The sequence below is a fragment of the Coregonus lavaretus genome (assembly GCF_964263955.1).
Source record: "Coregonus lavaretus genome assembly, contig: HAP1_SCAFFOLD_1511, whole genome shotgun sequence".
Lineage (NCBI taxonomy): Eukaryota > Metazoa > Chordata > Actinopteri > Salmoniformes > Salmonidae > Coregonus > Coregonus lavaretus.
In genome coordinates this window covers 1-112500 of record NW_028162560.1, presented here as the reverse complement: position 1 = coordinate 112500, position 112500 = coordinate 1, and the positions used below count along the sequence as shown (strand labels likewise).

The window sequence follows — 112500 nt, the reverse complement described above, 5'->3', positions numbered from 1 at the left end:
ATAAATTCACACATTTTCTATTTTTGTCTCTCTCCCTTTCTGTCCTCCGTCTTCTCATCCAAAGCTCTGTTTCGTTGGGGCATAGCGTGGCTGTAAGAGGGGGTGTCCATGCAAGTTTGTGTCCGTGTATGCGTGTACGCATGTGTGTGTGTGTGTGTGTGTGTGTGCGTACGTGTGTCTGTGTATGTGTGTGTGCGTGCATGTGTTCTGTCTGGATATGTGGTCCTGGGCAGTTTTGTGGTGGTCTGATTAGAGCTTTAGACACAGAATGAATGGAAAGTGCATATCTTTCTTTAGACGTACCAGTCTGGCAGCAGCAGTGTGAATGAATTGAGACGTTGTTGAGTACATGATGCTGGGAACACTAGGAACTGTCGTCGTAAGCAACAATTACCCTGATTTGACATTCCGGAACATCCCTGTAAAATGGCCGCCGTTCAGACACACAGTCTGTGATGGCAGCCAGGAAGTTTCCAGTATTTCTTCCTCTTTCTCTCTATCCCTCTCTCCATTTTTCTCTCGCTCGCTCTCTCTCTCTCTCTCTCTTTCTCTCTCTCAATCTCTCTCGAACACCATATCCACTGTTCACCAAATATAAAACTGCTAAGATAAAATACATTATCCCAATATAATGTATAGATATTATGTTTTCTATGGAAATAGAGTTACCTGTTGGTCGTTCCACCAATTCTGTGCCTTTTGAGATGTGTAACTTGGTGAAGAAAAAACGTTTGATTTCACCTCATTTTAACATTCTTTCATAAAGAGCACATGTTCATCTTAATAAAAAACATGTTTTCCCATCTCAAGAGTTTTTTTGTTTTTGTTGTTGACTATAGTAAGTGCCTATTAAGTGCCAAATAAAGTAACAGGGTTGACAATTTCATCTTAAATCAGCCATAAATCCCCTTGTTACAGGGGAAATGGTAGGTTGTTGTGTGCAACAGTAAGAAGCAATTGAACGCAATCTTCACTAAAAAATAAAAAGGTTGGCATGTTACGCTCGACCAACTCGGTTTTCCACCACAAAACACCAGAAAATAGCCAAAAAGAGTAGAACCAGCTCACCTGCTTTAACACTATGATTTGACTATTAAATGTTCAATGTTTCTTTTGGAGATAGTTTTTTAGTTTCACCAAATTGAGAGTTCAGTTCACGTAACAGGGTTGATGTTAAAATGAGAGACAGGTTGTTGTTGTTGTTTTTACCTTACAATGAATCACTAATCACATTAAATAAATTATAATCTTCAGAAATTACTTTGTCAAAGCAACAAAATAGCTAGGGCTTTACAATCATGGTGGAAACTTGGAGAAATGTTGGTGTTAAATAGGTTTAAATCTTCCTGGAAGTCACAGAGGGTGCACAGAGGGACATTTCAAAATGCTGAATTTTGGCACTTTAGCGAGTCTTTATTCATATAGAAATCGGATTTATTGAATTCTCCATGTGGTCTATATTAAAGGGCACTTCGATATAACAGACTTTTAAAATTCAATATTGGTGCACAATTTCTACATAAAATGTAAAATATAAAAAAAATATATATATAAAAAATATATAAAAGGGAGGAACGAACCATGTCCTCTTGTGAATACAATTGTTACTGTTAGCCATTAAGTACCAACTGATGGACACACTGTACATTTCAATAAAACAGTGTCTACTGCTGAGTGGATTTTTCTAAAGAGCTGAACTAGTAGTTTCTTTACAGCTTTACACACACACACACACACACACACACACACACTCCTGGCACCTGAAGGAGTCATCGGAGTTAGTGCTCCTCTGGCACATCGATCTTAATCTCTATACGAACACAAAGGTTATTTATGCATTGCAGTTATATACAATCACACAATGCCTAACTATGGACTGTATTATGTATTTAGACAGTTATAAACAGTTATATAGCTATACTATCACACAAGGACAGTTCTATTTTCTTACACAGATGGTGGGGCTCGACTTGCCCCGACCAGACCCCTGAAGCACACACATGCCTCAGATTATGAAAATGGCCCGGATTAATTCAAAGCTTTTTCTATGAATGCAAATACTGCCACTTCTGCATTTTCTATAATTAGTTCATCAGGAAAACTCAGTTAACACTGGGCTGAACAAAATGACTATCCAACCTAAGACCTTATCACTACTGCCACAGCATGCGTGTGTGTATGTGTGTGTGTGGTGTGATTTTGTTCATTGATTAGACTCCTCTTCCTCCAGACTAAATAATGCATGGATGGAAATAAATAATATATTTCTCTCTGTATCTCTCTCTCTCTCTCTCTCTCTCTCTCTGTATGTCTCTGTCTCTCTCTCTCTCTCTCTCTCTCTCTCTCACTCTCTCTCTGTATGTCTCTGTCTCTCTCTCTCTCTCTCTCTCGCTCTCTCTCTCTGTATGTCTCTCTGTCTCTCTCTCTCGCTCTCTCTCTGTATGTCTCTCTCTCTCTCTCTCTCTCTCTGTATGTCTCTCTCTCGCTCTCTCTCTGTATGTCTCTCTCTCTCATTCTCTCTCTCTGTATGTCTCTCTCTCTCGCTCTCTCTCTGTATGTCTCTCTGTCTCTCTCGCTCTCTCTCTCTGTATGTCTCTCTCTCTCGCTCTCTCTCTGTATGTCTCTCTCTCTCTCACTCTCTCTCTGTATGTCTCTCTCTCGCTCTCTCTCTGTATCTCTCTCTCTCTCTCTCTCTCTCTCTGTATGTCTCTCTCTCGCTCTCTCTCTGTATGTGTCTCTCTCTCTCTCGCTCTCTCTCTGTATGTCTCTCTCTCTCTCGCTCTCTCTCTGAATGTCTCTCTGTCTCTCGATGTATCTCTCTCTCTCACTCTCTCTCTCTCTCTGTCGCTCTCTTTATGTCTCTCTCTATGTATCTATGTCTCTCTATGTCTCTCTCTCTCTCTCTCTCTCTCTCTTTCTATGTTTCTCTCTCCGTCTCATGACTCTTCCAATATGGCTGAATAGAATGGGGCCATTAGATTACTATCTATTATTACTGCAGCCCAAGGCAAAATCAGAGAGAGAGAGAGAGAGAGAGAGAGAGAGAGAGAGAGAGAGAGAGAGAGAGAGAGAGAGAGAGAGCAGACAGAGGTGGGTTCCCTATAGAGATTCATCTTTAGTCAGTCTGTGACCTCTCCCCCCCTCTCTCTTTCTCTCTCTCTCCAGTTTTCTCTGTAGGGGACATGAGGACAGCAGGGATAGGGTCATGAGTCGGCTATCAAGCTGTGTGTATGTGGGTGGGCATAGAGTAAAACCCACATCCAGTCACCGCCCTTCCCCCGCTACTCTGACACACACACACAAACCACACTTGAGATTGCTTTCTCCACTAAAGAGGCTTTTTGGCTCGACATCTTTATTTTCCAACTCAATCTACAGTTGCATAAGTGTTGAGGTGCGCCCAATGTATTCACCCTGTCTGTCTCTGAGTGTTTTAAGGGAAAATACAAAGTGCATCTCAATAATCTAAAGTGTCTCCCTCTCTTCGTCTCTTCTTCATCTGCACTGAATGTATAACAACCGGATAGGACCGGATCGGACCGGATAGTTAAAAGCTAATTTCCCAGTAAGTCTCTGACTATCCACCATATTATGTTCACCTCTCCTGTGTATGGCGCAATGGGTAACCTTGCCTGAGACCTGAATACTTGCGTTAGGTCCTAGAACCTATGCCAAGGGCATTAGCTCAGTGGGCTGACACACTTTTGTGTCGTGCAGATGGTTCAAACCCAGTCGGTATGAGAGCTAGGCGAAACAAGATGGCTATATCCCTGTAGGTTGATGGGGAGAGTTTTATAACAGGACGTTTCTCTCTCATACTAATTGATTTCACACCTATAAATCTCACAGTAGGTTTCTCAGAGTTCTTAGGGGATATTCAGGACAAACTCGGCATTAGAGGAATACACAAACACACATAGTCCAGGCAAACTCTGCCTATATGCATTGTTAATACCCTATTCACCCCACCCCCCCCCAACACCCAACTGAACTACTGACCATGAAGAAGAAAAGATGGAGAAATAGAGAACCTACACACACATATGACAAAACCCTAAATGTATACATAAAACCACCATCATCATCATCACCACCACCAGCATCATCATAACCAAATGGGGGTATTTTATAGGTATTATTAGACACTCTTGCATGCAGAGACAACGGTGTGAATCTATACAGTACAGGTCCACATTTCTAAAAGCTTGTGGGCGTTCTCTTAAAGCTGGAGGCTGGATGCTGGATGCCATGGCAACCATATAGGATGTGGAAAAAAGGGCTATTTAAGGAATTCTATAACAACCATAGAATGTGGAATCCAGGGTGATTTAATAGAATTCTAGAACTGTTCCTTGTCCGTTCCATTTCTCTCCAGCTCTACACTGGCCAGGTATATAATCAAATGTAATGACATTTAATTAAACTGAATGCAATTAAATGGAATACAGTATGCAATATGATATGATATGATATGATACGATACAATACAATACAATACAATAAAGGGAATGCAGGGGGAAAGTCTACATTTTTACATAACATTAAACACACACACACACACAAGCACACACATTTCCTCTGTCTGTCTCTGGTTAGAGGGTGTGTGAGCGATCATTACAGTCTATTCCCAACTGAGACAGCTGCAGTTATATGGCCTTGTGGGTCTGTCTCTCCATTTAACACATTACTAATGATCAACTCTGTCTGTCTATCAACTCTCCCTCTCTTTCTACTGAGCTCATATGACCAGACAGCAGGCAGCATCCCTCATCTTTACTTTGTGTTATTCTGGATTCATGGAAGGTATTTCCATGTTGGGATCTGTTTGATCATTATGTCTTCTTCTGTTTTCTACTCTCTGTCATTATAATCTTCTGGTCTGTGTTCAGAGTCAGACCGTTCTGTTGTTTCAGGTCTCAGGCAAGGTTACTGGTCATTATCCGAGCGTGGTTGCTTCCTACACACTGAAAACAGCCTGTGTGTAGATGAGAATATATGAATGGAACAGATCGGGTTCAACTTAGGACAAGACTGTCAGCATACAAATGGAATGGCAGGCCAAGTTCCCTGTTTGATTCTGCTTCCTGAGAGCAGAGCAGAGATGTATTGAAACCCAAGCTCATTATTAACAAGGTCTTTCTAATGGTGATACTCTGCAATATCCTGCAACTCTATGGCTCTTTAAATTAAGGTCACTTGACCTGACCAAGAAAAGCTCTGGGCCCTAGTTATAATATGTGAAGGCTCTTTGACAGGCTCTTTAAAACCATAACATTTATAAAGCACCAAGACCCCTCAGTTTACAACCAAAAAATGTTAGGGACCTCATTGTGGACAGAGAGAGTTTGAGAAGTGCTTGAGGAAGAGAGAGACATAGAGAGGAGAATGTAAAGTTGAGAACTTATGAGAACTTAACTACCGTTAACTACGTTTTTAGCTGCTTCGCTTTTCCGATTCCTTTAAGTCATGAGATTTTAAATGGTGCATGAAAGTCAACTACAGTAAGACGAGCGGCTGACTGACTTGTGACTTTGAGCTGACTCTCTCTCTTCCCATTTATCTCATACGAGTACTAATCCCCAATCATTTGAAATGCAAAGTAAAAGCTTATATTCCCCTAACCTCTCTCCCCCCACACACATCCTGATTATAAAATCTGCATAGGGAGCGATGGGTGTCGTGTCAGGCCTCAGAGTGTGATGGCACTAGAGCAAGGGGTTGTGGGTAAAAGCCTGTCAGTTAAGGAGATGCAGCAGAATCTCCCAGGATTCTCCCTGGCTGTGAGAGGAATGTCACACCCGAGCTAGGAAGGCTCATGTCTCCCTTTCTCTCTCTGTATCTCTCTCTCTCTCTCTTATTGTCTTTCTGTCTCTCACTCTCTCTTATTCTCTCAATTCAATTCAATTCAATTCAATTTAAGGGCTTTATTGGCATGGGAAACGTGTGTTAACATTGCCAAAGCAAGTGAAGTAGATAGTAAACAAAAGTGAAATAAACAATAAATATTAACAGTAAACATTACACTCAGAAGTTTCAAAAGAATAAAGACATTTCAAATGTCATATTATGTATATATACAGTGTTGTAACAATGTGCAAATAGTTAAAGTACAAATGGGAAAATAAATAAACATAAATATGGGTTGTATTTACAATGGTGTTTGTTCTTCACTGGTTGCCCTTTTCTTGTGGCAACAGGTCACAAATCTTGCAGCTGTGATGGCACACTGTGGTTTTTCACCCAGTAGATAAGGGAGTTTATCAAAATTGGGTTTGTTTTCGAATTCTTTGTGGAATTCTCTCTCTCTCTCTCTCTCTTATTCTCTCTCCCTCTCACTCTCTCTCGCTCTCTCTCTCTATGTTTCAGTCATATTAGAGCTTATAGGGAATTTAGTGGTCCCTCTCCATTTTTCTCTCTCACTCATTTCTATCCCTCTTTTCTTCTCCCTTTCCCTCAGGACAGAAGACCACTGTGTTTGGTGTTGGAGCACCATCTACTGGTCAGGTCTGGTAGGGCGGGGCAGTTGGAGCACCATCTACTGGTCAGGTCTGGTAGGGCGGGGCAGCTGGTGTTGTGAATCAGGCCGCTGTGGTGACGAGACCGGCTACTTCCCAACACCAGGGTCTCTCCTTGACCTCTCACCTATGACCCCTCAATCCTGACCCCTGACTTCCAGAGCTGGGTTAAATACATATGTCAAATACCTTTCACCCGTGGCCTCTGCAGTGAAGAGGGTGGCGGCTACATCCCAACACAAGGGGCCCTCTCTATCCCTGACCTCTAGTGTTGTGTAATGTATGTTGTGGTTATATGGAATGGAATGGAATGGTAGTGTAGGGTGTTGCAGACGGCCCATAGGCTGTGTGTAAGTTGACTGTGCAAACAGCTGCAGCTTAAATAGGTATTTCCTTGCAGCACTCGACCACATGACTGGACAATAATCAAAAGGTCAATGAGGATACAAGGTTAATGTGACACAATCTGGCACAACCTGGCCCTTATCTGGCCTGCTAGACACAGACACACACACACATACACTCTCGCACACGCGCACTCACGCACATTCACCTCTGCTGTTACTATTTATTATTACTATTTATTTATGCTGCTATACCAAGTCACTTTACTCCCTTTACTACTTGTATTAAACAGTCTTCATTTGTATAACTCAATCATAGGCTACTGTATATTCTATCATGTAGCCTACATACTTCTCATAATAGTTTTTATTACCCTTTTTTTCTTCTACGTTCTATTACTACTTGTAATTTTGGGACTGTTGTATTGATGTTGTTATTGTACTGCATTGTTGAGGAGAGTTAGCAAACAAGCATTTCACTGTACCCTGTGCACGTGGCCAATACACTTTGATTTGTTTGACATAATGATTAAAGAATTTAATTGTCGGCTACAGCTATCCTAGTACAGAGAGGAAAACACGAAGTGAGACGTTTGCTCTCGCCAAAATCTGACAAAAATCTGCCTATTGTTATGGCGGAGACATGAGCATCTCGTCATTATATACAGATCTCTGCCTAATATTTTTTTTTATTATTATTCAATGGTCTTGTGAAACTGCCTTTCATGGACAATAAAGATGTATTGCATTGTAGTCCTGTGTTGTATCCATTTAGTCTTTGTAGCCATGTAATCTATGTGAGGTGTATAGGCATAGTTCTAGTAGCTTCTCTGGTTTGGGGCTTTAACTTGCATCCATCGACAACTTTTGAATAATGGGATCATGCTCAGCATTCAAACTCATAGCCTATCTGTTGTTGAATTATTAATTATGTTTGACTTTTTCTCATAGGATAGACTAAACGAAAAATGTAGCCTAGGCTACAGTATCTAACAAACTTGATGTCAGTTTGACCACAAATCAAATCAGAGCGATGTCGGAAAATCTTCACGTTTTCAACTCTGACCATGCACTTTGCATTATTAGGCCTACAAATCACAGATCCGCAAACTGCAAATTCAGACTTCATGTCTAGACGTTCGTGGCTTTGCGCATGCCCAGTAGAATAGCATCAAGCTCCCCTGAAACAGCAGGTGTGATTTAAATGGGAAATGAGGCAGGGAGAGTTAGCCTGGACAGGCTCTACGTCACATTTTCAATTAACGACAACGGAGAACAACGTTTAAAACCAGAGCTGTTTGTAAGCAGAATTTGTGTAAACAAAACGTGTAGGGCTACTATTTTCGGTGACATTCTTATTGTTTAGCCCTATTAATTCTGAGTTTGCATCGAAATTGAACGGGGCGATTTTCGCATTCAGCTAGTCTGAATTTGACATTTGTGTTATTTATCAGCCGACAAATACTTCTAGTCCATGCATGCTATTTCCCGTGGCCTAAGTTAAGTTTATTCGTGAGAAGTGACACCAATTTTGGTTTAGATTTTTTCTATCAAAGGTACCTTTCGAACAGATTTTTCAGCAAAGTTGACCAAACTCGAATGGCATTCGAGAAAACTGCAAATTAAATATTTTCACTGTTCACTGATAAAATAGCTCTGAAATGCGACCATGCCCCCATCTACAGGGAGGGTAAAATTAAATAGAAACGTGCTGAAAGTTGAAGGCAATAATGGACTGCCAAGCGTGCCCAGACGGAGACGGCCCTTCAATGTGTTGCACCAAGCCACCGGCGAAACACATGGCGATCCTAAACGCATCGGGAAAACACTGGAATGCTCTTTACAAAACAGCGAAGTGAAAACGAAGGATGATTCTGTTTTGGGGAACACTGAATCCTCAGTCTTGAAATCCGAAAATCATAATTTCCCCCCATACTTGGGGACAGAAAAAGGGCACCTTGCGAGTCAGACAGCTGTGGAAAAAACAACTGCGGTGCCAGCTGACAGTGGGGAACAGAGGTCACCACCATTGACTGAATGTGAAGGTATGGCGCTGTCCAAGATAAATTATTTTAAATACAATGGGCAATTGAGCACTGGGAATCACTTTTGAGGTGAAAGTAGATGGGCCATATACTAGAAGCAAATATGTCCAGGCTAAAGTCGGGGGACCTCACACGATAAGTAAATCTGCAACTAGGCCGAATGGGGTGACAGCGGGGCACAATAAATAATTATGTTGCAGGCTGCAGTTCGCGGTGTGCTTTGGCAGAGGGGGCTCCAACAACAAACTGACTGATAGAACCAATACTTTTAACCAGTCAATTTCCCAGGGTAAAAATTATAGGCACGTTTCTTATTACATAAAGAGCGACCTATTGGTGAAGTCCAGCGTGAGAGCGAGCCGTGCAGCTGTCAAAACTCGAGATTTTGCTGCTGGCAAGCCGCCAGCGACATTGACCAAGACAACTAGAAAATCTGTGCAGAGAAGAACGCGATCAATAGAGCGCAAGAGGAACGTCTCTTGTTTAGAGCCAGACAAGGCAGTTGAAGAGCAGTCTCCTGCTCAGTCACGAAAAAGAACCAATGTTGCCGCAAATAACCGGGTGAGTGCTGCTTTGAAACTGCGAAAAGAGCAAGGGAGGGAAGGAAAGTTTGAAGTTGAAAACTTTCGATCTGCAACGTCAGCTACAAGTGCAGGTACAGAACGAAGAGTTGCAGAACCTATCGAAGTGGATTCTGGCAACGCCGTAAAAAGTGCATTCTCTCTACTTAATGGGATTTCAAGTAAGATTAATTTATTACAATTTTACCGTATTGAATGGAGCACTACATCGATAATGTGATCGACTGGTTTCATATGCAAGCTTGCCTGCCTCAACATGCTCGGTCTAGCTAGCTAGCCCACTAGCATTTAAGCTAGCTAGCTAGCTAGCTAGCTGGCTTGTTATCAGTACCGCACACTCTGGCGCTAACTCTACTTTCAGCAATGATTGAATGTCAATGTTGAGGCTAGCTGTTGCTTGTGGAATGTCTGTTACCTTGTCGACCCAACATTACATTATGAATGCAGTGCTCCACGCAGTCTGCATTTCTTGCTTGCCAGGAGACAGTTGATGACTAGCAGGCATTTCTTTCACATGCCATGGCTAACTGGCTAGATAGCGTTCAAGTTGCATGAATTTGTATTTCATGGAAGTAACACAGTAGCTAGACCATTAATGCATTGACAAGTCTCTCTAGGTGTAATTCAGCTTTGATCAACCCATGAAAAGTTATCTAGTTGTAACTTTTATAACGTTTGAGCCTGATTTCAATTGATTGTAACTGGCATGGTATGTTAGTTTTAGTAGTAGTACTAGCTTATGTGCAATGATGTTAGCTAGATTCCAATTAATCACAACGTGATTTATGGTAAAATGAGTTGAAGTCAATGTGTATAAACCCTCGATGACTGACAGGGGGCGCTGTATTGAAGCCACCGCGCAGCCATCTTTGCAACACTCTACAATGTCTACATTTTTGACACGTTTATTCTATTAGACACTTTAATGCATACTTTTAAATTATATTATGTGAGCTAAACATACAAATAAAACATACAAAAAAATATACAAACATTTTCCTTAAAGTAATTTTTTTAGATTACTAATGTTACTGTCCCCACTACAACAAAAATGCTTAAATACATGTAATTTTGGCCTTGAAACATTTAATTGAAATAATGTAGAATTCCATTCATTCCTATGGAGGACTACTCCTACTAAGGAGTGCCAATATAGCCAACCGGTGATGTCAAAGCCTCTCAATGGCCAATACATAGCAACAGCAATCCAGGGTTAATATATGTCATTGGTTGAAGTAGATGCATTATCAGACTACTTAGCCAATAGGTTGCAACTCAATAGTGGAAAGTGACTTCCTTGTCTCCTTTTCTCCCCTCGTCTCCTTCCCTTCATCTGCACTGATGTCAAAGAACTGGACAAGTGTAGGCCTTTTCCTGGTAGGCGTCCACCATATTATTGTCCCCTATTCTAAATATTCAAATGAGGTTAAATGAAGGAGAGGAGTCAAGGAGAGGATGCCAGTTGAAACTATTGAGATACACCCATAGTTAGCCTAAAAAAACATACATCAACTGACAGTGTTCATCTCCGCTTCCAGATATTGATAGGAGTCCCATTGTTACACGCCGTCGCCCCAAACCCCCCGTCAGCTCGCCATCCTGTCTGCAGCGGTCAGTCAGGAGAGTGGTCAAAACCTTGTGCTGCGCCCTGTGTGGCGACATTAAATACACGCCCCCTAAGAGAAGGAAGCTGCCCAGGGTTGAGCCAGTTGGAGTGACAGGCAGAGGCAGGGCCAGCGTCCTCAGCAGAGTAGTAGGGCTTGAGCAGCCTAAGGTCAGGGTTAAAACCAGGAAGAACTTCACCTCCACCATTAAGGCCCCCAAGAAGTTGGTGATCTGGATAGGGAGTTACCCCAAGGTCAAGCTCTGTGACGTAGCTCAAGTATGTGACATCTCGGTTGGGGACTTTTCCTGCCTGCTGCCTGCCCAGCTCCTGACTTCCAAAGTGGTGCATTGTTTCAAGCGGGACTATCGGAGAGAAGTTAGTCTGTTAGGGCCTAGTTGTCGCAGCAGAGGGAGCCATGGGAGTGAGAAGACTGGGGAGCGCCCTGGTAGAAAGAAGTCGCATCACTGTTCTCAGTGTGGGAAGAGTGGTCAGCTTCTGACGCCGACTGAAAATCACCACTGCATGCACACTGGGGAGCATGGATTGACTGAGTCCAATTGTTCTGCATCTCTCACCGCCTCGAAGGGCGGGACGTCCGAAGCCTCCACCAATGGTTTTGCTTGTCTTTTACTAGGTAAGCAGCAGGTGAGCAGGGGGTCGAGCGGGGTTGGAACGCGTGACGGAGGCATTCTTGAAGACTCGGGAACAGGAAGTGATGTCGTAGAAACAGGAAAGCCAGTCGCTAAGCGGATGAGGTTGGGAGATGTCCACGGAGACACAAAGGAGCAAAAACATTCTAGTCCAAACGAACCAGAACGGAATTCTGGAATAGCTACGGCTTCCCTCGGAGGCAGTAGGATGCCATGTGACGTCCCGCCGCATTTACACACGAGTGATGTCAGTCGTAGTCATAGCAACGCTACAGACGCTCCTGTGAGGTTACACCACTCGGTGACGCAAAATGGTGGCCGGAGGGGAGGGCCCGAGGGAGGTGACAAGTCACTGGCGCCCCCTGCCAACGGGCTGCTGTCTCCCTGGTCCGAGGAGAACGTAGTGGAAGGAGACTCAGACAGCGACACTGAGGACCAAGACCTGTTCTCCTGTCGTAGAGTGGTGGCCTACATGAAGAGGCTGCACCTGTCCTGTGCACGCACCTACCTCTCCTGGCCCTTCCCCAAACCTGATTCTGCACTGTCACTCTCTGTGACATCATCAGTCCTCGACGCTAATGGAACACGGACACCCCCCGCGGAGTCTGAGTCATCAGTTGTGGGCTGTGTTAATGGAGCCCTGGTGAACGGAAATGGAGACTCACTGGTGAGGGCTGAGAGAACCACAGTTCTTCCCTCTCACTGTACACTCTCTGAATACACTCCACAGACAAGCTACCAGGTCTCGGGTCATAGGAATGGGATGAAGGCAGATGGAAAAGAGGGAGAGGGAAACATGATGGAAGGAGAAGAGAAAGACGTGAGGAACGGAATAGGAGGAGAAGAGGAGGATGAGAGCGTGACATATTGTTTACGCTTTCCTGACACTTCGAGCAAGGCGTACCCATCCCTCCTTCCCCTGTGTAAGAAGAAGCCACAGTCCCAACTCAGAACTAGGGGTCTCCATTGCAACAAAGCTTTCACCTCCCCTCCACCCAAAACTTCCACCCTCCTCACCCTATCCAAAGACCAGACTGAGACTGATACAGCGCCTTCTGTTTCCTCCAGCCTTTCTCAAACTGACACAGACACCGTTTCTAGCCTCTCGCCACCTAAAACGGACTCTGTCTCAACCTTTTCTCCACCTAAAGTCAGTGGCGGCGGTAAGACGGACACCACCCACTTCTCCACCCCCTCACCTGACCCAGCCTCCACCCCCTCTCCTATAGGTCTCGGTAGTGACATGGACATAGACACAGCCTCCACCCCCTCTCCTATAGGCCTCGGTAGTGACATGGACATAGACACAGCCTCCACCCCCTCTCCTCTGCGTTTCACATCTGCATCCCGAAACATGGAGATGTCCCATACATCCTGCTCTCCTAATCCATCCTCCCTTCCCTCCTCCTCTCCTACTCCCTCCTCCCCTCCACCCTCCTCTCCTAGGAGGAAGCCTCAGCCTCACCTGTGTCCTATGTTCAATGAAACCTCCTCCCCGTCAGCTGTGAACAGTGAGACAGACTCATTTCACTCAGCAGAGTCGTCCCCTCTTCCACCAGACTTCTCCTGTCGTTCAGCTGTATCCTCCTTTCTCTCATCCAGCTCCTCTCTTCTTCTGCCTCAAGAAAAAAGAAAGGGAGAGGGAATGGAGGTGCAGAGAAGAGGAGAGGGGGATGAAATGGAAGGAGAGGCGGCTCAGAGTGGAGATGAAAGAGCGGATGAACTGGAGGTTTTGGTTTTGCCAGGCAGTGAGTCCTCCAGCCCTGAGAAGCAGGAGCAGCAGCGTTCAGAGCAGAAGAGCAGACAGGGGAGCTCGCCGCTCAGCAAGCCCAAAGAGGGAGGGGCTGAGTTGGCCATGATCAGTACCCTCGCCCATGGGCTGCCTGGGATTCCTGGAGGTCAAACCTCGGTGCTGTGCATAACACGCCTGATGCTGCAGACACCGAGCTACTCAGAAGAGGACTATGATAAGGATGATGACAGTGTAGATCAGAAAGAGAAGTTGTCGAGTGCAGTAGGTGTTCGAACACAGGCCCAGGCCTCCTCCACTGATGAAGATGAGGAGGATGATGGTAGAGATGAAGATGATGGGACATGTGGTGAAGAGGGGCAATCACAGTCTTCTGGAGATGGGAGACTAGAGCCTGTTGTTAAAACCCAACCCTGTACTGATGATGATGATGATGATGCCGACCATCATAATCAGTCCACCTCCTGTACTAAGGTCATGTCTGAGAACCAGGAAGCCGGCACTCCTTCCTCTTTCGGGTCACCCACTCAACACCAGGAAATAGAGGTCAGGGCAGGGTCAAAGGTCAAGCTGGCTAGCGACCCCAAAGCTGACCTCTTGGACGAGTTCACAGCCTACGAGCAGGACATCCTTGTTGTGGATGTTCTCCTGGATGACCCAGAGCTGTTTGGCAGCGTGCCCCAGGACAGTGACCCGAGGCCGGGGTCAACCAGGGGAGGAAGGGGCCCTAGAACCAGGACCACCATTGGGGCAGGGAGAGCCCTACCACTCAGGGGTGCAGGTCCCTCATGGGCCACTGAGAAAGGGTATGATCGTGTTAGGTTTGAATTTGGAAATAAGATTGGAAGTCCATTAGTTAGATACTTCTTATACAGGACTTTGTGAAAATGATCTCTCTCTCTGTTTTGTCTTATAGCTCCACCACTGGTACAGATGGGCCTCCTGGTTCTAAGACCGACCAGAGAATAATTATCCACATTAAAGGTTTGTGCCTCTAAAAGGGTCAATAGAAATGTGCTAACACACACACACACACACACACACACAATCACAATATAAACTGAAAACCTACTAGTGGGAAATTCTGATAATTCTGTTTTTGTCGGTCAATAATTACCTTTAATATGAGAGATTGTAAACCTATTTTTAATGTGTGTGGGTTTAGATGAGGAGAGTGCAGGACGATCTTGGAGACCTGTAGCCAGCCCCAACCCTAAGCCTGCCCTGGTCCACAGCAACAGCTGGCCCCCTACTCTACACGCATTACATCCAGACCAGGTCAGCTCATAGCATCAGAATCACTTTATTCGCCAAGTACATTTACAAATACCCAGAATTTGACTCCGTGAATAGGTGCTGCCAGCAATAGACGTTGTACAAACAGAATACAGACACATAGAATATACAATATAAATACAGTGACCCTCCTGTAGCTCAGTTGGTAGAGCATGGCGCTTGCAACGCCAGGGTTGTGGGTTCGATTCCCACGGGGGGCCAGTATGAAAAATGTATGCACTCACTAACTAAGTCGCTCTGGATAAGAGCGTCTGCTAAATGACTAAAATGTAAATGTAAACAAAACTCTGAAGTATAAACTGATTTACAGTACGGTGAGGATCTACAATTTACAGATATATCTATATATGCAAAGGGAGGGATGCTCATAGCATAAAGCACGATTGGGGTCAATTCAGGAAACAAACTGCTTTTGAATAAGTAAAATTGTGACGTTGCTGTATTGTGTGTTTGAGCAGGGTGGAACTGACTGCGACTACAACTACAGCCCTATGAAGGAAGAGATCTCTGAGAGGTACCTGACCGTTCCACTGACCACCACAACACACTACATCATGTAGGCCAACTCGAACATAAACACTACACCTCTACTGCTCTCTCTGCAACGCTAGTGTGCTGTTCATCAAGACTTCATTCCTTTCATGATATTGGTTTATGTATACCACTGCACTTCTATCAGTGAGATGATGATGGTTGTGGTGGTTGATGAGGGTAGTGGTGAAGGAGAATGATGATTATGGTGGTGATGGTGTGTTGCAGGGCCCAGGCCATCCAGACTCTGAACTCATTTAAGAGCACACTGCCTTATCTGATGACTGGGGACTCCTGGTGCAACGGTGAGGGGGAACACACACACACACGACATCCACAATACATAATGAAAACTTGTATCTGTACAGCTTTGATGGGAAGCCGTTGAGAAAGCAGAAAGAACTGACTCCTGTGTTGTTCCACAGCCCCATGTAAAGACCCAGCGGCACCAGACACCGGCCCTCAAAGACACTTTGACAGTGTAACTACCTCTCATAATAAAACTACTGCTCATATTTGTCTTTATACAAATATACTTTTATGAATTGTGAGTGTCGTAGTTATCAGTTTAAAAAAACTGCTTTGATGAATTATCTCCTCCATTCCCTCCCTCCCTCCTCCATTCCCTCCCTCCCTCCTCCATTCCCTCCCTCTCTCCTCCCTCAGTATTGCAAGTATTATTTCAGCATGTCGGACTGTTTCCATAAGACCTGTTGGTTCCTCCATGTGCCCAAGAAAGGGGACGAGAAGGTAGGCTGCTACTGCCTGGGTCCTGTTCATTAGGGCCCAGCGTAACAAAAACATTTAAAAATCTTTATCCAACAATCACTTGGGTCCTGTTCATTAGGGCCCAGCATAGCAAAAACATTTAAAAATCTTTATCCAACAATCACTTGGGTCCTGTTCATTAGGGCCCAGCGTAGCAAAAACATTTACAAATCTTTATCCAACAATCACTTGGGTCCTGTTCATTAGGGCCCAGCGTAGCAAAAACATTTACAAATCTTTATCCAACAATCACTTGGGTCCTGTTCATTAGGGCCCAGCGTAGCAAAAACATTAAAAAATCTTTATCCAACAATCACTTGGGTCCTGTTCATTAGGGCCCAGCATAGCAAAAACATTTTGCTATGGAAAAGAAATTGAGCTGTAGTCCAAATTGATAGCACTCTGCTGGTGTAAGAGCACCCTCTGCTTGAGCTTTGGTAGTCATGTTCATGCCAAGTGGAAGGATTAACAGATGTGATAGTGTACATTGGTTGGCTTGTGAATTCCTTCCATGTGAGTTTTATGTCTTGACTATTTCATGCGTTTTATTTTCTTCTAGTTCTGTGTGGAGACGGTGCTGAGGTTTGTCAGGTCTTCCAACCCTGTCTGTCTGCAGCGGGCAGGTTAGTGTGTGTGTATGTTTAATGAAATTGTAGTGCTGATTGCTCCTCAGACATCGATCTGTGTTGTTCATGAATCTACCTCTGTCTGATATCTTTCTCACCCTTCACTGTCCTGCTCTCAACCTGCTCTCTCTCTTGCGCTCTGTGTCTTGTCTCTCCTTTCCCCCCATCGCTCCCTTCAGTGTCAGTGTTTAGGTCGTACTACCAGTCCTGTCCTCCAGGTGTCTACCACACCCCTCTGGTCCTGAATTCTCTCCTGGCCGCTCTGCTCAAAGCTGGCTTTCTGTCTGACATCATCACAGTGCTGCACGTCAGCACCGCCCACAACCTACTGGTACGAACACACACAAACCACACACATGCTGCTGCTACTGTCTATTATCTATCCTGTTGCCTAGTCACTTTACCCCTACCTACATGTACATATTACCTCAACTACCAACACTGCTGCTACTCTGTTTATCTATATGTACATATTACCTCAACTACCAACACTGCTGCTACTCTGTTTATTATCTATCCTGATTGCCTTGTCACTTTTACCCCTACCTACATGTACATATTACCTCAACTACCAACACTGCTGCTACTCTGTTTATTATCTATCCTGATTGCCTTGTCACTTTTACCCCTACCTACATGTACATATTACCTCAACTACCTCGTATCCCTGCACATTGACTCGGTACTGGTACTCCTTGTATATAGCCTCCCATTATTGTTATTTTATTGTGTTACTATTTCCTTTTACATTTTTAGCACATTTTTCTTACTTTTTAACTCTGCATTGTTGGGAAAATGCTCGTAAGTAAGCATTTCGCGATAAAGTCTACACGTGTTGTATTCGGCGCATGTGACTAAATCAAATTAGATTTGATTGTATGTTGTGACAGGGATCATTATGTTGGGCCTCTCAAGTAGAGGTCTTCACGGCTCCAAAAAGTTGGACCCATTCCGAAATGGACCTGGGGATTTCCCACCCGGGCCCGATATGCATAAATAAATAAAAATTATAGAGAGACCCGTTCCGAACGGACCAATTACAAGTAGACCAGTTCCGTATAGACCTGGTGTAATCTACTGTGAAGCCAAACTGGAGATTTAAACGATTATGGAGTATCCTCCAATTCTGGTTTATCGACCACCACCACTAGACATCGTACAGTACTAGTTCACGGTGTGAACCAAACCAAGGTCCCCGTGCCGAACGATTCGGTACGAATACGTGTACCGTTACACCCCTAGTAGTCAGCAACGCAAACTTATATTATTTGACTATGTCCCACTCCTCTCTTTTGCCCTCTCTCCCCCATCTAGCCCAGTCCAGCGTTTCTCCTGGCTCTGTTTGACTATGTGAGGGAGAAAGACCAATCCGTTTTACCTGAGCTTATTCAACTCACCTCTAAGGTACTAAGGTGTGTCTGTCTGTCAGTGGAGGCTTGTGCGATAAGCTATAGGAGGAAAGGCTCATTGTAATGGCTGGAATATAATAAATGGAACGGTATCAAACATATAGAAACCATGTTTGACTTCGTTCCATTTATTCCATTCCATCCATTACAATGAGCCTTACCTCCTATAGCTCCCCCCACCAGCCTCCTCTGGTGTGTGTGCGCACTGAAGCTGACTTGTTCTTTGATGTCAGTTTTATTTGTATTATGTTTTGAGTATGACCTGCTGATCTAAATGGTGTGAGTTCAGATGGTAGATGCAGGCTTGGGGTTAAATGTGGACCAATGTGAGCGTGTCCTACACATGTTCCTTCAGTCGCCACAACACCACCCAACAGACTCACCTGGCAACTACACAACCAAACCTGGCAACCACAGGTGAGTCTATCTTAATCTTACACACACTTTACATACATCTTACACACACACCTTCGGGTCAGTCCTGTACCTGGCAACCCAAGCCCGTGCTGGGAGCTGTTTTGGGACTGGTTGAGCAACCCAGGGGTACGTTCAGTTCGATTCAAAATTTACTACGTTGCGTGGCGGTTTGTACTGAACAACACTTTTCCCCAAAACGGTGCGCACCATTCTTCAAAAGCCTTTGAGGCACGTTTGGTGGGGTGTGGCGAGGTGTCGCCTGATCAATATAAAGTAAGTAGCCTTCGGCTCCTAGGAGCAGATCTCCTGTTTCTGTAGCGTGAGACCGCTTGTTGTACAAGTACACCCCCCTGGAAAGGACGCTAGGCTGATCAAAATGGTTGTGGCCATCTTGAAATCGCAAAACTCATGCACCATACACAATCTCCCTCTGGGCCGCCATATAATCACACTGTTATTCAACTGGTCGTCCAGTACTGTTTCCGTTGATTTTTAACGTTGCACACCGTTTTTCTGTACTGAACACAGCACACTGTTTTTCTGTACTGAACACACCCCAGGTGTAATCTTGTCATTGGTGTTGGTTGATTGGCTGTTTGATGTGTCCATCGCTCCAGGTCGACGACCACTGAAGCGCCCACTCCTGAAGCGCTGAGTCTGGCCCACGGTCTCGTGGAGGTGGCAGTGAGATCTCTCCATTACTTTCTTTATTTTTCGGTCTCTCTCTGCTAGTTCTGTTGCTTGTTTTGATCTAAATGTAAAAATGTTGGCACATTTCTCTCACCTCTTCCTCCACTCTTTCCCTCCCTCCCTCTAGTTGTGTTCCCAGCAGGAGGACTGGGGGAGGTTGGGCGTAGTCTTCCGCTCCATATGCCACTCCCACAGAAGCCTTGTCGAATTACAGCACTTCAGCGGCTGCGTTGCCATAGCGCTGCTCGAGGGGGACAAAGACAGACTGGCCCTGCCCTTTGCCTCCTTCACTGAGACAGGTGAGACACTACAGAGACAGACACAGGTCTGTGAGCATTGATAATGTATGAATAAGAATGTATTAGTTTGTCTCCTGTTCCAGTGTACCAGGAGACCGAGGACTGGGATGATATTATACTGGTCAAAAATATAAACGCAACATGCAAAGTGTTGGTTTCATGAGCTGAAATAAAAGATCCCAGAAATGTTCCATACGCACAAAAAGCTTATTTCTCTCAAATGTTTTGCACAAATGTTTTTACATCCCTGTTAGTGAGCATTTCTCCTTTGCCAAGATAATCCATCCACCTGACAGGTGTGGCATATCAAGAAGCTGATTAAACAGCATGATCATTACACAGGTGCACCTTGTGCTGGGGACAATAAAAAGCCACTCTAAAATGTGCAGTTTGGTCACACAACACAATGCCACAGACTTCTCATGTTTTGAGGGAGCGTGCAATTGGCATGCTGACTGCAGGAATGTCCACCAGAGCTGTTGCCAGAGTATTGAATGTTCATTTCTCTACCATAAGCTGCCTCCAACGCCGTTTTAGAGAATTTGCAGTATGTCCAGCCGGTCTCACAACCGCAGACCACGAGGAACCACGCCAGCCCAGGACCTCCACATCCGGCTTCTTCACCTGCGGGATCGTCTGAGATAAGCCACCAGTGGGTGGGCCTTGCTCCCAAGTGGTTGGGCCTATGCCCACCAATGGCTGTGCCCATTCCCAGTCATATGAAATCCATAGATTAGGGCCTAATGAATTTATTTCAATTGACAGATTTTCCTTATATGAACTGTAACTCAGTAAAACTGTTGAAATTGTTGCGTTTTTATTTTTCTTCAGAAGTTAGTTTTCTCCTCTGTTCCAGTGTACCAGGAGACAGAGGACTGGGATGATGGTCTGATCAAGAGCTTCCTGGGGAGAATAGGAGTCTCTCTCATGTTCAGATACCACAAGACACAACAATGGGCCAAGGTAACTGTGTGTGTTTCTCTCACACTCTAGGTCAAAGGCTGGTGTAGCTGATGTGGTATGTAATATTGGTGTGGATGCGAGTCTGATCCAGGTGGGATGTTCTCTGTGTATGTGAAGGGCCGGAAGCTGGTGGAGGTGTTGTCCAGGTTAAAGGTAAACTACTCCACTCTGAAGGGACTGTTCGGTAATGAGGATGGAGCTTCTCGCTGTCGCCTGGTCACAATAGCTACAGAACTCTTCCTCAGGAGCGACAGTGTAGAGGGGGCACTCAACACTCTCCGAGGTAACGAACAAGCTCTTTCACATTCACACACTCCAAGGTAAACATTTAAAACACACAGAGGTAATCAAGTTTCAGGCGATTGAACAAGGTGTGTGTGATATTTCAGACCTCTGGTGTGTGTGTTGTAGATAACGAGTGGTTCCTGAGTTCGTGTGTGTGGCCGTGTTCGGTGGAGGACGTAGTGGAGAGGACAACAGTTCTGGTTCGACTAGCTGAGAAAACATCCCACAGAGACACACTGGAGGTCCTCACTAACCTGCCTGGTCTTAAGGAGCCTGCAGGTACACACACACCCCAACCGTCTCACCAACCTACCTGGCCCAAGAGAGGCACCAGTGAGTCGCACATTTATTTGACATCACCAACCGTGTGTGTGTGACCCTCTCTCCCAGACCTAGCAGACATCTCCATCTACGGCTGTCTGTTCAATGGTCACCTCAAGTCATGTGTGGAAAGACAGACTATGACTGTGGCCTCAGACACGCTGGACTTCATGTTGTCTAAGAGCCTGGCTGTGGACCCTCCTCTGCTGCACACTCTGCTGCACAAACTGGGCAAGCAGAACATCTGGCTACGGGCTAGAGCTCTCTTCAAACGTGAGTCTATTACTCACTAGATAACCATGCTTTGTTTTCTATAAAAAATAAGATTTATATATTTTTTTTAAATTAGAAAACACTAGTTTGAAAGCGACAAGTGTGTGTTGTAAGTGTGTGTTTGTGTTTCAGAGGCCCTGTGTCTAGGCTACTACCCTGGAGTGAAGTCCGTGCCAGGCTCTCTAGCCCTGACCGTTCCCTGTTCCCTGGGGGAGATGGAGTTAGCTCTGGCCTTTGAGATGGTCCTCACCCTTAACGCTACAACCATCCTCAACACAACAGACACACCACAGTCCATCATCATCACACTCAAGAGGTGAGCAGATGTGTGTTTGTGTGCCCGCATGCGTTTTCCTTTAGGACTGGAGACTGAAAGTGAGTGTCTAGGACTGGCAGTTACCTAAACATACTAATGGGTCTCTCTCCCCCGCTCTACCTCTACAGAACAGGAGACCGTGAGAGTGAGTACTTGGCGGCAGGCAGTCGCCTCCTCTCTGCAGCGATCGTCCCCAACCCTAAACTGACCGTCCACTACAAAGCGGTCAACTCTTGTCAGGAACAGCTGTTCACGGTCGACACACACACCGCACGCCGCTGGCTCCGACACAACTACACCTGGGCCAATGAGGTCTGGACACAGTCCTAGGAATAAAAGCGTTCCAGGAATGTTGACTGACGTTCCCATCCCGGGAATACCGACCAATGTTCCAATCCCGGCGAATATTGAGATTTTTGAATCTCCTCTTTCTGGGAATACCAGGAAGCTTTGGAACAGGAAGAAGTTGTACTCTACACTTCCTTGGGTGGGTGGGTGGGTGTGTGTGTGTGACACTCTCTTCAAACTTTAGCCTACAGCATCTAGACTTTACAGGCTACTCTGATCAAGGGATTCATGTCAAGAAAAGACTATCAGAACTGCATATAATCGTTTGTGTTTTGTACCAAACTTAATTGTATGTTGAGTTTTTCATTGTAAGTCGTTTTAATTTAAAGGAAGTGTTGAATGGAGGAGAGAAGACGAACTTTCCGAGTTTGTTTGGCTTTGACTAGATTTAGTTTGAAAAATGTGGTTCATTTGAAAGAGTTCTCTAATTTTAGCTTGATTGTCTTTAAGCACTTTTGTTGCACATTTCTGAGGCACTTGAACGTTTGAAGCTAGATTTTACTGTTTTGTAAGAAAGAGGGAAAAAAGATTTAAAAGAATGTCGTTATCGAACTGGGTACCATTCATACTTGACTACAAGGTTTGTTTCAGGCATTGTTTCTAGGCATATTTTAAATGCCTAAAATGTGTATTTTGTGTCAGTCAGCTCTTTCAGTAACGCTACATTTAATGGAATAAGTCCACAACAGTACTGTATTATTGTAAAGAAAGAAAGCATGTCCACAACTGATATGCTCTCACTGTGATTTTGAGACAGACATTGTGATCCCAGATAACATAATGGTCCTAGCTGGATCTAAACATTGTCTGTGTTTTCAATAAAATGTATGTGGGATCACGTCAGTGTTTACGACTTTCCTGATTTCTTTATATTCCTATTTGTTTCCTTTTACAGTACTTTATCATTCTATTCTTCTCATTAATGCTTCAAAGTGATTGTCGAGAACCCGGTTCTCCATTCTAAGTCTATTGCCGGTTCTAGCGATGAACAGCATTTCAGCGTAGTCTACTACTGTAGGTATGTTTGGTTGTTTAAAATGCATTGTTTTTCCTGGAACAACAGTCTAAAAGTTTCTATTTAGTCTTTTGTATTTCTTTAAAGTGAAAAATAAACTATTACTGACTGACTTCTGTTTTTGTGTATGTATTATAAATAATGTGTTGTGTGGCTCTTGCCTGGCTACCATCCATATTGCTCTGGCCAAACTGATGTTTCTTCTCCACCATGAGTCTGGATTTGCCTCCCTCCCCTACAATTTCTAGAATGCGAACAAATTCTGAGCATTGTGATTGGTCCCAGAAACTGATGGGTTGGGCCAGAGCCAGCCTGCATTTTGACTTTATCAACTTTGATACTCTGATTTGTTAGAGATGATCCAATCGCTGAATAATTTGTTTTTTAGGATGGCAGATTCAAACAATGTATGTAGCAATCTTTAATAGAGCAGCAGAATTAAGTTCAGGGTGAGTTGTCAGGCAAGATGTGGCTCAGCTGGTAAGGGAAAGGAGCTAGCAATGCCAAAGTCGTGGGTTCAACCCTCGCAGGGATCACTTATGTATGTGCTCTGACTGCTCCTGGCTACAATCACACCTTACAAACCGGACCCGCTACATCTCCCTCAGTGGCTACACCTCAGACTCCGCTGCAGTTATACAGGGTATCCGCGAGGGCTCTGTGCTGGGTCCCTTACTCATCTACAGTGCCTTGCAAAATTATTCATCCCCCTTGGGGTTTTTCCTATTTTGTTGCATTACAACCTGTAATTTAAATGGATTTTTATTTGGATTACATGTAATGGACATACACAAATTAGTCCAAATTGGTGAAGTGAAATGAAAAAATTACTTATTTAAACAAATTCAAAAAAATAAATAACAGAAAAGTGGTGCATGCATATATATTCACCCCTTTTGCTATGAAGCCCTAAATAAATAAAGTCCACCTGTGTGCAATCTAAGTGTCACATGATCTCAGTATGTATACACCTGTTCTGAAAGGCCCCAGAGTCTGCAACACCACTAAGCAAGCAGCACCATGAAGACCAAGGCGCTCTCCAAACAGGTCAGGGACAACGTTGTGGAGAAGTACAGATCAGGGTTGGGTTATAAAAAAATATCCGAAACTTTGAACATCCCACAGAGCACCATTAAATCCATTATTAAAAAATGGAAAGAATATGGCACCACAACAAACCTGCCAAGAGAGGGCCGCCAACCAAAACTCACGGACCAGGCAAGGAGGGCATTAATCAGAGCCAACAAAGAGACCAAAGATAACCCTGAAGGAGCTGCAAAGCTCCACAGCGGAGATTGGAGTATCTGTCCATAGGACCACTTTAAGCCGTTCACTCCACAGAGCTGGGCTTTACGGAAGAGTGGCCAGCAAAAAGACATTGCTTAAAGAAAAAAATAAGCAACCACGTCTGGTGTTCACCAAAAGGCATGTGGGAGACTCCCCAAACATATGGAAGAAGGTACTCTGGTCAGAGATTTTTGACCATCAAGGAAAACGCTATGTCTGGCGCAAACCCAGAGAACACCATCCCCACAGTGAAGCATAGTGGTGGCAGCATCATGCTGTGGGTTGTTTTTCATCGGCAGGGACTGGGAAACTGGTCAGAATTGAAGGAGTGATGGATGGCGCTAAATAAAGGGAAATTCTTGAGGGAAACCTGTTTCAGTCTTCCAGAGATTTGAGACTGGGACGGAGGTTCACCTTCCAGCAGGACAATGACCCTAAGCATACTGCTAAAGCAACACTAGAGTGGTTTAAGGGGAAACATTTAAATGTCTTGGAATGGCCTAGTCAATGCCCAGACCTACATAAGTGCCCCAAACGGCACGGGTCATATGATCAATGGAAGTTTTCATATGGCAAATGGACGGTCCCTTACTAGACATCCGCGGGTGTGCTAAAAATAGGGCGACGGCCTCGGGTCACGAAATAAAGTTTCCAGGATACTCCGTTTCCGAGATATAGATGTTTCTTTTTTTGTGGTTATTTTTGCAGTACCGGACAATTCCACAGTGTAGCGATCCGCAGCATATTGCAAATGGAGATTTCATCAGCCAAATGGACATGGCCGTTTCTCGTAAACGGAACAGACTTCAAAGACGAAACTCGGTGAGCAGAGGGGCGGCCAGATGTATTTTTAGCCTGAAAACAAGATGGCGTCGAGGTTACAACGCTCTTTGAGTTAATGCACATTTTCTGGGTTAAAGGTCGAAAATGGTAATACAGCGCTAATTTGACCGCTGCACGTGAAAAAAATGGAACCAGCAATTTAACTATCGTGGTTTATGAGAAATCGTACAACGTCATCTTCGTGATTATAAAAAACTTATGTTTTTTGTAGAAAAAAGTTATAGGTCCAGTTGAGGCGTGTTAAGGCGGATCTGTTAAGGCAGGTTTTGGAGCTCTATGTGATCTGTGATTTTATGTGATTTTCTGTATAAAATGTGTCCATCTTCAACTAGTTAGGTGCAGTTTAATATTGCAAATGTACAGCAAATGGACAGTGTCCATTTTCCATTACATATACAGTGGGGAGAACAAGTATTTGATACACTGCCGATTTTGCAGGTTTTCCTACTTACAAAGCATGTAGAGGTCTGTAATTGTTATCATAGGTACACTTCAACTATGAGAGACGGAATCTAAAACAAAAATCCAGAAAATCACATTGTATGATTTTTAAGTAATTAATTTGCATTTTATTGCATGACATAAGTATTTGATCACCTACCAACCAGTAAGAATTCCGGCTCTCACAGACCTGTTAGTTTTTCTTTAAGAAGCCCTCCTGTTCTCCACTCATTACCTGTATTAACTGCACCTGTTTGAACTTGTTACCTGTATAAAAGACACCTGTCCACACACTCAATCAAACAGACTCCAACCTCTCCACAATGGCCAAGACCAGAGAGCTGTGTAAGGACATCAGGGATAAAATTGTAGACCTGCACAAGGCTGGGATGGGCCGGCTACAGGACAATAGGCAAGCAGCTTGGTGAGAAGGCAACAACTGTTGGCGCAATTATTAGAAAATGGAAGAAGTTCAAGATGACGGTCAATCACCCTCGGTCTGGGGCTCCATGCAAGATCTCACCTCGTGGGGCATCAATGATCATGAGGAAGGTGAGGGATCAGCCCAGAACTACACGGCAGGACCTGGTCAATGACCTGAAGAGAGCTGGGACCACAGTCTCAAAGAAAACCATTAGTAACACACTACGCCGTCATGGATTAAAATCCTGCAGCGCACACAAGGTCCCCCTGCTCAAGCCAGCGCATGTCCAGGCCCGTCTGAAGTTTGCCAATGACCATCTGGATGATCCAGAGGAGGAATGGGAGAAGGTCATGTGGTCTGATGAGACAAAAATAGAGCTTTTTGGTCTAAACTCCACTCGCCGTGTTTGGAGGAAGAAGAAGGATGAGTACAACCCCAAGAACACCATCCCAACCGTGAAGCATGGAGGTGGAAACATCATTCTTTGGGGATACTTTTCTGCAAAGGGGACAGGACGACTGCACCGTATTGAGGGGAGGATGGATGGGGCCATGTATCGCGAGATCTTGGCCAACAACCTCCTTCCCTCAGTAAGAGCATTGAAGATGGGTCGTGGCTGGGTCTTCCAGAATGACAACGACCCAAAACACACAGCCAGGGCAACTAAGGAGTGGCTCCGTAAGAAGCATCTCAAGGTCCTGGAGTGGCCTAGCCAGTCTCCAGACCTGAACCCAATAGAAAATCTTTGGAGGGAGCTGAAAGTCCGTATTGCCCAGCGACAGCCCCGAAACCTGAAGGATCTGGAGAAGGTCTGTATGGAGGAGTGGGCCAAAATCCCTGCTGCAATGTATATAATAATAATAATAATATGCCATTTAGCAGACGCTTTTATCCAAAGCGACTTACAGTCATGTGTGCATACATTTTTACATATGGGTGGTCCCGGGGATCGAACCCACTATCCTGGCGTTACAAGCGCCATGCTCTACCAATTGAGCTACAGAGGACCACAATGTGTGCACACCTGGTCAAGACCTACAGGAAACGTATGATCTCTGTTATTGCAAACAAAGGTTTCTGTACCAAATATTAAGTTCTGCTTTTCTGATGTATCAAATACTTATGTCATGCAATAAAATGCAAATGAATTACTTAAAAATCATACAATGTGATTTTCTGGATTTTTGTTTTAGATTCCGTCTCTCACAGTTGAAGTGTACCTATGATAAAAATTACAGACCTCTACATGCTTTGTAAGTAGGAAAACCTGCAAAATCAGCAGTGTATCAAATACTTGTTCTCCCCACTGTATTGCCAGTGCCAATATTTAATATTGCAATTGGACAGACTCACACAAGTACTCTTTTGAGACCCAAAGAACCACCCCAGAAGCCCAGGACACAGAGAAAGCACCCATAGATACATGCTCTAGCCTGACAAGTGCTCACACTACCCATCAGACCGAGAAAAACTCACACACACAGCCAAGCTGGAGTGATACAGTGTGGGGCTTACAGACGCACAGAGCCTGCAATAGTTACCTGAATTCGAACCATCAAAGAACCGTCAGACCTAGAGCTCTGAAACTTTAAAAAACTGTTCTAGAGCTTAAGTCGGTCCTGCACAGTGAGCTATGTGGCTCTAGAAGGTTCTCCAGCCGAGAAACAGCATTGTCCATTTGCAATATCTTCAATTCATTTTTATGATCACGAAAATGACGACATTTAGAAAAGTCCCAGAATCACAAGACTAGGTGCATTGAAACCGCCCCGGCCCATCGAAACAGACCCTATACGTTTCTGGCCGATAGCTCGTTCAGGGACCCCATCTGATTAAACAGGGAGTTACCATCACCAAATTGTCAGGCTAAAATCATCACTGAAAGGCAAATGGATGGCATCACTGTAGTCTCTAGGCCGTTCCGAGTTCAACGAGGTGCCCCACTTGACCGTAGCTCACTCGATCTGACCGCAGCGACTGTGCAAATAAGTAGGCCCGGAATTGATGCCTGACTAGTAGTGATTTCAACATGATTTGACATATTGCGGCCTCTGGGTCTCACAGAGACACGCCGTTTTCGACTATCTCATCGGTGGGAGGTTGGGGTGGACAAGCCACAGAGTTATTCTAGCTGCGTGCAGCGGTTCATTCAGTTTCACCCATCCGAGTTGTTCCCTTAGGATAACATGGGTTTACAGGTTATGCTCTAACTCTGCTCTTGTTAATTCAATTTGCAAAATTCCTTTTGCCACATGTTCAGGGTCACCTGTAGCTCTACAGATATCAATATTAATAGAGTACATGGTCCCCTTCATATCCTAAAACGGAAGTATGAACTTTACCATTAACAAATGAACCGGGTGAAATAAAAAAACGGACAGGCTGAAATCAACACTGAGAGGCAAATGAATGGCATCACTGTAGTCTCTAGGCCGCTCCAAGTTCAATGATGTGCCCCACTTGACCGTAGCTCGCTTTGGCTGACCGCAGGGACTGTGCAAATAAGGGGACCAGAGTTATTCCTGAGTAGTAGTGATTTCAACATGATTTTGACATATTTCGGCCTCTGGGTCACACAGGGACATGCCGTTTTCGACTATGTCATCGGGGGAGGTGGACAAGCCACAGAGTTATTCTAGCTTCGTGTGGCGGTTCATTCAGTTTGACCCATCCGAGTTGTTCCCTTAGGATAACATGGGTTTACAGGTTATGCTCTAACTCTGTTTCTGTTTATGCAATTTGCAAAATTCACTTTGCCATGTGTGTTCAGGGTCACCTGTAGCTCTACAGTTATCAATATTATTAGAGTAGATGGTCCCCTTCATATCCTAAAATGGAAGTGTGAACTTTACCATCAACCAATGAACATGCTGAAATCAACAAACAGGCAGGCTGAAATCAACACTGAGAGGAAAATGAATGGCATCATTGTAGTCTCTAGGCCGCACCGAGTTCAACAAGGTGCCCCACTTGACCATACTCGCTCGGGATGACCGCAGTGACTGTGCAAATAAATAGGCCCGGAATGAAGCCTGACCTAAATTTGAGGTGCTTTTGGGTGAGAGCATTAGAACCGTTGAGGCTAGAAACAAAATTCAACCACAGGAACGCTCCTAAGGTCCTCCCGATCTGTGCAAGCCTACCCTTGACCATGTGAAATTAACCCTTAACAGTGAAAACAGGGTGCATTTATTCAAACTCATTTTCCATAGAAATACATTGCCTGCTGCCCTAACTTCAACTTGACACCTATGTGGGTTTTGATTGCCATATCAAACTGTCTTCTATGACAACCCATCACGCCACTATAAGGATTACCTGTGTTGATTTTAAGCTTCCTGGAGCAACCAGAAGTGGTAAGATTGACCCTAAACCTGGTTTTGATTTCACTCCCTGCAGTTAGTGAAAAACACTGCATTCAATCCTCTGTAAATAATTCAGTTCTTCACGTATAGACCTGAAACTTAGGATTCTGTAAAAGCGTGTCCCAATGAGGATATGTGTTTACCTTCAGCTTCTTGTGACAACCGGAAGTGCCTTAAATTGGGGTCATAGGTGCTGTTTCGAAGGGTTAAAAAAGTCACATCCTTCCAAAATGTCATATGTGTGATTAGGCAACCCTCGTGAACCGGTAAATTGCAGAAAACCGGGTTTTTATCCGGGGTTTTTTGAGAGCACAGCTTACTCCATGGAACTACAGACCTCCAGGCCTCTAGGCCTACACTCCCTGCCCGGTCAACAGCCCTAGCCCTGGGCCAGAGAGTAAACCTTACTCCCTGGAACTACAGACCTCCAGGCCTCTAGGTCTGCACTCCCTGCCCAGTCACCAAAGCTGCAGGGGTGCCCAAGGGCAACATTACTCTCATTTGAAAAGCGTTGAGAGGCTAGGTGGATCTTCTGTGGAGAAGTTCTTCCCAGCATTTCAACCTCCCTCCTCCCTGACCCAACAGCATAATGCAAGGAGAATGGAATGTTATATAGGAATATTCATTTGGAAGACAATTGCCCACACAATGTGTTGAAATTAATGTATTTCCAGATTATGGTTGGGGGGCATATAAAGAGCAACATATGTGAAGATCAGCAGGCTCTGACGTTTTTTGGGCTAAAATATTGACATCCAGAAAGGTCTCAGGACAAGGCCCAAAATGAAGCCTGGCCTAAATTTGAGGTGCTTTTGGGTGAGAGCATTAGAACAGTTGCGGCTAGAAACACAATTCAACCACAGGAACGCTCCTAAGGTCCTCCTGGCTCCTAAAGCCATCCCCCCCCTTGTACTCCTGGTAACCCTTCCGGTCACCCTGTGCATGGCTGGACTAAGTGCAATGAGTGAAAAGGGGGCACTTAGTCGTTTTTTGGACCATTTTTCAAAATTTTCAGAAAATGTTAAAAAATACTTCTCGAGTGGTTAGAGGTCCCAAATGTGGACTGGTACCCTCTCTCGTGATGGACTAATGTTACAGTTACGACTGTCGTTTTTCATTGGGTCACCAGGTGCCTGCAGTCAAAACTGTCCTAAAATGACCGGTGGCACCCCCTTGTGGCCGAACCCAGGTGGGGGGGGTGTGGCCCACCTCGGGGGTCTCCCCCAACCTGGCCATGGACCCCCAGCCCACCCCCGTGGGCCCCTGGAGCCATCCCCCTGTGTACCCCTGGTAACCCGTCCGGTCACCAGGTGCACTCCTGGTACCCTGTCCGGTCACCAGGTGCCTGTAGATAAAATCATATTTAAATGACCAGTGGCGCCTCCTTGTGGCCAACACCGGTTGGGGTGAGTGTGGCATCACTCAGGGGTCTCCCCCAACCCGGCCATGGACCCCTAGCCCACCCAGGTGGGGCCCTGGAGCCATCCCCCCCTTGTACTCCTGGTAACCCGTCCGGTCACCCTGTGCACGGGTGCAATGAGAGAAAAGGGCGCACTTAGTCGTTTTTTGGAAAATTTTTCAGGTTTTTCAAAAAATGTTTTAGAATACTTCCCGAGGGGTTAAAGGTCCCAAATTTGGACTGGTATCCTCTCTCGTGATTGGCTACAGTTACCCATGGGCGACAAGTGGGACTCTGTCGTTTTTCATTAGGTCACCAGGTGCCTGCAGTCAAAACTGTCCTAAAATGACCGGTGGCGCCCCCTTGTGGCCGAACCCGGGTGGGGGGGTGTGTGGCCCCCCTCGGGGGTCTCCCCCAACCTGGCCATGGACCCCCAGCCCACCCCCGTGGGCCCCTGGAGCCATCCCCCTGTGTACCCCTGGTAACCCGTCCGGACACCAGGTGCACTCCTGGTAACCCGTCCGGTCACCAGGTGCCTGTAGATAAAATCATATTAAAATGACCAGTGGCGCCCCCTTGTGGCCAACACCGGTTGGGGGGAGTGTGGCATCCCTCGGGGGTCTCCCCCAACCCGGCCATGGTCCCCTAGCCCACCCAGGTGGGCCCCTGGGGCCATCCCCCCCTTATACTCCTGGTAGCCCGTCCGGTCACCCTGTGCACGGGTGCAATGAGTGAAAAGGGGGCACTTAGTCGTTTTTTTGACAATTTTTCTGATTTTTCAAAAAAAAAAGATATATACTTCCCGAGGGGTTAGAGGTCCCAAATTTGGACTGGTACCCTCTCTCGTGATGGGCTACAGTTACCCATGGGCGAAGTATGAACTAAACGGGAAGTATGAACTTGCAATGTATCATATGGCAAATGCCATTGTAAAATATTGCAATTGGACAGCAATCAAGTCAGCCATTTCATTGCTTAAAATCATCATAAACAGTCAAAGGACAGTACATACAGTGAGGGAAAAAAGTATTTTATCCCCTGCTGATATTGCTAATGGACAGTGTCCATTACACATGATACATTGCCAGTCTTAACATGTTATGATGGACACTGTCCATTACCCATATGTTTAAGCAGTGATTTACCATCACAAAATGGACAGGCTGAACTCAACACCAACTAGTGAGGGAGAGGAACCACTATGTCTGTTTGACTCATACTTTACATTGCTAATGGACTTTTTGTACATGCCAGTCTTAACATTTAATACTGCAATTGGACAGTGTCCATTTGCCATGTAATGTATTGCCAGTGCCAACATGTACAGTATAACATATTAGCACTGCCAATGTATCATATTGCAAATGGACACTGTTTAAGCAGTGATTTACCATCCCAAAAGGACAGGCTGAACTCAAAACCAACTAGTGAGGGAGAGCAACCACTATGTTTGTTTGACTCATACTTTACATTGCTAATGGACTTTTTGTACATGCCAGTCTTAACATGTTATACTGCAATTGGACAGTGTCCATTTGCCATGTGATGTATTGCCAGTGCCAACATGTCCAGTATAACATATTAGCACTGGCAATGTATCATATTGCAAATGGACACTGTTTAAGCAGTGATTTACCATCCCAAATGGACAGGCTGAACTCAAAACCAACTAGTGAGGGAGAGCAACCACTATGTCTGTTTGACTCATACTTTACATTGCTAATGGACTTTTTGTACATAATAATAATATGCCATTTAGCAGACGCTTTTATCCAAAGCGACTTACAGTCATGCGTGCATACATTTTTGTGCATGGGTGGTCCCGGGGATCGAACCCACTACCTTGGCGTTACAAGCGCCGTGCTCTACCAGCTGAGCTACAGAGGACCACATGCCAGTCTTAACATGTTATACTGCAATTGGACAGTGTCCATTTGCCATGTGATGTATTGCCAGTGCCAACATGTCCAGTATAACATATTAGCACTAGCAATGTATCATATTGCAAATGGACACTGATTAAGCAGTGATTTACCATCACCAAATGGACAGACTGAACTCAAAACCAACTAGTGAGGGAGAGGAACCATTATGTCTGTTTGACTCATACTGTATATTGCTAATGGACATTTTGTACATGCCAGTCTTAACATGTTATACTGCAATTGGACAGTGTCCATTGCCAATGTATATCAATAAGGACTTACCATTATGAAATGGACATGCTGAAATTAACACCAACAAGAAAATCTGATTTCCTATGACCAAACATGACAAATTGACCTTCTCGGTTGATTCAGGACTTAACATACACCATTTGGACATTATATATATATAATTTGTATATTTCATTATATATATTTCATTTGGACATTATATATCATTTGGACATTTCATATGCCATTTGGACATGGTGCCGTGGCTTTTGCGTTCGGAACCCGACTTCCTATGATCAGATGTGACAAGTGGACACTTTGTCCATTTGCAGTATAATTATATTTACATTTTAGTCATTTAGCAGACGCCCTTATCCAGAGCGACTTACAGTTAGTGAGTGCATACATTTTCATACTGGCCCCCCGTGGGAAACGAACCCACAACCCTGGCATTGCAAGCACCATGCTCTACCAACTGAGCTACAGGGGACTATAACATTCCACAGGCCTAATGGACAAACTCACATAAAATAAAACAAATCTATATCCATACAGTTCTTTAGTAATGTATAATTTAGACAAAATAAAAAAAAATAAAAAATAATCAAAAACACACCTTTGACGAAGTCATTTCACCCTCGAGATTTGACTTAGGTTTACATTTGCAATATGCTTTCGTACGGTGGAGCGAGCTCGCCATCCTCAGAATTTTTGAGTTACTACACTGGCATTTGCCATATGACATTTGCAATATGTTTTGCACCAATTGCCGGCATTTGAGTGGTCTTTTCTTTTGTGTGTATGTTTTGTCCAATGCCAATATGTTGCCATTAATTTTTGTCCATTAGGCCAATGCTTTCCCTTACCTCAATCCAATTGAGAATCTGTGGTATGACTTAAAGATTGCTGTACACCAGCGGAACCCATCCAACTTGAAGGAGCTGGAGCAGTTTTGCCTTGAAGAATGGGCAAAAAATCCCAGTGGCTAGATGTGCCAAGCTTATAGAGACATATCCCAAAAGACTTGCAGCTGTAATTGCTGCAAAAGGTGGCTCTACAAAGTATTTATTGTTTGTGTCACAATAAAACATATTTTGCATCTTCAAAGTTGTAGGCATGTTGTGTAAATAAAATTATACAAACCCCCCAAAATCAATTTTAATTCCAGGTTGGCAACAAAATAGGGGGGTGAATACTTTCGCAAGCCAATGTACATCCTCCCTCTTGGTCAGATCCTTTGTCACTTAAACCTTGACTTCCACTGATATGCCGATGACACCCAGATCTACCTCAGCACCAAATCCCTCCTCAACTTACCTCTGACCCACATTGAATTCTGCCTCTGCAATAAAAACATGGATGCGATAAAACGGAACTCCTCCTCATAGGCACCACTGTCTCTCCCTCCCTCCATGCATGCAACCTTGGCATCATCCTGGACTCCACCCTCTCATTTGACCACCACATAAGACAGACTGTCAAATCCTCATTCTTCCACCTCCGCAACATTGCCAAAGTCAGGTCCTTCCTTTCCCGTCCTGCCGCTGAAAACCTCATCATGCATTAATTTCCTCCATCTTCACTACTGCAACTCACTACTCTCCGGCATCAACTCAAGCTCCCTCCATAAGCTCCAAATGGTTCAAAACTCTGCAGCCTGACTCCTCACCAAGTCCCTGTCTCCCAACGTATTGACTACAAGATCCTTCTTCTGACCTACAAAGCCTTTCAACACCTTGCCCCCCTTACCTCTCAGACCTTCTTCTCCCCCACCAACCCATACACGCACTTCATTCCGCCACAGTGGGCCACCTTGTCATCCCCAGGTCGAAGCTCCAGAGCTTTGGCGACAGGGCCTTCTCCAGGCTTGCTCCTAGGCTCTGGAACTCCCTCCAGCCACCCTTAAGCATCCCCTACTAAGACACTCATCTCTTCACCATACTGAGCAGCACCTAACCCTTACCCTACCCCTTACTCTAAACTGGGTTCGGTTCATATCCAAATTCCAACCCTCCCCTCCCCATACACTGATACATCACACTCTTTCCCTTCTTTGAGCCCACCCATCTCTTTATTAATGTCTTGTTTAGTCTGATGTTTTGTTTTGACTCCTGTTTTGTTGTTTTTCTATAATTGTAAAGTGACTTTGGGTCCTTGAAAAGTGCTATATAAGTCCCATGTATTATGATTATTATTATTACTTTACTACTAGTCTATTGCTAGAGGACTCCTGATATCTCCAGGAGTGATAAGTATATATATTTTTGTCTTTATCTGTTGTGGTCTAGTACTGTCTTTTTGCTAGCTAGGGCCATCTACTTTAAGTGCTGCCTGTTTTCCCAGTGGCCTACTTGGTGTGTGAACTGCTGACTGCTCATAATTTGCAGATAGTTGTTGACACATCAACCAGGATCAAGGGGCAGGGCAATTTGTGACTTGTTTTGGTAATCAGTGGCTGTATTGGGGGGGGAGTGGTTTCACCTCTCCTAGGCAATCAGCAATTAGTACAGGGAGGCGTGGTCTCTACCTTTGCTAGGCAATTAGCAATTATTGTTAGTTATTCAGTCTCGGCTGTGTCAGTGGCGGTAGTGTCGCAAAGCAAAGACCGTCGCGAAACAAAGACAGTTCTGTGGAGTTGTTCGAGGGAGGCTCCACACCACTCTCTCACTTGACTATGTTACCTAGTTATTTACAGATTATCTAATTTTGCTATTTTGTAGCTTTGTCAACTATGTGTGTGTTTTCTATACCTGTTCGCACCTCTCCCTTTAGGCTTTACAGACGCTCCCCACCCCTTGGCTGCAACCCTTCTAATTTAGTGTACCCTGCGCGCACAACCCATGTGGAATTCCAGGTCTCTGGCAGCGTTTGGAACTGCCGTTCTGTGGTGAAGAACGCTGAGTTAATCTCAGCCTATGCTGCACTTCAGTCCCTTAACTTTTTTGCCCTGACAGAGACATGGATTACCCCAGAGAACACTGCTACTTCAGCTGCTCTTTCTTCATCTGAATATGTTTTCTCTCATAGTCCGAGAGCATCTGGTAATTTCTCCTAAGTGGAGATGTTCTCTTTTCTCCCTCTCTCACCTGTCCATTTCCTCATTTGAATTCCATACTGTCACTGTCACTTGTCCACTCAAGCTTAACATTATTGTCATCTATCGCCCACCAGGTGCCCTTGGAGAGTTCCTCAATGAGCTTGACACCTTGATAATCTCATTTCCTGACGATGGCTCACCGCTCTTCGTACTTGGCGACTTCAACTTCCCGACATCTGCCTTCAATTCATTTCTTTCCAACTCACTCTTTCCCCTCCTTGCCTCTTTTGACCTCACCCTTTCCCAATCCCCTCCAACTCACAAGGCAGGCAATACGCTTAACCTCATCTTTACAGGTGTCTCCCGAGTGGCGCAGTGGTCTAAGGCGCAGTGGTCTAAGGCAGTGCAGGCTGTGCCACTAGAGATCCTGGTTCGAATCCAGGCTCTGTTGTAGCCGGCCGTGACCGGGAGACCCATGGGGCGGCGCGCAATTGGCCCAGCGTCGTCCAGGGTAGGGGAGGGAATGGCCGGCAGGGATGTAGCTCAGTTGACAGAGCATGGTGTTTGCAACGCCAGGGTTGTGGGTTCGATTCCCACAGAGGGTATGAAAAAAATAATAATGTAAGTCGCTCTGGATAAGAGTGTCTGCTAAATGACGTAAATGTACTAGAGGCTGCTTGCCTACTAATCTCACTGCAACCCCCCTCCAGGTCTCTGATCACTACTTTGTTTCCTTTTCTGTCTCCCTTTCCTCCAACCCTAACCACTCAGCCCCTACCCAGATGGTCTTGTGCCGTCGCAATCTTCGCTCTCTCTCTCCCACTACTCTCTCCTCTTCTATCCTATCATTTCTCCCTTCTGCTAAATCCTTCTCCCTTCTGTCTCCTGATTCTGCCTCTTCGACCCTACTCTCCTCCCTTTCCGCATCCTATGACTCTCCCTGTCCCCTTTCCTCCCAGCCGGCTCGGCCTTCCCCTCCTGCTCCGTGGCTGAGTGACTAATTGCGAGCTTACAGAACAGGGCTGCGGGCAGCTGAGCAAAAATTGAGAACTAAACTTCCGGAGGACCTATCATCCTTTCACTCCCTCCTCTCTACCTTCTCTTCCTCTGTATCCACTGCTAAAGCCACTTTCTACCACTCTAAATGTCAAGCTTCTGCCTCTAACCCTAGGAAACTCTTTTCCACCTTCTCCTCCCTCCTTAATCCTCCACCCCCTCCCCCTCCCTCCTCCCTCTCTGCAGACGACTTTGTCAACCACTTTGAAAAAAAGGTTCACGACATCCGCTACTCATTCACTCAGCCTATTGCGTCCACTGGTCTTACTCACACAGAACTACCCTTGACCTCTTTCTCCCCTCTCTCCAGATGACATCCTGCGACTAGTGAGGTCCGGCCCGCCCGACAACCTGCCTGCTCAACCCCATCCCCTCCTACCTTCTCCAGACCATCTCTGGAGACCGTCTCCCATTCCTCACCTCCCTCATCAACTAATCCCTGACCACTGGCTGCGCCCCTCTGACTTCAAAATGGCACGAGTTGCTCCCCTCCTCAAGAAACCAACACTCGACTCGTCTGACGTCAAAACCTATAGACCTGTATCTCTTATTTATTTTATTTCCAAAACACTTGAGCGTGCTGACTCTGATCAACTTTCTCGTTATCTCTCTCAGAACGATCTTCTTAACCAGTCAGGCTTCAAGACGGGTCACTCAACCGAGACTGCTCTTCTCTGTGTTGCATCCTACCTGGCAGGCCGCTCCTACCAGGTAACGTGGAGAGGATCTGTGTCTGCACCACGTACTCTCACTACTGGTGTCCCCCAGGGCTCAGTTCTAGGCCCTCTACTTTTCTCACTATACACCAAGTCACTCGGCTCTGCCATATCCTCACATGGTCTCTCCTATCATTGCTATGCGGATGACACTCAACTACTTTTCTCCTTCTCCCCTTCTGACACCCAGGTGGCGACACGCATCTCTGCGTGCCTGGCAGATATCACAACTTGGATGTCGGCCCACCACTTCAAGCTCAACCTCGACAAGACGGAGCTGTTCTTCCTCCCGGGGAAGGCCTGCCCGGTCAAAGACCTCTCCATCATGGTTGACAACTCCAGCGTCGCCCTCCCAGAGTGCAAAGAACCTTGGCGTGACCCTGGACAACACCCTGTCGTTCTCTGCTAACATCAAAGCAGTGACCCGCTCCTGCAGGTTCATGCTCTACAACATATGTAGAGTACGACCCTATCTCACACAGGAAGCGCCGCAGGTCCTAATCCAGGCACTTGTCCTCTCCCGTCTGGACTACTGCAACTCGATGTTGGCAGGGCTCCCCGCTTGTGCCATCAAACCCTACACCCCAAACCAAGCACTCGGTTCTGCCACCTCAGGTCTCTTGGCCCTCTCACCCTTACAGGAGGGCAGCTCCCGCTCAGCCCAGTCCAAGCTCTTCTCTGTCCTGGCACCCCAATGGTGGAATCAGCTTCCCCCTGAAGCTAGGACAGCGGAGTCCCTGCCCATCTTCCCAAAACATCTGAAACCTTACCTCTTCTGACATTATCTTAAGTAATCCTCCTCCTAAGTGGTATAATTATTATATTGAGGTGAAGCTGGTAATGCTGTCTAAGCTCCACTAGAGGGAGTGTGTCCTCTACTATTGTCATACATAGAAAATATTTGGAGCTGGCTTGATGTTCTCTCATTAGAGAGGTACTCTAAGACTAATGCGAGACCAGACTGATGCGTGGAGAACGGACACCAAATTAGAACGGATGAATTTTGGTCTGTGCACGTGTGGAGTGTGAGACATATAAAATGCCCTCTTTTCTAATTGGCTAAACAGATCAAATCACATTTTATTTGTCACATGCTTTCTAAACAACAGGTGTAGATTAACAGTGAAACGCTTATGGGCCTTTCCCAACGATGCAGAAAGAAAATAGAGAAATAATAGAAAAGTAATAACATGTAATAATAAATACAAAATGAGTAACAATAACCTGGCTATATACACGGGGGTACCAGTACCGAGTCAATGTGCAGCGGTACAAGGTAATTGAGGTAGATATGTACATATAACCAGGAATAAATTGACAGATAATAATCAGTAGCATCAGCGTATGTGATGAGACAAAGTTAGTTCAAAAAGGGTAAATGCAGATAGTCTGGGTAGCTATTTGGTTAACTATTTAGCAGTCTTATGGCTTGGGGGTAGAAGCTGTTGACAGTCTTATTGGTTCCAGCCTTGGTGCATCGGTACTGCTTGCCGTGCTGTAGCAGAGCGAACAGTCTAGGATGGTTACGTATCTGTCGTATACCAGTCTGGCCTCGCCCTAATCCAGTCATTTCATGTCTGTCTGTGCATGTTGAAGTAACCATATTAAAGGGAAATGATCTAGGAACAGAAATTCAACTGGGCCCAAGAGTTTTGGGGAAAGAGTCTAGGAGCAGAAATGGAACTGGGCCCAAGAGTTTTGGGGGAACACGCACATTCTCAAGAGTATTTCTTCTGATTATGTCTGCCCAATATGAAATATCCTAAATGATGTCTGTTCTAAAGAATATATCTCTTTCTGATGCATGCCTATTCTACATAATGCATTTCTACCAGAGTGTTTCTACCAGTGATCCCTATCATTAGTTCAGACAACAATCCCATGATCATGCCCTAACCCTGTCCTGCCCTCTCTCCTGTTTTTGACTGTGCAAATGACCCTTTCTCCTCCTCTTTAATTATTTCCCCCCATTTTCCTAATCGAATGCTCAATTCCATATTCAGCCCTATTCCATAGATACGTGTATCGGTCTGAACTGAGCTAATTGGAATAGGCTACTACTACAGCCAATGCTAAGAGATCTGGACCTTTATGGCACAGTTGGTAGTGTACTTGCCCCATGGACAGTGTTGCTGGTTCAAACCACGCTTCAGCTTTCCCACCTCAATTGCTACAAATATGTACCTAAGACAAACTATCATGGTCCAAACACACCAAGACAGTCGTGAAGAGGGCACAACAAAGCCTATTGCCCTTCAGGAGACTGAAAAGATTTGGCATGGGTCCTCAGATCCTCAAAAAGTTATACAGCTGCACCATCGAGAGCATCCTGACTGGTTGCATCACCGCCTGGTATGAAAACTGCTCGGCCTCCGACCGCAAGGCACTACAGAGGGTAGTGCGTATGGCCCAGTACATCACTGGGGCCAAGCTTCCTGCCATTCAGGACCTCTATACCAGGTGATGTCAGAGGAAGGCCCTAAAAATTGTCAAAGACTCCAGCGACCCTAGTCATAGACTGTTCTCTCTGCTACCGCACGGTAAGCGGTACTGGAGCACCAAGTCTAGGTCCAAAAGGCTTCTTAACAGCTTCTACCCCCAAGCCATAAGACTCCTGAACAGCTAATCATGGCTACCCAGACTATTTGCATTTCCCCCCCCCACCCCACCCCACCCCAATCCCCTCTTTTACGTTGTTGCTACTCTGTTTATTATTTATGCATAGTCATTTTAACTCTACCCACACGTACATATTACCTCAATTACCTCAACTAACCGGTGCCCCCGCACATTGACTCTGTACTGGTACCCCCTGTATATAGCCTCCCTACTGTTATTTTATTTTACTGCTGCTCTTTAATAATTTTTTATTATAATTGTTTTACTTCCCTATTTTTTACTTAACTCTTTTTTTTCTTAAAACTGCATTGTTGGTTAAGGCCTTGTAAGTAAGCATTTCACTGAAAGGTCTACACCTGTTGTATTTGGCGCATGTGGCATATACATTTGATTTGATGTATGGGAGAGTGAATTACACTCTGACTTCAACATACAGTACCTAATACTGTATATACTGCACCTACACACAGTATATTATCTTCTTAAACAAGGCATGTCAGACATGGAGGTTATCTGGAACACATCTGCTGCATACACGCCGATCATATACCTGTACGTGTCATGCGTGTAGTTAGTGTGTTGCTGCCAACTGTGCCAAAGCCTCCTGTTGGTTATTTGTGTCAAGGTTACTTTCTAGGATGTCATGTCAGACATAACACACATACACACACACACTTCACATATATGCATGCTTCACACACACACTCACACAAGCGTGCACACACACACATATACACACACACTACACACACACACAGGGACGGACTGGGACCAGAAATTGGTGCTGGCATTTATATCATACCAGCCCATTTATTGAGGCCCCCACACCGGACAATTGTTTTTCCTTGAAGCCCCCATTATTAGCCAAATAGTGATCATTTTGCGGAAAACACCCAATTTAGACAGGCCCACTGGGCTGAGAATGGACCAGCCCATCTGGCATTTGCCAGAATTGCCCTATGGCCAGTCCGTCCCTGACACATGCACACATGTGCCCACACACACACAGGGAGATTTAGGGAATATCAAATAAGTAAATCTACAGGGGATTCAAGTCTCCCCATGGACCCCATCGATCAGTGACTTTAGCATAAATGTGTACAAAAAGACAGGTGCTTCTAATGGAACAAAGATAAACTGTTATTACAACAGGCTAGGCTACAACACATTCATTCATCTAAATTATTTTACAAGAGGCCCTCCAAACTGGGAGTCGGGGAATAAATAACATTATAAATCACCTGTCTGGAAAATGTATGCACTCACTAACTGTAAGTCGCTCTGGATAAGAGCGTCTGCTAAATGACTAAAATGTAAAATGTAAATGGAAACTTGTATTTATTTTTTGAAATTTGAATTTGCCTGAGCATATGGCACACACCTCCATCACAAGGGCCTGAGCCTCCCTAGCCCCTCGCCCCCATGCAAGCAAAAAGCCAAGCCCCTGCCCGTTTCCCCTCCTCTCTCTTCCACTCCCCTCCCCTCCTCCCAGCCAGGACGGAAGTGTGTCCATTCCTCCCAGTAGGATTAAAGCGGTTGGAGGATCAGTCAGCAACACGCGCCCATAAACAGGACGGGACGAGCGCGCGGCCAGCAATAGGACCGCACCGTGTTGTGTATGTGTCTGTGTTTATATTTCAGAGCGCGTTCACCAGAACGGAAAATAGAACTACAGACAGACCGATTGGGCCTACAGAATCGTTATAAAACGGCATTTCCATAGCACCTTCTGAGTTCCTTAAGGTTTATGCGATTTGAGTGACTCGGAGGCTCGTGCCTTTCCTCCTCCAAGGTTCCAGAGAGGCGCGTGGAAAAGCCCTGTGCATTCCTCCTCGCGAAGGGAGGGAGGGAGAGAGAAAGAAGGGGGATACGCATACGTAAATACATACGTGCCTGGAGCTGGTTTCGACTGTGGGACTGTGCGTAAAGAAGTGGGGGTTTAAAAAAGGAGACGGTTGGGGTTATTTTGTCGCCAAACGGACCTATAGAGCGGCAATGAGATCGAGTCGCTGGTGAGCCAATGCTTTGATGAATAATTTACGGTCTTGTCGGTGGAGAGAGAGCGAACCACAACCACCGCCTTCTGCCAGCCTCTGACGCCGTCGGAGAGGGCCCCGAGTGATGACTAGAGAGAGCCAACAACACTGACTCTGAAACGGGACGAAAGATTTGGACATTGAGTGGTGTGATGCTGTGTCGGTTGGAGAGGAGAAAAGGAGCTTTGGGCACTTTGCGGAGGATCCTGTACACATTCTGTTTTCGGATTATTCTATAAACCCGCCATGCCGCGACATCTAAAACAATAACAACAACAAACGAATAAATAAACATAAACCAGTCAACTCTAAAGGTGGCTCTTTTGGACATGCCCTCATGAAAATAACCCATCCCCCCAGAAAAAGAGAATAGATTTAGGCCTATGTAAAGTTGGCCATAATTGTAGTGAGTAGCCTATAATGATTATTCTAAAGCCATATCCAAGTAAAGAGATTTAATCATTGTGAACTGAAATGAATATTGCTAATTTGATTTGAAGAGAATCTTATGAAAGGGCTGCCTTTATTTGCATATCTGGCGTCAGTTGAGGGTTATTTTTTTGAGATAACACCTATAGGCCTATCCTATGTATGTCTATTTTGACTGTAAAAAACAACATATCTACCTCAAGAACCTCAGCCTGTTTTCCACAGAAGAGAACACAAGGGGAGAAACAAACATATGTATCCCAAATGAATACCTCAGTAATACCTCAGTGGATGTTCTTATAAAGTGTAGCCTTGTTTAAAACCCCTCAGATGGCTTCATTCTCAGACTCCGACCTGCAAACCTGTCCTCTCTGCAAGGAGCTCTGCGGCTCCTCCTCCACTCCTATTTCCTCCAACTCCTCCACCTCATCCTCCTCCTCTCATTCCTCCTTGTCGTCCTCCTCCTCCCGGCGCCTCCATGTTCTCCCCTGCCTCCACGCTTTCTGCAGGCAGTGTCTGGAGGGCCAGCGCAGCCCTGGGGACCCTCTCAAACTCTGCTGCCCCACCTGCAATCAGAAGGTCTCCATCTCCGAAGCCGGAGTGGACTCCCTCCCTTCCTCCAACTTCCTCTTCAGTAACCTTCTGGACGTGGTGGTGAGCACCGAGGAGCAACTCCAACTCGGCCAGAATACGAACGGCCACCACCGGGGGGTCGGTGTGGGCTCCATACCCGGGTTCCACCACCCCCACGGCGGGCTCCTCCGCCCACACCGCCTGGGAGAGCCCCAATGCAGCTCCTGTGACGAGGGGAACCCGGCCAGCTCCCACTGCCTGGACTGCCAGGAGTACCTGTGTGATAACTGCGTCCGCGCCCACCAGAGGGTCCGGCTGACCAAGGACCACTTCATCGAGAGGCTGGCTGAGAGCCTGCACCAGCACCAAGCGGATCGAGGCAAGGCCAGCCCCATCGGAGGAGTTGGAGAAGGAGGGGGAGGTGTGGGCGTCTCCCTGGCCCAGTCCTTTCACTACAACTTCTCACTGCTACCTTTGTTCCAGGACAGGATGAGCTTCTGTCAGAACCACGACAACGAGGTAGGGACACACACTTGCACACACATACACACACACATTCAAATGATAATGAGGTCTGGGCCTAGAGTATATGGCACAGGAGGTAGTGCCTTCACTCTGTGGATCCACAGGGTTTCTGGGTTGAGCACTGCTTCACTACGCTGTTCTCCCTAAATCACTACGCTGCAGCTATAGGCTTAGTCCTTACAGCTGGTCTTCATATGGCCATAGGTGTGGACTTTAGACCCTCTCACATTAGCACTCTGTGCACACACACACACACTCACACACACACAGCCATGTCAAAAACAAACACCAACATAAACTGTTTAAAGCCCAGCAGTTCTGTCTGTAATGCCAGCTAGTTGAGTGATACCAGGCAGCCTTACCCCTGACCCCCTGGTACCACAGTGTAATAGCATTATCTGTGTAGTAACCACACACACACACACCACACAAACACAGTGTAATAGCATTATCTGTGTAGTAACCACACACACACACACACACCACACAAACACAGTGTAATAGTATTACAGTAAGTGTGTCGTAGCCAGGGCCTTACGGAGGGCCATATGGCCTGGAGTTCAAAGACGAGCTCAGTGGCTTTTCACCTACTTCCCTGGAGACACAGGCAGGCATGTGCACTGTACACACCAGCCAGAGGGAGAGGCATCTCAATCCACATATGTTTCGCTGACAGCATAGAACCCATAGGCAGAGGGAAGAGAAGACTAGTGGCTCGGCGAGGGAGTAGAGAGGGCGACCAATAAAAACATTTTAAAAAAACATGCAACTGGAACTTGGTTACTGTGATATCTGTAGTGGTCAAGGAGAGACATTCCACAAGAGCAACATTACTTAAAAGCAAGTCTTCGTTGTCCTCACTCATTATTATAGGTATTGTTTACCAGATGGCTTCTGTTGGAGGGAGTGACTCACACACACACACATACATCATATACACACACATCATACATACACATAACATTGCCAGTAAGGGCTCTGTTTTCCAGTAATGACTCACTCAATGGTGTGTTTGAACTGTGATGTCTCTGCCTCTAGTCCTCCAGCTGATGATTAGTTCTAGTGTTCATCTTCCTATCTCACCCCTCCTCTCACCCTGCCTCACCCCTCCTCTCACCCTACCTCACCCCTCATCTCACCCTGCCTTACCCTACCTCTCCTCTCACCCTATCTGACCCCTCCTCTCACCCTGCCTCACCCCTCCTCTCACCCTGCCTCACCCCTCATCTCACCCTGCCTTGCCCTACCTCTCCTCTCACCCTACCTCACCCCTCCTCTCACCCTACCTCACCCCTCATCTCACCCTGCCTTACCCTACCTCTCCTCTCACCCTATCTGACCCCTCCTCTCACCCTGCCTCACCCCTCCTCTCACCCTACATCACTCCTCAGCTCACCCTGCCTTACCCTACCTCTCCTCTCACCCTATCTGACCCCTCCTCTCACCCTGCCTCACCCCTCAGCTCACCCTGCATCACCCCTCAGCTCACCCTGCCTTACCCTACCTCTCCTCTCACCCTATCTGACCCCTCCTCTCACCCTGCCTCACCCCTCCTCTCACCCTATCTGACCCCTCCTGTCACCCTGCCTCACCCCTCCTCTCACCCTATCTGACCCCTCCTGTCACCCTGCCTCACCCCTCCTCTCACCCTACATCACCCCTCATCTCACCCTGCCTTACCCTACCTCTCCTCTCACCCTATCTGACCCCTCCTCTCACCCTGCCTCACCTCTCCTCTCACCCTATCTGACCCCTCCTGTCACCCTGCCTCACCCCTCCTCTCACCCTACCTCACCCCTCCTCTCCCTGAGGGCAGATACACACACAGTGACCCAGTTCTCCAACCTTTGCCCTACACACTGGGGTCTGTACGCAGATGAGGAAGATCAGTACAAAGAGGAAACGTTCCCCTTTGATCTATAGAGACTCTGGACCACCATCAACCGCACTGACCAGATGGCTTCACACACACTGCCCCCTTTCCATGCACATACATTCGCAAACACTATATGCACAAGTAAAAATGCACACAAACACACACACACACTCACTATATGCACACACACACACACACTAGACACAGACAAACTAGACACACTCACACACACACGACACACTGGAGTTGGAGGCAGGGGTTGGGGGTAGAGTTGAGTAGTGTAAAGTGTTGGTTGGTTGGTATTCAAGTGGGGATGGTCTCTTCTTTTACAGGCCAATGTGGAATGTGAGTTGTTTGGAAATGGACAGCTATGTGTCTAGTGTGTGTGTGGTGTGTGTGTGTGTGTGAGCGTGCACTCACACACCACACACGTGTAACCGACTCCCCTCTTGGAAGTCTTGGATCGGAGAGTGGGGAATGTTTGGGGGGTGGGGCAGAAAATCTAGTGTCGGGAATGCTGTTTGTCCAGAATACACACACACACACACCAGTACGCATGAGAGTGAAGCCACCTACTACTCCTCCTGTAAGTTGCTCTGGATAAGAGTGTCTGCTAAATGACTTATACTAAACAAAAATATAAACCCAACATGCAACAATTTCAACGATAGTTACAGTTCAATTGAAATAAATTCATTAGTGTCTAATCTATGGATTTCACATGACTGGGCAGGGGCACAGCCATGGGTGGGCCTGGGAGGGCATAGGCCCACCCACTGGGGAGCCAGGCCCAGCCAATCAGAATGAGTTTTTCCCCACAAAAGGGCTTTATTACAGACAGAAATACTCCTCAGTTTCATCAGCTGTCCGGGTGGCTGGTTTCAGACGATCCCGCAGGTGAAGAAGCCGGATGTGAATGGCCTGGGCTGGCGTGGTTACACATGGTCTGCGGTTGTGAGGCCGGTTGGACGTACTGCCAAATTCTCTAAAACGATGTTGGAGGCAGCTTATGGTAAAGAAATTAACATTCAATTATCTGGCAACAGCTCTGGTGGACATTCATTCAGCATGCCAATTGCACGCTCCCTCAAAACATGAGAGGTCTGTGGCATTGTGTTGTGTGACCAAACTGCACATTTTAGAGTCCCCAGCGCAAGGTGCACCAGTGTAATGATCATGCTGTTTAGTCAGCTTCTTGATATGTCACACCTGTCAGGTGGATGGATTATCTTGGCAAAGGAGATATGCTCACTAACAGGGATATAAACAAATTTGTGCACAAACTTTGAGAGAAATACGCTTTTTTTTTGTTGTGCGTCATGAAACATGGAACCAACACTTTGCTTTTATATTTTTGTTCAGTGTAAATATAAATGTAAAATGTAACATCTCGCGAGAGAAAGGGAGAGTTTGAATTCCACAGACTAGGTCTCACTAACTCTACCTGTTTGAAAACTTTGTCAAAATGTTAGTGAACAAATATGCATACGAATGATTTTAATCATATTCCTCACAACTGATCAATGACTCCATACTCTATAGCCCTCAAACTCAACTCTGGACCTCGAAGCCAGTTCCACTGCGTTTTGTCATTGTTCCCCTCTAATCATGAACTGATTTAGACCTGGAACACCAGGTGGGTGCAATTAATTATCAGGTAGAACAGAAAACCAGCAGGCTTCGGACCTCATAGGGTAAAGGTTGAATACCCCTGCTCTATAGTGATATCTATTGAACAGAAAGTCATTGTGATGTCATTGTGTTCCTTGCTGGTCTGAATATTTGCCATGGCTAGAGTTTCTCTCCTATTTCTATGTGTGTAATATGATTTCATGCTTTTAATTCACCACTAAGACACAAATTCCAATATAAATGAAACTTCTGCAGCTTGGGAATGGGTAATATTATGTTTTAAAAATAGGGCTCACTACTAGTCCAAATAATGATTTCAGTTGGTCAGATTGATTTATGGATTCATTGCAGGATAAAGGGTTTGCCGTTAGAATGTTGTTGTGCTTTATAGTTAGTCGTCATGGTGGTCAGCTTGTCTGTGGTCAACATCTTTTCCGTTATATGATAACTACTTGGTTGGGTAAGATGGAGTAGCCCACACACTGAGGGGATTAGATTAATGCCCCGGGTGAACCGGGTTAGCTTTGATTGCATTGGTTTTGGAACCGGGCGGAATCCCGGCCGTGAGCCAGTTACCCCGTTTTGGCTGACAAAACAAAAGTGACCACAATAGGTGAAGCAGTAATGCAGGAGTAATGAGTAGGATTCTGGGTTTTCACATGCTTTATCTGCCTTCCCAATACAAACTAGTTTGAAAATTCAAACATATGTTTTATATAAAATGTTTCTTAATGACGCATGCCTTGTTGACAACATGACCGAGCGGCGCAGATTACTGCTTGATTTGAGAAGGGCGCTCTCCTCCCTCACCGCTTTTGCCCATTCACATCACCGGCCATAGCCCGGTGCACCGCGTTTCAGCTTTATCAAACTCCCTTACTGATAAGCGTGTGTGTGCGTATCTGTCAGATCCCTGTCATCTCTTCTTCTCATGGGCTCTGTCATGCTGTGTAAGCAATGTTGATGGAAAATTGGATGTGTACACACACACACACAGCTCTGTCCAAAGGAGGAGCTATGCTATTGAAATGTCGTCATTATTTTCACCCCCAGCACACACACTTCCCATCTCTGGGTCTTTTTTTAGCTGAGGGTCAGAGGTAAGGGGTGAAGGGTCACTGGGTTAGGCTGGGGGAGGGACAGACACACACACACACACACAAAATCTGCACTATACGGATGAGGCCAAAGATTTTAACTAATCGGTTTCATGCCCTCTCCCCCTACCCCCTCTGTCCCATGGGAGGTAGGTTTTACACATGGGCCTATTGTTTTAATGAAGAGGAGTGTCTTTGCATTGTAGCTCAGTGTAACACCCATTTCCACATCAACACACAAGTCACTCTCATTGTTACTCTTTCTTCACACACCTCCCCCAACCTCTCTCCATTTCCTTGTCTACTGGCTGATCAGTATGTTCAGCTACTACTACTACTGGTTGTTAGGCTAAAACCAGTTCTAGAGAATAAAAAAAAACACTTACACACACACACACATTTTGCATAACACCCGCTATAACATCTGCTAAACTGTGTACGCAACAAATACAATTTGATTTGATACACACACACCATTGTGTTGATGGTGCCCAGCAGGATTGGATTGCAGCTATCTGGCCTCCCACAGAGTCTATTTCTTTGTCGCACTGAAATTATTCCCCAAGAGAACGACTGGCTTTAGGTTCCTACTGCCAGAACACGATCAGAGAGAACACATCAGAAAGGAGAGCTTTATCTGACAAACACTCACACACACACACACACACACACAGTCAGTTTGTGAGGCCTTAGGAGGAAACTCGACCCAAAGCTGAGACCGATACAAGAGCAAAGGAATTCCCGTAACTCAATTTGGGCCTCCTCAAGCTCTCTCACACACACACACACACACACACACACACACACACACACACACACACACACACACACACACACACACACACACACACACACACACACACACACACACTTGTATATAAAAACACACAAATACACATCTGGGATTTCCCCAGCTCTCTGCAGTTCTGTGTTTCTCATCAGCAGTATGTTGAAGACAATGGTGATTATTCCTTCATATGAAGGTGATGGAGGGGCTGTTGACTGTCAATACACCTCATTGAATATACCTTTCTGTCTGGCCTGGGTGTGTTTGTGGAGGGCAGGCATTGAAGTTTCAGAGTTTCTCCTTCTTTGTGTATCTTCCATCTGTGGGCATTTATCCTCTGAAGATGTGTGTGTGTGTGTGTTTCTGAGCGGCCAGCAGAGTTAGATTATGTGAAGTCGGAATTCCAGGGTCTTAATTCACAACATGTGCTTCACAATTAGAGAACTGCCCCAATGTGTGCTTGCTCGTGCGTGTGTGAGTGAGCGTATCTGTGTGTGTCCCTTTGTTGCGTTCCCCTCTGACAACACAACTTATTTTCTGTCTTAGAGAGCTTCTTTCTTCTTAGTCTACTCTCTTCTTCTTTGTCATAATTTCTTTAACCTGGTGATCTCATCGGGATTAAAAACATTGTCAGTAGTTGTTTGTGTCGTTGGTGTGTACACACACTGTCATTAATATGAAGCTTATTTATATCGACGGCATATTTTTCTGTGTGCGTCTCTTGCGTGCATATGTGTGTACTATGATACTCTTTGCACACCGAGGCATGCACTGACTTGGAAGTGTCAGCTTCCTTGTGTAAGCAGGACACTTCCATGTACGGGTCACTCTCTTTAGGCAGACACGCTGGCATGTGTGTTGTGCCTATGATGTGTGTCTGTATGTATGTGTGTGCATGTATGTATGTGTGTTTATGTGTGTGTGTGTGTGTCAGGTCTCATTGTGTCACTGTGATGGAGGATATCTGCCTGACCCTTGACCTTACAGACACAGCTCCTACACACACATGTCAGACAAGTAAAACAAAATACCTACCAGCTGCTTCAGTACTCTTTCACACACCCAACTTTGCTCCGGCAACTGAGTTAGGAAGGACGCCTGTATCTTTGTAGCGACTGGGTGTATTGATAAGCCATCCAACTGAGTTAGGAAGGACGGCTGTATCTTAATAACGTCACCATGCTCAAATGGATATTCAATGTTATGTATTTTTTTACCCATCTACCAATAGGTGCCCTTCTTTGCGAGGCATTTGAAAACCTCCCTGGCCTTTGTGGTTGAATCTGTGTTTGAAATTCACTGCTCGACTGGGGGACCTTATAGATAATTGTATGTGTGAGGTACAGAGATGAGGTAGTCATTCAAAAATCATGGTAAACACTATTGGTAACACTTTACAATAAGGTTCCATTTATAAAGGGGTTATAATTACATTATTAACTGTTATTTAATCATTTGTAAATGCATTATAAACTCAAGACATTTCATCTTTTCATTTTGTATTAATTTGCGAACAATTCTAAAAACTTTGACTTTATGGGATATTGTGTGTAGATCAGTAATACAAAATATCAATTTCATCCATTTTAAATTCAGGAATAAATTTAGAAAATGCTGTAATGTAACAAAATATGGAAAAGTGAAGAGGTGTGAATAATTTCTGAAGGCACTGTAGCTGAAGGCACACCTATATACAATAAAAGCAACATACATTTGGAATCAAGCCATGAATAAATAAATGAAGGTGTTAGAATGGTGTGTGTGTGTGCACGTGTGTGTGCACCGCCACACCAGAGGCAGGTACAGTGCATTCAGAAAGTATTCAGACCCCTTGACTTTTTCCACATTTTGTTACGTTACAGCCTTATTCTAAAATTGAGGACATTCAGAGACTTGTCCCGAAGCCACACCTGTGTTGTCTTGGCTATGTGCTGTTGGAATGTGAACCTTCGCCCCAGTCTGAGGTCCTGAGCGCTCATCAAGGATCTCTCTGTACTTGACTGTATCCTGACTAGTCTCCCAGTCCCTGCCGCTGAAAAACATCCTCACAGCATGACACTGCCACCACCATGCTTCACCTTTCGGGATGGTGCCAGGTTTCCTCCAGATGTGACACCTGTCATTCAGGCCAAAGAGTTCAATCTTGGTTTCATCAGACCAGATAATCTTGTTTCTCATGGTCTGAGAGTCTTTAGCTGCCTTTTGGTAAACTCCAAGCGGGCTGTCATGTGCCTTTTACTGAGGAGTGGCCACTCTACCATAAAGGCCTGATTGGTGGAGGGCTGCGGAGATGGTTGTCCTTCGGGAAGTTTCTCCCATCTCCACAGAGGAACTCTGGCTCTGTCAGAGTGACCATCGGGTTCTTGGTCACCTCCCTGACCAAGGCCTTTCTCCCCCAATTGCTCAGTTTGGCCGGGTGGCCAGCTCTAGGAAGAGTCTTGGGGGTTCCAAACTTCTTCCATTTAAGAATGATGGAGGCCACTGTGTTCTTGGGGACCTTCAATGCTGCAGACATTTTTTGCTACCCTTCCCCACATCTGTGCCTTGACACAATCCTGTCTCTGAGCTTTACGTACAATTCCTTCGACCTCATGGCTTGGTTTTTGCTCTGACATGCACTGTCAACTGTGGGACCTTATATAGACAGGTGTGTGCCTTTCCAAATCATGTCCATTCAATTGAATTTACCACAGGTAGACTCCAATCAAGTTGTAGAAACATCTCAAGGATAACCAATGGGAACAGGATGCACCTGTGCTGAATTTCGAGTCTCATAGCAAAGGGTCTGAATACTTATGTAAATAAGGTATTTCAGTTTTTTATTTTTAATACATTTGCAAACATTTCTAAAAACCAGTTTTTGCTTTTTCATTATGGGGTATTGTGTGTAGATTGATGAGGATTTGTATTTATTTAATCCATTTTAGAATAAGGCTGTAACATAACAAATGTGGAAAAAGTCAAGGGGTCTGAATACTTTCCGAATGCACTGTAAGTTAGTCAGACTCCCTCTCTCTATACCCTCATCCTTTCCTCGCTCTCCTCCCTCTATTCCTCACTCCCCTTTTCCCTGCATGCCTCCTACAATCCATATCTGGAGGCATATGAGGAACTGTACCTTGTAACTAATGTGAGATCTGTCCAGTCCTGTACAGTTATCATCATACCTTTCTGTCCATCTTTGTTATTGTTGACCCTGCTGGGCTGAGGCATGCTAACAAAGAAACAAGTCCTTACAGCTTGTGGCAGAGTACACGTTTGCGTTGGAGTGTGCGTGCATGTCTGTGTATGAGACAGAGAGGGAGGAATGGAAAGAAACTCTATCCAAATCCAATTTTACAGCCCTCTAACCAATTGTACTATTATGTGTGTTTTTTCACGTTATTTGTCATTTATTCTGTACATAATGTTTCTGCCATCGTCTCTTATAACCAAAAAGAGCTTCTGGATATCAGGACAGCGATTATTCACCTCGTATTGGACAAAGATTTTTTCTTCAACGAGGCGACCGCGAAGGATATCCTACAGACACCCGACAAGGCCCAAATTCCCGTAATTCGCAGGAGAAAGAGACTGAGATATCGTGGACGTAGGTCGGGGTGCCTCGTAAGGATCCGACGGCGAGCGAGTAAACTGCCTCTTCCATCAATCCTATTAGCCAATCTTCAATCATTGGAAAATAAATTAGATGACCTACGATTACGCTTATCCTACCAACAGGACATAAAAAACTGTAATATCTTATATTTCACCGAGTCGTGGCTGAACGACGACATGGACAACATACAGCTAGCGGGCTATACACTACATCGGCAGGATAGGTCTGTGTATATTTGAAATAACAGCTGGTGCACAAAATCAAATACTAAGGAAGTCTCAAGGTTTTGCTCGCCTGAGGTAGAGTACCTTATGATGAGCTGTAGACCACACTATTTACCAAGAGAGTTTTCATCTATATTTTTCATAGCTGTCTATTTACCACCACAAACCAATGCTGGCATTAAGATTGCACTCAATGAGCTGTATAAGGCCATAACTAAACAGGAAAACGCTCATCCAGAGGCAGCGCTCCTAGTGGCCGGGGACTTTAATGCAGGGAAACTTAAATCCGTTCTACCTAATTTCTACAAGCATGTTAAATGTGCAACCAGAGGGAAAAAATCTCTAGACCACCTTTACTCCACACACAGAGACGCATACAAAGCTCTCCCTCGCCCTCAATTAGGCAAATCTGACCATAACTCTATCCTCCTGATACCTGATTATAAGCAAAAACTAAAGCAGGAAGCACCAGTGACTCGGTTAATAAAAAAGTGGTCAGATGACGCAGATGCTAAGCTACAGGACTGTTTTGCTAGCACAGACTGGAACATGTTCCGGGATTCTTCAGATAGCATTGAGGAGTACACCACATCAGTCACTGGCTTCATCAATAAGTGCATCGATGACGTCGTCCCCACAGTGACCGTACGTACATACCCCAACCAGACGTACATACCCCAACCAACTTTTAAGCAGGTCAACATTCACAAGTCCTCAGGGCCAGACGGATTACCAGGACGTGTACTCCGAGCATGTGCTGACCAACTGGCAAGTGTCTTCGCCGACATTTTCAACATGTCCCTGACTGAGTCTGTAATACCAACATGTTTCAAGCAGACCACCATAGTCCCCGTGCCCAAGGACACTAAGATAACTTGCCTAAATGACTACCGACCCGTAGCACTAACGTCTGTAGCCATGAAGTGCTTTGAAACGCTGGTCAAGGCTCACATCAACACCATTATCCCATTATCCCAGAAACCATAGACCCACTCCAATTTGCATACCGCCCCAACAGATCCACAGATGATGCAATCTCTATTGCACTCCACACTGCCCTTTCCCACCTGGACAAGAGGAACACCTACGTGAGAATGCTATTCATTGACTACAGCTCAGCGTTCAACACCATAGTGCCCTCAAAGCTCATCACTAAGCTAAGGACCCTGGGACTAAACACCTCCCTCTGCAACTGGATCCTGGACTTCCTGATGGGCCGCCCCCAGGTGGTAAGGGTAGGTAACAACACATCTGCCACGCTGATCCTCAACACGGGGGCCCCTCAGGGGTGCGTGCTCAGTCCCCTCCTGTACTCCCTGTTCACTCATGACTGCATGGCCAGGCACGACTCCAACACCATCATTTAAGTTTGCCGACGACACAACAGTGGTAGGCCTGATCACCGACAACGATGAAACAGCCTGTAGGGAGGAGGTCAGAGACCTGGCCGTGTGGTGCCAGGATAACAACCTCTCCCTCAACGTGACCAAGACAAAGGAGATGATTGTGGACTACAGGGGAAAAAAAGAGGACTGAGCACGCCCCCATTCTCATCAACGGGGCTGTAGTGGAACAGGTTGAGAGCTTGAAGTTCCTTGGTGTCCACATCACCAACGAACTATAATGGTCCAAACACATCAAGACAGTCGTGAAGAGGGCACGACAAAGCCTATTCCCCCTCAGGAGACTGAAAAGATTTGGCATGGGTCCTCAGATCCTCAAAAAGTTCTACAGCTGCACCATCGAGAACATCCTGACTGGTTGCATCACTGCCTGGTATGGAAACTGCTCGGCCTCCGACCGCAAGACACTACAGAGGTTAGTGCGTACGGGCCAGTACATCACTGGGGCCAAGCTTCCTGCCATCCAGGACCTCTATACCAGGCGGTGTCAGAGGAAGGCCCTCAAAATTGTCAAAGACTCCAGCCACCCTAGTCATAGACTGTTCTCTCTGCTACCGCACGGCAAGCGGTACCAGAGCGCCAAGTCTAGGTCCAAAAGGTTTCTCAACAGCTTCTACCCCCAAGCCATAAGACTCCTGAACAGCTAATCACGGCTACCCGGACTATTTGCAACCCCACCCCATCTTTTTACGCTGCTGCTACTCTGTTAATTATTTACGCATAGTCACTTTACCTCTACCCACATGTACATATTACCTCAACTACCTCAATTAGCCGGTGACCCCGCACATTGACTCTGCACAGGTACCCCCCTGTATATCGCCTCCCTACTGTTATTTTAGTTTACTTCTGCTCTTTTTTTCTCAACACTTTTTTGTTGTTGTTGTTTTATTTGTACTTTTTTATTAAGAAATACATGCATTGTTGGTTAAGGGCTGTAAGTAAGCATTTCACGGTAATGTCTACACCTGTTGTATTCGGTGCATGTGGCAAATAAAATTTGATTTGATTTGAATTGAACTTGTGAACTCTGTATTCAGAGAAATACTCTATGTAAAATATTCTTAGCCCTTGTGGACAAATAGTAGTATTCAGAGCTCGTCTTATATGATGTGTCCTCCCGTCAGTTACAGTCACTGGTCCACTTGTTTCACAAGTTCTCTGTTTTCAATCAGGGTATAGATATAGCTGTGGTATCTGGGGCTGTGTCAGATTTGTTATTCAGAGAAAAGGACTCAATTACCCATTTCAGACAGAAGATGTGGTATACTACCTCTAAAAAATATAAGGCAATGATAAAAGAATGGCGCCGGACGGGATGGCTGCCGTTTTAAGGACTCCTAACCAATTGTGCTATTTTGTGTGTGTTTACGTATTGTTTGTAACTTATTTTGTACATAATGTTGACGCTACCGTCTCTTATGACCGAAAAGAGCTTCTGGATATCAGAACAGCGATTACTCACCTCGAACTGGATGAAGATTTTTTCTATAATGAGTCTGACGCGAAGGATATAATGTTGCTCCCAGCCAAGGCCCAAATCCCCGTCATTCGCATTAAGAAAATGAGGAAATACAGGGGGCGCAGATCAGGGTGCCTTGTGAGAATTCGTCGGCGAGTGGGTAACCCGCCTCTACCATCCGTTCTATTGGCCAACGTGCAGTCACTGGAGAATAAACTGGATGAGCTCCGTTCGAGACTATCCTACCAACGGGACATTAAAACCTGTAATATCTTATGTTTCACTGAGTCGTGGCTGAATGACGACACAGATAATATACAGTTGGCTTGGTTTTCCGTGCATCGGCAGGACAGAACAGCTACGTCCGGTAAGACGTGGGGTGGGAGTGTGTGTCTATTTGTCAATAACAGCTGGTGCGCGATGTCTAATATTAAGGTAGTCTCGAGGTTTTGCTCGCCTGAGGTAGAGTACCTCATGATAAGCTGTAGACCACACTATCTACCAAGAGCGTAGCCGTCTATTTACCACCACAAACTGAATCTGGCACTAAGACTGCACTCAACAAGTTGTATAAGGCCATAAGCAAACAAGAAAATGCTGATCCAGAAGCGGCGCTCCTAGTGGCTTTAATGCAGGCAAACTTAAATCTGTTTTACCTCATTTCTACCAGCATGTCACATGTGCAACCAGAGGAGAAAAAAAACTCTAGACCACCTTTACTCCACACACTGAGACACATACAAAGCTCTCCCTCGCACTCCATTTGGCAAATCTGACCATCATTCTATCCTCCTGATTCCTGCTTACATTGACTTGCTCAATATGGAGGTGGTCAGATGACGCGGATGCTACGCTACAGGACTGTTTTGCTAGCACAGACTGGAATATTTTCCGGGATTCATCCAATGGCATTGAGGAGTATACCACCTCAGTCACCGGCTTCATCAATAAGTGCATCGACGACGTCGTTCCCACAGTGACCGTACGTACATATCCGAACCAGAAGCCATGGATTACAGGCAACTACCGCACCGAGCTAAAGGCTAGAGCTGCCGCTTTCAAGTAGCGGGACACTAATCCGGACGCTTATAAGAAATCACGCTATGCCCTCAGACGAACCATCAAACAGGCAAAATGGTAAATACAGGACTAAGATTGAATCCTACTACACCGGCTCTGATGCTCGTCGGATGTGGCAGGGCTTGCAAAGTATTACAGACTACCATGGAAACCCAGCCGCGAGCTGCCCAGTGACGCGAGCCTACCATACGGGCTAAATGCCTTTTTTATGCTCGCTTCGAGGTAAGCAACACTGAAGCATGCATGAGAGCACCAGCTGTTCCGGGCGACTGTGTGATCACGCTCTCTGTAGCCGATGTGAGCAAGACCTTTAAACAGAACAACATTCACATGGCTGCGGGGCCAGACGGATTACCAGGACGTGTACTCAGAGCAATGTGCGGACCAACTGGCAAATGTCTTCACTGACATTTTCAACCTCCCCCAGACCGAGTCTGTAATACCTACACGTTTAAAAAAGACCGCCATAGTCCCTGTGCCCAAGAAAGCGAAGGTAACCTGCCTAAATGACTATCGTTGGTAGCCATGAAGTGCTTTGATAGGCTGGTCATGGCTCACATCAACACCATCATCCCGGAAACCCTAGACCCACTCCAATTCGCATACCGCCCCAACAGATCCACAGATGACGCAATCTCAAATGCACTCCACACTGCCCTTTTCCACCTGGACCAAAGGAACACCTATGTGAGAATGCTGTTCATTGACTACAGCTCAGCATTCAACACCATAGTGCTTTAATCTTTTACTTTTTTACTTTCGTTTATTTAGTAAATATTTTCTTAACTATAATTTCTTAAAACTACATTATTGGTTAAGGGCTTGTAAGTAAGCATTACACCTGTTCGGCACATGTGACAAATAACATTTGATTTGATTTGATATGATGCCCCTTATTAAAAAAACAAAGTATGGGGTAGATCAGCTTTAATATTGCAGATAGATTGTAACTTCCATTAATGTAATTGTCTGCAATTCCCCATATGTTTTTTTCCTGCAAATATATATACAGTGGGGGAAAAAAGTATTTAGTCAGCCACCAATTGTGCAAGTTCTCCCACTTAAAAAGATGAGAGAGGCCTGTAATTTTCATCATAGGTACACGTCAACTATGACAGACAAATTGAGAAAAAAAATCCAGAAAATCACATTGTAGGATTTTTAATGAATTTATTTGCAAATTATGGTGGAAAATAAGTATTTGGTCAATAACAAAAGTTTCTCAATACTTTGTTATATACCCTTTGTTGGCAATGACACAGGTCAAACGTTTTCTGTAAGTCTTCACAAGGTTTTCACACAATGTTGCTGGTATTTTGGCCCATTCCTCCATGCAGATCTCCTCTAGAGCAGTGATGTTTTGGGGCTGGGGCTGTCGCTGAGCAACACAGACTTTCAACTCCCTCCAAAGATTTTCTATGGGGTTGAGATCTGGAGACTGGCTAGGCCACTCCAGGACCTTGAAATGCTTCTTACGAAGCCACTCCTTCGTTGCCCGGGCGGTGTGTTTGGGATCATTGTCATGCTGAAAGACCCAGCCACGTTTCATCTTCAATGCCCTTGCTGATGGAAGGAGGTTTTCACTAAAAATCTCACGATACATGTCTGTCATAGTTGACGTGTACCTATGATGAAAATTACAGGCTTCTCTCATCTTTTTAAGTGGGAGAACTTGCACAATTGGTGGCTGACTAAATACTTTTTCCCCCACTGTACACTACCAGTCAAAAGTTTTGGCACACCTACTCATTCAAGAGTTTTTCTTTATTTTTACTATTTTTTACATTGTAGAATAATAGTGAAGACATCAAAACTATGAAATAACACGTGGAATCATGTAGTAACAAAAAAAGTGTTAAACAAATATTTGAGATTCTTCAAATAGCCACCCTTGATGACGGCTTTGCACACGCTTGGCATTCTCTTAACCAGCTTCATGAGGTAGTCACCTGGAATGCATTTCAATTAACAGGTGTGCCTTAAAAGTTAATTTGTGGAATTTCTTTCCGTCTTAATGCGTTTGAGCCACTCAGTTGTGTTGTGACAAACACAAGATACAGAAGATAGCCCTATTTGGTAAAAGATCAAGTCCATATTATGGCAAGAACAGCTCATATAAGCAAAGAGAAACGACAGTCCATCATTATTTTAAGACATGAAGGTCAGTCAATATGGAACATTTCAAGAACTTTGAAAGTTACTTCAAGTGCAGTCACAAAAACCATCAAGTGCTATGATGAACCTGGCTCTCATGAGGACTGCCACAGGAAAGGAAGACCCAGAGTTACCTCTGCTGCAGAGGATATGTTCATTAGAGTTACCAGCCTCAGAAATTGCAGCCCAAATAAATGCTTCACAGAGTTCAAGTCACAGACATATCTCAACATCAACTGTTCAGAGGGGACTGTGTGAATCAGGCCTTCATGGTCGATTTGCTGCAAAGAAACCACTACTATAGGACACCAATAAGAAGGTCGGTTAAGACATCTACTTTGTGCATGACACAAGTAATTTTTCCAACAATTGTTTACAGACAGATTATTTCACTTATAATTCACTGTATCACAATTCCAGTGGGTCAGAAGTTTATATACACTAAGTTGACAGTGCCTTTAAACAGCTTGGAAAATTCCAGAAAATGATGTCATGGCTTTAGAAGCTTCTGATAGGCTAATTGACATCATTTGAGTCAATTGGAGGTGTACCTGTGGATGTATTTCAAGGCCTACCTTCAAACTCAGTGCCTCTTTGCTTGACATCATGGGAAAATCAAAAGACATCAGCTAAGACCTCAGGAAAAAAATTGTAGACCTCCACAAGTCTGGTTCATCCTTGGGAGCAATTTTCAAACGCCTGAAGATACCACGTTCATCTGTACAAACAATAGTACGCAAGTATAAACACCATGGGACCACGCAGCCATCATACCACTCAGGAATGAGACGCGTTCTGTCTCCTAGAGATTAACGTACTTTGGTGCGAAAAGTGCAAATCAATCCCAGAACAACAGCAAAGGACCTTGTGAAGATGCTGGAGGAAACAGGTACAAAAGTATCTATATCCACAGTAAATCGAGTCCTATATCGACATAACCTGAAAGGCCGCTCAGCAAGGAAGAAGCCACTGCTCCAAAACCGCCATAAAAAAGCCAGACTACGGTTTGCAACTGCACATGGGGACAAAGATCGTACTTTTTGAGAAATGTCCTCTGGTCTGATGAAACAAAAGTAGAACTGTTTGGCCATAATGACCATTGTTATGTTTGGAGGAAAAAGGGGGTGCTTGCAAGCCGAAGAACACCATCCCAAACGTGAAGCACGGGGGTGGCAGCATCATGCTGTGGGGGTGGTTTGCTGCAGGAGGGACTGGTGCACTTCACAAAATAGATGGCATCATGAGGAAGGAAAATTATGTGGAAATCTTTAAGCAACATCTCAAGACATCAGTCAGGAAGTTAAAGCTTGGTCGCATATGGGTCTCCAAATGGACAATGACCCCAAGCATACTTCCAAAGTTGTGGCAAAATGGCTTAAGGACAACAAAGTCAAGGTATTGGAGTGGCCATCACAAAGCCCTGACCTCAATCCTATAGGCAATTTGTGGGCAGAACTGAAAAAGCGTGTGCGAGCAAGGAGGCCTACAAACCTGACTCAGTTACAGCAGCTCTGTCAGGAGGAATGGGCCAAAATTCACCCAACTTATTGTGGGAAGCTTGTGGAAGGCCACCCAACACGTTTGACTCAAGTTAAACAATTTAAAGGCAATGCTACCAAATACTAATTGAGTGTATGTAAACTTCTGACCCACTGGGAATGTGATGAAAGAAATAAAAGCTGATTCTCTCTACTATTATTCTGACATTTCACATTCTTAAAATAAAGTGGTGATCCTAACTGACCTAAGACAGGGAATTCTTACTAGGATTAAATGTCAGGAATTGTGAAAAAAACTGAGTTTAAATGTGTTGTCATATCTTTCAAACTGTGCTCTTTCACAAAAGTTCTCAACCTATAACCTATATACTTATTATGGACACAGTATGTTTTTCATTAGTTATTTTGTTGTTGTTAGTTGTTATTAGTTGTTATTAGTCCCAACCTTCAGCTCCATTCAACCCCTCCCATCTATCTCTTAACACCATCCATATTGGATTTCTATTTGCCATATATTTTTCAACTGTACTGTGATGTTTCACAAAAGTTCTGAACCCTTCTGTTCTCATTGTTTCTACAGATTGTAAATTGAAAATAATTGTTTTTGCTAAAAGTATTATTATATTATTGATCGATTGACTAATACGTTTCAGATCACCCAGTAGTGCTATCTGCAGGGTTAGCTCCAGGTAAATATTGCAATCCTTCAGCCATTCCTGGACCTGTGACCCAAAACAAGCTACAAATGGACAGTACCAAAACAAATGATCTAATGATTCTGTCTCTTCGCAGCAAAATCTGCAGAGCTGGGAAGATTGTATTCCCCATATAAATAACATTATATTGGTAGCAAGAATTTTGTACAATAATTTAAATTGAAAAATTCTAAGTTTTGAATCCGGCGTCGTTTTGCGTATCAGTTCATAAACAATTTGCCATGGAATCGGTACGTCAAAATCTATTTTGCAATCTATATGGGACGGCTGTCAATCCTTTGGTTTTTAAATGAAACTGGTATACTTTTTTATTTATCACTTTCTTGCAGGTACACCCCTTTTATGGGGGGTGGGGGGTGTTGTTAAACCATGGGGGCTGTTTTGCATTTCAAATTAGGGAGGTGTTAAACAATAGAAGTATAAATGAATTGACCTGCTAAAAAGCAGAGAACCATTCACACAGACCCAATGCCTGTATTTTGGTTACAGGGTCTGTGAAAATGCAGGAATCATGACTAGGTCTTTAGTGGGGTTTTAAATTACCCTGTTTTTTTTTTTGTTTTTTTACCACATACCTCTTTCAGATATACAAAAAAGCAGGCATGGTAAATTAGTGGCATTTTGGTCTGTGTATGAAAGGGATAATGTGAAGCAGTCATGGCTGTTCTACAAAAATGTATTTTTACAGTGTTTCTCCAAGGCAGGTAGAGTTTCTGACACCATGGTGTGATGTTACTGGCTATTCAACCCCCTCCCCCGTATCCCTTTGGCTACAAGGAATGTGAACTCCGGTCCTAACTACCACTACAATGCTATTGCTAACCTTTATATTTGTTTACCAGAGAGCTAGCCACCATGCTTGCTAACCTTTTTGTTTTATAAACCAGAGCGGTAATAGCCACCATACTGCTAACTCATTAGCTTTCTTTACCAGAGAGCTAGCAACCATGCTAACCTTATAGCAAACCAGACAGCTAGCCACCATGGTAAAATTTAGCTTTGTATACCAGAGATAGCCATTAGCCACCATGTAAATTGTTTAGCTTTATGTTACTGTTATTATTCTAATTTGAAACAAGGAGGTTTATGTGTGTGTGTGGGGGGGGGCATGTCCGGTGCACTAATGAAATACAATAACTCACTTCCCTGTAGCTCTGCTTCACTGAAAGGGTTTTTATGAATGTGTGTGTATATGAGCGAGCGTGTGTGACATCCATCCCCTTCCCAGAAGGCCCCCAGGCTTCCCAGTCCACAACCCATTTCACACACCTTTCATGTTTTCCTGCCTCTGGTGTGTGTGTGTGTGTGTGTGTATTTACGTGGGTTTATGTGTAATGTGCCCGCTTACGTGGGTGAGTGTATGTGTGACATGCAGGCATACATAGAAGGTCAAATATGTGTCATTCTCTCCTGTCATTAGCAGTTGTATCATCGCACACCATAGGGGAGGCAGATAGCCTAGCAGTTTAGAGTGTTGGGCCAGTAACCGAAAGGTTGCTGGTTTGAATCCCTGAGCCAGCAAGGTGTGAAAAATGCCCTTCTACCCTTGAGCAAGGCGGTTAACCCCCAACAACAACTGCTCCCCAGGCGCCATGGATGTTGATTTAAGGCAGCCCCCCGCACCTCTCTGAGTTAGATGTGGAAGACACAGTTTGGTTGAATGCATTCAGTTGTGCAACTGACTAGGTTTTCCTTTTCCCATAGGACCTTTTCTTTCTTTTAAAATGGTAATGCTTTATTGGGACCTGAGAGCTGAACACAGGGAGCAGAGAATAGAGCCTGGTCTTGGCTTTATGACTTTATGGTCGAGGGTCACACAGCCTGCTTAGAGGGGTCATAAACAGTTATAAAGCCTGCATAAAACAGTTACAATGGCTATACAGAAGGACAGTGGTTGTGATCAGGAGTAGATTGGGGTGGTGAGTGTGCATGACTCTGTGAATGATTTGTCTCTAAAGGCCTCCTCTGGTTCTAGAATGTTCTGTGTAGAATTTACAACCCCCGTTAACTTGGTAGCACACCTATGATGTCAGCTTTTCTCTGAAACATATCTTGTTTTTCATGTTTCTGTGTCATGTGCTTTCTGTGTGTTAGTTGTTCTCAACGCGTGTGTGTGTGTTAGTTGTTCTCAACGCGTGTGTGTGTTAGTTGTTCTCAACGCGTGTGTGTGTTAGTTGTTCTCAACGCGTGTGTGTGTTAGTTGTTCTCAACGCGTGTGTGTGTTGTGTTGTCACTCAGGCTCATGGAATGCCTAGAGAATTTGTGTGTGTTTGTTTAACTATCCTTGTCCCCTGTAGCTCAGTTGGTAGAGCATGGTGCTTGCAATGCCAGGGTTGTGGGTTCGTTTCCCACGGGGGGCCAGTATGAAAATGGAAATGTATGCACTCACTAACTGTAAGTCGCTCTGGATAAGAACGTCTGCTAAATGACTCAAATGTACCAGAAGTGCTGACAAGGATAGTAAAACAAGGAAAATTCGGTCAAGTGGGTACATTTTTTGGTCCCCACAAGGATAGTGTGTGTGTGTGATGTATTCTTGGAGGCTATGAATCTGGGGAATTGCTAGTAGATCCTGTGTGGGTCAGTCAATAATATTAAATCCATTCCAGGTGTTATGTAATCCACAAGAAACCCCAGCCGTGTGTGACTCATTGTTGCAGCTGACATGATAGTGGTGGTGAAGTCCCTATAGTAAGTGTCTTTATACAACTGGCCATGTAGTCTAGCTACAGTGAAAACATGACAACACTGTTCTCTCTATAAGTCTCTCTTTTGTAGGTAAAGGGATCTCATCTCAACATCGCAACCATGCTTGACACAACAATGGTCAAAATCCTTTAGCCAGTTTCTGTCTCTTCTCAGAAAAGCAAAACTTTTTTGTTGTTGTGTCTAATGATCAATGTAAGTAAAGGAATGCTGAATGCTCAATTATTATGTTGGTTTTTCCTCCTTCATATTGAGATATCAAAGTAGTTTTTTTGGTTAGTCCAATCTATCGGAGGTCTTTGAAAAAAGTGAAAGAAAAACAACATGATAAGAAGAGTGAAGAGCAGATGCGTTTTAGGATCTAATGATCAAGATGATTCAGCTCATTGGTTGGAGATTGAAGACTTTCTCTCCTGTCTGACCCTCACCCCTCCATCTATAATCAGCTGCATTCCATCCTTTTGTTCTGCCCTCCCCTTGGAATTTTGGAGCGGTTGAAGGGGGGGGGGGGGCTGGAGGAGGAGAAGAGAGGGATCGAGGAGAGGAGAACAGGAAGGGAGTAGCATAAAGTAAAGGAGGGTGTGTGTGAGTCATTATATCATGCCTCCCCTGGGACCGGAGCCATTATTGATGGATTGATTGCTGTTCCCACCCCCCTCCGCTCTACTCACATTGGACAACATTGATCCCTGTCGCTCCAGGATTTGTCGCTCAGCGCATATTTAATGAGTCTTTTGTAACCAATCACAGTGTATAGGAGATTTAGGTCATTCTAATGGTTACGTGTGACTATCAATGAGTCAGAATTAAAACCTTTTTATTTATTTTGTATTTATTTCAATGTGTTGAAATTACAGATTTATCAATGCATTTTGTTATGATCAGTTGATGATGATCTTTTTGGAAGGTTTCACTTAGTGAGTCAGTTTCTCGAAACCCAATGTAAGCTTATATGTGTGTACGTGTGTGTATGTGTGCGGTGTGTGTGTACTAAGCCCTCTTATTGGTGTATTGATCCATAAAGCCCCATATAGCCCTGTCTCATCTCACTGTCAGCCCTCTGAGCCTGAGGAGGACCAGGGGTTGTGTTCAATCAAACAGGCACTGCAGCATTTACATGTCAACACACCTCATAGTCAATAAAAAAACAATCTCCCAATGGTTTCTGGTCTCATACACTCTTCCATGACAATTAATACTTAACATATTAAAGCACTTAACCCATTAGAAAACTATATATTATATATTTGATAATGTTTTGATAGCATGATTTAATGAACTCTCTCTCTCTCCCGCTCTCGTTAAGGTGTTTCTGTTTTTCTGTGAGACGTGCTCGGTGCCTATCTGTAGGGAGTGTAGTGTGGGCAGACACATGGGCCACAGCTTCGTCTATCTACAGGACGCTGTCCAGGACTCCAGAGCCATCACCATCCAGCTACTGGCCGATGCACAGCAAGGAAGACAGGCTGTACAGGTGAGTGTCTGTCTGTGTGTGTGTCAAATCAAATCTATCAAATCACATTTTATTTGTCACATGCGCCGAATACAACAGGTGTAGTAGACCTTACCGTGAAATGCTTACTTACAAGTCCTTAACCAACAATGCAGTTTTAAGAAAATAAGAGTTAAGAAAATACACAGTCCCGTGTAGCTCAGTTGGTAGAGCATGGTGTTTGCAACGCCAGGGTTGTGGGTTCGATTCCCACAGGGGGCCAGTATGAAAATGTATGCACTTGCTAACTGTAAGTTGCTCTGGATAAGAGCGTCTGCTAAATGACAAAAAATGTAAAAGTAACACAATAATGAGGCTATATACAGGGGGTACTGGTACCGAGTCAATGTGCAGGGTTGTTTTTGTCCCAGCACCAGTTTAGAAATGTGGGATATTCTGCATATCACCCACACACTCCTCTCTAGACCTCACTGTAGCATGGGGTTAGATGTAGCCAGCTGGCCCTGGGAGGGGTTGGGTCGCCTGGGGTGACGGGTGTAGGGGGTAGGGCTGGGGGTCGGCAGAGAATGGCATTTACCCAAGTTACGCATGTGAAAGAGAGGAGGTGAGGGGGAGGAGGTGAGACAGGGGGAGAGAGAAGAGGGGAAGTTAAAGCAGGACGAGGGGAGGGGAAGAGAGGGGATGAATAAAGGGGAGACGGGTAAGACGGAGGAAGGGAGAGAAGAGGAGGAGTAGGGGAGAAGATGGGTGTTACTGATAATGCTAGATAATATCTATTCAGCCATGGTGTTGATACCCATGTCCTCCCACACAGACACGTGTTCACTGACAAGCAGCTGGCACTGAGACTGAGAAAAACCGAATCAAATTCTATTGGTTGCGTACATACATAGATTTGCAGATGTTATCGCAGGTGCAGCGAAATGCTTGTGTTTCCAACTCCAACAACGCACTAATATCTAGCAATAATAAAATAAACAAAATATACAATACACACATAATAATTAAAAAGATATAGATATTAGATCGAGCAAAACTTTTACACATAAATAGTATTCTATTCATTCTATGGGTTTAGGAAATATTTCCTTTAAGAAACGTTGCCTTTATTGTTGTACAGTGTTGTGTTATTAGTAATGGATTTTGAGAGTAGGTTCGCCTAATAGTACCAAAGGGTTAACTGTTAAAAACAGTTACTGATGTAATCACTCTGACTGACACACATTCTCTGAATGTCTACTGGAGACTGCAGAGTTATGTTCACTCCCTCTGAACAGTTGAGAATGGTTTTGAAACAGATGGGTATGTTGCTGAATGGGATGCTTTGTTATAGTACTTTCTGGAAACCAGAGTTACCAGGAGTTGTGAGATGTTATGTAACCTCCCTTGAAGGTTGGTCAATGTTGTGAACCTCGACCCTGGAAGGTGTGTGTAAAGCCGGGTGTACAGTAGACAACTCTCAAAATCCTAAAATTGCTGAGCCTCTCACATTAAACGACCATCTTTCCTGTAGTTTTTTTTTTGTCTTGCCAACATAGTGGTGCGCACACTAAACAATGTGGCACAGACGGTGGTCACTCACTACAAGATCCTTCACTTGGTCGTGAGGATTCTCCATACCATGCTGTCTCGTTAAAACAATGATGTGATGATGTGATTAGATTTAACGTAGCTACAACAAGCTGTGGCTCAAAGCAGCCTCAGAAATATTTTCAGTCAGACATTCACGCTTGCCATACAGAGTTGAAATATCTAGCCAACATTTTGAATTGAATAACATTGCTTGTGGACTTCAGAACGATTTGACACATTGGCTTTGGCAAGTACAAACGCATACTCGTAGTAGTCATCGCTCCTGCTCGAGAGTCTACACATTCTGGGTGATGCAAAACAATGTCATCATCTCACTGGCTTCTCTGGCAAGCTCTCATTGGCTATGTCTGATTACCGTTCTCAAGACGTGTCTTTGCACATCTCACGCTACAAGAGTATTGCAGATTTTGTGCCGATAAAATCAAACATGTTTGAAAATATTGGGACGTCTGGGACTGCTCAAAGACGAGATCTGTAGCCCACAGATTGCGTCTCATTAAACGAGCGTCGGTGACGGCCGCTCGCCCGAGTAGGCAATGACATGGGGATTTTGTCTCCAATCTCAAAAACTAAATCGGGACCAACATCGTGTAGTGTACACCTGGCTTTAACCTGGTCAGGACTCAGCGTAACCCTGAAACACTATCTAGTCCAGCAAGCCAAGCCAAGGTTATGTTATGTACGTCATAAGAGGAGTCCACATTATCATCACTCTACAACTAGTCCCTCTCTCTATATCCTGATACAGACCTCGGACAGGCACACACACACATAAACACACCACCTCTGTACCAGAATATTTCTGCCCACTCCACATCCATTATCTCCTCAGACCTCCGACCCTGAACTTGTGACCTGCTGGTTGGCCGGAGCTGCCTTACGCTGCTTCTGATTGGTCAATTTTACCTCCTGTGTCCCAAGCGGACACATTTACCATGATCAGCCATATGGACGCTTAACAGTTAAAACATACATTTGAAAAAATAACTTTTAGTCATTTAGAAGACACTCTTATCCAGAGCGACTTACAGTAGTGAGTGCATACATTTGCATACTGGACCCCCATGGGAATCGAACCCACAACCCTGGTGTTAAGTGCCATGCTTTACCAACTGAGCCACACAGGACTAGGACCACATACTGTATCTCCTAGTTCATTCATTCAATGTCATTTGTGTTACACATTTGAGCTTACAATTAGTCCCAAATCTCTCTCTCTCTCTCCTATTACTCTCTTGCTCTCTCTTTCGCCCCTCTCTCTTCCCCCCTCTCCCTCTCTTTCTCTTTCTCTGTCAGTATTGATAAAGCCATTCCCCTCCTCCCTTCCTGCTGTTGTCTCCAGGGGTCCTGATATAGCTGACCCTTTAGCTGCCCGTCCCAAACGGCCAGCGGGAGAAGAAAGGACCCTGCTGTCAGGCTTTGTTCCCCAGGGTGTGGGTCTTTAGCCATGGGTCAGGGGTCAATGACCTCAGGGGGATTTAAGTGACCTTTGACACCCCACTCCAGGTGATGTCACAAAGGAGCCCCTCCCCCTGGCAGTGTGAGGTCCAACTCACCCCTGACCCCCAAAATGAAGGAGGGAGAGGTACAGACTGATAAAGAGAGAGAGTGGAGGAAAAGAGTGATAAACAGAGGGGGAAGAGTAAGGAGAGGGGGAAAAGAAATGGAGGGAGGGAGAGAGAGACATAAATGACAAATATTATACAAAACATTAAGGACACCTGCTCTTTCCATGACATAGACTGACCAGGTGAATCCAGGTGAAAGCTATGATCCCAAAGTGACACTACTCCCTCTACTGTCGCTTATCTTCCTACTCACACTCATTGACTTCAAAGGCCACTGCTCATGTTGAGTAAGATCTGCGAAGTGAGGAGTTGGGAACTACCACCTATGTTAGGAGGGATGTAGTGTCATTGTGTTGTGTGAGGTTATGTGCTATTCCTGACCCCCAGATATCCTGTGTCCTGTCTACTTTCTGAATTTTAGTATGTCATAACAGAGCAGGTGTCTGGTCACATGAGAGGGTGATGATGTGTTATAGAGTGTCTTTAAAGGGGCACTGCAGTTGCTACATCCATTTTTGTACACATTGATTCTTGAAAAATATAACTTATAAATAAATGCCTCATGAGCTTAGTTCAACTGTCATACACCATCAGAACCCAAAATATAAGCTTGTTTTACTCCACTGTTTGTAAACAAAGTAAATGTAAACAAACACTGTATAGCCTCAAAACATGGTTAAATCTATACTTTTGATTCCATGGATGGTCAGTCCTTTTCTCTACAGCTCTGTCTATACTTTTGAGAGTGTTTACATTTCTCCAGCCCTATCCCTCAGCTTTTTACCGAATGCTTTGTTATTGTTTTAACTGCGGATTGCACCTTTAAGTCATATTTCCTGGCCACTTCCTGTTTCCTGCATGATATAGTTGATATTCCTGTGTGGAGTTGACTATGGACCAACCAGGAGGTGGTGTGTGATTGTTCAAACCCCCTGTTATATTCTATTACATCTACTGTAGCTGAGTATATGGAGAAGTGTGGTATTTCTAACCTTGTTAGTTCTTGTTCATCTGAGAATGGAGAAAGTCCAGTGGTCTTGTATGATATTTCTAACCCCGGTCAGTTTGACCCTGTACTATCATGTTCCCCTGTTATAGCTGAGTATGGAGAACGTGCAGGTGGTGTTTTGTCAAATCTCTAACCTGTTATTTATTGTATTGCCCAGGTCATAGCAGAGCAGCTAGAGATCAAGACCAAGGTGGTGGTGTGTATTATTTCTAACCATGTAATATCGTGTTCCTGTGTTCTAGCTGAGTATGGAGAAAGCCCAGGCCATAGTGGAGCAGGTTGAGATCAAGGCCAAGGTGGTTCAGACAGAGGTGAAGAACATCATCCTCAGACACAAGAAAGCCCTGGAAGAGAGAGAGTGTCAGCTACTCTGGAAGGTAAGTATTTTATTTTCTCCATCTGTGTGTGTGTGTTCCTCTCTGCTCTCTGCTCTCCACTCTCTCTCTCTCTCTCTCTCTCTCTCTCTCTCTCTCTCTCTCTCTCTCTCTCTCTCTCTCTCTCTCTCTCTCTCTCTCTCTCTCTGGTTTACATGGTTAGTGGAATGAGTGGAATGGTATCAAATACATCCAACACATGGTTTCCATGTGTTTGATGCCATCCCATTTGCTCCGTTCCAGACATTATTATGAGCCGTCCTCCCCTCAGCAGCCTCCACTGGTGGGAATCTATTTACACATCTATAGACACATTGTGCTGGTTCTACATGTCTGCATACACACCTAACAGTGTAGTGGAGTATTTGCATGTAGCTGGAATGTGAGGTGTGGTATGTTGGATTTTTACACGTGTGTTGCCTGACACAGGTATGACTATGTGGCCTCAGAACCAGGAAGCGTGACCTGATTCTCCCTGTCCACCCACATGACTTTACTAGTGCTTTGTGTGTGTGTGTGTGTGTGTGTGTGTGTGGTGTGTGTGTGTGTGTGTGTGTGTGCGTGTGTGTGTTTGACTCATGACTCAGCCAGTGTTTACGAACCTCTCTCTTTACCTGGCCTAAATGCAGAGTGAAACCTGACCCATTGAAGATTCAATAACAAACAGGGTAAACTGTACCTAGTATCTCCAGGCTCTGATACACAACTCTCTCTGACTCTGAAGAGGAAGTCTTGGATTTAGAATCAGAATGGGCTGCTGTTGGAGCTCAAGAATAGGATATATCAACTCATGTGAAACCCAGAGAGCCAGTGGTAAAACATGCATATATTCACAAACAAGTTAAAGGGACATTTGATTTGATTTGATTTGATTTAAAGGGAAATGTCACAATTTTTTATCTTCATATTCATCATCTCCAGCACCACCCAAACATCAACATATGTAAAAAAAGGCACATTTCTATGTTTTGTAGAAAAAAAGATAGAGGAAGATAAATGTTTCCAATGACATCATCCGTGTACATCATGTAATTTTAACCAATTATGAGTAGGCATTGCTTACTAATTCCTATATTTTTTACTACAAAACATAGAAACGTGCTATTTTCACATTTGTTGGTATTGGGATGGTGCTGGAGATCATGAATATGAAGTTGAACATTTGAGAAATGTCCCTTTTAATATGCAGAATACTCATATTTGTGTGAGCGTGTATGTTTGTGTGTGTGTTCGAAAGGTGCAGGGGCCGGAGAGAGGAGATCATGGTTTTAATCATGTAATCAAAGGACACAGCTGGTCCGCCACACGCCCCCACACACACCCTTCCCTTCATGTTTTAACCTGTCAGAGGTGGACCCATAGCTTTAACCTGATCCTCACCAGTCTACCATTAAAACCAACCTTTACTCATAGCCTTCCGCTAGCACCATAAAAACTACAGCTGCTGGCGGTGTGTGTGTATGAATGTGTGTGTATGTACAGTGGGGAGAACAAGTTTTTGATACACTGCCGATTTTGCATGTTTTCCTACTTACAAAGCATGTAGAGGTCTGTAATTTTTGTCATAGGTACACTTCAACTGTGAGAGACGGAATCTAAAACAAAAATCCAGAAAATCACATTGTATGATTTTTAAGTAATTAATTTGCATTTTATTGCATGACATAAGTATTTGATACATCAGAAAAGCAGAACTTAATATTTGGTACAGAAACCTTTGTTTGCAATTACAGAGATCATACGTTTCCTGTAGGTCTTGACCAGGTTTGCACACACTGCAGCAGGGATTTTGGCCCACTCATCCATACAGACCTTCTCCAGATCCTTCAGGTTTCGGGGTTGTCGCTGGGCAATACGGACGTTCAGCTCCCTCCAAAGATTTTCTATTAGGTTCAGGTCTGGAGACTGGCTAGGCCACTCCAGGACCTTGAGATGCTTCTTACGGAGCCACTCCTTAGTTGCCCTGGCTGTGTGTTTTGGGTCATTGTCATTCTGGAAGACCCAGCCACGACCCATCTTCAATGCTCTTACTGAGGGAAGGAAGTTGTTGGCCAAGATCTCACGATACATGGCCCCATCCATCCTCCCCTTAATACGGTGCAGTCGTCCTGTCCCCTTTGCAGAAAAGCATCCCCAAAGAATGATGTTTCCACCCCCATGCTTCACGGTTGGGAAGGTGTTCTTGGGGTTGTACTCATCCTTCTTCTTCCTCCAAACACGGCGAGTGGAGTTTAGACCAAAAAGCTCTATTTTTGTCTCATCAGACCACATGACCTCCCATTCCTCTTCTGGATCATTCAGATGGTCATTGGCAAACTTCAGACGGGCCTGGACATGCTCTGGCTTGAGCAGGGGGACCTTGCATGAGCTGCAGGATTTTAATCCATGGCGGCGTAGTGTGTTACTAATGGTTTTCTTTGAGACTGTGGTCCCAGCTCTCTTCAGGTCATTGACCAGGTCCTGCCGTGTAGTTCTGGGCTGATCCCTCACCTTCCTCATGATCATTGATGCCCCACGAGGTGAGTTCTTGCATGGAGCCCCAGACCGAGGATGATTGACCGTCATCTTGAACTTTTCTAATAATTGCGCCAGCAGTTGTTGCCTTCTCACCAAGCTGCTTGCCTATTGTCTTGTAGCCCATCTCAGCCTTGTGCAGGTCTACAATTTTATCCCTGATGTCCTTACACAGCTCTCTGGTCTTGGCCATTGTGGAGAGGTTGGAGTCTGTTTGATTGAGTGTGTGGACAGGTGTCTTTTATACAGGTAACGAGTTCAAACAGGTGCAGTTAATACAGGTAATGAGTGGAGAACAGGAGGGCTTCTTAAAGAAAAACTAACAGGTCTGTGAGAGCCGGAATTCTTACTGGTTGGTAGGTGATCAAATACTTATGTCATACAATAAAATGCAAATTATTTACTTAAAAATCATACAATGTGATTTTCTGGATTTTTGTTTTAGATTCCGTCTCTCACAGTTGAAGTGTACATATGATAAAAATTACAGACCTCTACATGCTTTGTAAGTAGGAAAACCTGCAAAATCGGCAGTGTATCAAATACTTGTTCTCCCCACTGTATGTGTGTGTGTGTATGTGTGTTCATGTGTGTTAGATCTGGGATGATAAACCAGAAATTATCGACACTGACCAAATGGATCACTTATCGCAGGCATTTTGCTGATATTGTTCATTGAGTAGCCACGATAAATAGCCTATACAAGAGAAATGTGACATGTGAAATGAAATACATTTGCTAATATGTGTGATTGTTAATGGGACAATTTATGGCTACAACCATCAAACTAGTAGTAGTAGTTTAAAATATCTTTAAAAAAAACAACTGGTTTATCACATCAATTCAGGCAGTTTATCGCGATATGGATTTTTGTCCATATCGCCCAGCTCGTGTGTGTGTGAGGTCAGAAGATCATACAGGAGGTTTTCACTTACCGTGGTCTCTCTTTAAAGCCCTCATATATACCCACAGAACCCAGCTTCACTTTTCTCTCCTGATAAAGTCATTAAAGGCTAACCCCCTTACACACACACACACACACACACACACACACTCTCTCCTTCTCTTTGAAATCCAAGCAGTCTTTTGTGTGTGTGTGTGTGTGTGTGTGTGTGTGTGTGTGTGTGTGTGTGTGTGTGTGCGTGCATGTGTGTGAGGGAGAAGGAGTACACCTAAACAGGAGATGGGGAGATTTCTGTAGCGTGGTTTAACCATTGTGCACGCATGTGTGTGCAAGTCTATTGTGAGACAGACAGATCCAGGTTGGGGGCTCCCTCCCGTCTCCGTAACAGGATTATCCCTGATTCAAACCACACTTCTACTTCCAACAGGGTCTAACAAAGACCCCGTCTCTCTTTTAGATTCTCCTTTGTTTCTGCTAAAAGGTTCTATTTAACATAGAACCAGACAGGCTGGGGGGTTTAGTCCTTCTCTTTAACATAGGAAGAGGTTAGCCTTTTGTTAAGTTTTGTGTAGTAATGTTGTTAACCCCTACCTCTTTGAACCCCCCTTATCCCTTCTCCTTCTGTTGAATGGCCTTTTCAGTCAGTCAGTACTGTCACTGTATTACCCTTTACAGACAGACTTTACAGTATGTTGCCTGTAAACAAAACAAAAAAATCGGGCAATGTATTTTAGAGCCCAATTCCTACAGTCCCATTTTTACCACCTTCTTGCCAGGATAAGCCTTTTATATCTCCCGTGCACATGCCGGCAAGTTTAGGAGTGGGAGTAGATGTGGGCCGATGTGGGTGGATGTCTATTTTAATAAAACCATTTAATATACACCATCACAAAGAAATCCATTATTAATTAGTTTAGGCAAGTCCTATGAAACATTCTAAGACTAATAACATTTATTTTCAAAATAATATAATGGCATATATGTTACTGGTCTGTGCAGTCTATAGGCTACATGGCTGCGCAATGCAAATGAAATCAATAGTTATTTTGTTCATTAAACAGACAAGACACACTTAGACTACACTGATCACAGTCAACATACATATTTTATAGTAGGCTAAGAACATAATGAAATATAACAGGATAAAATACAAATAATATTTTTCCCACACAACGTCACGAGAATCTGTATAACCTCTGTCATATAAAAATAGTGATATTTTGAAACCGAGCCCACGCCAAGCCCATGCTTTTTTGATACGTGTCATCTCTTTCCTACCCAACTCCGCTTTGTTAGGGAGCAGGCGTAGGGTCTTACATTTGAGGGTATCTTCATCATGATACCGATTGAAAATAATAGCAATCTATATTTTCAAAAGCATGTGAGTCTCGTGTTCATATTTCTCAACCTCTGCAGGCTTTTGGAGTTACCTACACGCGATCGAGCAAAATAATAGGCCTACACTTGATTTAGGCTACATTATTGCATGCTAAATGTTTCTGATCAGTGATAGATGAGCAAACATATAGATGAGCTATACCACCTCCACTTATTTGCCCAGCCAGGAAATTAACCAAATATACAGATGGAGATTCAGTGATACAAAATCCCATTGATTGGTTAAGACAAGTCACAGGCTTTTGGTCGGAAGAAGGCCTAGGGTACTAAGCGACAGAGTGAAGAGCAAAATAATCCACTTGTTAAACTATATAACATGCTGGCAAAATGTTCTGATCAGTGCTAATAAATGAGCCAACTAGACAAGATGATCATGAGCAGCACTCACCTCAGCTTAGCTAACAGCCTAATTGTTGCTTAACCAATATCCAACTGGAGATTCAGTGATTGATTTATCAAGACGAGTCCCCACGCTTGTATCAAAGCAGAGAAAAACGGTTATGAAATAGTTTAACACACGCTGGTAGACTATTGGTTCAAATGTGTTATAACAATTGGATGACTGGGAGTTTCAGTAAGCAATACTTTTATGCCTTCAATTGCATTAGCCTACTTTTTTCCAATATTTACGCAGTAATTCTTTATTGATCCATCCAGTTATGGTCAAGAAAACTGTGCATGTGGTGGGCTATGCAAAGAGATGGGTGAAGTGACATGCCTCGCAAAGTTTAGAACTGGCAGGAGGATAGTAGTAACGGGGCGCTGCCTAGCAACCATCAAGAGCTTAAGAGCGTAGTGCGTGCCAATGCTGCCTCAGCATTACCGCTACATTTCATACTAAGCAGTAGGCAGAACTTTACCGCAATCATGACTAGGTTGGTTGGCGGCAACACCTTTCATATATAAAGAAAAGTTGGCGGGATGCTAAAGTTATTGGAAAAACGTCTTGGTTTGAAAGATGTACATGTGTTCCACAGGTCACTATAACCTGTACACTGATTTACATTCTATACTTTTTGTCATTTAGAGCAGGGGTCTTCAAACTTTTCTTGCCCAGGGACCCCCACCGAGGCAAACCAGCTACCCAGGGACCGTTTTTCATTATTTTGACCTCCCTACATATATAATTGGAAGAGGAAGTGTCAACTCTAACATAGCCTATTAGCTAGAAAGGTAACTCCAAACACATTTTTGCTAAGAGCAGCAGCTGTTTAGCTGGTTAAACAAAGGTTAGTCATGTGTTGGCAAAAATGTATGTCTAAGTCAAGAAAGCTTACCAAAAGCCAGCTGCACTTGTCCAATCTGGCCTTCATACCATCATGGCCACCTAATCATCACCAGCTTCCAATTGGCTCATTCATCCCCCCCTCGTCTCCCCTGTAACTGTTCCACAGGTCGTTGCTGTAAATGAGAACGTGTTCACAGTCAACTTACCTGGTAAAATAAGGGTAAAATAAATAAATACAAATAATAATTGCCGCGACTGGTACTCGCGGTTGCTTTTTCAAAGCCTATGTCAGATTCTTCAAAGTAGCCACCCTAGTAGTAGTTTGCCTTGATAACAGCTTTGCACACTCTTGGCATTCTCTCAACCAGCTTCATGACATAGTCACCTGGAATGCATTTCAATTAACAGGGGTGCCTTGTTAATTTGTGGACTTTCTTTCCTTCTTAATGTGTTTGAGCCAATCAGTTGTGTTGTGACAAGGTAGGGTTGGTATACAGAAGATAGCCCTATTTGGGAAAAGACCAAGTCCATATTATGGCAAGAACAGCTCAAATAAGCAAAGAGAAATGACAGTCCATCATTACCTTAAGACTTGAAGGTCAGTCAATCCGGAAAATTTCAAGAACTTTGAACGTTTCTTCAAGTGCAGTCGCAAAAACCATCAAGCGCTATGATGAAACTGGCTCTCATGAGGACCGCCACAGGAAAGGAAGACCCAGAGTTACCTCTACTGCAGAGGATAAGTTCATTAGAGTTACCAGCCTCAGAAATTTCAGCCCAAATAAATGCTTCACAGAGTTCAAGTAAAAGACCCATCTCAACATCAACTGTTCAGAGGAGACTGCGTGAATCAGGCCTTCATGGTCGAATTGCTGCAAAGAAACCACTACTAAAGGACACCAATAAGAAGAAGAGACTTGCTTGGGCCAAGAAACACGAGCAATGGACATTAGACCGGTGGAAATCTTTCCTTTGGTCTGATGAGTCCAGATTTGAGATTTTTGGTTCCAACCACCGTATCTTTGTGAGACGCAGAGTAGCTGAACGGATGATCTCTGCATGTGTGGCTCCCACCGTGAAGCATGGAGGTGGAGGTGTGATGGTGTGGTGGTGCCTTGCTGGTGACACTGTCAGTGATTTATTTAGAATTCAAGGCACACTTAACCACCATGGCTACCACAGCATTCTGCAGCGATACGCCATCCCATCTGGTTTGCGCTTAGTGGGACTATCATTTGCTTTTCAACAGGACAATGACCCAACACACCTCCAGGCTGTGTAAGGGCTATTTGACCAAGAAGGAAAGTGATGGAGTGTTGCATCAGATGACCTGGCCTCCACAATCAACCGACCTCAACCCAATTGAGATGGTTTGGGATGAGTTGGACCACAGAGTGAAGAAAAAACAGCCAACAAGTGCTCAGCATGTGGGAACTCCTTCAAAACTGTTGGAAAAGCATTCCAGGTGAAGCTGGTTGAGAGAATGCCAAGAGTGTGCAACGCTGTCATCAATGCAAAGGGTGGCTACTTTGAAGAATCTCAAATATAAAACATATTTTGATTTGTTTAACACTTTTTTGGTTACTACATGATTCCATATGTGTTATTTCATAGTTGTGATGTCTTCACTATTATTCTACATTGTAGAAAATAGTAAAAATAGAGAAAAACCCTTGAATGAGTAGGTGTGTCCAAACCTTTGACTGGTACTGTACATTTGCAGACCCCCTGCAGTAAATCATACCCCTGATTTAGAGCAAAAAATTTGAGATTTAACAAACTACTGTTTTCACACTACTGGAGGTTGCCCTTACCCATATGAACTAATCTCTCGCTCTACCCTTCTCCCACTCTCCTCTCCTGCCCCCCCCCCCCCCCCCTCTCCCAGGTTGAGAAAATCCGCCAGCTGAAAGCCAAGTCTCTGTACCTGCAGGTAGAGAAGCTGCATCAGAACCTGACCAAGCTGGACAGCACCATTGCAGCCGTCACTCAGGTATGGGAGAAGTTGCATGTCCCCCTCTGTGTGGGGGGGGGGGGGGGCTTAAGGCGACCAGGTTTTAAATACTATGTTCAAAGGCGTTAAAGTCATTATATGTTGTCTGTGTCTCCTCGCTTCATAACTTAACATCAGGTGCTGGACGAGGGCCGTCACCTGGACGTGCTGCTGGCCAGAGAACGTATGCTGACCCAGATCCAGGAGCTCAAGTCTCTCAGAGGACTGCTGCAGCCACAGGAGGATGACAGGTTCATGTTCATGCCTCCAGACCAGGTAAATAACTGCTCTATGTTCACTCCTCCTGACCAGAGGTGAGGGGTTAGAGATTTTTGGGCTCTCTGTGCACTCTGAGCCAATGTTATTGACTGTTACAGTAATAGTACAACACTGTTGCCAAATTTCTGGTCTCTTTGGACGAATGGAAGTATTGACTTGTCTGCGAATTTCATGTACATTATTTTTCTATATCCACTCGTCCATGACTTATTAATAGTATTATTGATGATATTATTCATGTGATATCATTATTATCTCTCCCAGGCCCTGTACATAGCCATCCAGTCCATGGGGCTGATCAGTAGTGGAGCGTTCGCTACCGTCACCAAAGCTCACGGCGAGGGTCTAAAGACTGCACTCCGCGGCAAGCCTGCCTCCTTCACCGTGATTGGCTACGACCATGACGGGGAGCCCCGCCTCTCGGGCGGTGACGCGGTGTCAGCAGTAGTGATGGCAGCGGCGGATGGTAACCTGTCGGCTGCGGAGGTGTCTGACCACCTGAACGGGTCGTACACAGTCAGCTACCTGCCCAAAGCAGAGGGAGAATATCTGGTGTCAGTTCTGGTCTGCAACCAGCACATCATGGGCAGCCCCTTTAAGGTAAAATGTATAGTATTATTATAGTTACAACAACCAAATAATATATTTGCACATTTCAATTTTCTATGACCATCTTAAGCCAGTGGTTTTTTTTAAGGAACTCAGTCTGTCTTTCAACTTACTCTTGAAAGTTGTAATAGTAGAATGCACAACAGGCAGTTTCGAAATTGGGTAGTGCATCATTAGTTTTCCTCTTGTCATATCAGTCATTGCATACTTTAGAGAGCTATTTATAACTTGTCAGAAATGTCCAGATCAACTAGCCCATGTCAGCTAACGTTTTTTATCTAGGTTTTTTAGCCCATAGATTTTGTAGTAATGTTTGAGTCTCTCAAATATCACATGAATACACATTAGACATGGCTAAATGTATCAAATTGCAAGATGCAAGAAAATTTGCTTTAAAACTGCAACATTTTATCTGCACCTCATGACAGAATGTGTAGAATTGCAGGAAATAAGCTTTAAACCTGCAAAATGTTCTCTCCGCCAACAAGAGGGGTGTGAACAGTTTGTGTCATGAACAGTGCTTGTGCCCATAGAAATAGATGTGGCTCGTGCGCGCGTGCAGGGGGGGCATGGATGTTCCCCAATGCTGGGAGGGGGGCCTGAGTGAAAAAGTTTGGGAACCCCTGTCTTAAGCAACAAGAAAGTAATTAAACTTTAACATTGCAGCAATGTAGAATGTTAAGTTAGAATGTTAACATTCTCCCTGCCTGTGTTCTAAGGTGCTGGTGAAGTCTGGGCGGAGCTACGGCGCCCTGGGGTCCCCGGTGTCTGCGTTCGGTGGTGAGGGGGAGGGGGAAGGGCAGCTGTGTCGCCCCTGGGGGATCAGCGTGGACAAGGAGGGATACGTGGTCGTGGCCGACCGCAGTAACAACCGCGTACAGGTGGGTTTCATTCATTCAACTGGAATCCTAAGGAGAAATGGTTTTATGATGCTAGCTAGCTCTCTCTAGCCCTCTCTAGTGAGAACTGAAGCATAGCGTGTACAGTGGCAACCTAATATCACGTTTGAAAAAACAATGTTCTTCTTCTGCTACTGCTCCTATCATCCAGATCTTTAAGCCGTGCGGTGCGTTCTACCACAAGTTTGGCTCCCTGGGTTCTCGCCCCGGTCAGTTTGACCGTCCAGCGGGCGTGGCGTGCGACAGCCAACGCCGGATCATCGTGGCGGACAAAGACAACCACCGTGTGCAGGTGTTCACCTTCGACGGGCAGTTCATGCTGAAGTTCGGCGAGAAGGGCACTAAGGTAGAAACAATCAAACAATCTCACACACACACACACAAACACACACACACACACTCTTACTTACAGTATACACACACACTTTAGAGCTGAACTAATAATGATATTCTACTGTACTCTATTGTAGAACGGGCAGTTCAACTACCCCTGGGATGTGGCGGTGAATTCTGCAGGGAAGATACTGGTCTCTGACACCAGGAACCACCGCGTCCAGCTCTTTGGCCCTGATGGCTCCTTCATCAACAAATATGGCTTTGAGGGCGCCCTGTGGAAACACTTTGATTCACCGCGCGGCGTCGCCTTCAACCACGAGGACCACCTGGTCGTCACCGACTTCAACAACCACCGTCTGCTGGTGATCCGGCCGGACTGCCAGTCTGCCCGGTTCCTGGGCTCAGAGGGAACCGGTAACGGGCAGTTCCTGCGTCCACAGGGTGTGGCTGTGGACCAGGAGAACCGGATCATTGTGGCCGACTCTAGGAACCACCGGGTGCAGGTATTCGAGCCGAACGGGAACTTCTTATGTAAATTTGGCATGCAGGGGAGTGGCTTCGGACAGATGGACCGCCCCTCCGGTGTTGCTGTGACGCCCGACGGAGTCATCGTGGTCGTCGACTTCGGAAACAACCGTATCCTCAAGTTCTGAAGAGTTCTAATAACTATTTGCTTTCTTTCTTTCTCTCGCTCTGTTTTTTCTCTCTGTTTCTCAGTTTGGGAGAGGAAATAAAAGAGAGGGAGAGGAGGAATCAACAAACAGACACACAGAGAGGACAGTTTAAATAGAGAGACGATCAGAGTAGACGGAAATACGTTATTACGAAATTAAGGGAAAACGGATTTGTAGATAATGTTTTGTGTTTCTTTACTTTTAGCTTCAGATTGTTTAATCAGATTCCTGTGGTATACTGTATGACAAAGGGGACCACTAAGATGATTGATACTCAGTAGTGAAAGTGACAAAGAAGAGATCCACCATTTCTCTTTCTTCTTTTAAACTGCTCGGAGCTCTCTCGCTAAACTCTCCTCAAATCGCCATCTCAGGGACTTTTCTCACTTTTTCTTGAAATATTGAACCCTCTGCTCCACCACCTACCTCATCTAGTTCTTTATGAATGTACTCACACTCTCCGAGCAGAGGTCTAGTCCGTCAAGTTTTACAAAGAAGAAAAGAAAGTCTACCTCAATACTTAATTTTTTATTTAAAGAGAAACATAAAAATGTTTTTTGTTTGTTTGATATTTGCACAGGATGAATAGGATTCATGATGTGCATCTTGGGTAATGTGGTTTGTTGCTGAGACACTCGGACGCTGTAGTTCTACGCTGCATGTTTAGTTCTGGTTATAGAAGCCCAACCTGACCTGACCTGGAGTGTAGTCTGGAGCGTTCAGTGGTGTCATTTCATGTTATCTAGGTTTAGGGTAGCTTGTTAGTTAGTAAATCTCTGTTTAGCATTGCCCCCTCATCTCTCAATGTGTAGTGTCATGGCAGACTGTCAAAAGAAGAAGAGAGGGTTTTATGTAATGCCAAGCCTGTTAGACTGAATCAGCATTAGTTAGTTAGCTCAAGTCACAGGAGGAGACTGATGTTGACAAAGGTAAAACTGATCAGTAGAATCAGAAGAATCTCCTTTAAGCTTTACTAGTTTATTGATTATTGATCGTAGCGGAGCTGGGACAGATGCAGTTTGATGATTGGTTGAAATCATGAGGTAGTCGGTGTTGTTGTTGTTGTTATTGTGGGGAGATTGTCCCTGCTGTCCCAAAGTATCCAATTATCAATTGAATATTGTCAGGCATCATATAGTATTACAGGAATATGTTTATGATTGATTAAGCAAAGCACGCTGGATCTATATATAAGAAAAATAATGAAAATCCATATGCAAAAAAATATATAGTATTTGTCTACTCCGAAACAGAGTATTTTAGAAGTTTATCAGGAGTTATCAGGATGTTGTATCAGTTATTGAAAAAAATGTTATTGATTAGGAGATTGATTAGGAATTGTGTCGGAGTGACATCTCGTTGTGAATGATGCGGGTGGAGAACGATGCCTCCATAAAGAGGGCATCTTGAGTGGCTGTCCACAGGACGTGACCGACAGCGGTGAGAGCCAATAAGAGATCAGGGTTGGATTGTGGGTTGAATTGTGGGGCACTCCGATTGGCTCTTGGGGCCTAGAATTGAATCTAATCCCCTTGTGACGTCACTGCGAAGCCCCACCCTATTTATTGACTTCCAGTCAGGAATGCTGGAGAGAGAGTGTTCCGGAACATGTGCATGCAGACCAGACCTCTAAAAGATTGAGGTATAGAGCCCAGCTACTGGAGTCAACCAAAGGTAGAATTTCTGCACAACTGCCAACTGTAGGTTTGGCATCTAAAGAACTACAAATCGAAAGAAACACAAGACCCCTTGAAGACACTTTGTTGTTTAATCATTAGTGTTGGAGGTCTAAAACACTCCAACTCTCACCAAAAAGATGTGTTCAAAGCACTGTCAATGCCGACAGTCAGATGGGGAGAAGAGGAATATAGGGCCGTGGTGAAATATTATTAACATTCACACAGTACTGTGACATCTTGTTGAGACAAGAATCCCAGCCATATAAAACTCAATAGTTTTATGTAGCTTTGAATTTGAAGTACCTTTCAGGCCCATGTCTGAGGAGAATGTTGTAGAAAGGTCTGAAACCAGACCATGTCGCACAGCAACCAAAGAGTATCTGTGTGTGATTCAGTCTAGCATCACCACCTATGTTAACGTGACATTGCCATGAATGACTCATAACTAGCATCCCATATTAGCATTAGCATCTCAGCCGACACAACCATTGAGCGCTAACAGATTTCTGATTCATCACCTCTGAGGTGGAACTGTTAGAGGGGTTGTAAATCCCCCTTTCCCTTGTAAAGTTAGCCACTCCCTTAGCATATCCTAGCCTAGCGGTATGGGTGCTATTAGTGGGTCGCTGACTGAACTTCTTACCTCAGAGGAAAGAGCAGGCCTGCGCTTTCCAACCTAATTTCCATCAACTTTCACATCCCTTCATTTACCTCAACGGTCAGATACCTCAACATTTATATACCTCAACTTTCATATTCCTCACATTTACTTATGTGTATCTCAATTCTAATAAAGCCTACCTCAACCAGTAACTTGCATATACATACTGTTACAGTACCTCAATTCTCAGACCTCATCAACATACAAATGTAATTTTACAAATATACCTCAACACATATGACCTCACACTTTAAATACCTCTCAAGTATGTTGACTAGTAACTTATAAACCTTAAGTCTCTTATACGGACTGTATACCTCAGTTTCAGACTTTACTTTAAGTTAGTCTACATTTTTTAACATCATGTTACTTTTACCTCAACTCACAATTTAAATCATGTTACCTCACCCGTCGGACCAAAGATCTCAATCATGGTGTCTCCATTTCATTTGAAATGACAAGTTACAAATGGTCATCTCTCCACACTGTGTCCATGAGTGGGTTGTTTAGAAGTGTGGTGAATTATGCCTTTTAATCGTATGGAGAAACCAAATAGTGCAGATCTGAGAATTGTGCCAAAAAGATATCCGTGAGAGTTTGGTGCCAAATGGAGTTGGCATCAGAATGACACTGTCATAGACGGAGAACGTCATTGGACCATTATATCCTAGATATAAGTGTTTAGCGAATCAAAGCAGTTGTGGACAGATCCCTGTGCTTTGATTGGATGCACTTAGGAGGGCTGGCTCCCTTTTGCTTTACCTCATTATGCAGATCAGCAGAGCTGTAACCTGATTGGCCAACAGTGAGAGTGATTGCGATGTCACTGTTGGCTGATTAGTGATGTCAGAGGCACATGATCATGTAAGATTCCACTTGTCCTTTGTTGCGGTCCGTTAGGGGAGAGAGGGAGTGTTCTCTCTAAAGAGTTAAGGCCTCCATCTTACTCCCTTTAGACATACAAGAATTACCTCTAATTTCAGCACAATACACCATTTCTCCTCAGTAAGAACATTTACAAGTGTGGACTTTAGAGTTAGCGTAGTATTGGTTGAGGAGGATAGTAATTTATTTTGAGACAAGTCTAAAAGTCAAACTCTTTGACAATACAAAACTGTGGTGTATAGGAACACATTGAGTGAATAAGATGTTAATTTTTCGCATTAATAAGCCTGTTTATTACATGTTAATACAGCACATTAAAAGGCAAGTGAGTTAGAGTCCCCAGACCCTGCTGCTTAAAACCCACAACCGCTTCACCGATATGATCTGTCGATGGGTTTCAGTATTACTATATGAAATGTGTCGTCAAGTCTGCATCAATCTTTTTTTTATTAAGTTGCAGGAAACGCTATCTTTAAGATCCTTAGGTCTTCACTCTTAAAGAGGAAAAACATGTATTTTAAACTGTTTTGTTCATTGTTTTTATTTTTCATTTGTTGCATTCTTTCAACATTCTCTACAGTGAACCAACGTCTCACAGATATATAGGTGTTGTAAACTCAGATGGGTGGGTAGCTGAATCTGGGGATGGATGATTTTATCATGATTATATAGCCAAAGATGTGTGTTTTAGGAGTACATTGGATGTATTTAACCTTTTGACCTTTGCGATTGTATTTCCTGTTCCCAAGAGGCTCTGCAGAAGCCAATCAGTGCTCGGCTGGCCATGTCTGGAATCTTGAGATGGAGAAAAAGAGCTCAATTCGCCATCCCTTAAAACAAAAATGTAACAGAGCCAGTTAGTACAACAACAACTTTTAAAGCTACACAGTTTAAATATCTCTCTCTCTCTCTTTCTCTCTAAGTTTCAGATGTCCTTCTGTGTCGTCAGATCAGACGCTAAAGCAGTCCACTAGGGCTGTTTCACAGGGACCTGTGACATCATTTCCTCTCAACACTATTAATCCCCCCCCCCCCAATCCCCCCCACCACTAGTGTTTCCCTCCTGATGAAGACTGATTTACAATGCAGTCATTTTGTTTTTGGCCTAGTAATTACAACCTCATACACTCTCTGTGAAAATAAGCTAGGTTTCTTGACAAGTTTAGCCGCCTAGCATCGCTAGAATCAGTTGATTCCCCCTCACAATGATATCCAGGAAGTGTGGTGATGTCTTCTGAGCATGTGATTGGTAGCCTGTACTCTTGTTGGGCGGGGGTTTTATTGGCCCCTGTGGTTCTGTCCACCATTTTGTTTCTTGCCTCTCATGGCTTTAAGAGAAAATAAAAAGAAGAGACGTTTCTAAAAGTGAAACTGCACCAACTGGAAGTCTGCAAGATCTTAGACCTCTGTCAATGATTGTATCATCTTTAAAGAAAATAAAAAATACGGGAAAAAATGGAAAGATAAAAAATAAAAGAAACTCAGGTAGTTCTGTGTCCCTACCCTGTGGGTGTCACAGTGTAACGTGTCCCCCCAGTGATGCGGTTGTCACAGTGAAACTTGTCCCCCCTAGTGATAATGTAGTGAACCTTTCTGTTATGACCTCAGTACTGGTCTCATTGGTCACGTTCCAGGACATTCTTGTTTTGCATTTGCGCTGTGCAAACAATGAGATTTCTATATGGTTCCTATGCTTTTAAAACACCTCTACAGGCTTTGTGAGATGTGTAGCACAACTGTGGGAAAGACGGGCTGGAACGTGACCAAAAGTTATATGTGTGTCCGTTTAGCATATTACACATTAGTTCTCAATCTGGAAAATAAAAGTATAATTTTTTTTTGCTTTTTGGATAATCTCCCTCAAATGTACTGTTTTATTTTCATGTTTTATTTTTGTTACATTTTTCAATTGTTTGATAAACACAAAAGGACAAATACTCCAGATCATATGACTCTCTGCGACCCTTTTGGAATGTATTTTTTTGAAGAAAAGGGTTTGCTGGGAGTTCTTGTTGATTTTCGCTCACACCCTGTCCGTTGCTAGCAGGAACACAGAACAGGACTGATACTGTACTACCAACCAATCAGAGTCTGGAGAATTACAACGGATGCCACATTGTCATCCGATGGTCCATGCCAATGATGTTCCACTGATGTTCCACAATTTAGAATGTTACTGTAAAGGAGCTTTTGGTGACAATATGGCATCTTTAAGAATGTTAACTCTCAGTTTATCAACACTTAGAATCTCTGTAAGCCTATTTCTCCAGGGCTTAGTAATGCACAGCTAATTCAACATCACAGCTTTTAACAAGGAGTTGTCCTAAAAAGGTGTCTCGAGAAAACAAGGAGTTAACGGCTAGAGAAGTGGCCTTGTCTTAATAAAAATGTACACTGTTCTGTCCTGTATCCTGTGTGTGGCAGGTAGTGCGTGTGAGAGTGTGTGTGTTTGTTTGCTGCATCGTGTTGTTGAACAGAAATCCACTGAATGTATTCTCCTCAGTCCACGAGGCAGGAGGAAGGCAGGGACCAGCCAAGTTTAGATGGGTGATGCTGGCGCTTCCACGCTTCTATGTGTGTGTGTGAGTGTGTGTGTGTGTGGGCGCGCATCCATGTGTGTTTTGTGTTGGTGTACAATCACATACACACTGAAATTCTCTGCGAGGAGTGTGTATGTTTGTGTGTGTGTGCGCATAGGTGTATGCGTGTGTGTGTATGTGTGTGTGTGTGTTTCCCCCTCCCCTCCCACACTGGTCGGTGTGGAAGTGCCGATGTCAGGTCTTCAGTCTAAATTTGGCAAAGTAGACTATAATATATCGGTTACCTGCTACACTCTATCTTCTGTGGACTTTAAACGTTTCCTATGCAGTTATTTGGTTTACACTTAAATAAACTTGTATTTCTTTGATTTCTGACTGGAGCTCTTTTTTTCTTATCAATTGCAAAGCTATCAAATGATTAAGTGAGAATGTATGACCATTGTTATGATTATTTATTGTTTATTATAATGAAAGAATATACTTCATTACAAACACTCATGGAGGAATCTCGCCCCCTTCTGGAGAGAAATGACAGAGCAATGGAGCGAAATGACAGAGTCACAGTGTAACATACCTGAACCATGTTCCATAATAGAGCTTTACCACAGACAACATGCTGGAATAAATGAGTGGATGCTGCATGAAGCGCTACTTGGGGGAGAGGTAAAAAAACATGGACAATGACAACCATTCTCCACAGTAGGCAGATAGAAGGTTTGTGAGACCATCTAATGGTGCCTTGTGGCCCTAGATATTTACAGAAATCTTAAAGTCCTACTCCAGTCAAATGTTTATCTCATTTAACACCTGATTTACTTAACAAAAGGCATCTCAATAGGTGGTCCAGGTATGACATGACATGGCACAACTGAGCTCCTACGTTGTATAAGAGTTAGGATTACATTATCTAGACATTTGTCTAGCGTTCAGTGCTCCCTCCTCTCTCCTTTACCCGGCCATGGGAGCCCTGAGGCATAGAACAGAATATTAGTCAATTGCAAGTGTGTGCCTGCACACGTGTGTGTGTGCGTGCACCATAACAATTAGATTTTTTTTCGAAGCGCTCCTAGAACTCTGGTACCCTCTCCTGTTGTGCTGGAGGGGACAGAGCTGCATGCGTGCAAGGTCATGTTAACAGAGGCTGCATTTACACAGGCAGCCAAATTCAGATATTTTTCTTACGCCAATTGGTCTTTTAACCGATCACATCAAATATTTTTCAGAACTGATCTGAATGGTCAAAAGAACAATTAGTGAAAAGAATATCAGAATTGGGCTGCCTGTGTAAACACAGCCATAGAGATAGTAATATGGTTATGGATAATGTATGTAGGCTATGCTTCTAGTCTCATCTCTCTCATTTGCCCTCTCACCTCTTTTTCTCTCTCTCTCTCCCTCTCTCTCTCTCCCTCTCTCGCACAGAAACGTATAAACCATTCCTTTTCCATGTATCTCCATTCAGAAAGCTTTTGGGAAATGCTCATATAATTATACAACTGATTTAGTTGAGTTCTTGGAAAACAAGAATAGAAAGGAACATTGGGCTTCTTTAACTATTTATGGTGCAGCGGGGAGGGACGCAGTCGTCCATCAAACTAGTGGAACATACATTTAGTACACTACTGGAATGTACACTGTGTCCCCCTAGTGGCGAAAAGGGAAGTTGCAGGATATGCGATTATCCATCCTTAAATCAACAAGGGCCAAATCCTGAAATGCTTGTGTATAACTGGATTTTTGTTGTTGTTTCACAAATCTCCTATCAATGTTGTTGCATGATTCAAATACAAGTTATGCATGCACATCTCAAGTTGCCCATCCCTTCCCTACCAGACTCGGTACCGGTACCCCCTGTATATAGCCTCATTACTGTTATTTTATTGTGTTACTTTATTTTTTTTACTTTAGTTTATTTAGTAAATATTTTCTTAATTCTATTTTCTTAAAACTGCATTGTAAGTAAGCATTTCACGGTAAGGTCTACATTTTACATTTTAGTCATTGAGCAGATGCTCTTATCCAGTTAGTGAGTGCATCCATTTTCATACCGGCCCCCCGTGGGAAACGAACCCACAACCCTGGCGTTGCAAGCGCCATTCTCTACCAACTGAGCTACAGGGGACTACACCTATTGTATTCGCCTCATGTGACAAATAAAATGTGATTTGATTTGATTTGACATTGTATTCTTCAAATCTGGTCCAGGGTTAATTCACACCTGATGCAGTTTAATCATCAAGCCATTCATTATGGGGATCAAAAAGTGTGTTAGTGCTGGGCTGGAGCTAAAGCCTGTATGCCTTTAACTGTTTGGAGTAGCTGACCACTGGTTTACTCTGTACCAGCTGTAGTGGTACCAGCTGTAGTTGTACCAGCTCTAGTGGTACCAGCTGTAGTTGTACCAGCTGTAGTTGTACCAGCTGTAGTTGTACCAGCTCTATTTGTACCTGCTGTAGTTGTACCAGCTGTAGTGGTACCAGCTGTATTTGTACCAGCTCTAGTTGTACCAGCTGTAGTTGTACCAGCTGTAGTTGTACCAGCTCTAGTTGTACCAGCTGTAGTTGTACCAGCTGTAGTTGTACCAGCTGTAGTTGTACCAGCTCTAGTTGTACCAGCTGTAGTGGTACCAGCTGTAGTGGTATCAGCTGTAGTGGTACCAGCTGTAGTGGTACCAGCTGTAGTGGTACCAACTGTAGTTGTATCAGCTGTAGTGGTACCAGCTGTAGTTGTACCAGCTGTAGTGGTACCAGCTGTAGTTGTACCAGCTCTAGTGGTACCAGCTGTAGTTGTCCCAGCTGTAGTTGTACCAGCTGTAGTTGTACCAGCTCTATTTGTACCAGCTGTAGTTGTACCAGCTGTAGTTGTACCAGCTCTAGTTGTACCAGCTGTAGTTGTACCAGCTGTAGTTGTACCAGCTCTATTTGTACCAGCTGTAGTTGTACCAGCTGTAGTGGTACCAGCTGTATTTGTACCAGCTCTAGTTGTACCAGCTGTAGTTGTACCAGCTGTAGTTGTACCAGCTCTAGTTGTACCAGCTGTAGTTGTACCAGCTGTAGTTGTACCAGCTGTAGTTGTACCAGCTGTAGTGGTACCAGCTGTAGTTGTACCAGCTGTAGTGGTACCAGCTGTAGTGGTACCAGCTGTAGTTGTACCAGCTGTCGTTGTACCAGCTGTAGTGGTACCAGCTGTAGTTGTACCAGCTGTAGTTGTACCAGCTGTAGTTGCCTCTCTCTACAAGTTGATGTCACTATTGCCTTATAGTACACTTATCCAAAGAACGTAACCTTTCATACTGTTACAATGGTGCACTTGAGCAAACACACACACACGCAACACACACACACACGGGCCAGACAGAGTTTCAGTCACGACTCAGATGCCAGTAGGACACAACGACCCACAATACACCTGGCGAAACCCACCAGATGGTGGGGAAGTGCCTTTCAGTACACACACCAATAAGGATGACCGCAGACACACACCAATGAACACACATATGTGTGTGTCTGTGCGTGTGTGCGCAGGCAAGCGGGTGTGTGTTTTTGTGTGTGTATGTATGATTTTCAGTGTGTGTGTTTCTCAGAGGAGCCAATTAGCTGTATAAGGCTTATCTTGTCTACAAAGTGCCAGAGAAATTATCCAGGTTGCTACGCCTGAGTAAACGCACACATAATCATCCCAACAATCTGTTTGTTGTTCAACAAGAAGTTTTCTGTTGACAGAGCTCTACAATGTTCTCATGTCAGACTGAGGGCTCTATTCAATCAGATCCCCTTTAGCCGACATCCGCATAGCGGTTGTTTTGGTTGTGTCCGAGGTGGAACTGTGTTAGAGCTGTCAAATCCACAAGCGGCTCTTGGCATTATACCTAAAGCATTATACCTAAAGCATTATACCTAAAGCAGGCATTGCCATTGTTTACTGGGTGATTTGTGAAGTTTTATTTGTGCTTCCCATGACTGTGTTTTTGAATTTGAATGTATATATATATATATATATATATATACATATATATATATATATATATATATATATATATATATATATATATATATATATATATATATATATATATATATATATATATATATATACATACAGTACCAGTAAAAAGTTTGGACACACCTACTCATTCAAGGGTTTTTCTTTATTTGTTTTACATTATAGAATAATAGTGAAGACATCAAAACTATAAAATAACACATATGGAATCATGTAGTAACCGAAAAAAGTGTTAAACAAATCAAAATATATTTTATATTTGAGATTCCTCAAATAGCCACCCTTTGCCTTGATAACAGCTTTGCACACTCTTGGCATTCTCTCAACCAGCTTCATGAGGTAGTCACCTGGAATGCAATTAAATTAACAGGTTTGCCTTCTTAAAAGTTAATTTGTGGAATTTATTTCCTTCTTAATGCGTTTGAGCCAATCAGTTGTGTTGTGAAAAGGTAGGGGTGCCGGAGAAGATGGCTGCCGTTTTACAGCCCTCTAACCAATTGTACTATTATGTGTGTTTTTTCACGTTATTTGCAATTTATTCTGTACATAATGTTTCTGCCACCATCTGTTATGACCAAAAAGAGCTTCTGGATATCAGGACAGCGATTACTCACCTCGTATTGGTCGAAGATTTTTTCTTCAACGAGTCGGACGCGAAGGATATCCTACAGACACCCGACAAGGCCCAAATCCCCGTCATTCGCATGAGAAAGAGACAGAGATATCGTGGACGTAGGTCGGGGTGCCTTGTAAGGAGCCGACGGCGAGCGAGTAAACTGCCTCTTCCATCAATCCTATTAGCCAATGTTCAATCATTTGAAAATAAATTAGACAACCTAAGATTAAGGTTATCCTACCAACGGGACATTAAAAACTGTAATATCTTATGTTTCACCGAGTCGTGGCTGAACGACGACATGGACAACATACAGCTGACGGGATATACGCTACATCGGCAGGATAGAACGGCTGACTCCGGTAAGACAAGGGGTGGCGGTCTGTGTATATTTGTAAACAACAGCTGGTGCATAAAATCTAATACTAAGGAAGTCTCTAGGTTTTGCTCGCCTGAGGTAGAGCCCACACTATTTATCAAGAGACTTTTCATCTATATTTTCGTAGCTGTCTATCTACCACTACAAACCGATGCTGGCATTAACATTGCACTCAATGAGCTGTACAAGGCCATAAGTAAACAGAAAAACGCTCATCCAGAGGCAGCACTCCTAGTGGCCGGGGACTTTAATGCAGGGAAACTTACATCCGTTCTACCTCATTTCTACCAGCATGTTAAATGTGCAACCAGAGGGAAAAAAAAACTCTAGACCACCTTTACTCCACACACAGAGACGCATACAAAGCTCTCCCTCGCCCTCCATTTGGCAAATCTGACCATAACTCTATCCTCCTGATTCCTGCTTATAAGCAAAAACTAAAGCAGGAAGCACCAGTGACTCGGTTAATAAAAAAGTGGTCAGATAACGCAGATGCTAAGATACAGGAATGTTTTGCTAGCACAGACTGGAATATGTTCCGGGATTCTTCAGATAGCATTGAGGAGTACATCACATCAGTCACTGCCTTCATCAATAGGTGCATCGATGACGTCGTCCCCACAGCTGCCCAGTGACACAAGCCTACCAGACGAGCTAAATCACTTCTATGCTCGCTTCAAGGCAAGCAACACTGACGCATGCATGAGAGCACCAGCTGTTCCGGATGACTATGTGATCACGCCCTCCGCAGCCGATGTGAGTAAGACTTTTAAACAGGTCAACATTCACAAGGCCGCAGGGCCAGACGGATTACCAGGACGTGTACTCCGAGCATGTGCTGACCAACTGGCAAGTGTCTTCACTGACATTTTCAACATGTCCCTGACTGAGTCTGTAATACCAACATGTTTCAAGCAGACCACCATAGTCCCTGTGCCCAAGGACACTAAGATAACCTGCCTAAATGACTACCGACCCATAGCACTCATGTCTGTAGCCATGAAGTGCTTTGAAAGGCTGGTCATGGCTCACATCAACACCATTATCCCAGAAACCCTAGACCCACTCCAATATGCATACCGCCCCAAGAGATCCACAGATGATGCAATCTCTATTGCACTCCACACTGCTCTTTTCCACCTGGACAAGAGGAACACCTACGTGAGAATGCTATTCATTGACTACAGCTCAGCGTTCAACACCATAGTGCCCTGAAAGCTCATCACTAAGCTAAGGACCCTGGGACTAAACACCTCCCTCTGCAACTGGATCCTGGACTTCCTGACGGGCCGCCCCCAGGTGGTAAGGGTAGGTAACAACACATCTGCCACGCTGATCCTCAACACGGGGTGCGTGCTCAGTCCCCTCCTGTACTCTCTGTTCACCCATGACTACATGGCCAGGCACGACTCCAACACCATCATTAAGTTTGCAGAGGACACAACAGTGGTAGGCCTGATCACCGACAACGATGAGACAGCCTATAGGGAGGAGGTCAGAGTCCTGGCCGTGTGGTGCCAGGTTAACAACCTCTCCCTCAACATGATCAAGAAAAAGGAGATGATTGTGGTCTACAGGGACAAAAAGAGGACTGAGCATGCCCCCATTCTCATCGATGGGGCTGTGGTGGAACAGGTTGAGAGCTTCAAGTTCCTTGGTGTCCACATCACCAACGAACTATCATTGGTCCAAACACCCCAAGGCAGTCGTGAAGAGGGCACGACAAAGCCTATTCCCCCTCAGGAGACTGAAAAGATTTGGCATGGGTCCTCAGATCCTCAAAACGTTATACAGCTGCACCTTCGAGAGCATCCTGACTGGTTGCATCACCGCCTGGTATGGCAACTGCTCGGCCTCCGACCGCAAGGCACTACAGAGGGTAGTGCGTACGGCCCAGTACATCACTTGGGTCAAGCTTCATGCCATCCAGGACCTCTATACCAGGCGGTGTCAGAGGAAGGCCCTAATAATTGGCAAAGACTCCAGTCACCCTAGTCATAGACTGTTCTCTCTGTTACCGCACGGCAAGCGGTACCGGAGCGCCAAGTCTAGGTCCAAAAGGCTTCTCAACAGCTTCTAAACCCAAGCCATAAGACTCCTGAACAGCTAATCATGGCTACCCGGACTATTTGCACTGTCCCCACCCCATCCCCCTCTTTTACACTGCTGCTACTCTGTTTATTATTTATGCATAGTCACGTTAACTCTACCCACATGTACATATTACCTCAATTACATCGACTAGCCGGTGCCCCCGCACATTGACTCTGCACCATTACCCCCCTGTATATAGCGTCCCTCCTGTTATTTTATTTTACTGCTGCTCTATAGTTATTTGCTTTTATTTTTTACTTAACACTTTTTCTATTTTAATGCATTGATGGTTAAGGGCTTGTAAGTAAGCATTCACTGTAATGTCTACACCTGTTGTATTCGGCGCATGTGGCAAATACAATTTGATTTGATTTGGTACACAGAAGATAGCCCTATTTGGTAAAAGACCAAGTCCATATTATGGCAAGAACAGCTAAAATAAGCAAAGAGAATCAACAGTCCATCATTACTTTAAAACATGAAGGTCAGTCAATATGGAACATTTTAAGAACTTTGAAAGTTTCTTCAAGTGCAGTCGCTAAAACCATCAAGCGCTATGATGAAACTGGCTCTCATTAGGACCGCCACAGGAATGGAAGACACAGATTTACCTCTGCTGCAGAGGATAAGTTCATTAGAGTTACCAGCCTCAGAAATTGCAGCCCAAATAAATGCTCCACAGAGTTCAAGTAACAGACACATCTCAACATCAACTGTTCAGAGGAGACTGTGTGAATCAGTCCTTAATGGTCGAATTGCTGCAAAGAACCCACTACTAAAAGACACCAATAAGAAGAAGAGACTTGCTTGGGCCAAGAGCACGAGCAATGGACAATAGACCGGTGGAAATCTGTCCTTTGGTCTGATGAGTCCAGATTGGAGATTTTTGGTTCCAACCACCGTATCTTTGTGAGACGCAGAGTAGCTGAACGGATGATCTCTGCATGTGTGGCTCCCACTGTGAAGCTTGGAGGAGGAGGTGTTATGGTGTGGGGGTGCTTTGCTGGTGACACTGTCTGTGATTTATTTAGAATTCAAGGCACACTTAACCAGCATAGCTACCACAGCATTCTACAGCGATACGCCATCCCATCTTTGTTTGGGCTTAGTGGGACTATCATTTGTTTTTCAACAGGACACTGACCCAACACACCTCCAGTCTGTGTAAGGGCTATTTTACCAAGAAGGAGAGTAATGGAGTGCTGCATCAGATGACCTGGCCTCCACAATCCCCCGACCTCAACCCAATTGAGATGGTTTGGGATGAGTCGGACCACAGAGTGAAGGAAAAGCAGCCAACAAGTGCTCAGCAAATGTGGGAACTCCTTCAAGACTGTTGGAAAAGCATTCCAGGTGAAGCTGGTTGAGAGAATGCCAAGAGTGTGCAAAGTTGTCATCAAGGCAAAGGGTGGCTATTTGAAGAATCTCAATTATGAAATATGTTTTGATTTGTTTAACACTTCTTTGGTTACTACATGATTCCATATGTGTTATTTTATAGTTTTGATGTCTTCACTAGTATTCTATAATGTAGAAAATAATAAAAATATAGAAAAACCCTTGAATGAGTAGGTGTGTCCAAACTTTTGACTGGAACTGTAGATACAGTTGAAGTCGGAAGTTTACATACACCTTAGCCAAATACATTTAAACTCAGTTTTTCACAATTCCTGACATTTAATCCTAGTAAAAATTCCCTGTCTTAGGTCAGCTACGATCACCACTTTATTTTAAGAATGTGAAATGTCAGAATAATAGTAGGGAGAATTATTTATTCACATTCCCAGTGGGTCAGAAGTTTACATACACTCAATTAGTATTTGGTAGCATTGCCTTTAAATTGTTTAACTTGGGTCAAACGGTTCGGGTAGCCTTCCACAAGCTTCCCACAATAAGTTGGGTGAATTTTGGCCCATTCCTCCTGACAGAGCTGTTGTAACTGAGTCAGGTTTGTAGGCCTCCTTCGTCGCACACGCATTTTCAGTTCTGCCCACACATTTTCTATAGGATTGAGGTCAGGGCTTTGGGATGGCCACTCCAATAACTTGACTTTGTTGTCCTTAAGCCATTTTGCCAGAACTTTCGATGCTTGAGGTCATTGTCCATTTGGAAGACCCATTTGCGACCAAGCTTTAACTTCTTGACTGATGTCTTGAGATGTTGCTTCAATATATCCACATAATTTTCCTTCCTCATGATGCCATCTATTTTGTGAAGTGTACCAGTCCCTCCTGCAGCAATGCACCCCCACGGCATGATGCTGCCACCTCCGTGCTTCACGGTTGGGATGGTGTTTTTCGGATTGCAAGTACCCCCTTTTTCCTCCAAACATAACGATGGTCATTATGGCCAAACAGTTCTATTTTTGTTTCATCAGATCAGAGGACATTTCTCCAAAAAGTACGATCTTTGTCCCCATGTGCAGTTGCAAACCGTAGCCTGGCTTTTTTATGGCGGTTTTGGAGCAGTGGCTTCTTCCTTGCTGAGCGGCCTTTCAGATTATGTCAAGATAGGACCTATTTTACTGTGGATATAGATACCTTTGTACCTGTTTCCTCCAGCATCTTCACAAGGTCCTTTGCTGTTGTTCTGGGATTCATTTGCACTTTTCGCATCAAAGTACGTTCATCTCTAGGCGACAGAATGCGACTCATTCCTGAGCGGTATGACAGCTGCATGGTCCCATGGTGTTTATACTTGCGTACACCTCCAATTGAGTCAAATGATGTCAATTAGCCTATCGGAAGCTTCTAAAGCCATGACATCATTTTCTGGAATTTCCCAAGCTGTTTAAAGGCACAGTCAACCTAGTGTATGTAAACTTCTGACCCACTGGAATTGTGATACAGTGAATTATAAGTGAAATAATCTGTCTGTAAACAATTGTTGGAAAAATTACTTGTGTCATGCTCAAAGTAGATGTCCTAACCTACTTGCCTAAACTATAGTTTGTTAACAAGAAATTTGTGGAGTGGTTGAAAAATTAGTTTTAATGACTCCAACCTAAGTGTATGAAAACTTCAGACTTCAACTGTATATACACTACCATTCAAAATTTGGGGTCACTTAGAAATGTCCTTGTTTTCGAAAGAAAAGCAATTTTTTTGTCCATTAAAATAACATCAAATTGATCAGAAATACAGTGTAGACATTGTTAATGTTGTAAATGGCTATTGTAGCTGGAAACAGCTGATTTTCTATGGAATATCTACATAGACGTACAGAGGCCCATTATCAGCAACCATCAGTCCTTTGTTCCAATGGCACGTTGTGTTTGCTAATCCAAGTTTATCATTTTAAAAGGCTAATTGATCATTAGAAAAATATTTTGCAATTATGTTAGCAAGGCTAAAAATTGTTGTGCTGATTAAAGAAGCAATAAAACTGGCCTTCTTGAGACTAGTTGAGTATCTGGAGCATCAGCAATTTTGGGTTCGATTTCAAGCTCAAAATGGCCAGAAACAAAGAGAGAGAGAGAGAGTATGGAGAGAGAGAGAGAGAGAGTACAGAGAGAGAGAGAGAGAGAGAGTATGGAGAGAGAGAGAGAGAGAGAGTATGGAGAGAGAGAGTATGGAGAGAGAGAGAGAGAGAGTATGCAGAGTGAGAGAGAGTATGCAGAGAGAGCGAGAGAGAGTATGGAGAGCGCGAGAGAGAGTATGCAGAGAGAGAGAGAGAGAGTATGGAGAGAGCGAGAAGGATGGAGAGAGAGAGAAGGATGGAGAGAGAGATGGATGGAAGGAAGGAATAGAAAGTCGGGGAAGAGTGTTCATGACAGCTGTCGTAGGTTTGACATAACCCTGACGTAGGAGTGTCGTAAGTGTGACATAGATTAAACTTGTAGGACCTGATTGGCCCCGGCGCCCTCGTAGCATCATCCCACTCAGCCAATGGAGAGAGGAAGGAGGGAGGGAAGGAGACAGGGAGAGGGGCAGAGTGAGATGGAGAGAAGGACAGAGAAAAAAGAGAAAGAGAGACATAATCAGACACAGAGAGAAAGAAAGATAAGAAGAAAGAGATATAATGAGAAAGAGAGAAACCTCCAGAAAGAGAGAAACCTCCAGGGAGTTGTCTGAGATTTCAACACAAACATTGTTCAAAGCTCCTATCTGTGCCAGGCTGGATTTATTGTGAAGGTGTAGGCTATATTACATGGATTTATTAGACTTTTTCAAATGTAGATGTTCCAAAGGTCTGCATCAGTGGCTTGTAGGCTATGTGTGGAGGCCAGGAGATGCTAAATGTGTTTATGTTAATTAACGGTCAACGGTGAGACCGATAGTTATTTGCTAGACAATCACCGGCTGACGAAATTTTGTGACTGCACAGCCCTACTCCCAGCCAATCAACCGACATTTCTACAATGTTGATCAGAGCTCTCATTGGATGAGGTGGTTATGGGTGATTGGTTCATTGACAGCTAAAACAAACCTGTGCTACGTCAGTGCTGTGCCTTCACCCTTTTCCCAGGTCATGCTTCCTGTGCGCCCAATCCTACCACTAGCTTCACATCTACATCCTGGCCTTAACCCTAACCCTAGCTCATTCTTACATAGGCTACTGAACGTCATTCAGCAGAGATTTGTCTCTGTGTTGCAGATGTAAAAGCAGTCTGTAGCTATGCTTCCATTAACCTGTCCAGTGATTTTTTTGTCGACGTTTAGAAAGTAGATGCAACAATTGCCTGCTACGGTGTGTTTCCATTTACTATCTTGTTTTGATAAAAACAGTTGGACATAATGTCATCACACCTAAAAAAATTAATAATTGGTGACAGTCTGTATGCCCTCCCACCTAACTGTTTCATGTCTCAGTTAGCCCACAAAAGCCAACATGGATAGAATGCAAGAATTGACTAAGATTTGCCATATTCTAATCATTCTCATGTGCCAACGTATTGCAATGGTCTGTGCCATGATGAAACCTGCACTCCTGTGGATTTGAAATAATTGGATGGTGGAACTTGCCAGCCAACCAGAAAAGCAATGCGAAGCAAATCAAGCATTCTTGAAAGTCAGGACAATCCTTGTCCTGCAAAGAAACATACTTTTTTACAGTTGAACAAATTGATTTTGCAGAGTGGAGCTTTATAGTTAAGCGATGACATCGCGTGCCCCGCATACCTTAAATATTTGTCTGCAAACACAATTTCATCAGAATTTGTCACAATAAAGAATGTTCAACAAAAGCAAAATCCATACCTGTCGAAAGGATCAATATGTTGTCGATCTTTAAAAAATGTTCCTATATCTGCCGTTTCCATTTGACATGTTGCAATGTTTTTTTCGCGACATTGCTTTTGTCAAATAAACCTGGGTCAATGGAAACCTGCCTGGTAACTGTGTCTGCATATGCTATGATGTTATAGTATGTGAGTCAGACCTACAGTCATATCATCTGACACTCTATGTTCCCTCCTGCCATTTTCATGCCTACTCTCCGCCACTCACTACCACAATACAGATGGACACACACACACACACACACACACACACACACACACACACACACACACACACACACACACACACACACAGACACGCACACACGCACACACACACACACACACACACACACGCACACGCACACACACACACACACACACACACACACACACACACAGACACGCACACACGCACACACACACACACAGACACGCACACACGCACACACACACACACACACACACACACACACACACACACACACACACACACACACACAGACACGCACACACGCACACACACACACACACACACACACACACACACACACACACGCACACGCACACGCACACACACACACACACACACACACACACACACACACACACACATTGAATGTTTATCTGCATTAGTGACACAGAGCAGAGGAGACAAACAAGGCCGAAGAGAGAGAATGTTCTCTCCTCTTCTCAGTAATGGAAGCTCACTATCTACCTTCCTCCTCTGTGATGAAGGATCAAGGTGACATTCTACTGACTCATACTGAATCTGAAACAACATTCTACTGACTCATACTGAATCTGAAACAACATTCTACTGACTCATACTGAATCTGAAACAACATTCTACTGACTACTGAATCTGAAACAACATTCTACTGTCTCATACTGAATCTGAAACAACATTCTGCTGAATCTGAAACAACATTCTACTGTCTCATACTGAATGTGAAACAACATTCTACTTACTACTGAATCTGAAACAACATTCTACTGACTCTACTGAATCTGAAACAACATTCTACTGACTCATACTGAATCTGAAACAACATTCTACTGACTCATACTGAATCTGAAAAAACATTCTACTGTCTCATACTGAATCTGAAACAACATTCTGCTGAATTTGAAACAACATTCTACTGTTTCATACTGAATCTGAAACAACATTCTACTGACTCTACTGAATCTGAAACAACATTCTGCTGAATTTGAAACAACATTCTACTGTTTCATACTGAATCTGAAACAACATTCTACTGACTCTACTGAATCTGAAACAACATTCTACTGGCTCTACTGAATCTGAAACAACATTCTACTGACTCATACTGAATCTGAAACAACATTCTACTGGCTCTACTGAATCTGAAACAACATTCAACAGAAAATAATCTGCTCTCTGATAAATTGGGTCTTCTTTGTAGATTGATGAATAACTTAAAACTCCCCAAAACATAAGAGTATTAGAGATTAAAGCTGGTGAAACAGCCATGTCTGTTTGCGATATTACAACAACAAAGAAGTCACTGCAAACAATCAGCACAGTTTTTTCCCCTCTGACATCATTGCATGGGTGATAGAAGAGCACAATATGTACAGTAACAACAGTGGTGGGGCGGCCAGTGGTGCTGTTTCCCCAACTGCAGATTCCATCTATAAAAGGATAGTTATTAAAGATATTCTCCGGTACTTTTGTAAACTTTTTAGCCAGTAGTTCTGAAAGTAACGCCCACGAGCCAAAAGTCCCCGTAGATTGTGTACTACGTCACAAATGTGCAGATATGTGAACCATGTCATTGTTCTCTCTCTTGCTCTGCTGTGTGTATGTCTTGCTAGCTGTCATTAAAATGTTGAGGGGCTGAAGCTCATTGGCTGAAACTTTAATTGTGTCACGACTTCGGCCGAGGCTGCCTCCCCTCCTTGTTTGGGCAGGCGTCGGGACATGCTTGGTCGCGGTGTAGTGGTCTACATCAATGACATCCTGGTGTATTCCGTTACTCACGCCGAGCATGAGTCCCTGGTTCGCAAAGTGCTGGCCAGACTGTTGGAAAATGACCTTTATGCCAAGGCAGAGAAGTGTATGTTTTTCCAGCAGTCCGTCTCCTTCTCAGGTGTGGGGATGGAGGGAGATCGCATTTCAGCCGTGCGTAATTGGCCGACTCCAACCACGGTTAAGGAGGTAGAGCGATTCCTTGGCTTTGCCAACTACTACCGAAGGTTTATCCGGGGCTTTGGCAAGGTCACAGCTCCCATCACATCCCTGTTGAAGGGTGGGCCGTCCCGGCTCCGCTGGTCTGCTGAGGCAGAACTGGCCTTCAGGAGACTGCGGGGTCTGTTCACCTCAGCTCCGGTTCTGGCCCACCCCGATCCATCACCACTGTTCGTAGTGGAGGTGGATGCGTCCGAGGTAGGGATAGGCGCTGTCCTGTCCCAACACTCGGGCACACCACCTGAGCAGAACTACGACGTTGGTGATCGGGAGCTGTTGACTGTTGTCCAAGCTTTGACCATGTGGAGGCATTGGCTCGAAGGGGCGAAACACCCTTTCCTCATCTGGACGAACCACCGTAACCTGGAGTACATCCGTGCAGCGAGGAGGTCATGTGGGCCCTATTCTTCACCCAGTTTGATTTTACACTATCATACATTCTGGGTACGAAGAACGTGAAGGCAGACGCACTGTCCCGGCTGTATGACACAGAGGAGAGGCCCAGAGACACACCCCCATACTCCCGGCCTCCTGCATTGTGGCGCCGGTAGTATGGGCTATGGATGCGGATATAGAGCGGGCATTACGCACATATCCATCTCCACCGCAGTGTCCAGCTGGGCTGCGGTACGTGCCTGCTCTTATCCGTGATCGTCTGATCTTCTGGGCACACACGTCACCCTCCTCTGGTCACCCAGGTATCGGTCGTGCAGTGCGCTGCTTGAGCGGAAAGTACTGGTGGCCTACCTTGGCTAAGGACTTGAGGGTGTACGTCTCCTCCTGCTCGGTGTGTGCCCAGAGTAAGGCACCTAGGCACCTCCCAGTGGGTAAGCTACAACCGTTACCAGTTCCACAACGACCATGATCTCACCTTAGCATTGATTTTCTGACTGATCTTCCCCTCTCCCAAGGTAACACCACCATCCTGGTCGTTGTCTCCCTACGGCCCTGCAAGCTGCTGAGGCCCTGTTCACTCACGTCTTCCGGCACTACGGGGTGCCAGAGGATATAGTGTCCGACCGAGGTCCCCAGTTCACGTCCAAGGTTTGGATGGCATTCATGGAACGTCTGGGGGTCTCGGTCAGCCTGACCTCTGGGTTCCACCCCGAGTCAAATGGGCAGGTGGAACGAGTAAATCAGGATGTGGGTAGGTTCCTGCAGTCCTACTGCCAGGACCGGCCGGGGGAGTGGTCGGTGTTCTTGCAATGGGCAGAATATGCCCAGAACTCTCTCTGCAACTCCTCTACTAATCTAACACCATTCCAATGTGTTATAGGTTACCAACCGGTTCTGGCACCGTGGCACCAGAGCCAGACCGAAACTCCTGCAGTGGATGACTGGTTTCAGCGCGCGGAGGAGACGTGGAACGCTGCCCACGTTCACCTCCAGCGCGCCGTGCGTCTTCAGAAGGCCAACGATGACCGTCACCGCAGTGAGGCCCCGGTCTTCGTACCGGGGGATTGGGTCTGGCTCTCGACCCGGAATCTGCCCCTCCGCCTGCCCTTCCAGAAGCTGAGCCCGCGGTTTGTGGGGCCGTTCAAAGTCCTGAGGAGAATCAACGAGGTTACATATAGGTTGTTACTCCCCCCTGATTACCGTATTAACCCCTCGTTTCATGTATCTCTCCTCAGGCCGGTGGTGGTTGGTCCGCTCCATTAGTCTGAGGTGCGGGAGGTTCATCCACCTCCTATGGACATCGAGGGGGTCCCAGCGTACTCTGTCCGTGCCATCCTGGATTCGAGGCGTCGGGTGGGGGGCCTTCAGTATCTCGTGGAGTGGGAGGGGTACGGTCCGGAGGAACGGTGCTGGGTCCCGGTGAGGGATATCCTCGATCCCTCCCTGTTGCGGGATTTCCACCGTCGCCATCCGGCTCGCCCTGCTCCGCGTCCTCCTGGCCGTGGTCGGCGCGCTGCTGGAGCTGCGCGTCGGGGGGGGGGGGCACTGTCACGACTTCGGCCGAGGCTGCCTCCCCTCCTTGTTCGGGCAGGCTTCGGCGTTCGTCGTCACCGGAGTACTAACCACTGCCGCCCCAATCATCATCACAATTGTCTTGTCAATCACACACACCTAGTTCTAATCCCCTAATTAGTCTGTGTATAAGTGTTCCCTCTGCCCCCTTGTCCTTGTGGGTGATTGTTAATTGTGAGAGTATGTAGCTCAGTGGAGCTACTCATAACATTGTGTTGCCAGGGTAGATTTTCCCCCTGTGCCCATGTATTATTGGATTCCGTTACAGAGTAATTGCCAGGGATGTTTGTTTCCCCTGTGCCTGTTTTGTTGATCGCTATTGGAGTGCATTAGTGTGTCAACGAAGGAATAAACTCTGTATGCGCCTGACTCCTTTCACCACACTCACCACAAATTGCTAGGGGGCTGGCCTATGTGGGGGTAATTTAAGGGAAAATGGCGCCGCACAGCTTCCAGAAAACAGTTGCTTTCAAACTAAGGATTTGATGGCTAATTGAGTTAAGACTACGCATTGACACATCCACCAGCCCAAAGCAGGAGGTTTAAAAAATACTTACTAGTCGCCAAAGTACTGGACCATGTCTTTAAAATGGATGAAACATTTATGAAATGGACAAAACAACAACAGCCAAGCATAATACTCACCCCAAACAATATTATTAAAAAAATTAAAACTGAAGAAAACAATTGAAAATAAGCAAAACAATCTAAAAAGTTAACGGTTGACCTGCTTCTGTTTTGTGGGTGGCACTGTGTGCTGTTTTCGAAGGATGGGTCCTGGCCTCACGGGGTGCCTAGGGATCCGGGGGGACGGGGGTGGTATGCCGATCACTGGGATGATATCCCAACTTGGTATGGGGAGGGGCTTTAGCGGGGGACAGTAGAGAACAATTGGAGGGTTACTTAGTAGCAATGCAAATATCATGGTACAGCTACAGTTGAAGTCGGAAGTTTACATACACTTGGGTTGGAGTCATTAAAACTCGTTTTTCAACCACTCCACAAATGTCTTGTTAACAAACTATAGTTTTGGCAAGTCGGTTAGGATATCTACTTTGTGCATGACACAAGTCATTTTTCCAACAATTGTTTACGGACAGATTATTTCACTTATAATTCACTGTATCAAAATTCCAGTGGGTCAGAAGTTTACATACACTAGATTGACTGTGCCTTTAAACAGCTTGGAAAATTCCAGAAAATGATGCCATGGCTTTAGAAGCTTCTGATATGCTAATTGACATCATTTGAGTCTATTGGAGGTGTACCTGTGGATGTATTTCAAGGCCTACCTTCAAACTCAGTGCCTCTTTACTTGACATCATGGGAAAATCAAAAGAAATCAGCCAAGACCTCAGAACATTTTTTGTAGATCTCCACAAGTCTGGTTCATCCTTGGGAGCAATTTCCAAACGCCTGAAGGTACCACGTTCATCTGTACAAACAATAGTACGCAAGTATAAACACCATGGGACCACGCAGCCGTCATACTGCTCAGGAAGGAGACACGTTCTGTCTCCTAGAGATGAAAGTACTTTGATGCGAAAAGTGCAAATCAATCCCAGAACAACAGCAAAGGACCTTGTGAAGATGCTGGAGGAAACAGGTACAAAAGTATCTATATCCACAGTAAAACGAGTCCTATATCAACATAACCTGAAAGGCTGCTCAGCAAGGAAGAAGCCACTGCTCCAAAACTGCCATAAAAAAGCCAGACTACGGTTTGCAATTGCACATGGGGACAAAGATCGTACTTTTTGGAGAAATGTCCTCTGGTCTGATGAAACAAAAATAGAACTGTTTGGCCATAATGACCATTGTTATGTTTGGAGGAAAAAGGGGAACGCTTGCAAGCCGAAGAACACCATCCCAACCGTGAAGCACGGGGGTGGCAGCATCATGCTGTGGGGGTGCTTTTCTTTAGGAGAGACTGGTGCACTTCACAAAATAGATGGCATCATGAGGAAGGAAAATTGTGGATATATTGAAGCAACATCTCAAGACATCAGTCAGGAAGTTAAAGCTTGGTCGCAAATTAGTCTTCCAAATGGACAATGACCCCAAGCATACTTCCAAAGTTGTGGCAAAATGGCTTAAGGACAACAAAGTCAAGGTATTGGAGTGGCCATCACAAAGCCCTGACCTCAATCCTATAGAAAATGTGTGGGCAGAACTGAAAAAGTGTGTGCGAGCAAATAGGCCTACAAACCTGACTCAGTTACAGCAGCTCTGACAGGAGGAATGGGCCAAAATTCACCCAACTTATTGTGGGAAGCTTGTGGAAGGCTACCCGAACCGTTTGACCCAAGTTAAACAATTTAAAGGCAATGCTACCAAATACTAATTGAGTGTATGTAAACTTCTGACCCACTGGGAATGTGATGACATAAATAAAAGCTGAAATAAATCATTCTCTCTATTATTGTTCTGACATTTCACATTCTTAAAGTAAAGTGGTGATCCTAACTGACCTAAGAGAGAATTTCTACTAGGATTAAATGTCAGGAATTGTGAAATATACTTATCCCATGGGCAAAGAAACTCAAAAGGGGTGATGTTATTAATTAACAGTAATTTTGATCCGAATCTGCAAATTGTCCAAACAGATCCGCAAGGTAGATGGATGATTTTAAATATGATATTGGACCATAAACAAATATGGCTCATTAACCTTTACGGACCAAATAATGATGATCCACACTTCTTTGACAATGTATATAATAAATTATCAACCCTGCAAGCAATACAAGACTCTATTATTATGGTGGGAGATTATAATACTGTTTTAAATAGCTCAATGGACCGTAAAGGAAATCACACCACAAACTATCACCTTCATGCTCTTAAGGAAATCATGAATGTCATGGATACATTAGAACTAGTAGATATATGAAGGCTTAAATATCCTGACGTAGTGAGATATACATGGGGGAGGCACAATCAAGCTAGTCGTCTTGACTTCTTTCTTATGTCATTCTCGTTGGCACCAAAAGTTTAAAAAGTGTTGATAGGGGACAGAATGCGGTCGGACCATCATATAATTGGCATATACATTACTCTTACTGAATTTCCACATGGGCGAGGATATTGGAAATGTAATCAAATTCTATTGGATGATAACTTGTTTTTAACTAGTACAGAGGAATTTATAACATATTTTTCCAACATAACATAGGTACAGCAAATCCCCTTATTGTATGGGACACTTTTAAATATGCCTTTAGAGGCCATGCAATTCAGTACTCATCTCGAAAACAAAAGCAATTTAGGTCAAAAGAGTCCATACTAACAAAGGAAATAGAAGGTCTAACAGAACAGATAGATAGCAATAAAAACTGTAACATAGAGGCTCAGAATAAATTAGAGGAAAAACAAAACTTATTAAAGAAAGATCCAGTGAAATATATTATACAAATAAAGCAAACTGGATGGGGAAAAATGCACCAAATTATTTTTTAATCTTCAACATAGAAATGCTACCAAAAATAATTGACTGAAACTGGTTACAATGACGGAGTCACCCATGATTCACCAAATTATATTTTGAAGGAGGAAGCAAAGTACTTTAACCCTCCCGTTGTCCTAGGGTCAAAATGACCCGCCACTGTGTTGAACCAACTTTATTTAATTTTTATATTTTTTGGAACATTTGTGAGAAGGAGGCAGTGATACTTTCTTTAAAGTCTCACTGCCTCCTTCTCACAAATGATCCCCAAAATATAAAAATTAAATAAAGTTGGTTCAACACAGTGGCGGGTCATTTTGACCCTAGGACAACGGGAGGGTTAAGCATATGTTTTCGTTTCAGTCGCCTCCATCTCCTCTAACTGAATCTAATTGTAGGGATTTTTTTCTATTGATAATGTAAAATTAACAGCCATACAGAAAGACTAATGTGAAGGTGAAATTACAGAGGAGGAACTTCTGGATGCAATTAAAGACTTTAAGTCCGGGAAAACCCCAGGGTTGGATGGCATACCAGTCGAGGTATACCAAACCTTTTTTGATATACTCAGAGGACCGTTATTAGCATGTTTTAACCACTCCTATGAAAATGGTAGATTATCAGACACTCAAGAAGAAGGTCTGATTTTATTATTACTGAAACAGGATACAAGTGGGAAATATAAAGATCCAGTCCATTTTAAAAATTGGAGGCCCCTTGCACTTCAGTGTTTTGCTGCAAAAATTCTAGCAAAATGTATAGTGCATAGAATTAAAAAGGTATTGTCGGACATAATTCATTCTAATCAGACAGGTTTTTTACATGGACGATACATTGGAGATAATATAAGGCAAGTACTGGAAACAATAGAACACTATGAAAAATCTGGAAAACCAGGCCTGCTATTCATAGCAGACTTTGAAAAGGCATTTGATGAAGTACAACTGGAGTTTATATACAAATGCCTGGAGCATTTCAATTTTGGAGAATCTCTTACAAAATGGGTTAAAATCATGTATATTAACCCTAGGTTTAAAATAGTAAATAATGGCTATTTCTCCGAAAGTTTTAAACTGTCAAGAGGAGTAAAACAAGGTTGTCCAATATCGGCACATCTATTTATTATGGCCATCGAAATGTTAGCTACTAAAATCAGATCCGACAATAATATCAAGGGATTAGAAATCCAGGGCTTAAAAACAAAGGTGTCATTATACGCTGATGATTCATGTTTTCTTTTAAATCCACAACTTGAATCCCTCCACAGCCTCATAGAGGATCTAGATACATTTTCTAACCTCTCTGGATTACAACCAAATTATGATAAATGTACTATATTACATATTGGATCACTAAAAAATATATATATACATTACCATGTAGTTTACCAATAACATGGTCTGATGGTGATGTGGATATACTCGGAATACATATCCCAAATGAAATAAATGATCTCACTCCAATAAATGTTAATAGAAAGTTAGCAAAAATAGATAAGATCTTGCTACCATGGAAAGGTACATACCTGTCTATCTGTGTAAAAATCACCCTGATTAACTCTTTAGTGTTATCCCAGTTTACCTATTTGCTTATGGTCTTGCCTACGCCTAGCGAACAGTTTTTTAAATGATATGAGAAAAAAAGATTTTATTTGGAACGGCAAGCCAGACAAAATTAAACGGGCCTATTTATATAATGAATATGAATTCGGAGGACAGAAATTATTACATATTAAAGCATGAGACCTATCACTAAAAGCTTCAGTCATACAAAAGTTATACTTAAATCCGAACTGGTTCTCTAGCAAACTAGTAAGATTGTCTCACCCTGTGAGAGTGTGATTTGAAGGAGTCAGGCGCAGGAGGGTAAATCACTGAATACAGAGTTTATTCCGTAATACACAATTACGCTTGATAGCGTCAACAGCACAGGGCGTAATACAGGCGCACTGGAACACAATACAGGCACACGGGGAGAAATAACCCCGGCAATACAAAGTACGGATAGCTCAACCGGGCTACACTCATCTTCACATAAAACAATCACTCACAAGGACAAGGGGGCAGAGGGAACACTTATACACAGACTAATGAGGGGATAAGAACCAGGTGTGTGTAATTGACAAGACAAATGGAATGATGATATATGGAGCGGCGGTGGCTAGTAAGCCGGTGACGACGAACGCCGAAACCTGCCCGAACATGGAGGGGAGGCAGCGTCGGCGGAAGTCGTGACATACCCCATGTTCAAGAATGGCCTTTTTCCCTTTATTCAGATTACAACCTCTCACTTTCAGTTATTTGAAAAGGAAATAATCTCCCAAATATCACTATTTCTAAAACAAGCCATAGAAAGTTGGTTGCAATTTCAATTTAATCCTCCAGAAACAACAGAACAAATATGCAACAAATATTGTGGTTAAACTCAAATATACTAATTGATAAAAAAAAACACTATTTTTTGAAGAAAAAAAAAAAAAGTGTAATCTTCGTAAATGATATCATAGGTAGGACTGGTGGAGTTATGTTGCACATGCAGCTAACAAAAACATATGGAAATGTCTGCTCTACCCAAAATTACAACCAAATAATTGCAGCATTACCGCAAAAATGGAAGAGGAAAGTGGAAGGGGGAAAAAGTAAGGAACTTGTCTGTCGGCCCTACATTAAAGAACATAATTGGTTAAAGAAAATTGTGATAAATAAAAAAGTATACCAGTTTCATTTAAGGACCAAAGGATTGACAGCCGTCCCATATAGATTGCAAAATAGTTGGGAAGAGATTTTTGACGTACCGATTCCATGGCATAGTGTTTATGAACTGATACGCAAAACGACGCCGGATTCAAAACTTAGAATTTTTCCATTTAAATTATTATACAAAATTCTTGCAACCAATAGAATGTTATTTATATGGGGGATGTAATCTTCCCAGCTCTGCAGATTTTGCTGCGAAGAGACAGAATCATTAGATCATTTGTTTTGGTACTGTCCATTTGTAGCTTGTTTTTGGTCACAGGTCCATGAATGGCTGAAGGATTGCAATATTTACCTGGAGCTAACCCTGCAGATAGCACTACTGGGTGATCTGAAAGTCATAGTCAATCGATCAATAATATAATAATACTTTTAGCAAAAAATTTTATTTTCAATTTACAATGTGTAGAAACAATGAGAATATAACTTTTGTGAAACATTTACATTTACATTTACATCATTTAGCAGACGCTCTTATCCAGAGCGACTTACAAATTGGTGCATTCAACTTATGATAGCCAGTGGGACAACCACTTATATATTTTTTTATGGGGGGGTGGGGGAGGGGGGGGGGGAGTAGAAGGATTACTTTATACTGTTCCGGGTATTCCTTAAAGAGGTAGGGTTTCAAGTGTCTCCGGAAGGTGGTCAGTGACTCCGCTGTCCTGGCGTCGTGGGGGGAGCTTGTTCCACCATTGGGGAGCCAGAGCAGCAAATAGCTTTGACTGGGCTGAGCGGGAACTGTGCTTCCGTAGAGGTAGGGGAGCTAGCAGGCCAGAGGTGGATGAACGTAGTGCCCTCGTTTGGGTGTAGGGTCTGATCAGAGCCTGAAGGTAAGGAGGTGCCGTTCCCCTCACAGCTCCGTAGGCAAGCACCATGGTCTTGTAGTAAACATCACAGTACAGTTGAAAAATATATGGCAAATAGAAATCCAATATGGATGGTGTTAAGAGACCGATGGGAGGTGTTGAATGGAGCTGACGGATGGGACTAATAACAACTAACAACAACTAATAACAACAAGATAACTAATGTAAAGCATACTGTGTCCATAATTAGTATATAGGTTATAGGTTGAGAGCTTTTGTGAAAGAGCACAGTTAGAAATATATGGCATATAGAAGCAAATCGGATGGACATCATGAAAATCATCGGAGAGGTTGAGGGTAGAGGAAGTTCAGGAGTAAAAACAAACAAAATATAATTATTGTAAAATTGACTGTGTCCATAAAATGTATATAGTATGTACAAGCTGGAAGTAGAGCCCTAAGCGTTGTTGTTCACTAGTTTACTCAAATTAGGGAAGGGGTGGTGGGGTTGGAAAGTAATAAAGGGAAATATATTTTAAAAAAGGATGTGTATATATACAGTGAGGGAAAAAGTATTTGATACCCTGCTGATTTTGTACATTTGCCCACTGACAAAGGCATGATCAGTATATCATTTTAATGGTAGGTTTATTTGAACAGTGAGAGACAGAATAACAACAACAAAATCCAGAAAAACGCATGTCAAAAATGTTATGAATTGATTTGCATTTTAATGAGGGAAATAAGTATTTGACCCCTCTGCAAAACTTGGCCACCAGGTTTGCACACATCTCAGGAGGGATTTTGTCCCACTCCTCTTTGCAGATCTTCTCCAAGTCATTAAGGTTTCGAGGCTGACGTTTGGCAACTCGAACCTTCAGCTCCCTCCACAGATTTTCTATGGGATTAAGGTCTGGAGACTGGCTAGGCCACTCCAGGACCTTAATGTGCTTCTTCTTGAGCCACTTTGTTGCCTTGGCCGTGTGTTTTGGGTCATTGTCATGCTGGAATACCCATCCACGACCCATTTTCAATGCCCTGGCTGAGGGAAGGAGGTTCTCACCCAAGATTTGACGGTACATGGCCCCTTCCATCGTCCCTTTGATGCGGTGAAGTTGTCCTGTCCCCTTAGCAGAAAAACACCCCCAAAGCATAATGTTTCCACCTCCATGTTTGACGGTAGGGATGGTGTTCTTGGGGTCATAGGCAGCATTCATCCTCCTCCAAACACAGCGAGTTGAGTTGATGCCAAAGAGCTCGATTTTGGTCTCATCTGACCACAACACTTTCACCCAGTTCTCCTCTGAATCATTCAGATGTTCATTGGCAAACTTCAGACGGGCCTGTATATGTGCTTTCTTGAGCAGGGGGACCTTGCGGGTGTAGTGTGTTACCATTTGTTTTCTTGGTGACTATGGTCCCAGCTGCCTTGAGATCATTGACAAGATCCTCCCGTGTAGTTCTGGGCTGATTCCTCACTGTTCTCATGATCATTGCAACTCCACAAGGTGAGATCTTGCATGGAGCCCCAGGCTGAGGGAGATTGACAGTTCTTTTGTGTTTCTTCCATATGCGAATAATCGCGCCAATTGTTGTCACCTTCTCACCAAGCTGCTTGGCGATGGTCTTGTAGCCCATTCCAGCCTTGTGTAGGTCTGCAATCTTGTCCCTGGCATTCTTGGAGAGCTCTTTGGTCTTGGCCATGGTAGAGAGTTTGGAATCTGATTGATTGATTGCTTCTGTGGACAGGTGTCTTTTATACAGGTAACAAGCTGAGATTAGGAGCACTCCCTTTAAGAATGTGCTCCTAATCTCAGCTCGTTACCTGTATAAAAGACACCTGGGAGGCAGAAATCTTTCTGATTGAGAGGGGTTCAAATACTTATTTCCCTCATTAAAATGCAAATCAATTTACAACATTTTTGACATACGTTTTTCTGGATTTTTTGTTGTTATCCTGTCTCTCACTGTTCAAATAAACCTACCATTAAAATTATAGACTGATAATTTATTTGTCAGTGGGCAAACGTACAAAATCAGTAGGGGATCAAATACTTTTTTCCCTCACTGTATGTATGAGTATATGTAGACCACTGAGTGGCGAAGTGGTCTAAGGCACTGCATCGCAGTGCTAACTGTGCCACTAGAGATCCTGGTTCGAATCCAGGCTCTGTCGCAGTCGGCCGCGACCGGGAGACTCATGGGCGGCGCACA

General features: G+C 44.2%; 2 protein-coding genes across 3 annotated transcripts; both read left to right on the top strand.

The window, feature by feature from the left end:
- The first annotated feature begins 9157 nt into the window (after positions 1–9157).
- LOC311119160 (uncharacterized protein) lies at positions 9158–22112 on the top strand. 2 transcript variants are annotated; one of them, XM_084193903.1, is made up of 20 exons: positions 9158–9646; positions 11024–14297; positions 14408–14475; positions 14657–14769; positions 15246–15301; positions 15547–15623; positions 15744–15799; positions 15985–16068; positions 16646–16709; positions 16892–17043; positions 18027–18116; positions 18411–18538; positions 19156–19216; positions 19356–19527; positions 20384–20490; positions 20608–20773; positions 20902–21054; positions 21166–21369; positions 21502–21685; positions 21814–22112. In XM_084193903.1, exons 2-20 carry the CDS (start codon positions 11614–11616, stop codon positions 22013–22015), a joined length of 4821 nt encoding a protein of 1606 aa, XP_084050029.1. In that variant the 5' UTR covers positions 9158–9646; positions 11024–11613; the 3' UTR covers positions 22016–22112. The 2 variants fall into 2 exon arrangements, with proteins under 2 accessions (XP_084050029.1, XP_084050028.1); XM_084193902.1 differs by having other exon boundaries at positions 19156–19222.
- Positions 22113–43186: 21074 nt separating this feature from the next.
- On the top strand, positions 43187–80998 carry LOC311119159 (E3 ubiquitin-protein ligase TRIM71-like; the record flags this gene model as incomplete). The annotated part of the gene is made up of 9 exons (XM_084193901.1): positions 43187–43948; positions 65495–65662; positions 70054–70188; positions 78118–78222; positions 78361–78498; positions 78766–79101; positions 79830–79991; positions 80161–80355; positions 80480–80998. 9 exons carry the CDS (start codon positions 43187–43189, stop codon positions 80996–80998), a joined length of 2520 nt encoding a protein of 839 aa, XP_084050027.1.
- Between the last annotated feature and the right edge of the window lie 31502 nt (positions 80999–112500).

Coding starts and splice junctions, on each gene's coding strand:
- LOC311119160 (XM_084193902.1), top strand. CDS start 11,614: ATGCACACTGGGGAGCATGGATTGACTGAGTCCAATTGTTCTGCATCT. Junction 14,476..14,656: donor AATAATTATCCACATTAAAG/GTTTGTGCCTCT, acceptor GTGTGGGTTTAG/ATGAGGAGAGTGCAGGACGA. Junction 19,528..20,383: donor TGCCTCCTTCACTGAGACAG/GTGAGACACTAC, acceptor CCTCTGTTCCAG/TGTACCAGGAGACAGAGGAC.